The 144,179-nt window shown below is 40.4% G+C and overlaps 1 protein-coding gene across 2 annotated transcripts; it reads right to left on the bottom strand.

Annotated features, from left to right (window-relative positions):
- Window positions 1–24,247: 24,247 nt before the first annotated feature.
- Window positions 24,248–143,482, bottom strand: LOC309715909 (polypeptide N-acetylgalactosaminyltransferase 10-like). Of its 2 annotated transcripts, XM_082549389.1 has the most exons (12): window positions 142,523–143,477; window positions 110,336–110,438; window positions 109,146–109,284; window positions 99,056–99,222; window positions 64,898–65,083; window positions 61,440–61,623; window positions 51,110–51,227; window positions 44,781–44,888; window positions 36,290–36,511; window positions 35,536–35,652; window positions 30,621–30,770; window positions 24,248–29,879 (listed from the first exon to the last, which is right to left on the bottom strand). In XM_082549389.1, the coding sequence occupies exons 1-12, from the start codon at window positions 142,679–142,681 to the stop codon at window positions 29,715–29,717; spliced, it is 1,818 nt and encodes a 605-aa protein (XP_082405515.1). In that variant the 5' UTR covers window positions 142,682–143,477; the 3' UTR covers window positions 24,248–29,714. The 2 variants fall into 2 exon arrangements, with proteins under 2 accessions (XP_082405515.1, XP_082405516.1); XM_082549390.1 differs by lacking the exons at window positions 24,248–29,879; window positions 30,621–30,770 and adding an exon at window positions 31,733–35,407 and having other exon boundaries at window positions 142,523–143,482.
- Window positions 143,483–144,179: the final 697 nt, after the last annotated feature.

The following is a 144,179-nucleotide window of genomic DNA, read 5'->3' as shown; positions in this document are numbered from 1 at the left end:
TCTGCTAAAGCAAAGTACTTCTACTACATCTAAGTACTTTTGCCAAATCATAGTATTTCTGCTAAATCATAGTATTTTTGCAAAAATCATGGTATTTGCGCAAAATCATGGTTTTGGGGCCAAATATTTCTGTTATTTTATAATGTATGTGCTGAATATATTATATGTGCCAAATCATAGTATTTATCCCAAATTATAGTATTTATGCCAAATTACAGTATTTCTGCTAAAACGCAGAAATAGTACCTTTTAGCAGGAATTTCTACCAAAAGATAGTACTTCTGCTAAATCAGAGTATTTCTGCTAAACCAGAGTATCCCTGCCAAATCATAGTATTTGTACTGAAACATGGTACTTCTGCCCAATCATAGTATTTGTACTAAATGATAGTACTTCTGCCAAATCATAGTATTTGTGCCAAAGCACCGTATTTGTATGGAGTCATAGTATTTCTTTTAAGTCATAGTATGTATTTCAATCAAATCTCAGTAGTTGTTGTTAAAACGCAGTATTATTGCCAAATCATAGTATTTGTACCCAATCATAGTATTTCTGCTAAATCATAGCATTTGTGCCAAATCATGGTATTTGTGCAAAAACATAGTATGTCTGCAAAACCATAGTATATCTCTTATGTTATAGTATTACTACTAAGTCATAGTATTTCTGCGTTGTTATAGTATTTGTGCTAAAACGTAGTATCTCTGCCAAGTCATAGAATTAATGCAATTTCATAGTTTTTTTTTAGGAAATCTGTTATGTTATAGTATTACTACTAAGTCATAGTATTTCTGCCAAATCATAGTATTTGTACTAAATCATAGTACTTGTGCCAAATCATAGTATTTGTTGCACATCATAGTATTGGAACCAAAACATAGTATTTGTCCCAAAGTATCGTATTTGTATGGAGTAATAGTATTTCTTCTAAATCATAGTATTTCAATCAAATCTCAGTAGTTGTGTTAAAATGCAGTATTATTGCCAAATCATAGTATTTGTACCCAATCATAGTATTTTTGCCAAATCGTGGTATTTGTGCCCAAATAATAATTCTGTTATGTTATAGTATTACTACTAAGTTGTAGAATATCTGTTATGTTATAGTGTATCTGCGGAATATAGTATGTGTGCCAAATCATAGTATTTATACCAAATCACAGTATTTGTGCTAAAACATAGTATTTCTGCCATATTGTGGTATTTGTGCAAGAACATTGAACTGTTATGTTATAGTATTACTACTAAGTCATAGTATTTCTGCGTTGTTATAGTATTTGTGCTAAAACGTAGTATCTCTGCCAAGTCATAGAATTACTGCAATTTCATAGTTTTTTTTAGGAAATCTGTTATGTTATAGTATTACTACTAAGTCATAGTATTTCTGCCAAATCATAGTATTTGTGTGAATTTGTATACTGTAATATCACTGTATTATGTAGTGGCTAAGTAGGGGCTGTTTACTAAGTGCATCAGTGTAAATAGGTCATCTCTTGTGTTGGAGTGCCCTCTTGTGGCGCCTTTTGGGTAGTGCCTTAGTAAACGGGAACCCTGTAAAAAGTGGCATCAGACTGATTTGTAGTGGAGGAATTTGTTGCCAGTTTTCTTAATCTTTAATCTGTATGCATGTTGTAATGCATACCCTGTTCTTAATCATAGAAACCACACCATATCACCTCTCCACATCCTCCTACTGTATGCCATACCTCCCTGTACCATCCATCTGACCGCAATAAACTCCACCTGTGGTAATCTAATCCCTGGATGTCAGCCTCTCCTTCTGACTGAGGATAGTTATAGTATTTGAGCCAAATCACAGTATTTGTGCTAAAACATAGTATTTCTTCCAAATCATAGTATTTGTGCCAAAGTATAGTATTTCTTCCAAATCATAGTATAACTGCACAATAAAGGTTCTTGAGCCACATCAGTGTTTGTGCCAAATCTTAGTATTTCTTCTAAATCCTAGTAATTCTGCTCAATGATAGAATTTCTGCTATGCTGTAGTACTTTTTTCCTAGATTGTAGTACTTCTGCTAAGTCAAAGTATTTCATGTAAATCATAGTATTTCTACCAAGTCCCAGTGTTTCTGCTTAATCATAAATAATGTTTTAGTACAAATTGTATGATTTGGCAGAACTTTCTGTGTTCCAGCACAAATGCTATGATTTGGCAGGAAAAAAATATTATTTAGTATAAATACTAAGTTTTAGCAGAAATACTATGTTTAAACTTTAAAAAATTCTGCTATTTCTGCTGATGTGTGTTATGACTTTTGACCATTGAAATGAATGGAACACATTATCAATGTGGTCACTGATTTTGCATGATGGGCTGAGCTGTGTTTTAGCTCAGTGAGATAAGCATCCGTTCTCAGACTGGGAGGCCTGGGTTCAAATCCAGCTTATGGCAACATTTCTTTCACTTAACAGTTAAACTTTTTTTAAACTCTTTTCAACACAAATTTCATCTTTTTCACCCCTTTTCAGCAAAATTTTCAGTTTTTTTAACCCCTTTTCAGCACAAATCCAAACTTTTTCAACTCTTTTTCAGCAAAAACCTCTTTTCAGCAGAATTCTGCTCATTCAACTCTTTTCAGCAAAATTTTCAGTTTTTTCTGCTGTTTTCAGAAAAAAACTCTTTTCAGCAGAATTCTGCTCATTCACCTCTTTTCAGCAGAAATTCTGCTGATTGAACTCTTTTCAGCAGAATTTTCACCCCTTTATTTTTGCCCAAATTCTGCTTATTCACCTCTTCTGAAAAATTTTCCGCCTTTCCACCTGTTATCAGCACAATTCTCAGTAGCTTCTGCTCATTTCAGCACAATTGTCAATCTCTCCACCTTTTCTTGGTGAGAAAGTGTTTTGCTCAGTGAGCTAAATAGCTGCCCTTTGACCAGGAGGGCCAGGTTCGAATCCTGCTCAGGGCATCTTTTTTTTTTTTTTGTTTTAACTTTTTCAGCTTTTTTCAGCAGATATCTTCAGCCGTTAAGGCATCCACACTGCATTTTCGCAGGAAATGCAAATTTTTCTAGTTTTGGTTGGTCTTCCTTGAGTTTGGCCTCATTGGCTCAGTGGGCATTATAACCTACAACTCTTGCACCAATTTTGAACATAACAATGAAGCTGAAAAAATGTAGTTGTTCACCAGCATCGCAATTCCATTACTTTTTATCATGGCTTACCTTGGTGTGGTTTGCAAAGTGCTACAGAAAGATGAGGAAATCTGTTTCTTGCACCCATCCTGATTTATTTCCACTACCAATACTTCCTACTGGTCCATCTCTGACACAGTGTGGGAATGTGTATGTGTGGGAACACAAACAGTGGAGGAATTGTGTTGCCAATGGCATTAACCACATATACAAAGGTGACCAGTGAACCTCTCTCTGCTGATGTCATTGCCCCAACTTGTTTAATATAAGTTAAAGTAATAGTGTGGTAAGTTGTAACATCTGCATTATTGTTACAAATAACCCAGACTGTTGCTGTTACAACTAACCCAGACTGTTGCTGTTACAACTGACCCAGACTCCTATAGCCATGAACTAGCTAACATTACAGCCAACGGCTAAAACATTAGCACTAAAGACCTACACAGAATATATCCCCATAGACATACAAATAACATAATTTAAATTTGATGAGTTTAACTGCAAAGCAGATAATGCTATTACAAATTGAAATAAAGTAGAAAAACTTACTTTTTCGCATACAAATTACTTTTTTTCATGTTAAATTGTCTGTGTTTGACAAAATGTGCTGATTTTTCACATGTGATAGCAGAACTGAGTTGGGCATGCACAGGATGAGTCACATCATTTGAAACTTAGCCCTGATTGGAGAAATTGGAAGTGTTACAACTGACCCACGTTACAACTATCCCCGGTCTCCCCTACCTCAGCTGGGACAAGCCCCTTCCCCCGGTGTTGCATTGCAAAGATTGAAAACACTGGACAACAACTTTAACATTTCATCTAGCCCTTGGCACTGATTGGCTAATCACTAACCTTTGCATTAATTAAACCTTCTGGATAAAAATAAATAGTCACTCATCCGCTTTAGCTTTTCTTCTCTCATGGATTTTTTCCCCTTTACATTTTTCCTCACATCCTTTTTGAACAAGAGCAAGAAAAATCTCCCCACATAACACGTTCATTATAACAGAAACTTTTCCTAATTTTACTAAGTAGCACACAGTTTTGCATCTCTTAAGGCAGTGACAGTGATGGTGTGGTGTTTTGAAATATCTGTCATCTTTTTTTCCCTCTTTTTAAATCCGTTTCTTCTCTCTGTTTATGATGCTGTGACATTTAGAGGCAAAACCTATCATGATATCATTTCGAGACATCTGTTAGTATTCATCTTTGATTTTTCTCTATCTCTCCCCCACACACGCGTGAGCGCGCACACACACCGCACGCAGTCATGCACTACAGAGGCTGCCATTGTGAATCCAGAGCACAGCATGGCAATCCGTTAATTACACAGCTCCCAAAGTTCAATGTTTCAGAGGCCATAACTACAAAGGAAAGAATGGAAATGTATAAATAATGAATTCGGCATTCTCTGTGATTAAAGCTGAATATCAAACCAATCAGACAGTCGTTGCAGCCGCTATCTGATTATCATTCTCTGGCTTTTTTTTTTCTTTCTCCGGCTGGAGTGATGCTCACTTTCCTCAGCTTTCATGCAACACCAGGGAAAACAGAAAAGGCGAAAAACAAAATAAGCATGAAATATTTGTTATTCATGAGTTCATTTTATTCAGATTTCCCTCTGTGTGATAGTTCATATCTCGCCCTAATATGGTTTCATGCAGCCGAAGTCTCCAGTGTGGCTCCGTAGATGGTTTTTGTCTCGAGGAGAGACAAAGAGATGACTTTGAACTGTTTGCACAGAAAGTGTGAGAACACAAAACTCTTCCACTCTCACTCTGACTCACAAGGTCATGCACACAACGAGGAGTGTCACATGTGGGCCTGCATCGCTTGACTCAGATGAATGATATATTGCAGCTCAATTTAAAACACTTTCTCGTTGCACTGCAGCACCTTCCAACCTCAGTCCTCCCACAGCACATGACTGTTTTTTGCATTGAACAAAAAATATATTTCAATCAATAAAACTTCAGGCAGTAGCCTTTTTTCCCATTCCATTCCTTGTTCTTACAACCTCTCCTTTTTACCTTTTCCCCCTCTTCTCTGGTCATGTTTATCTTTTTCCATCATTCCCTGCACTCTTGTTTCTTCCTCTGTTCCTCACTTTTTTTCTCAAAATATGACTAGGTAGAAATATTTAAACTTGTTGTGGAAGATTTTTGGACCAGAGTGATGGACAGCTTCTCCATCGCTATTATCAAAGCAAAATGAGGAAATATCTTTTGGAGAGAACCATCCCATTTCTCCAGTAGAATTCCAGACGATATAATAAGGTGCAGTGTACAGTAGCTAATGGCAGTTCAGTAGCCTAATATTCACCAATACCATTTTCTATTGGTCTGTATTTGTACAGTTTTCAAATAGAAATCCATTTTCTGGTCTGGTTGTAATCAGACTTTGATTAGGATGGGGTTTGACAGAGTCCCTAATTAAAATCATAGTGTTGCCAAATTTACATTTTTTTTAAGGGGTTTGGTTTAGTATTGTGTCAGTTGGTGTTTGGCCCTGCAACATATTGGCAATCTTTCCACAATGTGTGATTACTCAGACAGTGAGGATAGGTGCGAGCATCCCCTCTGGGATGGATGGATGTTAGCCCTCCATGAGCAACCCCCATTTAGACAAAAATCCTGAAAACACGGGTATTATGGATAGATATTGGATGCAGGTTTCATTTATCATCTGTTGCCAATTTAAAGGGTAAAAAAAGCAAATTCATGCTCATGCCTTGAAATAGTTGTTTTTGGTACTAGATCGCATTTATGGATCCCGCAGAAAATAAGCAATTGTGTTGCTATATCATAATTCAACAGTAAAAAGTTGACATCTAAAGTGGGGTTGGCTGTTGTTTCCACCAGTGTTTTCCCAGTTCATGTTTTTTGCATTTAAAACAATATATTTTAGTGTAACAATAGTTTTGTGCTATGCCCACTGGTTGTAATTAATTCAACTTTATTTCTTAGATATTTTTTCTCTCATTTTGGCATAGCAATTTTATATAAATACCCATGAGCCTTTGCTTTGTTTGTTATGGAAAAGTGCAAGGGAAGTGAATCAAAATTGTAGGGAGAATTCAATACGGTTCTAAGTCAATTAGAATAAGCTGCAGACTGTTTTTCCCCAGTAGTATAATGTTGGTCCTCTTGAGTTTAAAGCCCAGTGATTGGAAGTTACTTGCCAAAAGTTACCTTGAGTTGTAATTAGTTTGCGAGAGTGCACTAATAAGTGTTAAATTGGTTTCTGTTGGTAGGATACAGGATCAGCATCGTTCTAAATCAAACCCTCTCTCAGTGGTCATATATAATACCATCGCTATTCCTTAATATTCTCTCTGCTTAAAGTGATCAGAATTCCTCACAGGGCTACAGGGCTCTGTTACCAGAGTCAAAGGAATTGCTATTACAGGGCATTTACTGGAATGATCAACGTTGTCTTTGTGAGAAGGATGAGAACGATGAGAGTGGCGTAAACACTTTGTACTTTCTCCAGAAATTGTCTAGTTTTGCAGAGACCAAGTGGAAGCTTAAAGGTGAGTTCTGAAACCTTGTACATGTCCCATTAATGTGGAGTGTTGCAATTCACTCCCTTTTTTGTGCGGTCTTTAATGGTTATACAACGATGCAGCCGACTACATTTGCCTTTAAATGTATTAACCTTAAGTGACTGCATAGCAAATTTATTTTTTCAAGCTCAAAGATACAAAGTACAAAGATTGAGCTATTTGGCCACAATGATGAGGTAGTAGAGTAGTAAAAGTGAGCCTTTCCACCCTAAAAATATACCAACTGTCAAGCATGATGGTGGTAGGTATACTCTCATGCTGCTTTGTTCCCAGTGGTGCTGGTACATTGTTTTTCCCCATTCACTGTGCAAAGGAGGAAGACTACCTCCAAATTCTTCAACTTCCCCTCAAACCAAAGGAAGCTTATGCATAAGTTCGATAAGAAAGATCTGTAGTCACACATCTGTCTGCTTCCCAGGTGTTGGCAGTTAATCTAAGCTTTATAGATTAGCTGCCAACTAACTTCCACTTTCCAACAGTGTCAAGCGGATTGTGACATCACTGGTCTAGTCCAATCATCTTTCTGCCACCCTTCTTCAGGCCAATCGGCCTTCACTCAGCGTACTTTAAATCTCACTACTTATCTGTCATTCTTCCTTGCAGATGGCTTTGTGCAGCCCACATCCTCCACATCTCCACCTCTCCCTCACCACTCAGGCTCCATTTAAGCCTCCATCTTCATCTCCAGCACCACTTGTGCAAAACTTGTGCACGCAGTTCAAGCTACTAACAAATACTACAGATGCAATGCACATAAACCTGCATTTGCTAATAGTGCTAAGTAACTGACTAATAATATATAAACATTTCCTACACCTAAACTGAAACATAAGCTTCTTAGATGCCAAATTATTATAAGCCATGTTGTTATAAGCCAAATTATTAATTAGAAAAGGCATTTAAACTGCACTAAACACACGAAGCGTTCCAACAGTTCCAGTTCAGTGGAACGGATTTGAAGCAGTGCATCAGAGTAGACTGGCGGCTGGCTACAACTCCAGGGTTGAGCCATATAGGCTATAAGCTTTTTTTTGTTTGCTTTTTATAAATTCCCATAAATGAATATGAAGGCTCAATTCATTTTGAAGAAAGTGGCTATTACCTTATTTGTTCTATGGGTGGTATGAGGATCTATGGTGCTGTTGCATGCTGTGTGAAGAACTAACTTTAACTCAAAACTCCTACAGAGCTGTTTGATTTAATTTTTTTTCATAAGCTGAAAAAAAACCTGTTGAAAATTGGCTTCACACTGTCACACAAATGTCAGCCCAAACCCATTAATGCTGTTATTTGTTTAGAGGCTGATGAAGGTATTAAGGCAGCAGTGGAGAGGAAATAAGGTGGTAAATGAGTGGAAGGCCGGCTGTTATCTGCTCAGTATGAAGCAAACAGCACAGAGAGAGGACATAAAAGATTGAATTTGTCGAAAATGGACTACACAGGTCTGTATTGTCAACAACCCAGATCCAAAGTCATTTTCTTATTTACCTCATACTTGTGCTGAGATAATCGAGTAAAATTTGGAGTCACAAACGTCCTCCTCCATTTCCTCCTCCGTGTGTCTGAAACCATCAACTGAACGTGGGACACTGATTACCTTAAAGCTACAGCTTGTGATTCCATTACCTCACATCAACTCCAGTTCATCAGGGTTTTTAAAAAAAAATAATCTTTATATATATGTATTATGATTAGCTCAGGCATTTTCATTACAATGAATGTCTGTTTTGTAAATGAAACTATGTGCTCACCAGTGCAAGCTTGTTTCGTCTCATTTTATTTCATCTAAAATTTGAAAAGACAAACTGATACTTACATCGTTGCAGTTGCATGATGACAGTGGCAGTACACATTTAGATTAACAGAAAAAGGGTTCTGCACTCCACGACACTCCTACATGGGAAAGTAACAGCGTGGTCAGATCCTGAGGGGAAAGATGACACAGCAGCAGGACTAAAGAAAAACCTCTGCAACGGCAGCATTCAACACCCTGGGATGAAAACACATTAGGCATGCTAAGATATGCACAAGGGATCCTTTGGTGTTGCCATCTTGATGCACTGTCTACCTTAAGATAACAGTTCTTTTATTTAAAGTGCAATAAAGTCCACATTAGGAAGTTGTGAGATGGCAGGCTGAAAAATGACACTCACCACAGTGCAGTTAAAAGTAACACCATGATGAGATGGGAGTGACAGATGACTGCCGTGACTTGATATGTCTCATATCTCTGATGGCAGTGGCTGTAGCAAAACAATATGTGTAATATGTGACTCCTTGGAGCACTAACAAAGTTGTGACTGCAAGGTACTAACTTGCCTTGGTGCTGAAATGATGGTGTAACCCATTTATTGAACAACAAAGCCAAGAGCCTGCAGCCACACTAGCCCGCTTAGTGCTAATTTGAAGTTTTAACAGTTCTATTCATCATGTTTGTCTTGTGTTATCATGCTACCATGGTGATGTTCACCCATTAGAGACAAGATGCAGCTAACGTGGATTAGTCAGATCACTGAATGGTACATGAATAACATCAATTATTTTGTTCATTTTTGATTTTCAGTGACATTTTACTTTAACTCTTATTTCATGGCATCAACATAGAGAAAGGTTCGGCTTAAAGTTGGGGTAAACCCTAAAACATAAAAGCCTGAACTACTGATGTCAATGGTTTGGTAGCAATGCTCTTAAATGGAGAAATGGGATATGGAAAATCTATAGGGATATAAAAAAGTAACATAAGTAACTTGTAATGAATTAATCTGGCCTCATTTTATTACCACTCACTGCCAGTTACTATAACAGAGTTGCCATATATTTTGTACCATTGATTGTGCTATAAGATGATGTGATGGCCCTCATGCCTGGGCTAGAATTGCTGTCTGTTTTTCCCTTTGTGTTGATTTGCAGGTTCTTGCTAGGCAGATTTAACCAAGCGTGCCTGGCCAGTCCTCCTGCATCATGTAAGAGCTGTCAGTCTTTGCCCTTACTCATTCATGTTGTTTCTTTTTGTCTAATAAATTCAGGACCCTGACAGTGACCACATCCTGTAATGAAACATCAGTGAGGTATTTGGTGTTTATTCAGACTGTTTATGATGTTTTGTGAAGTAATGATTGCTGAATATAAAGTCTCTCTCTCTCTCTCTCCCAGCCAAAGCAGCTGCCTGTTGTTTGCCACTTTGTATTTTGCTCCTAAAATGTGATCTGTGGCTTCCCTGGCAGAGAATAATCCTTCCAGTGCCCAGCTAGCATGAGGTTTCAATTTAGGCTCTGAACCCCAATTAGCGGTGATGTGATGCCCCTCAGCTTGTGATTTAGGCTGTTAAGATAGGTGTACTCTTACATAAACATCAAGCCTTCGGTCTGATCCAATAAAAACAAAGGGCTGTGAGGCTGACAGCCACCTTCTCTGCTGTCAGAGAGCGAGCCACCTCACACTGTGCCTGTAATCACTGAGCAGGATCCCTCCACAGTGGCAATCTGACACAGAGCTTATTCACTCTGAAGCTTTCGTTTCTCCTTCAGTCTCCAAGGCTCTTTCACTCCATCTGTGATCAAGCAGGAACTGAATGCTGAAGTCGATACAAATGTAGGTTAACCTGGAGAAAATCTGCCTCTATACGCTAACACTTTTCCTAGTTAAGTATTTTAATACACTATGATTCCCAGCTGGACAAACTGAAATAAATGTAAATTGACCTTAGAAGTCCCAAGAATATTTGGACCAGACGGTCCTTGTTGGCTCATTACAAGCTTCTGCGACTTGGCTCTGCTGCATTTTTAGGCATGGCCAGTGGAAAAAATTCCAAAAGCTGCCTTGAGATGGACTCCTCTTGGAAAGCAAAAGACGGGCAGGCTTCAGGCCACCTGGTGTAGGGACGTTCATGGGGTGACGCAAATGCTCAAACCCAAGTCGGTGACAAGTAGAGAAAACTTATTGCAGCCTTGTGTCACACTAGAGACAGTGTGCAAAAGATGAATATAGTCCTTTTTGGCTCCTCTGTGTTGTTGTGTGTATCCACAGCAGTGTTCTGAGCTAAATGCTCAATTATACGACTGACAGAGGCACAGTTACCATCTTAATCCTGGTTTAAACACGAGTTTAAACCTGGAAAAGTCAAAACACTACCAGTAGTCCTGGTGTGACTGAAGTTCTTGATTGGGATCAAAACCCAGGTGGTATATGTGAGGAGGGAACCTGTGACCACCAGGACTGTTAGGAGGTGGTCAGAGGAGGCAATAGCGGAACTACAGGGCTGTTTCGAGGTGACCGACTGGGAAACACTCTGTGAGCCTCACGCCGAGGACATCAATGGGCTTACTGAGTGTATCACAGGCTACATAACTTTCTGCACCGACTCCATTGTTCCAGCTCAGACTGTTCATTGTTACCCAAATAACAAGCCGTGGGTGACTAAGGACATCAAAGCTCTCCTCAACAACAAGAAGAGGGCTTTCAGAGGGGGCAACAAAGAGGAGGTGAGGAAGATCCAGGTGTTACTAAAGGACAAGATCAGAGAGGCTAAGGACAATTACAGGAGGAAGCTGGAGTGGAAACTCCAGCAGAACAGCATGAGAGAGGTGTGGAGGGGCATGAAGACCATCACTGGATTCAGGCCAACCAACAGCAGGGGAGCTGAGGGAGGTGAGAATAGAGCCGACGAGTTGAATCTGTTTTTCAATAGATTCGACACCACAGTGTCTGCTCCCACCCCCACAACCTCACCTGCAGTCAGCCTGGAATCCAGAACCACACCACTGTGCCAGCCTCTCTCTTCACATGTTGCCTCCTGTGAGATTCCTGACACCCCTCCCCCACCCATCACCTTCACTCAATACCAGGTTGAGATGCAAATGAGGAGACTTCACTCAGGCAAGTCTGCTGGACCAGACGGAGTGAGTCCCCTTGTCCTCAAGACCTGTGCCCCCCAGCTGTGTGGAGTCTTTCATAAACTGTTTATGCTGAGTCTGAGTCTGCAGAGGGTCCCGGTGATGTGGAAGACATCATGCCTCGTCCCTGTACCAAAGACGCCTCGTCCCAGTGGCCCCCAGGATTACAGGCCCGTGGCACTGACCTCCCACATCATGAAGACCCTGGAAAGGCTCATCCTGGACCAGCTGCGACCCATAGTAAGACCACATCTGGTCTTACTATGGACCATTGAGCAGCAGCATCAATAACAGCCTGGTAGCACACCCGGACAGTGTCTTTATTGCGGCTGGGGATTTTAACCACGCGGACCTGAAATCTGTACTTCACAATTTCCACCGTAATGTGAAGTGTGCTACCAGAGGAGATAGAACGTTGGACCAGGTGTACACCAACATGGCGAATGCGTACAGAGCCCAGGCTTATCCCCACCTGGGTCTGTCAGACCATCTCTCCCTTCTGCTACACCCAATATACACACAAAAGATCAAGAGCACTGGGATTACAACCAAAACCGTGAGAACATGGCCGCAGGATGCTATTCCGATGCTTCAGGACTGTTTCCACTGCACAGACTGGGATGTATTCAAGGTGCAGGACACTGACAATCGTGTCGCATTGGACAGTTACACCTCCACTGTCTTGGACTACATCTGTTTCTGTGTGGACAATGTAACAACTTGGAAACGATTCCGTGTGTTCCCTAATAATCCACCCTGGATGACACACGGAGTTCAACAACTTATTCGAACAAGGAACAACGCTTTCAAATCCGGGGACCAGGAGGCATACAGTGCTGCCAGGGCCAACCTGAGAAGAGGCATCAAGACTGCCAAGCAGCAGCACAGGAGGCGTATCGAGGACAGGTTTGAGAACAACACAAACCCAAGGCAGGTCTGGGAGGGCATCAGGGCTATCACGGACTACAAAAGAAGAACACCATCACCCTCAGCCGACAGTTCTACTCTGGCTGAGGATCTAAATCTCTTTTATGCCCGTTTTGACAGGGAGAACACCGACCCTGTCCTGTCCCCTCTCCCCTCAACCGACCCTGCTCCGGTCCTGAGCACTCATGAGCTGAGGCGTTTGTTCCGGAGCATTAACACCAGGAAGGCGGCCGGGCCGGATGGAGTGCCGGGGCGGGTGCTAAAAGACTGTGCTGCGGACCTGTCCGGACGTCTTCACCTCTATATATAACACCTCGTTGTCCTGTTCACTGGTACCATCCTGTTTCAAAGCAGCAACCATCGTTCCCATCCCAAAACAGTCAAATGTCACATGTCTGAACGATTTCAGACCTGTGGCACTCACCCCCATTCCCGCCAAATGCCTGGAGAGACTGGTCATTAAACACATCAGAGCTGCTTTTCCACCATCCCTGGACTCGCACCAGTTTGCATACAGGGAGAACCGGTCAACCGAGGATGCGATCGCCACAGTGCTGCACACATTACTGAAGCACTTGGAACACAGGAACACCTATGCACGGCTCCTCTTTGTAGACTACAGCTCGGCTTTTAATACCATCCGGCCATACAAACTCCGTCCCAAACTCCACCAACTGGGACTTAACTCCTCTCTGTGCAACTGGATTGTGGACTTCCTCACTAACCGTAGACAGAGTGTCAGAGTGGGTAAGAACACCTCTTCCACCCTTGTGGTCAACACCGGTGCCCCTCAGGGGTGTGTTCTGAGCCCTCTGCTATACACTCTCTTCACCCATGACTGTATTTCCTCCTGCGCGTCCAATCTCATTGTTAAGTTTGCAGATGACACTACAGTGCTCGGACTTATATCCAACAATGATGAGACAAACTATAGGACAGAGGTGCAACAACTAGAGTCATGGTGCCACGACAATAACTTGGTCTTAAACACCAAAAAGACCAAGGAGATCATTGTAGATTTCCGGAAGAGGGGCCATAACAACCATCTGCCTCTCTTCATTGGCAGTGAGGCGGTGGAGAGGGTGAGCAGTTTTAAATTCTTGGGGGTAACTGTGACCGAGGACCTGTCCTGGGGCAACCATATCACCTCAGTTGTACGGAAGGCCCAACAGCGCCTCTACTACCTGAGGAGACTGCGGAGCGCACACATTCCCAGATCTCTGATGTTGAACTTCTACAACTGTGCCATCAGCAGCGTTCTGACGTATGGATTTCTAGTGTGGTTCCCCAGCTGCACCAAGGCCGATCAGCAAGCACTCCAGCGGGTGGTGAAAGAAGCTGGCAGAATTATTGGAACAAGTCTGCCAGAGATCAGTAATATCTTCCCCACTCGCTGTCTGAGGAGGGTGCACAGTATCCTGCGGGACCAACATCACCCTGCGCGCCACCTTTTCCATCTGCTGCCCTCAGGGAGAAGGTACAGGTCTATACAGGCCAGAACATCCAGACTGGCCAACAGCCTGTATCCACAGGCTGTGAGGCTCTTGAACTCTCTGCCCCCCTCTCACGGACAATAACCATATCCAACTTCTTAATAGCAATGAACTGGTCTGCATTGGTGCATCATATCTTTATTCTCTTCCCCCTCCTGCCCCCCCCTCTGTCTTAAATAGATAACTATCATATCTGATATCATATCTCACAGTACAATAATATTGAATGGGTTGCATTGTTGTATTTTGTCATGTTTCTCAGGTCTTTGTCTGAATTTCTACGAACATTATTGCTAAGGATTGTCTTATTGCATTGGAGTCACACTGGGTTAAATATGTACACTTGGGTTTTAAGGGGTATTTATTATTTTCTTCTTTTTTTTGGGTTGTATGGAAGCCCCAAACGCAATTTCATTGTTCTTGACAATGACAATAAATAAATAAATACTAAAAAAAATACTTCAGTTCGCTTATCAGCCTCGTCTCGGAACAGAGGACGCCATCATCTACCTGCTCAATCGTGTCTACACCCATCTGGACCAGCCGGCGAGCACTGTGAGGGTCATGTTTTTTGACTTTTCCAGTGCTTTCAACACCATCAGGCCGACCCTCCTGGGTGATAAGTTAGCAGCGATGCAGGTGGATGCTTCTCTGGTGTCCTGGATTGTTGATTACCTGACAGGAAGACCACAATATGTACGTCTCCCACAGTGTGTGTCTGACAAGGTGATTAGCAACACAGGGGCACCACAGGGGACTGTCCTCTCCCCCTTCCTCTTCACCCTCTACACCACAGACTTCAGCCACTGCACAGAGACCTGCCATCTTCAGAAGTTTTCTGATGACTCTGCGGTGGTTGGATGCATCAGCAGGGATGATGAGACAGAGTACCGGGCTGTGGTCGACTCCTTTGTCACGTGGTGTGAGCAGAATCATCTGCAGCTCAACGTGGCAAAGACCAAGGAACTGATCGTGGACTTCAGGAAGACCAGGAAACACTTGAACCCTGTTTCAATCCAGGGGGTCAGTGTTGACATTGTGGAGGACTATAAATACCTTGGAGTACACATTGACAATAAACTGGACTGGGCTAAAAACACCACAGCACTTTACAGGAAGGGCCAGAGTCGTCTCTATTTTTTGAGGCGACTGAGGTCCTTCAACATCTGCCAGAAAATGCTGAGGATTTTCTATGAGTCTGTTGTGGCCAGTGCGATCCTCTATGCTGTTGCATGCTGGGGGAGCAGGCTGAGGGTCGCAGATGCCAACAGACTTAATAAACTGATCCGTAAGGCCAGCAATGTTGTGGGGATGGAGCTGGACTCCCTCAAGGTGGTGTCGGAGAGGCGGATGCTGTCCAAGATAAAGACAATGTTGGATAACACCTCCCACCCACTCCATGACATGCTGGTCAGTCACAGGAGCTCGTTCAGTGAGAGACTGAGATTACCGAAAAGCACCACTGAACGACACAGGAAATCATTCCTGCCTGTGGCCATCTCCCTGTACAACGCATCCACTTAACACACTGTTTGCTGCTACAACTACACATGTTTCTTTTCCAACTATTTATTTATAAGTGACTTATGTATGTATGTATATATATGTATATATTGTACTATTCTTAGTTAGTGTATTGTCTGTCTTGTCTTAATGTTGGTTTAAAATGGAGCACTGTAACAAAAAATAATTTCCCCCAGGGATCAATAAAGTATTCTGATTCTGATTCTGATATAAAAGACAACTGCAGCAATCCTGGTCTGTGGATTAGCATTAGCATTAGCAAACCCAATCGTTCACATTTTAGTTGTTGGCCTGTTTATTGTTTAGTGTAGCCAGAAGTCATCATGTTTAAACTAGAGGATGGAGAGATATATAAGGTATTTCTAGCTAGCACCGTTAGCTAGGTGCATCATACAGGTAGGTACATAATAAATTCTAGTAGTTTATATTTTACAATTTAAATTACTCTCTGGGTTAAGCACAGACCTCTTGGAAGATCCTTTAGCACATAACAGCAAAGCTCAGATACCAGAACTGAAATGCATTCGAGCGCAGGCCGGGGGAAGCGATGGTAGAAAAACAAATGTGACATCTTGTGTTATTGTTGCTGTGCCCACACGTGTCGCTGTCAGTTTATGTCAGGGCTGAAAAACCGACTGCAGAAATTAGATATGAGTGGTTACTCTGAATTGAGCACGAAAGGCGGCAGTGGAAATGAGGCTGTGCACGTCTTCAGCCCAGAAATATTTGCACTGTCTGCTTGTCTTTTATCTGTTTTATATTTTATCCACCTGTGTTCCTGTGCCTCCTAGTCACTGTCCAAACTCCACTTGCTTTCACAGTCTTTCTGCCTTTATTTCTTTCTCTGGTGTCTGGATCCTTTTTATGGTACATATGCTCCATTCTCTTTTTACTTTCTCCTGTTTTTTGCTTTCCTTTTCATTTAGAGTCCTTATGTTGGCCGGATGAATTCATTGGCTCAGTTAAATATAGATTACAGTGTTTTGAATCTGAAACACAGATCATTCCTCCTTCCTGTTTTCTATAGGTTTCTATTCATGCACTGGACTATTTTAGTGGTCTACCCATTTTTTTCTATTTGCTGGAATACATTTCAAAAGGCTTTTTCTTGTCATATCACTTATGATCTGTTACAAATTCTGCAGCAAAGTATTCGAATTCCCTGAACGTAAACCTGGAAAAAGTGTGAGTGATTGTGGGGATTATTAAAGTGCATCACTTCACCTTTTTATCTCCCCTTCTCCTCCCCACATCTAATTTTCTCTGCTGTCCATTATTATCTCTCTTCTCATCACCTCAGCTCAGCAATCTGACCATGTGCTCATCGCTCACTTTTCTTTTTTTGCCACTTTAATCTCTTGTCTATTTGTACTTGATTTAATAGCTTCTATCTGACTTTGTACCCTCAAAGATAGGAAAGATTAGGAATGAGTATAGAATTTTAAACGGAACCTCATGGAGTTAAAATAGTCTTTGAATACTGAGTAAACAGCTTGGCATTCACACATTAACACGACAGATATGAGCTGCTGATATTTGTACACAGAATCTGTATTTTCTCTTCAGCGCAAATTGAGGTAAAACATTTGGAGCTCATTCACACATCCACACACACAGATGCTCACACACACAGTGAGCTACCATGCAAGGTTTTGGCCCAACCATCAGGAGCAGCACGGAGCTCAGAAGCTTGGTTAAAATAACTGCTGCTAAGCATCAGTGCTCATGGAAGGGACTACAGGCAACAGATGATCGGCACACAAAGTAGGTGATTTAAACATTATTTTCTGTCTCCAGAGTTGACCAGATTTACGGCGTGTGATGCTACGTATTGTTCGGTTTTTAAAAAAAATGCGAGCTGGCAATGAAAAGCTCCAAACTCACACTCATGAGTGAAAACAAGGTAAGACTTTAGCATGTTGGCAAAAGGAGTCCAACCAATAACTGTATGTTAGTCAACAGCTACTGTAGCTGCTAGCTTTTGTTTTAATATGGGCCGACTGACTCTCTCTATTAAAGAATTACTTAACCCAAACCCCAGGCTTAACCTTAACCCTCATCCTAAGAGATTCTAAAAGAGAGAGAGAGAGATGAATGATTGTATTTGGGGTCTAACTCCAATGACCCTCCATGGCAGAATGGAATCCAGCAGGGACAGGACCCCCAAGAGTCTGGACGCTGGTGGTGACAAAGATGAAAATTTGAGCCTTGGATGGAGCTCTGAGTGACTTGGGTGAGCGTGCATGAGTCAGTTTCTGGAAGGGAGAATGATTTAAACCACGCAGAGTGGCATGTGTGTATACATGTATGTGTGTGTGTATTTATACATACTATACAGTTATCTTGGTCTCCTGCCCTCCTGCTTTCTTTTTGTCAGACAAATTAACATGACAACTTGAAAAACTTGCTAAAAGTATGACAATAATGCAAGAAAGTCAGTAAAAGCTCGAAGATTAGGCAACTAAATTTGCTCTATTGCCAAAGCTGCTCTTAGAATAAATCTTCATCCTCTTACTTTCCAGGCTCTTCAAATGTCAAAACTCTTCCTACCTGTTTCTCGTTGTGTAATCCTTTCATGCTGGGGAAAAAGGATTAGTCACCTCTCGAGTCATTAACATATGTAGACGTCATGCCCCTTTCCCAGTATTTCACCAGACTCTGCTCGGTGTGCTCATCCAGACTTGGACACAATAATGATCTTGCGCTTCTAAAACTTTTTCTCATCTCTGTTCTTTAAAGCAGCAAAGACGATGATGAATGTTGTTGTCATTTCTCTACATAGCTCAAGTTTTAGTAGAAGACAAATCGATGCAAAATCCGTGCAGCCTAGTCTGGCTCCATGTATCCCTGCAACGGCACAGACACGACGACCCGCATGAGAATCACCAATGGGCCCCATTCATCAATCAGAACCAGCTGAAAACAACCAAAATCAATTCAGCATCAGTATTTTAGAGTGTGTAATGATTCTAAAAATAAATGTTCTGACCTTTATTTAATCAATGCAGGGAGATAAAACTCACTTTTCTTGTCATTGTCACCTTGGCGCTGCACAGTCCTCAGAGCCCACACTACAGCATCGGGGACCATTTGAGGAAACTATGAGGAATCTCAATGAGGAGGAATCTCAATGCATTCTTGATGTGAAAATGTTCCTTTTACACATGTACGTGTTTTCACAGATCTGGTTAGAAGCATTCAAAGTCAACAAATTGTTGCACCTGAAAACGGTCTTTTTTCCTTTTGGTTCTAGTCTGTGTTTTCATTCTTTATTTCATCGCTATTTGAAGTATGTCTTAGAAAACCTTCCTGAAAGACTTTTGCTACAAAAGTTGACCATGGTTAAATTCTTAAATGATCAAAGACATCATACGCTCATCGGAAGAACCACCTGGAGGCATTGGTTATGTTTTTTTTTTTAACCAAACTGTCTGACGCAACAGTTGTTAAATTCAAAGTATGTCAGTAATGTCTCAATAAAGCCCTCACCCGGTCCAAAAAAATGTTTTTATACCTTATAACTAGGGCTGGGCCATATTATACCGTTCACGGTAATACCGGTATAATGTTAGGCAACGATAGGAAAATGAAATATCGCGATAGAATGGGAGTAAAACGCGCATGCGCAGTGCCTTTGTTTTCATACGCACATGGCCGATTGTTGAGTGAAACAGATGAACCAGAATTGGTTTGTAAAAATGGTGCAACTTCCGTGATGTGGAACTGGTTTGGTGTTTGTCCGTCAGATACACAACAAAGCACATTTTTTTGCAGAACATGCAAGCGGCCGTTGTTATTGTCATATTTGTCGGACTAAAATGCTCTTAAATCTGGGAGTAATCTGGGTCCTAAACTCCGTATGCTTCAGGTCAAACAACACTGTAGCATCACTTAGAGTTAAAAACTATCTCAATTCTTTCATCTTTAATAAAACGATCAGCATTGCTGCTTTACCAGGTGTAACTATAAAGTTTAACTTCCAGGCATCCATGAAAACAAAAGTTATTACATTTAACGGAGTTAGAAGTTAGCAGGAAGCTAGCGGAAGTTAGCTCGCTAGTTTCGCTAGTTACCTAAGCATGATATTGCATGTTCTGACTGAGAGATTTCTGAAAAAATTCAAACGTACAGCTCTGCTATCACTTCCAACATAAATGAAGACAGGAAACTAAACAGCAGTGACGTTTGTAGGGTTACTGAAGTTGGGCTAGCTGGTATATAATGATGTACTACGTGATCGCTAGCGACACAGCTATGTTAGCATAACATAAACAGTGAAGCTGGAGGACGAACACTAACACTTTTCCACTTATAAAAGTTAACGTGAAGGTTCTTCATGGTTAGAGACAAATGCAATCGCATGGCAGGATGCTGTAAACGGACCAAACTTCAGTCAGGAGAACAACTGAGACAATCCATCCACAATACGAGGTTAGTCATTAATATACTGCAGCAACATGGAAATAGAGCAGCTGCCAGAGAATTCACCATTAATGAATCAATGGTACAGAAGTGGAGGAAGCAAGAAGAATGAGTTTAATAAAGTTTGATTTATCTGACTGCTTTGTTTCACTTAATGTGCCTTATAATCCCGTGCACCTTATGGTCCGAAAAATGCGTACTGCACACTGCAGTTTAATGTTGCAAAGCACCTCTTTTTAACTTCAGTGGATATTATACATGGTTATGCTCAGGATATGTCAGCCCATTTCTACTGGAAATGCCTTTTGGTTAAACTTTCAGCAAGGAATTTGCATTTGCACTGTTACATTTTTATAAAGCTTTAATGTACATAAAAACCAGCTTCTTATTTAAGTGAAAATAAATGGAAGGTTGTCTTTTTGCGCTAGTAATGTTGTGGAGTTGTATTTTGTCTCGCATCAATTATATCGTCGGTTATATCGTTATTGCAAATTTTCAAATATATATCGTGATAAATATTTTTGGCCATATCGCCCTGCTCTACTTATAACACTTAGTTTTAGATAAAGACTATTTGATGTAAAATCAAAGGATAAAGTTTCATTTAAAACAGAGAAAAGCAAAACACCCGTGTTCATGTTTGCCAGGATCATACATCGCCTTCATTCATCCACGAGTCTGGCCGCACATAAAAATGTAACTTGCCGTTACAGCTCCATCACCTCGAGTTTGGTGTCAGAGAAAGACATTTTGTTGTACTTGCACACCTCTTTTTGATTCAGTGACTTTCTGAAATCTCTAGCAATCTCTCCTTACCAGCAAAGGTAAGAAGTTGTGATTGAAAAGAGAAACTTTGTGCTATTTATGTTTGATTCCCTTTCTAAGTAATCTTTGAAAAGAGAAACTTCCTCCTGGCAGACGCATGCATGGGTCTCACTATATACTCATGCATCTGTCTACTGTATTTAACTGGGCTTAAGCAGAAGATGTGGACAACTTAACCAAAATAGTAGCTTACTGAGGTGTGGCTGCTGCTGTGCACAAGCAACATCTTGGAACCACAAGTGAGAGTTGATCTAGCGGTCCCAGAGGTTTATCCATGGGACGTGGCTGACCCCCTACCACCAAGCCCAAACTCCCCGTGCATTGCAGCACTTATATAAGCAGACATCTACCAGCGACAGCTACTGACATGATGTATTCTTCTACAAATTTATAGCTTATTTTTCATTGAAGATGTTTCTAATAATGTTCAGAATCGAGACATGAGGGAAGGGTTAAGCTGGTGTCACCAAAGCAACACCAAAGACTTGTAGAGCACAGAGAAATGGACACATTTCACAGTATGCTGTTGTTGTTTTTACTGTAGTCTATAGGCCGAACTAAGAAAATATAAGGAAAGAAGCTGCTTTAAGCAAATGTCTGAGAACTGAGAAGAAAAGCAAAAACGGAGAGCTGGAGAGTACTAAAAAGCTTTGCTCTGATGTTCAACATCCAAAACAGCACCTGCATAACAGCTAGCATCAGTTACTCTCTACTCTTAGGAACACACACAGATGTTAGTGGTTTGGAGTTAAGCAGAACTACATTGTGGCGAAGTGTTAAGTCTGCACTATTGTTTTTCATTTGCTTTTTGTTTGAGTTGTGGAGAAGGAGAGCACAGGCAAGAACCCTATCCCACATTTAAGTTCCTTCTGCCTCCCGACAGTGAATTTGCACCTCTGTTTTCTCCCCACAGACGCTCCCACTAACAATGAATCAATCGATGACGGGCGCCGCTTCAGCCCAAGCTCTGTATCGTTTTGAATTTCATGGACCAGCTAAGTGTGTCTGTCTGTGGAGCTTGTTAGTTTGCTTTGAAGTGAGGTCTGACCGGAGATGTATTATCTCTCAGGCTGGAGTTGTATTATCCTTCACTGACCCAAGACCGAGATAATAAGACTGAGGGGCAAAGGGCTGATAGCTGAGAGAGAGAAGAAGGGCGACGCCATGGGAAACAAACACAATGTTATTTAGTCCCTTGTTCTTCCTTTTTATTATATTTGTTCATGCGGTGGCGTGTGTACGTTTTGCTTTTGTTTTTTTCGTTTCTTCCCATCTCTTATATTATTTTATGTGAGGCGATGATGCCTTCTTCACATTTTGCTGCAGGGAAAAATGTGTTATGATAGGCATGACCAAAGAATTTGTCAACATGTTTTTTTCCCCCCATTTTCCTACAGGAATAACAGATTTATTGGCAGATGTGTAGATGTGCGTGGGTGTGTCTCTTTTTCAACAGCTGTGTAACTTTCCCATTAGCAAGGACGCCCCATGTTCATATGCATAAAACTATGCTTTGAGAACTATGAAACCTGGGTGTAATTGATGCTGCAGGTTATACGCCTGTGATACAGAACAAAATGCTGTGGATGAAGTGGGATGCTACACATACATAATGCAGTTTGTACAGATATTACAGAATTTGCATTACCAAAGGTTCAAATTTACTTACAAAGTTTTAATGCAATTTCTTAAATGGCTGTCCATTTGTATTCCCAGGGCATCAAATGAAGTACATTATATATTTGATATGACATTTAGTTTATTTTGCGAACCCATACTTGGCTAAGCCTTAAGACCACATGGCATCACTGTCATTACAACTCAGTATGTATTTGGACTATGTTGTCATCTGCATTTAGATGAATTAATGAGATAACCCAGCACTGCTTCACAGCAATGCCAGATGCAATATGATGTGGCCACCCTTGCATTGCTGTATTTAAAGGTAGTTGCAATTTAAGCCTTCATGTGTGAGACAGCCTTCCTCCTCCATCCGAAACTTTTCTTGTCAGCGTGGGATGGAACAAAATGACGTGAGACAAGAAATTGCAAAACAAAGGCAACCATATTCCCCACACCCCCATATAATTGTGCAGTTCAATGTGACAAACCCTCTGTACTCTTTGAAGATGCGTGGAATCAAAACCGTGACACTCTGTCATTGAAACGTCTTCCCATTTTGTTGTGTAATCTGAAGGAGCTGTTGGCCCAGAGAGCAAGCAGCACAGAGAGAGGGGGTATTAGTGAATTATGGGAGACAATTGGATTGTGTTTTTCTTTTTATAATGGTGCTGAGCCCAATAAAGAAACTTAATGGATATCTTTAGAGGAACACTGTGCTAATGTAATAGCCTGATCTGTCCCAGTTACGGCTCCCGAGTCTCAGGGAATGTTGATTATTTGCTAATTAACTGGAAATAAATATGAATATGAAAACAATTAGTATGCAGATAACATCAGTCTGGTTTGCACACCCTGAATACATTGCATCATCACTGAAACTTTTTCTCTTTTTTTACTCTCAGAAACCTAAAACCAGTCCTTTGATCAGCATGTTGCTGCTCGAGTGTTGTGACTGTGCAATTACATGAAAGCTCCCATAACACGGACACTATAAGTGTTCTTACCAAACCAGAACGTTCTCAGTCCTTCTCAGCCAACATGAAAAGTTTTGAGTTACGACACATCCCAGGAGACTCTGGGAGAAATGGGCCAACTTGCAAAAGCAATATCACTCCAGCCACGGATAAATCACTGAAACCTGAAAGCTATCAGAGTTAGCGGGTTGCTGTGGGAAATGATTATGGGATTAACGCATGTGGAAAGTGTGTTTTTGCACCATCAGTCAGAGAAACTATTAAAGCCATACAGAACCTACAACAAGAAGTGACAAGGGGAGGAAATTAGAAAGCTGTGAGCACCAGACGTTTACGCTGAAGTTATTTAGGGAAGACGATCGCAACTAGAATGAGCAGCCTTTTCGCCCACCTGGTGCTCTGTCATCTCTGACGCTGATTGGTCACTGCCTCACACAGACTGAGAATGTCTTCGTCTCATCTGAGGGCAAAACTGAGAAAGCTATATGGATTGGATGTTAGGAAAGGGGGGGGGGGGGGGGGGGGGTAAAAAAGATGCATGCTACAGCAAGGGGGAGTCAGGACGATGCTGGGGGGAGACATCGTCACCCCAACCCAAGAGATTGGACCAAGCCCCAAGTGCCCTGGGTGCAGGATCGCAGTGACACTCCCGGCTTAAAGAGGTGGTTAGAGGCGAGAGGCTTCTAGTATAAGTCCCCCCCCATTATAAAACTATATAAAAGGACTTGATTTGATGATAACTTCATTTGTGTGTGATAACTGATTTGATGATAACTATTTTATTCAACTATGGAGAATTTTTTTTTTTAAAAAATTAAGTCCCAGAAGCACAGACAGACGTTCATCCAAATATAGAAACCTTTTTATTTTACAATTTTCAGAAAAAAATATCATACAATTCCAGTTTAATTGTACAGTTTGTTAAATACCTAAATACACCTTTACAGTTGCAATGTCAGTAGAAAAAAAAATATTGGATATTTTTGAGATACAAAATGTACACTTCCCTACACATCAAAGCTCACACACCTACACAACATTGTGTGATGGGCCACGTTGGCCACTGACATTAAAAACATTTGCTCCTGTAAATTACGATTATTCTGCCCAACAGACTTTCGACTGAACATGTGAAGGTGGGAAAAAAAAACGTAAAAATGCATTTGGATCTTAACGTTATAAAACGTTTCAGCACATTTACGATTGCTCTATCCCAGCAGCTGTGGAAAAGTATTACATTTGAAGTGTTTGTGTACTTGAACTGTGGTTTATACCATTATATGGGTGCCAGCTAGGGACAGGAATTGAGGATCGGGTCTTGTAGGGAACAGTTCCCAGTAGTTCAATTCCTTTCCTTTGATATGTTTCTTAGTGATGGTGTCGACTCTAAAAACGGTGCCAATGAGAACCGATCTATGTTAAGTGCTAGTGAAATCGATTTGCTAAATTCGTATCCCTAGTGTCTGCAAGGAAGTTTTTCTTTACTTAAATACTTTACCACAGTGGATAAAAGCTGAAATAAAGCAGTGCCTGAAAGTCTTCGACCCAAGTTATCCTTTGATGTAATAAAACAAACTTTACATGTGCAATGGAAAGGTACATATTACTCTGATTGAAAAAAAAACCCCAAACTTTTAAAAGCTTATTCAATTAAACATAATTGAAGCAGTTGGCAACATCCTGTGAAATTTCCCCAGAGACACAGATCCATTTAAGTTAATTTTTAATTTAATGCACTTTGTACAAAACACAGTAAAGATGAAGAGCATGAACGCAATTTTGGCATCATCTCGTTTCCTCCCCCATCCTTTCCTGCAGAACAGCTGATTATCATTGCTATCATCCTATCTGCAGAATGCAGTTCCCATCATTTTGTGACGACTCACTAAACTGTCAAAAAAAAAATTCACAAAAGGTGCTCCTCGTCTTCCTGCCCTCGAGGCAAACATGCCAAGCTTGGGATTATTCTTTCAACAACAGGGAGAGAGAGCTGAGTTTAGACTGTAGTGAGATAGCTTAATTTGTTATACTGATAATGTTATTTTAACCTCAGATTTATTAGTGATAGCACCAACATCTCAATCATGGTGGATCCAGGCCTGTGTGACTGGGGCTTTACCAAACATTTTCCTGAAGGGAAAAAAAAAAAGAAGTCATGTTAATGACGATTCTGGTTGTGAGACCCAAAAGACTCAACTCTAAATACCAGCAATGACCTCTGCTTCTTTTCTGCGCAGCTGAGGCAAGGGGAACATGAAGATTACTCTGCAGGGAAGATTAGGACATCTAAATAAGTCTTTTGCTGTAATTTTGTATTTTATATTTTGTTACTTAAAAATAGGACTTTGGCTATTCTATAAAGCATTTTAGCACGTTCCAGGTCAAATTATATCATGATTTACTGTCAATAAACTGTCAGATACCTGTTTAAACACTGGCCTTCCAGTTGACTAATCATGGCGTTCTATTTGACAGCTAAGTTCTACATTTTCTCTAAAATCAGCTCGTCCTACTGCATTTGATCCTGCTGCCCCTGATGTTTTATTGGAATAAGGGATTTTCTGGCCCTGCTACAGCTCTTCATGCCTAAAACATCTTTGAAAAAGCACAAGCTAACACATCAGCTACCTAAAACACTTTTCTTACTAATTCTATACAACACAGCCAAAAGTCTGTAATGATGATAATCTTCTTCTTTTTATCCAAGATTTATGTGACAGTTGGGCTTGGCAGACTCAAGGAAAAACAGATGCAATAAACTGTTCTGCAGGATAAATGTGAGAGAAGAAAAACAAGATGAAATATTAAAGAATAGTACACTTTCTCAGAGAGAACTATAAAGTAACTTTTAGTACTTCGACAGTCTCATTTGAACCAAAAATGTTGCCTTATGTACCCACCTTCTATAAAACTTCCACAAAGAGTGTTCGTATTGACAATTCTTTAGAAAAAACAAACAAACAAACAATCCCAGCAACAGCCCAGCCCATTATCAATTCTAGTATGATGTCAAAGAAAAGAAATTCAAAGAAATCATATCTGGATATACAGTGGATAACAAATTGTTCCTGTTGGATCATCTGCTGGTAATCTTACTCGGTGGTCTGAAACAATAATTCTAAGTCATCTTTTAACAATTTGACAGTGTACAGTGTACAACAAAAAGGTTTACATTTAGTACGCTCCTGCTGCTAATAAATAACAGTTACATGCTGGTAAATGAACCATTTACTGTAACTCAAGAAGGGTTTTTTGAAAAGTAGATCAGGTTTTAACAACTTAACAGTCGAACAGGTTAGAAAACACTTGTGATAGTTATTTATCTTCACCTCTCAATCTCATTGCAAATCTACCAGCTCTGCTATCTAAATATGGGTTCTTGGTTAGCATTTGTGTGAACAATTTATGTGATAAGACAGAATTGGAAACAACAAATCATTGTTTGCACTGATTGTGATAAAATCCGTTTTGCATTTGTGTTGGAAAAGGTTTTAATCTGCACACAACAAGGAGCTCAATATATATTTTTCCCCAACATTTTCTAATATCTGACTTAAATACTGAAATATTGTGATATATAGTGAATATTACCATTTCTTTTGGTCTACTACTGCATGTTAATATCTTCCAGAGCCCAATACCTGGATCTGATGATTAAAATGGCACACACTGAACATTGTTCTGCTTCACAAAATGGGATTAGAGAATGTGCGCAGGCGACAGACCAGAACATCCCAAAACATAGTGTCAAACAGGGATTCAAGCAAAATCACCATCAGCTAAACCACAGGATCAAAGAAAGGATGAAAGCACATTTGATTAAAAACAGAATGAAGAAAAGGATTTATAAAGGCGGATGGCGACACTGGTAAACAAAGACAGCAATTTCCTCTCTCATTATAATATTCTGGATTGAACAAGTGGGAAAACAACACAGCATCATATCATGATTTCAATACAACAAAAGGTCTTCTTAGGGTTGTGGTTTACTTTTGACAGCAGGAGCAAATATGCTGGGAAAACAACAAAAAACAGTCTTTTTAGCTCTATTCACAGCCAGCAGTTACACGTGTGTTCACAAAGCCAGTGGTGCGTTCAAGGTCCTGCACCAGAAGTCAATTCATGATCAGTTCAAAGACTTGAGGAGTCTTTTACAGCATAAAAAAAAAATCCAAGCAAAGTCACTTCCTGAATTGAGGAATTGTTCCCTATTTTCATCTGGACATTTCAGGCCACACACATTTTCTGCAAATACACACAGCAACATCTAGTCCTCTTCTAACAAGGCACTAAGATTTCATTCAAGTTTATCATTCCATAAGTGCTTAATGCATTTTAAACCCCCCTCTCACACTCACACACACACACACGTTAGTCTCAATCCCAGCGCTACCTTGGCGAGGCTATCCTGGATAATTTCCCCTTTTGGTCTCTACTCCCGCTCACACTGTACTCTAAAGTGATGTGTCAGCATGGCGGCCGGCCAATCAGGCAGCCCTGCTGAGAATCAGCTGGCCTGTCAGTCACACGGCCAGCCATCCGGGCGCGCAGGGGTCTATTTGTGGTGCTGCCTGCTGCTCCGCACCTTGACGAGACCCCTTGCTTGGCCGTCTGTGACCGGGTTGCTTTAGTGACTGAGTGGAAAGCGGCAAATAGCGCACAGAAAGCAAAGGAGAAACTCAAAGAGGTGTGACAGCTACTCCCACTCCCACTGTCACCACAATAATGACAAAGAAGCTCTCGTGGTGCAGTCAGACAGAAGTTTGGCTTGGGAAAACTTACAGTGCATATTATAATTATTATTATTATAATAATTGCATATTGTTTTCTCCATTTGCTTTTGGTACAGCCCCAACAAAGTACACACTGTTGAATGTAGCAGGCAAATGAGCCCCAAACTTTAAACATCTTGCTGTGTGCGTAGTGCCAAAAAAGCACACTTGCTTGTATACTGCAAATCCTATGAGATGTAGTATGAATAATGAGGAGTCGTCGTAGTATGGGTGATGCGAAGTAGCACGGCTATTTAGCTAACAAACCGCAGTAACCACGCAACCTTAAAACTAAATTCTGAACAAATACCTCCTGATTTAGTGGTCACTGCTTTGAGGAGCTTTTCTCAAAGCATTCTCAAATAAATGGACCCACTCCAGGGTGAGATTTCACAGGAAGCACTTGTTGGAGCCTTGTTGCAGTGCGATGACCTTACCTTGGATCTTCTGTTTGCCATTGTCGCTTTTATCTCTGCGTAGGCCTCAGACAGCCTGCATTCTTATTGGCTATTTTAAGAGATGCAGGACCTCTATGAAGAAAGCAAAATCTAGTCTGACTGCACCATTACCCAGCAGGAGTCAGCCTGCACATACCCTGGCATTGGATAGCGCTCGCCTCTGAGGAATATAAGAAGAACGTGGCACAGTGACAAATCTGTGAAGGACTAATCAATAAATACAGACAGGAAAGCAGAGAATAAGGAACAAATAAGTGAGGCACGTGCAAAAGGTCTTATCTCCTTGGACCGTCTTTGTCAACTTTCACCCACTACATTCAATGCAGCTCTGCCCGCAGACCAGGAGTTACATGAGGGGAAGGATGAGGGAGGGAACAGAAGGTTGTAAAGGAGAATCACTTCACCAGGTGATTTTCAGAGTGGTTCTGCCTGGCTTCACCCAGGTGTCAGTACGACTTTGGCTCAGCAAGAGCCCCTCCCCCCCTTCATCTACCCCCAGGGAGGTTGTCAGAGCTGGAGAGACATAAGGATATTTGAGAGGGAGAATGAAAAAGGTGGGCAAAGGTGCAGTCATGCAGGCAGATAGAGACGGACATGCAGGCAGTGGCAGACCGGGAGAGAAACGAGGGAGGAGAGATTGGAGGATAAAAGGTAGATGGACAGAAAGAGAGGGAGAGAGAACTGCAAACAACAAACCCCCAGAGAGGAAACAGTACAGGGGAAGAGAGGGAGATTTGAAACGGGCAAAAGAAATAAAGAGGAATGGCAGACGATAAAAAAATTAAATAAAAATCAGGAAGTGAGACAGACCTACTGCCACAGCAGCACCCCGACAGAACACACCCATCTCTCACAGAGTAACTTTTACACAAATCCCATCAATCAAACTCAAACCCAATCTTCCCTCACACTAATGCGTTTAACTAACCCCCTCTGCGTGCCGTCCTGCCTCACTCCCAGCACCCCAAAGAGAAACAGCTGTCACCTCATTGCGAGGTAAATGGGAAATACCCCAGTTCGCAATAGCAGCAGCAGCAGCTCCACTTCTGCGTGAGTCCTTCCTCGTGGATGCTGCAGGACTTCACTTGGCGCCCTGATTGAAGTGCTCCAGCACGGTGGCGTTGGTTTTCTCAAATAGCCACTGCTGAGTGGGCGAGGACGGGTCACACGTGTTCATGAAGACACGCCGCTCGTTCAGGCTGCTGTCGATACAGCTGTTGCTGACGGGGTGATACAGACTCTTATCCTGGAGGGAGAAACAAGGGAGATGACGGGCTGCGTCAAAGAGAAACTCTTTGGAAGCTCATTTGAAACATGGACAGTGTTTGAAACAATGACTCCCTGACAGCTATTGCTCTAAATGCTCAACATTTTCATGTCTCGTCTGTTTTATGTCAGCGAGAGGGGATATCTCGACTGTTCAAACCTTCTGTTTGTGAGGGACGGCCAATGAGAATAATCTTGGGTTAAGGGTGGAGGACAGGAGCTATAATGGCTTGTTTGTGGTGGAGGATAAAGACTGCACTAAAACTCAGCTCATGTTAAACAGTGACTCATGCAAAGATATTCTAATAGAATCAAATAATGAATATACAGAGCTGGGAATGGGTATAACAGGTCCACTTTAAACCAGTGTTTGCAAGTAACGCTTTCAACTTGTGTTGTTTACTGCTGCCAGCATGTTTCTTTGTGGCTACATTAAATCCCACAATGGTTACAAAAATAGAAACGTGGCCCTTTGTAATAGCCGAGCATAAAAGCACAACAACATAATGAGCCCCGTAGATTCGGTTAAAAAGTGCAAAGCTTTGGGAACTGATTAAGCATTCTTGAAGTCATTCATTCTGAAGCAATTACATTTGCAATTTTGCTGTTTTGTACTGTAAGAGGAAAACAAAAAGGCTCAGAGAAAGAGCTCACCACACAAACATTACACATAACCACGCCGAAGGCTCCGACTCTGATCTCCGCTTCATCTCTGTCATACCTTTCTGTAGCGCCACAGCTGGTTGCCTTTCATGCCGTGGCAGTCGTACAGGGTGACGGGGCTGTTGTGGGAAATGGCATCGAAGCAAACTTTTTTCGTGTGCATGGGGTCGCCCACCCGAATGTCCTCTCTCCAGCCAAACGTAAACACCTGCAGGAGATATAACGTAATGATTTTTTCCTTTTTTGAAGTGCGATGATCTTTACGCGACATGAAAAATTCTCAGCACAGGGTGAAGGGACTTGCAGGGGACTTGAAATGAATCGTTTGTTTTGTAGGTCAGAACTTTTGAAAAGAGCGATACAGGGTTAAAATATCAATGTGGGAGAAATCGTTTTTATAACCTACTGTAAGAAACTTTCACTTTCCTATTAAGCTGCTTTTGCTCCTTTGTGCTGTTTTGCTTCTGTAGAGTTCAGAATTGAATTTTATAAAAATCTAAAAGTTTATCATAGTTGTGGCCTTTGATTATTGATGGGAACTTCTGACCTGTTTTATACAGGAGGAGACTTGAACACCTCGGTTTCTGGAGTTTTCTGTATGAAACCTGTGTTCTCCTCTCTCCTGGTTACTCTGGCTTCCTCCCAAAACCCAACAACATGCACGTTAGGTTAATTTGTGATTCTCTGATTGGCTGTAGGTGTGAAGTGCTATGGGTGAAATTGGCTTGCAGTGCAAAGTGCTCTGAATGGTCAGTAAGAGAAGAAAAGTGCGATACAAATGCCAGTCTGTGTCCATTCAGTGTGAATCAGACTTTCAGGGAGGAATCTAAAAATAGCAGCCGTACTGGAAGCAGTGCAGCACTGACAGGAGAGTTCACTACACTTTAGTCACCATTTTTCCCCCATATCCAGTGAGGGTAACACATCTGACTGATGACCGAAAGGTAGCTGGTTCAATTCCAGCCGGAGACACAAATGTCAGGAAACGCATCTGGTGTAAGACTCTGCCAAATCCAACACGTGGAGTTACCTGCTGTGGTGCCCGTTTGTGAAAAGGGAGCAGCTTTTAAATAGGCAGATTTTTTCAACTCGCACTGCATTTTGTGTATATATATATATATATATATATATATATATATATTTACTAACCAAATGAAAGAGTTATGTACACAGCAGATATTTTTTTAACCGTTTACTGAAAATGTTTATCCTTTGTCCTCATGTCAACCAGCCCATAAACATGTCTGCATGCAGAAAAATGTCCTAATATAATACACTACACTGGGTGCATTTTAGTGCATGTGGTCTGAAAGAAGACCACAGTTTTGTAAAAGAAGAGTCAGGTTCAGTCTATGACCACAATATAATCAAATCGCTACAAAACCCTCCTCTCTGGACTGCTGGTGTCATAGAAGGTGCTTAAGCAAGGTATCATGTTTTTGACAGATGAGCAATAGTGTACCTTTTGTTATTATGATTCCCCGTCATTCTTCACAGACGCAGACATATTACTAGATTTTGACAGACTGTTTCCATCTTTCTCTGCAAAGGTTATTTTAATGTGTGCAGCCTTTTCCTTTGTCTTTACTATAGTCACGTATATGTACAAAGGAAACACAGACCCAACTGCGGGCTTTGTAACTCTCTAAGCAGTCAATCAAATCTTTTATTCAGAGCACACGTGAAAACAGGAAACAGAGGACGAGCTGCAGAAGTCTGAAGAGGAGAAACAGGTGGCGGGGAAAGGAGGCTTAAAGAAAATTTAGTTCAGAACAATGAAGAAAAGGGGAAACCCCAACTAAACCTGTTCATTATTTTAAATTAAACACTATTTGAAGACAAGCTCTTATTATTTTTAAGGAGAAGCCTTATTTTACTTGAAATGAGAACAACACTTTACTACTTTATTATTAGAGTAGCCTTTAGGTCATTGGGAAAATTAGTAATAATTTTTAAAATACTGCTGAATTTTACTGTGTTTTATTTGATAGCCGACACTCATTTCTGTTCATTCTGTACACAAATGAGTGTCGCAGTAATTTCACGAACAGATACATCCTGAAGTTTGCTGACGACACAGTGATCGTCAGTCTTCTAGTGGGGGACGAGTCAGGCCATGGACAGGTTGTAGATGATTTTGTAAATTGGTGTGATGAGTCCTTCTTTTCACTTAATGTGTCTAAAACTAAACTAAAGGAGGGGAAAAAACTATGATTATTGATTTTAGGAAGTCCTCTGATAGCTCATCACATATTATCATTAAAGCTGGGATAGTTGAGAGTTATAAATATCTAGGTGTGGTACTTGACCATAAACTGTGTTTTCAATCTCATACTGATGCCACTACTAAAAAAGTTCAACAAAGACTTTTCTTTTTAAGGAAAACGAGATCTTTTAATGTCTCATCTGAGATGTTGTCTTTGTTTTATAGAAGTTTTATTGAATCTGTGATGTTCTTTTGTATCGCTGCCTGGTTTGGCAACCTGACGGTGAAGAATAAGAATCGGTTGGGACTTCTGGTAAAAACTGCTTTATTTTTGATTCAATAATTTTGTATTTATCTTATATCTATGAATACAGAGTATATCCATAATTACATACAGTTTTTATTCATGGTTCTAAACCTAAAAAACAAAGACCAACGTGTGCTGTATCAATTGTTCTTTTTCTTGACCCTTAGTTTGTTTTCTGTGACAGTGATGGATTAACGCAGCTTCTTATGATCCTTATCCATTTGTCTACATGTCGATGAGTTCATCAGAATGATTGATATCATAATCTGCTGATATCAAAGCTGCCTTAGCCGTGAAATCAACGATTATGATAAATCTTGATATGTACAATGAATTGAAACGTCTCAGCTAACAACTCATATTAGATTTTTGCATTTAGTTTCATTAAAACCAGCAAATGACTCATTTTGATTTGGTAAATGTAGAAGTATTTCTGGATTCCAGACATATCCAGACCAAAAAAAAAAAAAAAAAAAAGTCTAATTCGCTCTTACTTAAAACCAAACATACAAAATGAAACTTTTAATCTCCATCTGTGTCCAGGTGACTGTCGCCCCTCTGGCTCCCAAACACTGTCTGAATGATTTGCTCCACTCCTGTACAGGATCGAAAAGCCCCGACAAGGACAGCTGCCAGAGAGGCCACCTGTGAGCTGCAGCGAATGCATTTCGTGCTGGCTCTGAATACAGATTGAGACTGTGACACAAATTAAACTACAATGCATCTTCAGATTAAAGCAATTAAACTGTCAGAGCTCTGAGGCGCAGTATTTTGGCTGTGGAAACAAAAGGGGACATTCAATCCATTAAGTTTGTATTATGAGCTGTGCTTTAAGATCTACGCTGTGACGTGTGAGTGCAGAGTCCTTTTAGAACAATGCAGAGATAATGAAGAAGCTTTTCCATCTATGCGGGCACTATTTTTTTTGACATTTATGTCTCGTTAGCTGACAAAATCCAATTACTTAAGCGATTTCATAAATGTGCCCTTAGGAAAAACCTAAAATCGCTCAACTTTGTAGTTGAAAGGCACATTTGTGGACCACCAGACTACGCTTTCCTTTAGATTTCTTTTTAAATCTACATTGTGGAGTATAGGTGATCGCTATAATGCTTATTACATCCTGGACAGCCTGATGACACAGCAAGAAAATAGCCGTTATAATAAATCACTCCTACCTGTACACCTGCCACCTTCAGCAATGTAAGGACTGGCCCACACTATCGAAGCTAACAGAAAACTCCCAATGCAGGGAATGCTGGGAAATCTGACCACAGTATAATGAATCTTCTGAGTAAGTACGGGGCGGAGAGTGAAACACATCACTGACAAAATTAAAGAGCAACTTCTTTTAATAAAGCATGCCAGGATCCTGATGAAATCAAGGGTGCAATTACATCAACTATTAAAATTATATGGGGAAAATTAAACTATTAAAAACTTCTAAAATAACGACTTTTGGCCCGGGTATCAAAAGAAGATCAAAGTATGGTTTCTGCATGCCTAATGTTGAATTAATGTATGAAAAAGGAGGCAGTTAAAAGTTTCAAAAACAGGCTTTAAAAATAAAAAGGGAACTGTGTGTGCAAGGGTTTCAAATATTTAAGGGCAGGTCCACAAGAAAAAAAGTAAAATAAAGTAGAACGCAAGTCTTTGATGAAAACAAAACAAAACAAAAAAACCTGAACAAAAACACGAAAGAAAAAAAAACATTATGATGGATGAACCAAAACTCCCATGGAAATAGAAAAAGATAAGATAAGATAACCTTTATTAGTCCCACACGTGGGAAATTTGAAAAATATAAAGAAAAACAACAAAAAACAAAAAGGCCGTTTCTGTTGCAAAATCCTTGGAATCATAACATCCTCTGGGACTCACGGATTGGCAAAACCTGCAGTTTCTCCACCGGCCACTTGGGCTTGTCTTTAAAAAGTCAAACCATGTTGACGCCTATAAATCTGTACGCAAAGGCCACATTTTTTGAGCTTTGTACTGCAAGTTCAGCTTGGTCAGTAGAAAGATCTGACAACATGGCAGACACACTCCAGGTTACCAACGCGAGCAGCACAGGCAGCGATGATGCTGTGCCGAGTTTGCCTAATACAGTTACGCTGCAGCTTACGCTTCCCCTCAGGATATGTCTGGATTCTATTTTGAGATTTTAATTTAATGAAGATGCACATTTTGTTATGATCTGGACAATGTCAGCGCATTAATTCTCTGGATTTGCAGGTTTTCTTTATTGCCGCCTACAGTGATTGTATCAATGGGACCGTGTTAGGCGTGCTCACTGTGAGCACACAGGTTGACTTCTTTCTCACCACTCTCCCTGTATACAGAAGAACTTGGGTTAAATGAGTAATAATTAGACGTTAAAGGTGAACTAATAACATGACCTTAATCAGGCTCCATTCAAGCTACACTGATTAATAACTGACTTCAGTGACTTTTTCGTACCTGTCCATGTCTCCAGCTCACATCGCCTTGTCCCTTCACACAACTCTCCAGGCGGATAGGACTCCCCGACACAAAATGTTTACTCTCCATACACATGCTGCTACCCACGTTACGGATCTTCACCAAAAAACACACATAAGAGCAGAGTCACATAAGCATGAAAGACGGCAGAAAGACGTTATTCAGGCAATAAGAGTTGTACATCTTCAACAGAGATCAGAGGTTTTCTTAACTACCAAAATCACAAAGAATATAATGCAAAAAAAAAAATCATCAGGCAGCTTCAAGTAGTATTACACCATTAGTTTGGGTTATTTCAGGAGGCAAGAACACTGCAATTAAGCTCTAATTAAATTCATGCACTGAGTGTAACCGGTCCACAGCTCCAGACAGCAGTCTGGTATGACAGACAGATAGGAATATTAGAGCCAAATGGAGAGAATTTCTGACAGCTTCTTGAGTTATTTTAGAGGAAACCGCTGGTAATTACTCTTATCTTTTGGCCTGCCATACCAAAGGAGAAAAGGAAGAATTTGCTTAAGACACCAGTAACAAGACCAACTATCTTTAGACTGAACCTCTGGCACACAAAGTGGCATTTTAAAACTAAACTACATGAAGCTGAGAAAAAAATAGCTTCACATTACATATTCAAAGTACTCACTGTCATGACTTTCTAACACACATTTCTTGGTAGCTCTAGTTCCATCTTTCAATTAGGCTGCCTTTAATTAGAGGATAAGAGCAACTGTACCTCTCCCCATGCAGCAGCAGGAGGCTCCACAGGTGGGTAGTGCTTGGGCAGATCCCAGGCCACCTCACTCATGAACCACTTGAAGTTCTTGCAGTTGAGCCGGTTCCTCAGCTCCTTCTGCACAGTCATGTCTCCTGCCGACAGGTGGCGGTACTCAGGCCTGCGCTGGTAGATGTACTCGGCGTACTCGTCCATCCACACTTCTGCTACTCGCTTCAGGTTCTGAGATCAGAATGGTTTCTCAGTTAACTCTACAGTTACAGACCACATTTCACACTGTTAACTGTCAGAACAACAGACATCAAGTTTTCACACCAATCAAATAAATGACTATATTTATAAAAATGTTGTTGGTTCATTTATTGGCAAAAGCCGAGGCTCACAGAATAACTTTGCTACCATCAGGTTAGTTCTTTGTATATGCAGTAAATTCTTCTTTCAAATTCTGCTTCTTACACAACTACATGATCAAGTTCTGCACGAACTGGACCAACAAATACCCCAATTTGCTAAGCTGTCACAAACTGACTGACAGCAGTGATTTGTGTATGTAGTGCCTGAATTGGCTCATCAGACAGCAGCCTCTTTGGTTGACAATCAAGTAATGCAGGAAATGCAGTTAAAAGTAAAAAAAAAAATAATAATAAAAACATATATAGCACCTTTCAAGAAAAAAAAACCCAAAACAAAGTGCTTCACAGAAGCTAAAACATAAAAACAAAAATCAACCAAAGGCAAGTTTAAAAAGATACGTTTTTAGCTGTTTTTAAAAGAGACCACCGAATCCACATATCTCAGGCTCAAAGGGAGAGAGTTCCACAGTCTAGGGGCCACAGTTACAAAAGCTCTGTTGCCTTTAGTTTTCAGCCTCGTGTGTTGGACAACCAGCAAGCCCTAATCACATGACCTCAGGGACCTGCTGGGAATGTATGGATGTAAAGGTTCCCTGATATATGTTGGTGCTTGTCCACGCAGAGCCTCGAATGTCAAGGTCAAAACCTTGAAGTGGATTCTGAATTTATTAGGGAGCCAGTGCAGCTGAATCAGCAGGGGTGTGACATGGGAGTACTTGGAGGACTTGGTCAGAAGCTTTGCAGCAGCGTTCTGAACAACTTACAGATGCTCCAAAGAGGCTTTATATAAACAAGCAAACAAAGAATTACAATAATCCAGACGAGATGAAACAAATGCATGAAGGACAATTTATAATTCAAAAGTGCATAGCAGTGATAAGAAATGTCCTTAAAAGTGCTCAATAAGTGCTGAAGAGGAAGTAAATACAACAAAAACAATAAAGGCCCCAAAACGGAACCTTGTGGCACACCATAGGCAAGAAAAGTAGAAGAGAAACTGTACTCAGAGGTAGCCACAGAAAAGGATCGTTCATGCAAATAAGATTCAAACCACTCCAAAGCAGACCCTGATATACCCAGCCAGTGTCTTAGCCTATCTAGCAGAACATGATGGTTCACAGTATCAAAGGCGGAGGTCCAACATCAACAAAATGGAGCATTTTCCTGCATCACATCTCATCAAAATGTTGTGGGAGACTAAGAGTTTTACTTCAAAGACGCCCAAGTTAACTTTACAACAACTTTCAGGTAGAGAAAGTTGTTTTTGTCTTTAAAGCCTTTATAGCCAATATTTCCTCTTTTTTCTTAATAACGTGGCTGTTTCAGTGTATTACAATTTGGGCTATTGGCTGCAACAAGTGTCCACATGCACATTACATTCCTTTGTGGCTACTAGTTGGTTACTAATGGATATTCCAGGCTTTGTTTGTGCAGGTAACCCTCTAATATATTTACCATCTTACCATATGTAAATCAATAATATATTTTGTTCCATAAAAGAGCCATGAAAGATTTCACAAAAGCTGCAAATAGGTGAAGAAATCTAATGAATTTTCTTTATGATAAATGCATTGATAAAAAGTCATGAAATATGTTAGAAATTTAAATATTTGTGAAGTTTCAGTTTTTCAAAGTCATCTAATGAGAAACTGGACCAATTGTACTTGCGTCTATTCCCTAACCAACCACCAGTTTGATCATCAAAGTGGTGAAATTCCCTTTAGGTTAATTCCAGACTCGTAATCTGCAGAACAGCTATCTGAGATTCTGTGTTAGTTTTGTCACGCTGTGCAGCACATTTAATATTCTCCCCTATGCCTTTTTTTTTCTGCTTTTGCTGTCTGAAAATATTTGTAATAAATATATAAATAAATAAAATCTGCTTTAAAGTCTTACAGTTAGCTGGCCTGTTAGCTAAATTCCTGCCTTTCTGGGCATCGTGTCTTCACTGCAACAAACAAAGCCATCATTTGTACATCCTGCCACCCTTGAAGTTTTGATTGATTTGACATGACAAAATGATCAAAGCCGCTCAGTAGAAAGGAGGCCAGTCATCATACAGGACCTGTCATCGTGCCCCGGGAGGCGAGAGATGAAAAAAGTACCTTGTCTCTAGTCACGAAAGCAGATATAACACTGAACTGAATTATGTGCTAATTTACAAGGTGCCTTTATAAAGGATGAAAAACTGTTTCTTTTCTTTTTTTCTATATACTTGGTGTTGGGAAGCTGTTACGCCTAATTAGGTCTCTAATGACATTACACATGGATCTGAAACATTCTTTGTAGCTTTATGAAATAAGAAAATCTGAAATCAGCTGTGAGACTGGCTTGGCTTTAACAGAAGAAAAGGAGCAATATGCATAATGTGAGTTGATGTTGTGAATCCACACTTAAGTATTACTGCTTTGTCAATTCAACTTGTTTTTATTTTATATTTATATACTGATGACATTATTCACTAAAGATTGAAAAGATGAATTATCAGGAAAGAAAAACCCAAATGCCAACTGCATTCATTCTTCCTCTTTACTCAGAGGGGGGGCATCTTCTTTTGATGCACTCCAGTGGCTCCACCTTTTCTCCTCCCCTAAAGAAACCCAAAGGTCAAAGTCACCACTCCAACCAGATTTAAGGGCTAATATGCCTTGGGAATAACCATTTCGATAACCCCAACCTTAAGGTGAAATTCTTAGAAAACGTGGTAATTTTAAGACTTTTCTTGGTATTTCATCACTAAGAGCTACTCTTAGTGCAAGGAAGTCCTGGAGAATAAAAAATAAGGATTACGAAACAAGAAGCCCTTCTGAAAAAGTGAAACACGTAAAGGTCTGATTTAATGTCTTTTTACAAGATCACATCTTGAAAAAATAATTGCTAAAATCATGAGGAAAAACAATTTTTTTTTTTAAACCATCAGATACTGATAGAAAACCAAGGAGGAAAAAAAATAGAATATGGACTTACTGCAAGCTACATAAACAAAACAAATAAACAGAATATATCCATGTAGGTTGTTTGGGCAAACAAGATGCTTCTTTAGTTTTTATAAGAGTTCCAGATATTTAACTGCTAGCGGAGTTGTGTTGGTTGCTTCATGTGGTGCTGGTAATATCATTGCACAACCACATCCATTACGTTATTCGCCTGAACGATAGGTGCATGGCACGATTGTGCACGGCACGATTGTGCACTCGGCAAACGCACCGTTGGCACAACCTGCCAGGTTATAAAAATCAAGATGTGCACGACCCGTTGAAAACAGCAGCTAACGACAGTAGCGGTGTCGTCAATTTCATGTCAAATTTGTCATATGGTGCTGGTTGCAAGGCACTGAGATTTCCTGACCTACCATATCTTAAGATGTTGGTCATTATGTGAATCATTTGAGAGACACTGTAGAATCTACACATGTCAAGATGCGAGTAGAGCTCGAATCACCCGAGAAGACTTCCAGGACTTCTTGGTACAACATTGAACACTCGGATCCTCAAAAGAGTTTCCCTTCTCTGTGTAGGTGGAGTAAGTGCACAGGACAATAGAAGTCTTGAGAATCTGAGAGAGGAGTAAAGGACTCCATCAATGTCCACTGTGAACCGTCGCTCAACAGAGATTGTTATAAGATCTAACTTAAAATGAACAAGAACACCCAAATGTAAGACATCAGCTACAAAGAATGCATTATTTATTGTACATTTAGGCCACTAAATTATACATGTAGTGACATAAGCTCACAGAAAAAGCCCCACCCTTTTTGTCTCATTATAAGAGCATTAATATTCATGACTAAGAGGCATAAAACAGGTGAGGAGGAGAGAAATCCGATGCAAAATGAGCGACAGTAATGGCAGCACAGACAACATCTGACACGGGTTCTTTAAGCCTGCTTTGAGTTGCAAACATAAAAGCCTGAGCAATGCGAAATCCATCCATCTGAAGCCTTTGAGGCGTCAGCCTCTGGGGTGCGCACGCATGCCTGGGAGTATAGATGGTAGCAGCCTTGGAGGCAGGGATGGTGAAAGGAATGAGAATACAAGTTCAGCAATCCTCCCAGGAAGGAATAAATACAAATCCTCCAACCCTCGGAGGTACAGATGTAGTGAAGAAAAGCTTCCAGCCACACACACACAGGCACACATAAAATCCCTGTAGCAAAGCTCATCGCCTGCAGCAAAACTCAAGCTCTGTGCTCCCTAGGTGAAGTGCAGTTCAGTGGTTCTATCTTCCTGTGTGCCGACTGGACTTAGCGGTGGCTGAGATTCCCTGATGTGCACACACATACGTGCACACAAAACTCTATAAATATGTCTGGAGATCCTTTGTTCTCTTTATCTGTACCTGCTGAAATGCTTCTCTCACCACGATACTTAAAAAAAAATCAACATAAATGGAAAAAAAAAAAAAGTCTTGAAGGTTTAATTCTTTCCTGAGGCAAAAGATTTTTAGAGCACGGGAGAAGTGTCTCTTAGTGAGCCATGACTAAATCCTTACACAAACCAAAGTCTTTATTGAGTCCTGTTAAGGGAATTCTTCAGTCCGTTAGTTCTGCATGTCTAGATATACATTCTGGATTTTGTGCAGCAGATCTCTACTATTAAAACTGAAACAGTTAAGGCACTCTGATGGACTGGTGACTGCTCCAGGGTGTATCCGCCTCGCACACTATGGGAGCTGGGACAGACTCTGGCCTCCCTGCAACCCTAAGTTTGATAAAAGTGGCGGGGGGGAAAAGGGTGGATGGAGGGAAAACTCTTTTTACTCAGTTGGGGTTGGTTCAGTTGCTTTGAAGTGAGAGCCACAAACAGTGTGTCATCAACAGCAGGTGGTGTCAAGCTGCCAAGCAGACGGGAGCATTGACCGGCACCGGAACTAAAGTCATGGACTGTTGACGACATAGTCAGCAACAAAATGGATTTTAGCCACCTAAGGGAAATCAATAGTGGTTTAAGTTTATGCCCTATTTACCCACAAAGCCAGAGCACATCATCAGATTGACAACCCCGCCCCCCCAGCAATTTTACCACACAAAATCTTAAACTTTTTCCACCTCCTGCTGTTTTGATTGGTTATTTTATATTATGGTGTCACATTGTGACATTTAACATTTTGGGGTTATGAATTGTTAGCCGTCTGCTGTCTTCCTGCATGTTGCAGGAGAACTTTATGCTTCAGTGAGCAGAGGGATAGAGGGGTGGATTTGCACAAGTCGAATGTTTGCGAAATAGTCGAAGCTCTAATCCAGCGCTATCAAACTCATTTTACATGGTGGGGTACATAAAGTCCAAATATGATCTTAAATAAGAAATGTCTGTTAGTAAGACGACTGTGAAACTGCCAAAAACGCAGCTAAAAATGCAAATTTATGCCCTCCTTGGCAGTTTTCACACTTTGCAAAGTCATGCAATGGGCTGTTTGATTACGTGATTATGTTTGCTGTGTTTGACACCCCTGCACTAATCTATTGATTTGTGTTCCTCACACAACATTATACTTGTGCTGCTAAATGAAATTTTCCATCATTTTGCTGATCATACTAGAGCTCGAGTTGACTTGATTTATTTTGATATGATATATAGAAATAAACATCTAGCTCCATCTCTCTGAATGTTTTGTTGGAGGATATATTTGAAGTTATGTTTTCCAAAACAACTGACACATTCTCATAAATTTAGAACTTCTAAATTTATCTTCATAAATTTAGAACTAATCCATTATAAAATATACAGAAGCAGTTCTTTGTAGTTGTTGTTGTTTTTTTCCCCCAGTCCCTACTGAAGAGTCTGGACAACACAAATGATCCAAAATACGCTCAGTGATTGTTACTGTCATTTGGAGGGGGTCATGTCCGTGGAAGTGAACATGTATATATATATAGTAATGAGACTTGGGCACTCTCAAATTTGCCAGCCATGTACAGTAAGTATTTACTTATATAAGGATGTTATTCAGTGTCTATTAAACACTGGTCAGTGTTTTTCACACCAATGTTTAAAAAAAGAAAAATCACAAATAAAAAGTAAACAAAACAAAACAAAAAATAACAGCTTAAGAGCACTTTGTAAATTGTGCTAACCAACCTTATGCTTTTAGAGCTGAACTGATAACTAAGGTCCACAAAACAGAGGTAAATCTTAAAGTGCTGTTTGTGTGTGACAGCGCTTTGTGTCATTATCATGTAAGTCATTTTAAAAATGACTTACATGATAATGACATGTGGAGAAAAAAAATATACTAAAAAACAAAACAAGAAAATGCCAATCTTTTCTCCCCCCAAGCTGACATACAAAAAAAGCTCTGTAGATCTCTCTCACACACACACAGACACACACACACACACACACACACACAGACACACACACACACACACACACAAAAAAACACCTTCCACTCTTCCTAACATTTTTTCCGTCAGATCTTCTATCAGGTGTGTTTGAAAACAGATATAAATGAAGAGCCATACATGCCGAACATGAAGATTTTTTGTTATATTATTTACATTTTTACAATAAGCCATGGCCAAAATAAAATATACCAGCTAATACCAAAATTAAAAATTAAAATTAAATACAACAGTTGGTCAGTGACTTCAGCCATCACTGTGTGGTACAAAAAGAGCCTTTGGTGTTCAGAGTTATCTTGACCTAAGATCGCGCTAATTCATCTAGTCTAATGGGGCAAGTCAGTAGTAAATAAAAACCTGTATTATTATTTGATTCTTTGTAAACTAGTAGAGAAATCAACAAAAACCTGATTCATAACAGCCCCAGGTACAGTCAATACTTTTATACTGTTAAAACCAGCCTGTTTGTTTGCTATCAGTATTCAATACAGCCTCACTGTGGGGCTAATGGTCAGACCAAGAAGGCAAAAACCGAGGCCAAAGGGATTAATTACATATTCATCTGAGCCAAACAGAGCCAGGTGTCAGAATGAGGCTGAGTCATGCATAATGAATAATGTTCAGCTACAGGCCAGAAAGCCATTTTTAACACTTCTCATACTGTTAGGATAGCAGTCACAGTGTTAAAGCTGCCATGGAATAAAGAAAGAATTTTCTCATAATTAGCTCCCCTAAGTTGTATGCTGTGTGTGTAGGTGACAACTTTTAGAAATGCAAAGTAAAGGAAACAAAAGCTGCTAAAAGCCTGCATCACACTCACAGCGGCTTGCAATTCAGTGGTCTTTTCATGTAATGCTAGCCTTCAGTATTGAGTAGATGGTAGATTTTGGATAGTAATCGGGTTTTTACGCCCAGTCACAGATAGGAGTTGTTAATGCTAATGCTTCTGCAACCTCCCAGGAAGGGTTGAGCGATGTGTTAAAAGTATCCAACTGCCACCATCAGTGCAGTAATCACAGGCTGCTGATGTTTGTGTGTGCATGGCAACGATCATTCCCCCATTTCACTGAGAGACTTAAATGAAGAACTTTGAGATGATGGAGTTAAATGAAGAAACAGGTGGAGGTCATGCATGTCAACCGAGTTCGAAAGCAGGGTTTGTGAAATAGCTGCAACTTTTAATACATTCATGCACAAAAACACAAATCAGTGTAACAGTTTTTATGCGATGGCCCAACATTTAATGTCCCTGATCACGATTTTTGTCTGTCTGTTGTTTACCGAGTTGTGTCCAAATACACATCAATATTGCGCGTAGACGGAGACGTGAAGAAATCCACTTTTGGAGGTTGGAAGGAGTTTAACACTCACACTAGAGACCAAAGTTGAAGTCATACACATTATAGATTTTCACACAACATCTGTAGAGCCCAACCAATGCAGCATTATTAAGACTGATACTGATATTTAGTTATTTAAACCTGATTCGGATTTTGTTTCCTTTCATATTAAAGAAACTAATGGATTTCCTTTGCATTTACTTTGTGTAGTTATTCATTACACTCTGCTCAGCACCACCTAGACTGACTGGTTATTATGTTTGTGGCGCTCCAAAGCGCATTGGCTTTTGTTGTTTGGACAGTAAAGAGAAGAAAGGGTTTTTGAGGTGAGAAATTCCTAACCGACACCTCTGCACAAGGCAAGACATTTCACCATGAGGTCACTGAACAAATACAAGGCACCAGAAATGGAAAACATCAAGCTTTCCCATAATGCATAAGACAGATCTGAGACTTACCCTGGCAAGGCTGACACCACCAGGAACTTTGTAGGGGACATACTTCCTGTAGATGTGCCCAACCCTGGAGCAAGGAATGTCCTCCATCCGACCACCACACATCCACACCTACAGAGAGAGAGACGGGGACTCAGCAGTGATAAAGATCATATCTGAGAGTGAATTTGTGTAACTGAACAGCCTGGAATTGAGAGGGGCAGATGAGGTTAACATTTCCGAGATGAAAGAGAAACTATGTGAGAAAGACAAAATGTGGGAAGACACGACCAGGAAAAAGCAACTGAGAGTAGACAAGGTCAAAACATAAAAGGAAAAAAAAGGATAAATGGGAGAAGTAGGAGAGGGACCTTTAAACTGAAGAAGGGTAGGGACTGTATAGGGTACGCACAGGGGTGCAAGGTATGCTGACTTGGTCATGAAATCCTGGAGAGAGGAACAAAAGCAGCAGGTTCAAGTAGCACAAAGAGAGTTGAAAACTTCAAAGAACTACAGATATGGATCCTATTTTATAAAGGACTGCAGAGGTGATAGAACTTTGTGCAATCTAGAAACACATGAACTTTTTTCAGAGACCAAAGAGAGGAAATTACACCGAAGAGAATGAGACAAGTCAATCATGCTTAGCTAAATGACAAAGACTTAAATTGGATTTGGTATGCTACTTAGCAAAAGCAGAGCTACCTTTCAAGTCTACAGGGTGTGAAAATCTAGTAATTTAAAACTAGAATTTAAGTGATTAGACACTTTAAATTAATGAGAAGACTTTGGGGTCAAAAGTTTGACTATATGAACTTTTTACCCCAAAGAGTTCGGGATTATCTTTTTTACATTACAAGCTTTGAATTTATTCTCTCAGTGTGCTGTTGATGTCAACCCGTTTTTTATTTAGCTGAATGATGCAGACGTGTAACAGTTGAAAGAAATTAATTATTACCACCTATTAATTAATTACCACCTAATTATCAGAGTTTTGGTATCAACCATAAAATGTAGTCTGATCTTAATCTAAGTCTCAATTATGCACAAACACAATCTGACTAACAGATAAACGTGTCGATAAAATATGCAAGAAAAAAAACTAATAAAGATTCAGCTGAAACATTAACACAGTGTGCTGCACAATAACGATCAAACTAATATCCAATACAGATGTGTTTAGGCTACAACATGTTACTTAGAAATGTGTGCTGCTGACTTCTCCACAAGCTACTGGGAATTAGATGTTCCAGTTAAGGAGATCGGATGGGACATGTGGGTTGTAGAGGTGTTCTCGTCTATATATAGACATGCAAAAATCTGCTCTTCCAAACAAACTAGTGTAACTCATTTTCATAGCACCTTAGAAAACTAACATCAATACCAGTGAATGAAATACCAATAAATATTTGGCCCGTTTAGCCAGTTTAAGGCTTACATACTAGTTGATTATGAATATTATGGACAAAGCATTTCAGGAGATTAGGGAAGAAGATCAAAATCTGTCTAAAAGCCAGATTAAAATACATCTACTTTAAATCAGGATTTAAGATTTATGTAAGATTTTATTGAGTGTACTTTATATGAGATCTCCACCAAAACCTCCCATGACCTTTACAGCACACTGTCCTCCATATCCGCCTAAATCTTGCATTCCTCCTACTTCTGTCGTGACTTGAACCTCTGAAGCCTGAACGTCTGATGATATAACAGTCATAATATGCTGTCTTTATACAATTTGAAATTCAGACACTTTAATCTAGAAAAGTCTTCCTTGCCTTCGGCTGAAGGTCAAGACATTTTCTGAAAGAAACCTCTCTGGTGATGAAGATAGAGGCTGTATTTAAGCTCAGGCATATAGTAACGAGAGCAAAATTATAATTTCCCACCTGAATGTTGTTATACTCTCATTCCCCTCCCGATTCTCCAGAGTGGACATCAGCTGGCTGCTATTTCAATTCAATTACTCCTTGTCAAGTTTGTTGCATCGCTCCAGCTTGGACAAACAGAATCGGGGGAAATAAGAGATTGAATCTACCCTCTCCACACTGTGCTGTAGGGGGGAAAAGTCTGACCTGCTGCACTGGTGCCTTCCATCCCCTTTATCCCTGCACTGAAGCACTTGAGCTTAATAACAGGGGCGCCCCACCGCAGGAGGGATCAAGAGCTCGGGTTCAGTGGCAGTCAGATTAAATTAAAAGTCTTATCACTCACCTCTAACACCTCAACCTCTACAATCTGCTCGCCTCAAAACATGAACACCAGAAACCACAGCACGGCGGCCCAGAGCAGCTTTAAAAGCTGTGTCCTTTTAAAGTACCATCTTGTTTATATAGCTCCTTTCAAAAACAAATTATAGAATGCAATTACACTGGCATAATAATTTAATTCCATACACATAATCAATCTGATTATACCTGACTTTTGGCACTAACTTACATCTGAAAAGTAAAGTGAGGAATGGTTACCTTAATGAGAGAAAGGGAATCCTTCTTAATGTATTAAGAAGATATTTTGGCTCTGCACTCCAACTGCAGTGGTGCTACGGATCGATGTTTTTTAGGAGAAGATGCCAAGAAATCTAGCATACCAACAAAAAAGACCCGGGAAAAGAATGCAAACGAGTAAACATGGATGAAAGCAATGTAGCTCTTAAATTATTTTTAACAAATCAGCATTGCAAATGTCTCTTGAAGGGCTTTGATGTCTTTTCATTTAGAAGGACAAAGAGGGAAGGAAACGCTATAGCAACAACAGTATGATGGAAGAATGAGTCTCTTTTTTTAGTCCAAATAAAACTAATCTCACCCAAGAATCTCTCAATCTTCCTGTTACCAACTCAAAGCTTTAGTCACTAAATCCATTAACCTTTCATGCAGAGTTTGCTTGCCCAATTAAGCAAAAAATGAACGGCGCATTTATTTAAAGATGAATGGTGTCTGCTAGTAAAGCCTGATGCACAGAAAATGTGTGTGTGGTTCATAAAACTCCTTTCAAGCTTTCACAGCTGTCAGCCGGGCAGCAGTGTTCATCAGTGTCCTGAGTTCAATTCCAACATCAGGCCGGGGTCTTTCTGTGTGGAGTTTGCATGTTCTCCCCGTGTTTGCATGGGTTCCCTCCGGGTACTCCGGCTTCCTCCCACCGTCCAAAGACATGCAGCTTGTGGGGATAGGTTAATTGGAAAATCCAAATTGCCATTGTGTGAATGTGCGAGTGAATGTGAGTGCGAATGGTTGTCTGTCCCTGTGTGTTAGCCCTGCGACAGACTGGCGACCTGTCCAGGGTGTACCCCGCCTCTCGCCCTATGACAGCTGGGATAGGCTCCAGCGCCCCCCCGCGACCCTGAAAAGGAAAAGCGGAAGCGAATGGATGGATGGATGGATGCTTTGACTATTTTTTTTTTTTTTTTTTGGCATTTGTCAAGGAGTTTTTGCGTTTACAACAGCGGTCCCCAACCCCTGGGCCTTGGACCGGTACCGGTCCGTGAGTCATTTGGTACCGGGCCGCGAGAGTTGAGGCTCAGGTGTGAAATGTATAATTTTCAGGGTTTTTATCGGTTTTCAGCGTTATTTTGTTATCGTTTTTATCGTTAGCTCTGTTTTCCTGGGTCTTTTCACGTGTGTTATGAATAAATCTTCTTTTTTTCGGTACCGGTACTAGTTTTATTTTGTTGTATTTATCCGCGACACCTTAAAGGCCGGTCCATGAAAATATTGTCGGACATAAACCGGTCCGTGCCACAAAAAAGGTTGGGGACCGCTGGTTTACAAAATTATTACCACCATCTAAAATGTATGCCACGGTTGTCCTAAACTAACAATATTGCTCTTTACTAATCCAGCAGTTTGCAAAAGCTCAAAATTGTTGTTATCCATGAATTTGACCAGATTAGTTATTTACTCATCTAAAAATCAGTTTTAGTAGATTACGCTTGATTAATTTCCAACTTCTCAGAGACATCCAGTATGCTGGCTCAAGTTTAGTTATAAGAATATGAACTCAGTTGGTTTTATATAATAAATAGTAACAATTTTAGTCTTAAACATGTTTGAAATATTTCTGTATAGTATACTAACTAATAGTGTTCCCTTGTTTTTATGACAGATGCTCTAATAAATTTGTAAATATATGTATATAATGATGTAAAAAAAAATATTTTTTTCCCTTTGGTCATAAATGTTGCCTATGTGAAAGTAAAACTTTTCACATAGGCAACATTTCATGCAAGGCATACGTTAAAATTTCTCTTATTCCGTATCAATAGCAAAATGGCATTATGTTAATATGAAGAGGCAGTCACAAGTAAAACTGTTTTGATGGAAAATTAGATTTAGGTGTTCAATTTGTATAAACAACAATGCCTCTGTGCTGGAAATTTCACTCTAAGGAACAATCGCAGTACTATCACACAGGAGCATATGTCCAATTTCATCAAACTACACAGCAGTGGCCTTTGTGTCTAATTGAGTGAGACGACAAAAGTCCTTACTCATTCAAACCAGAATTCAATTATTGTGACGGGCCGTTTTGTCTGTCCGGCGCACGCAGAGAGGAGGGGGAGACCACTGCTTAACATACTGGCCAAGTCGCAAGCAGTTATGGCTGTGTTGTAGAATAATTCATGGTGAAGTACCAGACAAAAACATAATCTAATAGGGACTTCTGAGTATGATTAATGTGGAGAGTCGTAGATGCAACAGATTATATTTGGCTCATGAGTTGAAACCACAATGAGGGAAGCACCATTTGCTTTACAAGTCTTTTAGCTGCTTAGTTAAAGAGATACGGGGAAAACCAAAGAGAGGGAAGCACATGGGACCAAAATTCTTTAAAAGCTGTTTAATGTCAAAATATAGTAATGCTGAGCATATGAGCATTAAAATCAGTAAGCGCTTATTAAGAAGGAGGTGGTTCAGGAAAAATGAAAAATGTTTCATTTACTCCTGCACTTAGCAACAAGACCTCTTTTCTTAATAGCTTTACAGCAATTTAAGTTGTGCAACTATCTTCTTCTCATCCAGGTCTGCCCATTTCTATTGCAGTCTTTATTTAGTCCAGTTGCTTTCTAATGCATTCTAACCTGTTCTCGCCTCTTTTCTCTTCACAAGCTCTCTCCTTCGTCTCTTTTCCTGACATTGACATCTCTTGAAGTGACTGTAACCAATTCTCAATTTAGTGACAATGACGTGGTCTTTCCTGTTGATTCTGATATTATCCCCCCCACCTTCTCCTTTTGTTGCACCTTGCCATTACTGTTCCCATTTCCTCTGAACACTCTGCTCTCTGATTTTCATCAAATTTGACAATATCTCCATGAACACGTATTCTCTCCTGACAGCCTCTTTTTTCCAGTGTGTCTGCTTTCTGAGTATGTCAGTACTCACATGAACTTCAAATTTTTCCCCTTCACAGGCTAACCTTGAATCAGTAAACAGTATTTCATATACTTGTTGGTGATTTTGGGCTTATTCGGCTTTAATCTTTGACAGCAACACTGAGTCACTGCAGATGACTATACTTTCTACCACTTCCTCTGCCCACTCTCAGTGCTAGAGGATGTGCAAAAAGCTAGACAGCATACAGTCTAACTGTTGTTTTCTTACTGACCCCAGTCTCCTGAATCACCACTGCTTCCTGCTAATGGATGATTTGACTTGTCTGTTAAAAACTGGCAGGTCAAAGGAATTCCACAAGAAAACCATAAAAGTTCTGAGGCGCTCTGACAGCAAGCATTTTGGGTCCTCTTAGAAGCGTGATCATCTTTATCCTATGACGAAACAGGACACAGGTAATCCGAGGGCACCAGGGCTCACTGGATGGCTTGAGGTTTATGAAATGATGTGAATTATGCAATTTGACCTTCATGGTCTCTAAATCTCAACCCAGCTGAATGCATAAGGGAGATTTTGCACCAAAATACTAGAGAATGATTCAACACTGTAATCTCAATTTCAAATGAATTTCTTTGCCAAGAATGATGTCATCACTTCTATACAGTTTTATTATGACTTATTAGTCATGTGACTTTTGGATACAAATTTTTAAATAATAGGAAAAAAGCAATTTTTACAAGATCATGAGTCAGTGACAAGCATGACTGAGGTTTCAGTGCTGTCATTTTCTGCTTACACACACACACACACACACACACACACTTCATAACCCTGGGTTTAGTATATTCAGTACCAAACTGAAATGCCTGAATCCAAACATTAAACCAGGACCAACACGTCTTGGGAATCAAGTCAGCTTTCTTCACGGACGTCAAAGTGATTTTATTGATTATTTTCGACGCTACACTGCACTTGTGTGCACTCTTCTCTCTTTTTAAATTGTTTTTTTTTTTTTTTTACCTTGAAGGATATCTCGTACTGCTCCCCTCCCCAAATCTCTAGACCGGTGTCGTATCCCCCGAGCTCCCAGAACCACTTCCTGTCGACAGCAAACAGTCCACCTGCCATCACTGGAGACCTAAAAGACACAAAGGCACAGTTGAGCATATATTGGAATACAACAGGAAGTATTAAAATGACTTCAAATCTTCCAGGCTAGCCACACACATAAAGTGCCAGGTTTGAACATCCCGTGACTTGCTAAATGCACACAGGATTAAATAAACAGAAAAGTGTGTTAGAGAATTCCGGCTCTATCCCACTCCAGAGCTGTGTTTTTCACATCCCCACGTGTGTGTGGCAACCCAGTGACACTCTTCACAGCACAAAACCAATTAACCCATCTGAACCAGTGAGAATACTGACTGGGATGACAAGCTCAGCAGTGCCAAACAACATAATAGTCCTCAGCTCAGAGTGCAGTGGGAGCTTCTCCCTGCAGCAGAACTGAACGTAAAATATCGAACAGCTTCTCATCAGGACACCGACAACAACAAGAGGAAAACGGGAGGAGCAGGCGGGCAGAGAAAGAAAAGTTTTATCCACGGGGAATATTCTGTATTGAACTATGAAATAATGCAAGACAGATGAGAACATAACCTCACAGAGAGCCTTATAAATCCAAGAAAAGCCTCGTTTCCTTCTATTTCCTGAAACATTACAAGGCATTTGTGCCCAGAGTTATTATCTAGTGATACACTAGTGCTCAGAATTTCAGAGCTTTATTTTTATTTTAATCTAAATTGTAGCAGTATGGGAATTAATAGCAAAGGGTATAAAAGGAAAATAAATTTGAGGACTACAGAATTAATTTTCCAATCATTCTCATGTTGAAACACCACGTTTGTCTTTGTTGCAACCAAGGTGGATACTATTGTTAGTGAATTATGAGTCTAGAGCGGTTAGCATGGATGATATGATGGGCTTGGACCATAATCTCAGGTCCCATCAGTGTTCAGAGAGATCGCTTGCCAACTTTGGCTTTTTTCCCCTTAAATTAATCATTAAATCAAAGAAATTTCACATGGAAGTTAATCTGCCTCTTACCAGCAGCACTTTTCCATTTTTTTACCGTTAGTCCAAGTATGTATTATGGTGGTAACGGTGAATATAAACCGTAATGCGTAACTGCTCCTTAACAACCAGCTTTGTGATCATAGTGATAAAAACTAAAATGGAAACGAGACTGAGCCTAAATCACACATTAAGCGTCGTAAAGGCCATAAAAACACGAGCTGAGGTCGCTGCTTGTTTTCCCCTGCCTACGTTTGTTCTGATAAAGCGCGGCTTTCTGCAACAGTTTGAATAATTCTTTCACACAGGCATACTTGACCTGTCTGACCAGATAACTGTGCTTGTGCAGTTCATTGTCCATAACTGGTGACTGCTGTATGCTGGAGGAAACAAAGTGAAGCAAACAAAGCTGCCGCGCACGCACACGCGCACACACAATCTGCTTCCCTGGAATAGCGCAGAGTGAAATGCACCAGACAGACTTTCATCACAGGACAAAGGGTGAACAACAGTAGCTGCAGGGGCACAGAGAAACAGTGCTGCATGTCTGTGTGTGAGTGCTGATGGTGGGTATGGTCAGCAGACTGTGTGAGTTTAGCAAAGAGAGCGTAGACACTGCGTGGGCACTGATTTATGGGGTGGTGATTGTTAGCTCTTGTTCACCGGAGGGAGAAAACACAAACACTCTTCCCAGAGTTGCGTGGAAGGAAACCCAGCGGCTTTTGGGAATGACAGCACTGACATCTCGCAAGCTAGTCAATATGAAGATCGCTTAACCACAAGTTAAAGTTTAATCTGGCAGGGTAACAACCACATGTATGTTCAACTATACTGATAACAAGCATAAAACATAATAAAACAATTATTGATTTTGCCTGAGAGCCAGTTGCACTCCACTGTACGCCAGGCCAGGCGACATCATCTCAGGTGCAGATGCTTTAAAATGCTTCAGGTGATGGAAACAAACCATGTCCCATTCAAGATAGTCTCATCTATTCCATTCGTATCAATTAGCTTGACTAGGTCAATGGATCAGCAGCTTTTGATTGTTTCAATTGCAGCCTCCCCCTCAAGAACTGGTCATTGACTTCACAGTCAATTATAATTTGTAGTGTATGGTAGGACTGGGCGATATATAGTTTTTTTTTTAAAAAATATCGATATATGAATTTTGGGTCATATTGCCCAGCCCTAGTGTATGGTATTAATGACTGCACCTGTACAGCCTCTAATGTTTGGAATTGAGTTTTAATGGCTTGATTTGTTTAGATTTTGTCCAATGTCATGGTGGACTGACTTGACAGTACATTGTCTTTGTCTATGAGATCAAAAAGCTGTTTTTGGACTGTAGGATATTATTATACATTGCTAAATCTTTGATTCATATAAAATTAAATTGAAAACAAAATCCACATTTGGTTAGCATCATCAGATATACTGCACACCAAAGAAAAACAGGGCATTTCACTTAATTCTATACGCAATTTTGAATACATCTGACATATTATTCTATGCATGAATGTCCAATTAATACCTGTATTATAAAACTGAATTCAGCTTCCGTATCTGTCAGATTCTGTGGAACCTCTAATTCATCATTTCGTGGTCATTTGTCGTGTTTGTTTCTCACAAATGCCTGAACACACACGTGAACATTCACAAAGACCTCTTGAAAACAATGAATTCCATTCTCTTTCAAACAGGGAGCCACTACTCAAAGCCAGAAAAAACCCTGTTGCTGCAAAACACTTAATTTAAAATGATAATGAGTTGACCCAGTCACTACTCACACTGCTGCTCCTGAGTTGCTTAGCAACTACTTTGTTTTGCCGCTGTGCAGAAAAAAAAATCTGTTTGTGGAAGGAAAAAAAAACCGTTTTGGGAGGACATATTTAATTCATTTTATTCAGGCATATAATTTAATCAGCGTTTCGTATACACAGTACTGTGCAAAAGTCTTGAGATGCCCCTCATTTCTTTATATTTTGCTAGAGAAATGAAAAATGCATGCAGTGATTAACTGAAACATAAATCACTTCAGTAACACAGTATATTGGGCAAACAGGACTTTTTCAGTTCTTATGAGCTTTAAAGTCAACACAATACTCTAGCAGCCCATCATGGCTGAGGGCTGAAAAATGAAGTCAGTGACAGTTACTGGTTGGTCTCCAAATGGTATTACATGGAGTATTCACATTTCCATCAGCTTTGACAAGACCCCCAACACCAGTGGCTGAAATGAATTTATGAATTTATGACTCTGACTTTGGCGTTCCCGAATTAGTTCCTCTATTCAGCACCACCTGTGTCAAAGTTATCTGTATCTCTAAAGCCAAACTAAACATCTCATTCATTGAAACATGGGATTAACAATTGTGGGTTTACAGTTAGGTGCCTTGACTATTTGGCAGTGTTGGGCAAGTTACTTTGAAAAAGTACCGTATTTCCTGGACTACAAAGCGCACCTGAATATTAGCCGCACAAGCTAAAATCAGGGGAAAATCCTGTTTTGTACATACATTAGCCGCACCTGACTAAAAGCCGCAGGTGTTTCAATGTTGACTTATCATATGTAAGAGAATATGCACAAAGCGAATTGTCAGGAAAGAGATGGCTGTTTGGAGACACACCCCTTTTATTAATATTTTGAAAATCAAGTTATGGGTACATATTTGCATAACTTTTCAGGTATATGTACAAGTAGCAGTAATTACAAGTAGGAAACATGTACTGTGCTTCATGAATGAGTAACAAATGTAGTACATAACAATAACCTACAGCACACCAGAAAAATAGATTGGACTACCTTTTAGGCTCAGTTGCAGTGACACAGCTTTAACAAGAAGAAAAGTCAGTCATTCACCACCATCTTCCTGCCCACTAAAACCACCAAAGTCCTCTTCTCCAGTGTTGGATATGAACAGGCTCAGGGTGGCTTCGTCATCCACACTCAGATTCTTTCCTTCGTTGTCACTTTCAAAACCAAAGAAATCCTCGTTGTCAGTGTCAGAGTCGAACACCCTCTGAAGGGCCGTGGCGGTGTCCTCCTCTCCATCATGCAGCAGTCCAGCCCTTCGAAATCCGTTGGTGATCGTGGATGTTTTCACACTTTTCCACGCTGTCAGATTCCACCGGTGGAGTTGGGCATAACTTGCTTTTTGCAAGTTTATCGCGCTACTTGTACGGCACTATGTTGGCTGGCGGATGGACATGTGACCAACATACCTCTCTTGAACCCGATACTGTGTGTCTGATCACATGCCCTTCCGCCAGGCAACGTAGTGCCGTACAACAGCGGAACAAACAAAACAAATCGTCTTACGATATGACAAAAATCATGGACAATCCATAGAAAAGCCGCACCTGACTAAAAGCCGCAGGGTTCAAAGCTGGTGCAAAAAGTAGCGGCTTATAGCCTGACAATTACGGTAATTAATTATAGTTACTAGTTACTTCTTCAAGAAAAGTAACTGAGTTAGTAACTGATTTACAAGATTCTAAAAGTAATTAATTACTTGAAAAGTAACGTTTGCGTTACTTAAAAAAAAAAAATCTATATCTCTCTCTCTCTCTCTCTCTCTCTCTCTATCTCTCTCTCTCTCTCTCTATCTCTCTATCTATCTGGGGTCCAGGGTATAATTGGCCATTTTTGACTACTTATGATTTTCCCTCTACATTTCACCTTTAAAAACTATTTACTTTCCCTTGTTTGGTATCATTCTTTTCAGCACAACCTCACGTGTCTGAATTTACAGTTATGTTTTCATTTTGACAAACTGTATTAACACAATTGATCTAGAAATCACACAAAAAACAAAATCCGAGTAGAAAAAGTTATATTTTTTACTGTGACAACCACAAACATGTTTAATGGATCATATTTCATAACTTTAAATGCAAATATAAATTGTCAATTTCAAAATCCTATGCACAAGTTTTGCAAACAACAAAGTTATTTGCAGCCATTTACCTTTGACCTTTTTTTTTTATAACCATTTCAAACTATTTACAGAACAATCAGCTGTTCTGCATTCAATAAGATGCCACACAAATTATTTGTGCCACTTCAAAAAAATAATTTGTCCACTATAAAGGAGAACATCACAGCCTGATACCTGCAGGTCTGACAGCAGCAGGTGTATCACTCCTGTTTCTACCTGCAGACAGCAGTCGCCTCATTGTTCTGATGCAACACAAAACTATCCACAACACTACAAGACATCACAGTAACTACACACTCCAAACACGCTGAACATCACAAATCTCTCACATCTCAAAACTCGCTCTCTCTCTTTTTCTGCTGTCTTTATCTCTCTCTCTCTCTCACCTTGTTGCTTTGTCATCTTAAAGTGGTCATGTGATTGGCTTACCACGACTACTTTATTCTTCCTCAGACAAACAGCAGCACTCATGCGATTGTTTTGCCCCTTTAGCCCCAGGTGTTGTGCCAAAAAGTGATCGTCTACCAGACAGTGATTGCCGCCCGCGGGAGCGCGCGCAGCTGCTTAAAGCTGTAGCGCCCAGATTACTTACAGCTACTTCCGTGCAACTGATATAAACTGCAGTAAGCTGAACACAGCTTCAACCGTCTGTTTGTTGAAAAATAGTAACGCGACCGCACCGCATTTTCTTGTTAGTAACGGTAACGGCGTTGTAACAACAGGAATAGTAATTCTTTAGATTACTCCTTACTGAAAAAAAGCAACACCGTTAATCCCATCACTGCTCTTAGTACTGTGGTTTTTAGAGGAGTAGCAACTGTGCAGAACCACAGTTAACGTCATTATTTTTGGGTCAATGTGTCTCTCCATAACATGGTTCTTCTATAGTGAGGATAAAGTACAAGAAAGGGGGGACAAAAATACCCCAATCTCTTGATAATAACCACAAAATAAACAAAAATATATTCTGATCCATTTCCAGATCAATCACTACCTGAAAGGTCTTTAAGTATCTCATGCTTTACCTGACTCGGTCAACCTTTTAAGATGGATGAAGTGGATAGCCAGCACTACTGAAGATCCTCTTTGCTTTTGTAATGTGGGTCCGTCTTCGCCTTGTCAACGTAATTCAGTGTTGTAGCACACTAAAAACAATCTGTCCAGAGCGTGGGTCCCAGTCTCATGTGCAGACAGCACAGTCTATTTACTTTAAAAATGTCATTACTTTATATTGAACAGACACAAACACACACACAGTGAAAGTCTGCAGACCATCTGCTAGTACCAGGACCCCATACAGACTCTTTTTGATTACCTGTTCACCCACACTGTGAAGTGCAAGCTGAACATCGACCGGTGTGATGGTGGCCACAAATTTGTCCAGCCGGGTTTGCGAAACACTGCTGTAGTGTTTAAAGACGAGAACGGAAATTCCACCACTCTGAATGCCTGTAATTACCTTCCTACGCATGTCAACATTAAACTTTATTTCTTTTCAATAAAAGAAAATCACAATAGAAATGGAAATGGCAAATTGGATTTGCACAGTACAGACTTCAGCCCTCCGCCACAGAGCAGCTCTACTGAATTAATATTGACCGGCATCGACTAAAGTGACCTTAACAGGCCAGAAGCAGCAAGAAAATGCAATACCATAAGTAAAGTACTGGGCTCAACATGTACATTTGCCAGAATATAAAATCTCTGTACCCATTTGACTGCTGTCAGAGTAAATCAGATTGATGATACCACAACAATTATGTTTAAATTAAATCATGATTTCATAACCTTTAAGTTACATTTGATTTTGGCAAAGTTGTTAACAGCATTTGTCAGACCTGTGAAAATTATATTTATTGTCCTGTTAGTTTTGTACTTTTATTTATTGTTTTAACTGCAACTGATGAATGGTAAGTTTGCTCGTTTTAGACCATCTTCTCAGACAAAGTATCAATTCCTACAAAGGAACAGAATCTCTGGGTGTATTTGAGGTAAAGGACAGCATGGTCCAGGTCTTTCTAACAAACAACTGAGATTAAACATTTCAGTCTACTGACCTTGTTAGCCTGAGCTAACTGCTAAATGAAACTTAAAGAAGCAGAGAGAGAGAGAGAGAGACAGAGAGCCGGGGGGGGGGGGGGGGGACAAATGAAGGGAGTGTTGATGGCATTAACAAAAGGGACAGGGACAGTGACAGAGGCATGAGGACGGAGATAAAAATCATACTCCATTACCCTCAAACACACACGCACGCACACCTCCGAGATGGATTTTGCCAGCCCACCATGCCTCGTTCTCCACTGCTGCAATGTCAGAGTGAAAATGAAAATCTTTGCGACTCAAATTGGATTTGCACTGATGAAGGTCATTTCATTGGGTAAGAAGAGCAGACTAATTCACGAAATGAGGATTGATTCTGATTGTTCTGCAGCTCATTTCTTCTTTAGTTTCTTATCCTCCTGCATCACTGCCTGATCATGCCTACAGCATTTCCCCAGGATAGTCAAATATTCTCTGGCATCCAAACATAGACAAATGTCTAACTAATCCCTCAAAGCTCACAAATGGAGTGTTTGGCATCCCATGCAGTTATTTGGTTATTTATTTATTTATTTCAGCGTCCATTACTTAAAAGGTACAGAAAGGGGAAGAAAGTATGGCAAAAACCTATTAGGCTTCTTTGCAGAGAGGCAGTGTTGCCGGGGAATCAATTCAACAAAAGTGGCCTCAAGGCACTTTATATTGTAAGGTCAAAACATTCCAATAATATCCAATGACACTGTAAACACATTAATCTGTGACTGATCTTTGTTTAAAAGAAACTTTATAGACAACACTCAAATGGTTAACTACATGTGCAGCCAATCATTTAAACAAGAGACTCACAAATTATCAAAAAATAACAACACACACACAAAAATGTCTCAGCTCATTCTGTCCAACCAACAGCTTGAAACGTCAACATAAACAATTTAAAAAAACTCCATATGAGGGACAACTGTAGTCACAATGATGTCACTCATTGGGTTGTGATGTTCACTTTCAGCATCGTGGTCATCACCAATATGTTTTTTGTTTGTTTTTTTAGGATCCTGCTTTTAAGGGAGAGGGTCGAGTGTAGAGCAGGGCGATATGACCAAAAATATTTATCACGATATACATTTGAAAATTTGCGATAACGATATAACTGACGACATAATTCACACTAGACAAAATACTTTACAACTCCTCAACTTTATTGGTGCAAAAAACAAAAACAAAACAAAAAACATCAATGTATTTTCACTTAAACAAGCAGCTGTTTTTTTTTTATGTGCATTAAAGTTATATAAAAATGTAACAGTGCAAATGCAAATTCCTTGCTGACAGTTTAACCAAAAGGCGTTTCCAGTGGAAACTGGCCGACATTTCCTCAGCATAACCATGTGTAATATGCACAAAACTTAAAAAGAGGTTATACACACACAATACGGTAACATTATGTTGAAGCACAGTACGTATCACTCCGCGAGGCGCCTGCCTATGACAGCCGTAATGCTCCGACAATTACGCCGCGGTGCGGCTTCGTAGCTCAGCAAAGTCCTACTGAAACATTTGACAGATTTTTGAGCGCCGTGTACATAAAATCGTTTCGAGGTCAGTAAACACAACCAGAGTTCATACATAAGGCACACGGGATTATAAGGGGCACTGTCGATTTTCAGAAAAATTAAAGGATTGATTTTAAGTGCGCCGTATTTTCCAAAAAAAATACGGTAACAACAACGGCCCGCTAGCATGCTCTACCAAAAATAGTGCTTTGTTGTGTATCTGACGGACGAAAGCTAAACCAGTTCCACACCACTGAAGTTGGAGCATTTTTACAAACCAATTCTGGTTCATCCGTTTCATTCAACGATCCACTTTCGCCCTTCTCATTCTCCATCGCCGCCATGCTTTTTCCGCCATGTGCGTATGAAAACAAAGGCACTGCGCCTGCGCGTTTTACCCATATTCTATCGCGATATTTCATTTTCTTATCTTTGCCCAACATTATACCGGTATTACCGTGAACAGTATGATATGGCCCAGCCCTAGTCGAGTGCCAGTTATCATCTAAGCTAGCAATGTCAATTAGTGCAAAGAGCACCCAGGCACCACATGGGTCCAACACAGACACCAATACCTGCTAATTACTGCAGGTACAAATAATTGGTTAGAATTTCACTCACCAAACCTGAAGCATAGACATTTTCAGTGGGTTTTTAGTACAATTAACCACACAGTGGGCTACATGATTTGCCAGACAACTGCATTACAAATGCTCCAAATAGCACAAACACAGTTGGAAGGTCCACTTCCAACTGTGTTTGTTGGAAGTGGACCTAATGACTTGAATAAGCTGAGCTGCAACCCAGCGAAGGCACCCGTCTCTCAATATCTCTATATGGCTGAGTTAGAAAAATAAATAAATGAATCACTTCCCATTTCATTTTTATAAAGTTTCGTCTTATTAGCTAGAGTTTGACTTAGTTTGAGGCCATTTGACAAACTGCATTTTTTGGAATTGTCATGCTGTATAAAACATGAGGTGACTGTGAAATGACCTAAATATCCACCGATCTCTAAATTGTTTTAACTCTAGAACTCACAGATCTACATAGATCTGTTTTTAAGCTATTGCTGCATAAAAGCTAATACAATAGCAGCTAAAAGTAAAGGTTAAGTAATTCCTTGAAGAGCTCTGCCCTAACTGAAGTAGCAAAATAATATAAAAATAGCTGAATGTCGCTCTTTTCCCACTCATAAACCCTACCTGACAAGAAAAACCAAGTAAGTCATAGTTCAGTGCTGCAACATAATCAGTCTTTTATAATGACATAGCTTTTGATATAGATATTGTACTGGCATTAAAAATCAGAGACAACATTTAAGACAGCGAGCTGGCAGCTTCACTTCACCGCCACACTCGTTCATTGAAATCCGAGAAAGCTTCCATTTCTCTGTACACTCTGGAATGTAAGACTGGGATTTTGGCATTTATCCACTTTGGAAATGGAATTCATTTTCATGTTTTGCAGCTTAATGGGGCAGTAGTCGAGTGCTTTAGTATCCATCCTATGCAACACTCAGGTGTAAACGCGTGTATGAGCATAGCAGTGCCAACAAAGACCTTCAGTGAATAAACACGGTGTGGTGTAAATCATTCAGAGGTGCACAGCTCAGACAAACCCAGTTGAAAAGCTTTAAGTCCCACTGGGGTCACCCATGGAACAGATGCATGCATTTAGTCAGGGCACAATCAGATAATGGGTATAAAAAAAAAAAATCCCTAACCAAGTATCAGAGTCACTCACTCAAAGGGTTCACTGGGGTCGTCCTTCTGCAGCTCTGTGGGGATCGGGATCCGCTTGTAATACATTTCCCAGTCAAACGCCCCTCGCATGGCGTCGCCCGCCTGTGTTTCATAGCCAAAGCTGTCGTGGTCGATGACATCAATCATCGGGCATACGATAGTCTTCCTGTTCTGGGCGATTCGGTCTGAGAGGGACAGAAGGAGGCACACACGATGGTGAGCAGGTTATGACAACAGATGGTGCAGAAAAGTCGTTTCCAAGCTTTGTGGCTTTAGACCTTTTACAGCCAAGCAAAGCCTACTCACCCTCCTGTCCACAGACTGCAGGTTATGAGGGGTCGGTGGGCTGTTTAAACAACTGGTGAAACTGTGTGTGTGTGTGTGTGTGTGTGTGTGTGTGTGTGTGTGTGTGTGTGTGTGTGTGTACAAAATGAAAATTTGCTCCTGTGTTACAAACTGAAATGTATCAATCCTGACCATTTTTACCATGATTTATCTTTTACCATTGGTAAAAAACATGTTTTTAGGAACAAATAAAATGATTGATAATTTTTTACAAAATATTAATTTATTTTTCTACCATTTACTTTTACAGGAAAAAAGGTTAAAAGGTTTCAGTATAAATCAGTAACCATCGCCTCATATCTCTCAGCTCCATCTAGCTTAGATTTATTGCTTTGTGACTGGCTGAAATCTAACGGATGAATTATAACGCTCACTTATTTTACATGTGTCATTGTGTTGTCATTAGTTGTGTGCGCATAATCGAAGCAGCGTACAGATGTAAAAATGTCGTAAACCTGCGGTTTTTCTAGTCGTCAGTAAGGGAGCCACTCCTCTGACTACAGCAGGTTAGATCCCACAGGAGTCAGAAAATGACCCTACTTCTCATTTGAATGATATCAAACACTTTTCTGATAAGCACATTTACCATTTTAGCTCACACACCTCGGGTAGTTATAACAAACAGACCTGCCCTTCAGACAGCAATACAGAGAGTAGAGGCACCTTAGATCAAATGCTGCTGGTCACATGATCACATTACATGGAAACCATATGCAGTCCAAGCCCATAGAATGAGTATTCTTTACTCATTCTAACTCATATCCTGGATTTCAAAATGTGATATGTATGCTTAAATGTCTGTGTGGGCTGGCATAAACATCGAGTGCTACAAGAAAGCATGATCAGGAAAGTTCAGCTGCTAATCACCAAGCGTATGAATCACACTGTGGCTTGCTTGAGTTATGCTGGCACTGAGCATGTACATCTCCCAAGGAGAGAACACTTTACTCTAACAATAAGAACACTTCTGGATTTACACTTTGGCTCCTAAAGGTCTCAATCAATAAATTGATGTTATTTTAGTTTTTTTTATGATCCCTTGTATTTTTATGTCTGGCTGGTTCAGCTTCTGGCTGTCTGTATACAATGATACAACCTTCATTTTTTATTTCATTTTTCATTTATTTTTTAGTGCTTTCCCCCCCAAGTGTTACATTTTTCTTTTTTGGATGAATTTATTTATTTACTTATTCAGAGATTCAATAATATTTCAGACAGTTAACAGTGTGTAATGCACCACCCACACATGACTTTGAGATGTTATTTATCTAGCAACTATGTAATATATGGGCTCTGAATGGACATCTTCACGTGATGAGCTCACATGACCAACAACATTCATTATCTGATGAAGAGCAGATGTGCTTGAAACATTAAAACAAACATGATGGTTGTTGTAATGAGGCAATGAAGAGTGAGAGCTGTTGTCTAATTTTTTGGCCCAGCAAATTTCCCACTTTTTGGTATATTTTATTCTATTTTTTAAAATCGTATTTAATAGATTTTTGGACACTTTTACACTTGTACAGCTGCTGTTATTGTGTATATACCGTATTTCCCGGACTACAAAGCGCACCTGAATATTAGCCGCACAAGCTAAAATCAGGGGAAAATCCTGTTTTGTACATACATTAGCCGCACCTGACTAAAAGCCGCAGGTATTTCAATGTTGACTTATCATATGTAAGAGAATATGCACAAAGGGAATTGTCAGGAAAGAGATGGCTGTTTGGAGACACCCCTTTTATTAATATTTTGAAAAACAAGTTATGGGTACATATTTGCACATGTAGTACATAACAGTAACCTATAGCACACCAGAAAAATAGATTCGGACTACCTTTTAGGCTCAGGTGCAGTGACACGGCTTTAACAAGAAGAAAAGTCAGTCATTCACCATCTTTCTCTTCTTCCTGCGCACTAAAACCACCAAAGTCCTCTTCTCCAATGTCGGATACAAACAGGCTCAGGATGGCTTCATCATCCACTCTCAGCTTCTTTCCTTCGTTGTCACTTTCAAAACCAAAGAAATCCTCGTTGTCAGTGTCAGAGTCGAACACCCTCAGAAGGGCCGTGGCGGTGTCCTCCTCTCCATCATGCAGCAGTCCAGCCCTTCAAAATCCGTTGGTGATCGTGGATGTTTTCACACTTTTCCACGCTGTCAGAATCCACCGGTGGAGTTGGGCATAACTTGCTTTTTGGCCATAACTTGCAAGTTTATCGCCGCTCATCATCCACAACTCCCGCTGAACGCGTACCGCTACTTTGAAGTTTGTTTTTCGCGCTACTTCGTACGGCACTACGTTGCCTGGCGGACGGACATGTGACTAACATACCACTCTTGAACCCCGATCCTTCCGCCAGGCAACGTAGTGCCGTACAACAGCGGAACACACAAAACAAATCGTCTTACGATATGACAACAATCATGGAAAATCCATAGAAAAGCCGCACCTGACTAAAAGCCGCAGGGTTCAAAGCTTGTGCAAAAAGTAGCGGCTTATAGCCCGACAATTACGGTGTGTGTGTGTGTGTATATATATATATATATATATATATATATATATATATATATATATATATATATATATATATATATATATATATATATATATATATATTTTTTTTTTATATTTATTTATTTATATTTCTTCATACATTCTTATATAGTTCTATGCTGTGTATTGTGTATTTTGTTGTACAGTTATTTTATTTTCAACTTTAATTTATATATTTTATCTTATTCTTTCCCAGTTAAATTTACCCTTCATTCTAAATTGTGTTGTACAGTTATTTCATTTTTAACCTTAATTTATATTTTATTCCTTCCTAGTTAAATTTACCCTTTTTAATTTTTCATATTTATTTCCTCTTATTCATAGCCTTTTCTTTTTTTTAGGTCACGGGCAGTTGTCTAAGCATTTCACTGCATATCGTACTGTGTATGACTGTGTACGTGACAAATAAAATTTGAATTTTTATTTTTCCCCAAAATGAGTTTAACGTCACACGTAAAGAGCAGCCATCACTAAGGTTATGACCTAGGCACACAGTGCAGGCCGGTTGAGGATCGGGCTCATGTTAAGGGTCATGGCTCAATAATGAAGTCCTCACCCAGCAGTGGAGGCAGCCAGTTCACATTGGCTTCACAGTGCGAGTCTAGGAAGGTGAGGACTTCTCCTTTAGCAGCAGCTGCTCCAAGCAGGCGAGTCCGGATCAGACCCTCCCTCTTCTTGGTCCTCAGGATGCGAACCTTTGGCAGCCGTACCATGTACTCCTCTAGTGCCACCTTAAGGTGTTCTGAAGAGACAACATGAGAGAGAGCATAATTTAAAGAGTGGAAAAAAAATGCCATAATGGTATAGAGAGGATCAATATCATACCTTGTTAATGCGTGCAGGTAAATACGGATCTACTGGCATGAACTGCTTCAGAAAACTGTCCACAAATAGGAAACCCTCACAACAAAAATGCTCTTCAAAAAACATGAAAAGAAAACTAACCCATTAGCTGTCACCATCAAACACGACATCTGCTGCTGCCACATGCTCCACACTGAAATGTCCCCCTTAAGGCCTCTACATCATAACGTACTTTCACCCATACAGAGAAAAACTTTATATTACTTACTTTTCTACACTCACTGACTTTTTTTTCCCCTTTTTTTTTATATCTGCAGTCATTAGACAGAATGTTACCCTCAAGAGGAAGAAACCAACTGCGAGGAATGAAAAAGGAATTAAATCAGCCCCTCTAATGTGCGGTCATAAAGGCTTTTGGCAAGAAATAAAAAAAATTAAAAAAACAAAAACAAAAAACACAAAACAAAAAGAAACAGTGCTGCTGCCAAAATTGTGATGATGTTCATTCTACCCAAAACTCATAATGTCCCATTATGGACCCTTTTCCCAACAACAATCCCTTCACTGAGTAAATTACACGATCAAAGAGTTTTATTAAAGTTCATGTCTGAGCCACTGGTCCTATGCATGGCAGCTGTGCCATTTTCCCGTGTTTCTCTAGCAGCAGTGACAGTAAATCTCAACCCAGAGTGAGGTGTCAGTCAAATGGTCAGTTCCATCGCCTAAAATGGCAAATACACTGGAACAGGGTGGATGGTGTGTGTGTGTGTGTGTGTCGGGGGGGGGGGGGGGGGGGGGGGGGGGGAGATCTATATATATGGCGACATATATATAAAGACAGAGCAACTTGAAAGCGTCAATCAATCAGAGACTGGGCTTATACATGCACATTTTCTCCAATCTTTCATCACAGCTCGTCTTTGACAGAAATCAATCCTGCTCTAAATGGAGCCTTTAAGTCTTTCTGCTCAAACGCCCAGTCAGCTGTGACAGGTCAATAAATATAAAAATAAGTCACACTTAAAGCCATGTTTCAATGGCCATCTGTCTAGTGTTAATGTTTCTAAAGCTGTCAACCATTGCAGAGAAAAACCCAGAAAGTCCAGTGTTGTAGTAGAAAACTGAATGTACTCCACCTCAATCCATCCATCCATCGCTTTTCACTTTCTGTTTAAATATTCAGTAACCACCAAAAAAATCATTTGCACTTAACACCACCTCAAAAGGGGAACATCTTGATAAGACGCTATATGTTACAAACCAACTGGACGTGAATGGTCGCAGTTATAATGTTATCCACTGTGAGCAAAGACAAAACAGATGCACTGGAAAAGCAAACCACACAAATTGTGCTTCCTAAATAGTCTCCAACAGACAGACATGACTCAGCACTGTCTTTTAATCCATCTGTCTACTGTTAGACAAATGATTTAATTGCCTCCAAATCTGACGTCTACAGTGACTCTGCAGAGGATCATGTTCCAGCTCACCAAACAGTCAAACTACAGCGCCAGAAAACAAAAACGCAACAAATGTCACATCAAGTCTCTTTGAGCACATGGTTTGAGGTCAAAAATCATTTGCAGAGGCTTGGGTTTTTTGAAGAAGAAGAAAGACGTCATGATCAAAGTGTGCCTTCACCATTCTAAGGTACTGACCAACTCAATTAAAAATGTATTTATTTAGTGCTAACTCACAATATATTAGGACACATTACATTATAAAGTTAAGACCTTGCAAACCCAACAAACTCTGCTTTCATTGAACAATATCCATGCTGCAATCTCTGGGGCTAAAAAAAAAAAGAAGCCTGCACAGAAGTATCAAACACAGCAAAGATGGGTTGTGTTTCCATTCTGTTAAGTTAGAGTCTACCATTTTATTAGCACTAATAGTTTCTCAACACCAATTAACAGAGTAAAACATGTGTTTCTGTGAATTGTTCATACAAGTTTCATGTGCAAATACCTATCCAAGCTCATCATTTTGGTACTTCACCCTCTTGTCCAAACATGGTAGCTTCCAGCTCCCCAAAAAGCTAACACAGAACTAACTAACATAGAAGGGACACCATTGAGGCTTCAAGCAAAATTTTTGCAGGCACATCACAAGCCCATCACTATATCGCCTCTATTTAAAGAAGTCTAAATCATTCATAGTAATACACGAATGAGGTCCAGTGTGACTCAGACAAATAAATGTGCCTCATTGTACCATTTTTTCTTCTCTTTTGCACCTCTTCTCTGCATCAACATCAAAAATGTGAACAAGAACATTTCTCAGGACTACAAAAAGAGAACATTATATACATAATAAAGGAAGATACGCTTTACATTAAAATATTACCTCTGTCAGTGTTCCTCCTTACAAATGGCCCACTGTCACAAAGGAGCTCCCTCTAACACGTCCACTAATTGGATTTTGAATATCAGAAAGGTAGAAGGAGGAAAGGCGGCAGTCCTTTTACACCTTCAAACTGTAATCTGCAGCTGCTCAAATGACTGACAGTGTCTTTATCTCTGCACTCAGTTGTTTCTTTCCAGCTGTAATTCTTTCACTTTTTGTTCTACCTTTGTTGCTTCACTTCCCAACCTTCATCCCTCATTCCGCTCGTCTCTGTTCTGATGCTGCTTGGCAGCCATTGCCTCTTGGAGAGGTACTCCTAATCCCAACAGACATCAGAGGCACTGAAAATGGGAGAACTGGCCAAAACCAACAAACCAGACGCCAGCTGGTCCTCCGATTTGTCTCCATCCTCACACTTTCCCTTCATCCTTTTTTTTTTTTTTTTTAACTTTCATTAACTTTTTAATGAAACTGAGGCTAAGAAGATGACAGCTCATCACTTGAAGCCTAACACCAAAATTCACCATCATTTCCCAGCTAGTCCAAAAAGACAGGACCTGGTCCAAACACTCCCCAATCAGACATTATTAAAGCAAAGCAAAGCGAATTAGACAACAGCAGTAATCAAGACCAGAGTGAGAGGTGCTGTCTATCAAACTGTCACAGAGGTCTCCGCTACGTAATCCTGAAGGCCTCAATTGAGATGCAGCCCGCCTCAAGTGGTCTGGCTCTAATTAGCCCTATCCAATTTGAAATATTAAAAAAAATACTTTAAAGCCAGGAAATAATTTATTTAGCAAAGTGATAATGAAATACAACTTTCTGTCTCTCCCTGTTGGTCCTGTGATAGACCGACAACCCGACGTGCCCCACTTCTCAATCCAATTAAAACTGGCATAAGTTCTGATAGTTGGAAAAGTTCTGAAAGCACTTGCCTAACATTGGGTTGTTTCCTTATACGCCACCAAAATGCCTCTGACCTGTCTGGGGCATTACAACAGGACCTTTGGGGATATCCTGTGGTGTTTGTAACCAAAATGCTGGCAGTAGCTCCTGTGGGACATGTGGGCTGTGGGCTGCAGCCTCTATGGAGGAGGCTAGGTCCACTGAATGCTGCCAATTCTAGATTGGATTGGGATCTGGGGAGGCGGGAGGCTGGAGGTTGGGTCAGTGCCTTGGGCTCATTGTCATGTTTCTTCAGCTGTTCCCGGGCAGTTTGTTTTGTGGCAGAACATAATGTCCTGCTGGGGGAAGCCAATGACACTGAGGAGTGTACAATAGCCTTTAGCTAGGTTGTACATGCCTAGGTAACCTCAAAATGCATGACATATCACAGCCCAAAGACTCACAGGAGGCTATTGCATGATCAATGTTATTCACTTCACCTGTCAGAGGTTTTAATGTTGTGGCTGACAAATATGTATGTAGTGAGATAAAATATAAGCACTGTTGTTCTCCCTCCTGATGACTTATGTGCCTTTAACATAATCTTGTGACACAGATATACATACATCTCCATGGATGTATCACCAGTTACTGGTGGTTGGACGGATTATGGTTGGTTGGAAATTTTTTTGAGGGGAAAAAAATAAATAAATAAATAAAAAAAATAAAAAAAAAATCACCCAACCTTAATACAAAATGTTTCTGTGTGTGTGTTTCAGGTCTCATTATATAATAAAAAAAATCAATATAATGTAACAGATTTCAGAATACTTGCCAATTCTGTACTTGTAAAATCTTTCAAATAATTCCTACAGCCAAGTAGAGTAATTGGAGATTAGTAAGTTTATAGGTGATATACTTTATATTAAAATGAGTCATTGCAGCAATAATATAAGCTACACAGTTTTGACATTGGAATAATGGCTGAGGGGCTCCATAGGGTCAATGCCACCATTAGAGAAAAGAAGGCCTTCACCTTCATTACATGGCAATAAATCGGCCCATTAGCTATTAAGCATTAGGAGATTGATTCAGGCTAAACTTTTGCCCTGCATGGGGCGATTCTTACATAGCCTCCCTAATGACAAGCAGGGAGATTAAACAATGAACATTTGCATTTCATGTAAAGCGCATTCAGACTAGGAAAGGAAAGCGGGAAAGGTTATGGTGTCTAATTATGAATGGTTAATTTGACCTGAATAAATTGGAATACGGCTCCTCTGGTTTACTGAAAACTGCCAGGGCTATAAATCACTCTAATGAGAGCAGGCTGACATCGGCAAACACATTAGTCATTATTAGAATGTGAAATCCAGGACATGAAGAGGGCTCGGACATCGTCGATGCCGGGGTCAGTTCTGTAGACCCCATTTACCGAACTAACAAACAATCGCTGCCTTCAATCTCTTTCTGTTCCAGGAATGCATCTTCCTCTTAGTCATTTATTAGAATTAAACCACAAACAATAAAACTAAGAGGGAAAAAAAAGAAGAGGTCAGGGTGAAACGTGGGCACCAGAGCAAGTATTTAACTGGTACAGTGGTTCCCAAGATCTTTCAGCCCCAGAACCACCAGATCACAGAAAAGATTAATATGAATTTGACCAAGATACTGTACATGCAATAAATACCAGTTTTAGTAGCACCTCAAAAGTAATCATGAAGACCACCTTCCAAACACATTATAGCAAAGAAACTATGCTAAACAAGAAAAAAAACTCACTTAAAAAAAAAAAAATCACAATATCAACTATAAAAATATTTAATCACATCAACTTAACTTTATCCACAACTTCAACGCGCCTCATTTTGCTTAACAAAAATGTTTTGCAAATTTGCAAAGATTGGAACAAACTACCTTTCAACATTTAAAAAGTGTACAGGGTCTTATGGTGCAATATCTTTTGTTTAATATAAAGATGAAAAATCCCCTGTATTATAACCATGAGAAACCTGGGGTTGGGGGAAATCACAAAAGTTTTGTCATGAAAATTATGCATGAGGGTAAATATTCCGCCTTCAATGGCATATTTACCCATTTTAATGGATAAAAATCCTTAAACATTTGCTGATGTGGATATGACGTGGCAAATGTGTTAATTTAAATTCAGTTTAAACCGTATGTCGACGTTCACAACTCATCATTTACTGATGCATTGCTTTCAGGTTACCGTTTAACAGGTATGGTTTCTGTCTTAACCGGTGTTTAATTGTTGCCTTAGTATTTCATCTTCTTTAAATAGCTACTATCCCACTTGCTAGTTTTTCATTATGTCAAGCTAAAACGTTTGAGAGTTAATCTAGGTTGTTAGCTAGCTATTTCAACTGTTAGCCTAAAATGTCAATATTTAAAAAAAAAAAAAAAGTAACCCAAGTGCAGCTAGCCATCAACTGCTGGCCATACTTTAAAATATAACTTTACAACTAGTTTCATAACAATTTAAGCTATCCATTTTATTTATTGATTTTGCTAAAACATATTTATCCACCTTGGTAGGTAAAAAGAAAAAAAAAAAAAAAGAACAAACTGCTAACCATAATTAACTATTAACTAAGATGATTATGATGATGGTAGCCATTTCAACTTTGGACATTATACTAGCTAGGAATGTCCTATGTTAACCATATTTTTTTACTATAAATTTCAGTCTTGTTTTATAATTTTAGCTATTTTACCCATTGATGGACTAAATTAGCTACCAATTTGGTTGATTGTTGATCCTCTAGCTAACAATTAACATTGCTATTTTACCAAAATTCTAATTTGTTTTTAAACATATGACAAATTTTTTTCTTGTCTGTTACATATATGAATTCATTCATTTTGACTCTTATTTGGAAACTTTTTCTACATTACTTGTAGCTATTCGGCAACCTGTTTAAAAAAAAAGTTTTAAGAGACCCCCTTAGAGTAAGAAGAAAAAACAAAGACTAAAAGCATCTGTAATCCTGATCAATAATCCAGATTTGTTGAATATTTTGAGGGGTTCAGAAACACCAGCTGTATAAAATAACCAACACATCCATAACACAGTTCATCATTCCTTCCTGTATATGTTGTGTTGGTAGAAGCTGGGGGGATTTTCAATTCAATTAACCTCAAATTAGAGTGAATCCAATGTGTCATCCAAATCTCATCTTTCCAACGTGCTGGATTACTTCCCAGAAGTCTTGGCACAGCACCAAAGAACCAAGCTGCTAATTTATTCCTCCAAAATATTCGGCTGCTTCTGTGAACTCTATCACACATCCTCTCTTTGAGCCAAAGCTGAAAACATCTGAAGCAGCTTTTTTTTTTTTTTTTTTGGCAACAGTCATAAAAAAAGAAGGATGCTGACGGAAAGTCCGTGATGACATAAGCCAGTCTGAGGGATTTTTTTCCCCTTCTTTTTCAAGAACACTCCCCCTCATCTTCCCCAGTCACACAAAATATACACTGCTTAAATATCTACTGAGCCAATGATAAGAGATGTATTACAGATGTGCACTTTGCTGTCACATCATAAAATGATGAAAGCAATATTTTGAAAAGCAAGGAGAGGACGGACAATTTCATGTTTCTGCCTTCAAGCACTGTCAAACATTTAGAGCACAGGCACACAAGCTCCTGCTTCACAGCAAACACTACCGCCTCTATGGGGCTGCCTCAGTTCTCCTGCATATTTCAATTCTTTGGTTTTTCCATGTTTCTTCCATTTCCCTTAAATAGGACACTAGAAGTAAGATGTGTTTTATACATGTAGGACCATGTACATGGAAAATGTTGCCTTAAAAAGGAGGATACTAGATCCAAGCAGGAGGTAATTACACTTGTTGGAGACTTCTTTTAGTACAGAAAATGACCTTATTGCCACTTAATCAGTAACCCCCTAGAAAATACTTTGTCGTATTGCCCTCTGTGACTCAGTTCCACCCATTGCTCTAATTCATTTTTAAAACACCAAGATAGCCCAGATGTTCACCTTGAAGCCTGAAGAAGGGACTTCACTAATGGTTGATACCACTTTGGTTTTATTACAGCTAATGGTTGGTTTTCTCTTTTATTTGGATTTTATATCGGTGGACCGCATTTAGAGCGTAGTTATTTCAGACCCACTCTAAATAATATCCTTCACAGTCAAACATATTTCTTCATCCAACCAACAAGCAAGCTCAGAATCTGGATTTAAAGAGACTAAAGGCTAAAAGTTCATCCGTGCTTTCCAGTTGTTTTCTAGGTTATAGGTGGTAATGTTTCAAGGACAATTTCCTGTCTCTGTATTCCTTTTTTTTTTTTTTTTTTTTTTTTTTTTAAAGAAAATTTGTTCTTGCATTCCATTTCTTCTGGTCTACGAGTGAAATTGACCTCTTATATGTCTGCAAAAAAATTCAGTCAGTGCGTCTAAGAGGGAATTCATTAAAAGCGAGGCATTAGCAGAGAGCATGCTCTCTGCTAATGCCTTTTATAATTCAAACCAAGCTCATATTATTGGGGTGTGAAGAGCTTTCTGGGAAGATTGGACCAGTGAGAAAGGAATATGCATGCATTGACGCATTTGACTGTTTTCCATGTTTACTCTCTGAAATGCACCAACTCTCTAAATGCTTACGCATTGCGCTTAAAGCTGTAGAAGTAGTCTGCAAAAAACAAAAATAAATGTAAACAATGAAAAAAGATGAAACTGGGCAGAAGTGGGAGCATTTGATATGACAGAGGAAGCCAGTGGCCAAACAGACAGAACAGCAACAGCTACAAATCATTGTTTGTAGCCGCCATGTTTAGATCCAACATGGCGGCGCGTGCACACGCAGCGGCTTCTCTCTCTCCCGAACAAACTACTTTTTCGTGTTTTTCGTCCTGTAAGTTGCAGTGTTTTTGTAAGTCTTTGTCGCGTCTATCTGTGTGCAAGCGAGGATATGCCCGAACACTTCTTCTCGACATCGGCAGAAACAAACTTTTTAAGTTAAACTCTGTGGACACCGAGAAGCTGAAAGATCTGGGTCTGCTCCGAAGGCCTACTCAATCACCGACCCCCACTCCCGCACTTCGCCCACAATGGATGCGCCTCAAGCGGTGTGAGAGGAAGCAGAAGAGGGGTAAGCGCGGTGGCATCCGAGCTAGGCTAGCGGCTAGCCCACACAAACCCGCCATCCCCTCTATCGTTCTGGCCAACGTACGCTCGCTAGAAAATAAACTGGACGACATCCGACTGCTACGTTCATCTCAAAGGAATGTAAAGGACTGCTGTGCTTTTGTGTTCACGGAAACATGGCTCAGCGACAGTGTCCCGGACCGCGCCATTCAGCTCGACCAGCTAACATGCTACCGTGCTGACAGAGACATCGTCGCGGGAGGTAAGACCCGCGGGGGAGGACTTTGTGTTTACATCAATGATGCCTGGTGTCGCGATGCTGTTGCGGTCTGCAAACACTGCTCACCAGTGCTGGAGTTAATGGTTATTAAGTGCCGGCCATTCTATCTACCGAGGGAATATACAGCCATACTCCTGTGCGCTGTGTACATCCCTCCCTCCTCCAATGTCAACAACAGGAATGAGGCACTGAATGAACTGTACCAGCACATCAGTGAGCAGCAGACAGCCCATCCTGATGCTTTTCTCATCCTGGCTGGGGATTTCAATCATGCAGACTTAAAGTGCGTGTTTCCAAAAATACAACAACACATAGACTTTCCAACAAGGGGAAATAACACACTGGACTTTGTTTACACCACCCAGAGAGGAGCTTACAAAGCTTTTCCCCTCCCCCACCTCGGCGCCTCAGACCATATCACTGTCATGCTAATGCCTGCTTACAGACCGCTCGTTAAAGTGACCAAACCGGTTCGTAAGCGGATACAAGTGTGGCCAGAGGGGTCTTCAGAGGCTCTACAGGACTGCTTCAATACTACAGACTGGAACATGTTTAAGCAGGCTGCCACCTATAACAACACCACTGACCTCCAGGAGTACGCAGAGACTGTTACTGCCTACATCAACAAGTGTATTGAGGATGTAACAGTCACGAAAACCATAACTGTCCGGGCCAATCAAAAACCATGGATGACAGGAGAGGTCTACAGGCTGCTGAAAGCTCGGAATGTTGCCTTCAGAGTTGGAGACGAGGCAAGCCTGAGGACAGCTAGGGCCAACCTTTCCCGTGGCATCAGAGAGGCTAAGAGACAGTACTCCAGGAAAATATCTCATCACTTCAAAGACAGCAGAGACTCACGGAGCCTGTGGCGGGGCATTCAGACCATCACAGATTACAAGCCCCCACCACAGACCTGTGATAGCACTATCCCCCTGCTGAACGAGCTGAACACTTTCTTTGCTCGCTTTGAAGTCCAAAACAGCACCACTGCACAGAAGACCCCACCCCCTCCTGGTGACCAGGTGATGACTCTGTCACCGGACAGCGTGAGGAGATCCCTCAGCAGGATCAATGCACATAAAGCTCCGGGTCCTGACAACATTCCTGGTCGTGCACTGAGAGACTGTGCAGTGGAACTCACTGATGTCTTCACAGACATCTTCAACATATCACTCATCCAGGCTGTCGTCCCCACATGTTTTAAAGCCACCACAATCATTCCGGTTCCAAAAAAGTCATCTCCCTCCTGCTTTAATGACTACCGTCCTGTTGCACTTACTCCCATCCTGATGAAGTGCTTCGAACGACTAGTCATGCAACACATCAAGACTGTCCTGCCCCCCTCCCTGGATCCCTTCCAGTTTGCCTATCGGCCCAACCGCTCAACCGATGATGCCATCTCCACTGCACTCCACTCGGCACTCACACACCTGGACAAAAAAGACTCATATGTTCGAATGCTGTTCATAGATTTCAGTTCAGCATTCAACACCATAATCCCCCAACAGCTCATTCAAAAACTGGTCCAGCTGGGGCTCAACACCTCACTGTGCAACTGGCTGTTGGATTTCCTCACCGGAAGACCTCAAGCAGTACGGGTTGGCAGTAATACATCCAGCACCATCATTTTAAACACGGGGGCCCCGCAGGGATGTGTGCTGAGCCCCCTCCTCTTCACTCTGCTGACCCATGACTGCACCCCATCATACAGCTCCAACCTCTTCATCAAGTTTGCGGACGACACAACGGTGGTGGGTCTCATTAGCAACAGGGATGAGACCGACTACAGAAGTGAGGTGAGACGCCTGGCCACGTGGTGTGCTGACAACAATCTCTCTCTGAATGTGGAGAAGACGAAGGAGATTGTTGTGGACTTCAGGAGAATGCACACCCAACATGCTCCTCTGACCATTGACGGAGCGTCTGTGGAGAGAGTGAGCAGCACCAAGTTCTTGGGTGTGCACATCACAGAGGATCTCTCCTGGACGTACAACACCACAGCACTGGCCAAGAAATCACAGCAGCGTCTCTTCTTTCTCCGCAAACTAAGAAGAGCAGGAGCACCAGCCCCCATCATGTACACTTTCTACAGAGGCACCATCGAGAGCATCCTGTCGAGCTGCATCACTGTGTGGTTTGGAGCCTGCAATGCGTCCTGTCATAGAACCCTCCAACGCATAGTGAGAGCTGCAGAGAGGATCATTGGTGTCTCTCTCCCCTCCCTCCAGGACATTTACAGCACCCGTCTCACTAAAAAAGCCCTTTGCATAGCGGCTGATCCCACACACCCAATGCAAAGCTTCTTCAAGCTGCTGCCGTCGGGGAGGAGACTGCGGAGTCTCCAGGCCAGGACCAGCAGGCTGAAGGACAGCTTCATCCATCAGGCTGTCAGGAAGCTTAACTCCCTCCCGATTCTGCCCCCTCTCCCCTCTCTCCTCCACGGTCTCACTGAACTCTGTCACACACACACAAACACACACACTCTCTGACTCACTCACTGGCCTGCACCAGTTACCAGTCACTTTGTGGAGCATTGGACTGCCATTACCTCATAAGACTTTGTTGTTACACTTTCTCTTACCATACATTACCAAATCTCCATTTGCACTATTTGCCTATTTGCACTACTCTGCCTGGTTTACACTCAATGTCACTTACCCATTATATTGTATATTATATAGCTTTCTTGTTATATGTAAAATTGTATTTATTTAAATTTTTACTTTTTAATTATTTTACCTGCATTTTTTAATCACTTTTATATTTAAATATATTTAAATGTTCATTTGCTATTTATCTAGGGAGTGAAGAGTAACGCAATTTCTATTCTCCGTATGTCCTGTACATGTGGCAGAATCGACAAATAAAGTTGACTTTGACTTTGACTTTGACTTTGAAAGACAGAGTCACTGCTAACGTGGCAGCACTGATGCTGTGCTCACTCTAAATCTCCAAACCTCATCCTGTCAAGCAGCCCCGTACTGCTGCTGTCGACTGCTATAAAAATATCCCTGTGGGGATTGTTAGTCCTTGAGAGTCATTTCCATGGTCTGAACAGACTGCCAGCTTGGACCTGAGAATTTAAGTTTTGTCACAGATACTATCATCCAGGTTCTGTTGACAATGGAATAGCAAAAAAATATTTTATTGAAAATATAAGCTTTTGGTTCCCAATGTGATTTTTTAAATCAATTAAACTCGATGGCTCAACTACATTTAGCTTTTTCATAACCCAACCTTTGTTTCAGGCCAAGCGAAGAAGAATTCAGAAAGGAAACAAATGCTTTTTTCCTTTGGCATAAGCAATATTTTTCATACTATCAATTCTCAAAACTATGCTTCAGTTCTTTAGTCTTTGTATGATGTGCTTTCTTATTTGTTAAGCAACAACAGCCATCAAACTGCTCACTTTGTATTCTTCTATGTACCGTTTAGGAATAAAGGAAAGAAATGGCAAAGCGTGATGGCACGCTGGATGTTTGGATCAATAAGTCATTTTTCAATAACACTTATCATGTGTGCTTAAACACCTTCATGCCAACAAATGTACATGATGCAAACTAAAACACAAACACTTCTCTTTTGAGTGTCAATGGAGGGGTTTTATATACTTATTGGTTTGGTTTGTGATTTTAAGCCTTCCTTAATTGTCTGTTTTGAAAAAGTGTTATGTGGGATTAAAGATACGTCAGCTGCCTCCTGTTGTCACATAATTTGACTGTCTAGTTCTTGATCTGCCAAAAAAATATTTATAGTTATAATCTTGTTTCTCTAGTCTCTTCTTTAATTCCCTCCTAGCAGTTACTTCCTATTATAAAAGGATTGAACTCCCCCCTCCCCGCCTCCAACCAGGTGAACATGCCGAAAACACCAAACCTAGGAGGTGTCCAGGAGATCAGAAGCAACTTAACTGGATTCTTCCAATGTGGAAGGAGCACCAGCTCAAATCTGAGTCCCTCACAAATATCCAAGTTCCTCACCCTCGCTGAAACCATATACCCTTTACAGCAGGAGTGTCCAACTCCAGGCCTCAAGGGCCGGTGTCCTGCAGGTTTTTGATGTGTCCTTGATCCACAGCTGATTTAAATGGCTAAATTACCGCCTCAACATGTCTTGAAGTTCTCCAGAGGCCTGTTAATGAGCTAATCATTTGATTCAGTTGTGCTGACCCAGGGTGAGATCTAAAACCTGCAAGACATCAGCCCTTGGGGCCTGGAGTTGGACACCCCTGCTTCACAGGGAAGCAGTTCTACTGCTCATCTTATTCTGTTAGTCACTTCCCTAAGTTTGCAGGTCAGGTTAGTAACATAAAGCGGCCAGTAAACAATAGCTCTGCCCTGAAGAAAACAGAGGGAACATTTGCTGTAGCAAGGAGTGATCACGTGACTTGGTGTGCATTAAAGGTAAGTTCTATTTATCAAGACAGTCTCAGACCGCAGCAAATGTTACACCAATATGCATGGGAGTAGGGATGGGTATCGAAAACTGCCGTTCCCACTGTTCCAATTCCTTGGAATTGTTTGCCATTTTTGTAAATGATTCCCTTATTGATTCCAGTCGCCCCGAATGACGTCACCACATTGCGGAGCGTCATTTATCTGGCAGGAAACACGGCGCCTAAGCGGCTTAAACGCTCAAAAGTTTGATTATACTTTACGAGAACGGATGACAACAGGGCAACTTGCAATACTTGCAAAGTAGATATTTCATTTAAGGGAGGAAACACTACGAATATGCAAAAGTATTTGTTCACAAAACACATGATGACCTTAAATGAATGTCGTGTTTTTAATTCCGCTCGACTCGTGAATCTCAACCCAGCAGCAGCGGTAACGTTTGCACGTCCTCTCCTGTTAATGCGGCAGGTAAATAATCAACTAACAGTGCATATTATGTTAGCGCGATCTGCCTTATTACAAAACCTGCCATTACTGTGCATTTAGGCGACCACGATGAGACAGACAGAGTCTGGCTGGCTCAGATGCTGGCAGTTGTCGCTGCAGTCTACCGGTAGAGTCTCCTTTCAGGCCAGGACAGACAAGTTTGTGGTCAAAGGCTTGCACCCATTTGCCACAGCAGATGCCCTCGATTTTCGGTAAGTGAATGTGTTTAATTGTAGGCAGGGACATTACTGGATATTCTTGTGTAATTGCTACAGAATAATTTATGTTATACTTTGTTATTGCTACAGAAGAGTATTCATTTTATTAATTTATATTTACAAATTTTTTTCCTGGGGACCCTGTGACACCCCATGGAAGAACCGTAGGCTGGATCTCTTAAGATCTCACTGCTGGGTTTGTAAGGCCATGTTACCTCTAAATTTCTATCTTGTTCAAAGAGAAGATATAAAACAAAGTTCTAAGCTAATCTTCTTTTTAAAAAAGAATTGATAAGAGAATCGATAAAGAATCGAATCGTTAAACAGAATCGAAAATGGAATCGGAATCGTGAAAATCTTATAAATACCCATCCCTACATAGGAGGTAATAAAACACGTCTCAGATTTGGTGAAAAGCTGAACATTCAGCTAGCGTACAGCCACTAATTGTTCCAGGTGCTTACTTTGGAGTTTCTTCCTTCTCCAAATTGCACAGCAGACAAATGGGCTCTGTTCTCCAGAGAAGGCCATTAAAGCACAGTAACAGCTCTCCAGCTCAAACTATCCCCTGTATTATTGACCATTTTTCATATCATTGTACATTTCTCTCCCCTGTTCCTCCCCTTCTCTTTTGTTTTGTGCTCAACTGTTAACCTATATGGATAATTATTTTGATACTAAGATTGTCTCCTTTACACTGGCAGAGTGCCAGACATTTGCACTAATATACATGCAAATGATCCCTTGCACAGCAGTGTTATTCTCAATTAAAATTTTAATAAGACATAACTGGAGTAACAACCTCTTTGGAAACGACCCCCCCCCCCCCCCAAAAAAAAAAAGAAACACGCAAAATATTTCACTTTTGTGTGGTGGTGTTCATCCTGTAAGTCACAGCTGGGTACAGAACACTGGACACGTTTTGAATCGAAATCTTTTGTGGCAAGAATTTTTGGAAAACAAAGATCTTTATGTGCCGCTCTCTGTCTCGCTCAATTTTTCACTTTTCTCCAACATATCTGGATGCTTACAGGTGCTAATGAAGTCAGCCTCCCCAGAGAACAGCTCTCATCTCTAAAGCATACGCCAATTAAAAAGGCAAACACTTGATAAAACATAACATGCTCCACTACTTCGCACAGCCTCTCCTGTAACATTAAAAAAAAAAATAAAAAAAATACAAAAAATACAAAAAGCACCGCCTTTTACCCCCTGGCCCTCAAAACGGCTTTATTAGAGAAACAACATTAGCTCCCCCAAATTAAACATGACATGACAGGTGAGCAATGCAGACAAGAACACTGAGAACGACTGGGGTCACCTTCTCAGAAGCACATGCTGTACACCATTTATATGGATTTTAAAGTATAGTCTCCATTCCTTGAGGCTACTGCCTGCAGCTCTTCTTTGCACTGGCTGAAACAATAGCGACCACAGAGAGGTAACGTGCCCATCGTAGGGATCTAGTCAGGACACTGAAATAGACTGGTGGCATAGCTTCCAGTTCTGTAGGGTTAGCAGCCAGGAGACATTTGCCTGTGTCCCACTGGACCTTCATGTTTTAAAACATTATTTAGCACTTTTTCATTCATTTAATCTGCCATAGTCCATACCATAGTCTACCACCAGTGAAAAACAAAGACAAAGATTGCAGAGGTTTATGAAGTTCTATTTTGCACATTATCAATGAATACAAAAAAGAAAATACAAAAATACAAAATTTACACCAACTCTCTTTTATAACTGTTCAAAGTCACTTGAGGATTTAGACACAGGCCACCTACAGACTCATTTTTGGAGTCTGTGAACAGCTTTAACAATAAGACACTGCTGAGTCCTCTGAGTCAGGACAGAGGTGGCCTTCTGCACTCCTAGTAAAGCTGCTCCATATCATATCTTCTATGATTATTTCACTATGAACTTTTATATAATATAAAAATGTCATCGTAATGGCAATAATATTGCTATAGCAACACCATGCCTTTCCTGGTGCGCACAACAATAAGACCAGGCCGGGCGTGTCAGCCTCCGATAGTGATTTAGTGCCAGGAAAGCGAGTTACTTCAACAACCTCCAACAAAACAGTACTTTGCATGAAAATGATCCTCTAAAAGTGGAAACAAACTTTTTGACTACTTTAGGAACTTTTGCAACCCAAATCTAAAATGACTCCACCAGTCGTTGGAGCACTCAGTAGATGCGCTCCATATGACATGAGGTGGATGGAAATGACTGACGTAAAGGAGGGCGTTAAAGCAAATGGTTAAAAGGCTCAAACCAAGATCTGTACAAAATGTATGTTTTATTATGTGACAGTTATGGATAAACTTGTGTTAAGCAGTTATTTTACAGTTTGTGCTTACATTTGATTTCTGCTGCTTCACCATTATTACATTATAATGCTGCTGGTGCATCTTGTTTCAATAGATTCTCATTTCAAATTCGGAAGAATGTCATCAGTGACAGTAGCTCACTGGAAAAGAATAATGGAAAAGAATAATGGAAAATGCCTTTACTTAATGCATCTACTTATGTTGCTGTCTGCATGCTGTGAGCATCAATAAAACGCTGTTCAGCTTTTTATATCATTTCAGAAATTTTGTTAGTGTAAATTCTCAAAATTCTGTGATATTAATTTTAGGGCTATTTTGCCCACCCCTACTGTATTCTTTCTCTAGTAACCACAGCATCACATAATGGAGTGTGCACCTACTCGCCTACATGGTCAGACATGCAGATGACAGATGGTGAGCAGAAAAATCCATGGAGAAACTAGCCCATTAGCTGAGCTAACCTTGAAAGTACTGGGGAGGTTGGGAAGCTGGAGCAAGCCAACAGTCCCCTGCAGGGAGAGCGAGAGCTGAACATCCTCCCTGCACGGGCTGTGGAAATTCAATTACAGCCTAATGAAGAGTGAGCTGACCTCCCCGCACCGCCACCCCTCCTCCTTCATCCCTCTCTCCTCTCACCAAGCTGAAGCTCATCATTTACTGTAGCTGGGCAGGTTGGCAGGTCTAACTGGTTTCACTGAGACCGCAGGCATCTTTGTCCACAGAATATCCATGTCTCCTGACATTACACTGTTTGTGTACAATGGATTCCTGCCCTATTGTGTTATTTCTGTCCTTCTAAATCCTTCTCTTTTTGCCATCTGTCTTCTTTTTCCTTTACTAAGTTGAGGGCTAACAGGCTACTCAATTTTGTCACAATCATTGTCACAGAAGCTCTCAGCGCTAGCCCACTAATACTGATACAGAACGAATAACCTCCTGTCCAATCAATCTTTTATTTTTCCCTCACATCCTGGTCTTTGTTTTGATTTTGTTTCTATTCTTCCCCTATTTGTTCAAAGGTAACAAGGAAGTATTTACAGAAATAACAGGCTACTTTTAAAGTTCAGGTATCACAAATGAAATAAATGATGAATAATAGTCAGTGTGCCAATAATAGTCAGCAGGGTCATGTTGATACCTATATTTGTACATCAATTGGCTCATTATTTTGGTCAGTACTTGGAGCAATTGTTTCCTAGTTTCTTCAAGCCAATTATCTTTACCACAAAATATCAGAATTGGAAACTGTGCCATTCTCATTTACTCACATGCATATTTGTAAAACTACCAATGACTAAACAAAGCAAATCCTGTGCTCTGCTATTCTGTGTTAAAATGTCAAAAAACAGGAATGAAAAACACATCTGAAAAGCCAGTTTCAATAAACGCAGAGTGGAGTTACTAAAGCATACAGTAGGAAACGACAACAGGCAGCTTTTCAGCAAGCACTGAAGAAGCCAAAGAAAACGTCCAGAGACGACTCCCAGCCTGTGAAAATAACAAGCTCTTCCCCAATACACTGACCAGCTGTTGTCAGTTGGAGATAATATGAGTTTTTGTGCTCTCATCAAAGTAGTAGAACCCAGGCATGAGATGCACCACATCATAGTAACTGTAAAAAGAAAGCTCCAAGACTTTTGCAGGACCGTCAACCTTTATTAATGATATATAGAGTAGCTGTGTCAGCCCAATGTTGCTCTCAACTGTGCAGTGAATTAGTGGCAATTTTGCTCTGCAGAGAGAGCAGTTCAACATGCAAAGCAGCTCTGGAGTTTTTGAAGCTAGGTTAAGGAGAGAGGTGAGCAGCAGTGTGGCTTCATGCTGAAAAAGAGCACTACAGATGTGATGTTTGCTTTGAGAGTGCTGATGGAGAAGTACAGAGCAGGTCAGAAGGCGCTACTACTGAGTCTCTGTGGATCTAGAGAAGTGTGTGACGGTGATACAGGACATGTATGAGGACAGTGAGGCAGCGGTGAGGTATGTGGAAGGAGTGACAGATTGAATCGAGCTGGGGGTGGGATTCCATCTGAGATTGGCTCCGAGCCCCTTTTTGTTTGTAGTGTGATGGACAGGTTGACAGACGAGGTCAGGGAGGAGTCTCGATGGACTGATGTTTGCAGATGACATTTTGATCTGTAGTGAGAGCTGGGAACAGATGCTGGGAACCTGCAGAGGTGGAGGTATGCACTGGAGAGAAGAGGAATAAAACTTAAAGCAACACAGAACAGATGTAACGGTAAAATAAGGAGTAGAGGTAGTAAATGTAGATGAGTGGGAGGAGTGGGAGATGAGTCCGGGGTGACAGCAGAGGTTATGGAGTTATGAGAAAAAGTAAGAGAGGCAAAGCTAACATGGTCTGGACATGTGCAGACAGTGGATAGACTGGAAAGGATACTTGAAACACCAGGTAAGAGAAAAAGAAACCACCGAAGACTCTTGAGTGTCGGTAAGGGGCCATACAGAGGGCTGGTGTAACAAAGGTGGATGTTAGGAATAGTGTGAGGGAGCCACATAATGTGGAGACTCCTCAAAGTAAGAAGAAGATGGTAGCCAAACAGTAAGAGATGTGTTTAATGATATGCTTTAGATGGGTGTTTCATCCAGTTCACAATGTGCCACAAAACAATAGCAAGAACACCAAAACCAATTCTGAAGGTGGACTTTCTAGCCTGCTGAATAAAGAGGAAAACAGATTATAGTTGGACATTCTGGAAATTTCTCTTTCTCTAACCCTCCTAAGACAATATTTACATGCAGCACAACCAACCTATTGAAAGATCCCTGCAACACTTGACCCAGTAGAACAGCACATACTTCATGCTATAGTCTCTTATAAGCATAAGTAGGTTCTCATTGGTAAAACTGACATCGTATAATCAAGTACTCATTCAGTGCTTAGAATAACCAATTACCCCAAAGTAACTAAGTGGTTTATCCGCAGCCCTGCTTCACACTATACATTTCTGCCTCTTTGTTGTCTGGGGAGTGTTCAAAGGTTCCCATCAGCAGCACAAACTGTCAGGGTTCAATAAAAATCAAATCAAATATACAGGAATGAAATAATTTCACTGCATTTTCTAATCTATGTTCCTGTGATGAATCCTGTCAGATAATATGCTCGACTTCCAGAGACTTAAAAAAAAGCTGCGGTGATTCTCCCAGTAATGTTCTATAAAACTAAAAGTATGCCATCTATCTAAAAACACGGCAGGTATTAAAATCAGGAAATAAAAAGACACAAAATTGATTGTTTCAAACTATCCACTCAAATGGAAATGCCATTATGAAATTCTAGGACTAATTGACACCAATGACTCAAAGCATTTACTAAGGCAGAGGAACAGTTCATGCATTTAAATGACTGACAGTAACCACCGAAAAGGTTTAGTTTTCTTACCTTTTATGGTGCGAGGAAAAGGGAATGTGTATGATGACTATAATAACTGTAACCCCCAAAAGAGGGGGACTATTTTCCCAAATTTAAAGTTCTCAATTGATATCCGGTTGTTCAGTCTGACGTCACTAGCCGTGTCTGGGCCTAAACTCCGCTGCAGGTCCATATATCAAACAATCACTATGGCATTAGTGAGAGTTGAAAAACTGTCTAAAGTCTTTCATCTTTAATAAAATGATCAGCGTTCTGCTCTACCAGGTGTAACAATTGAGTTTAACATCCAGGCATCCATGAAAACGGAATTTGTAACAGTTAACGGAGTTAGAAAGTTAGCAGGGCGTTAGCTCGCTAGCTTATATATTAAATACAATGTGGCATATATCCTAACTACGAGGGTTTTCAAACAAATTAAAACGTTTAAACTATATAGCTAGGCATGAATGAAGACAAAAACTAAACAGCAGTGACGTTTCTAGGGTTACTTGAAACTATCTAACTCCTGGTATAAAATCATGTGCTAGCAACAGCTATGTTAGCATAATATTAAACAAGCTAACTTTTTTTCCACTCGATTAAAAGTACCACGTGAGTGTTCTCGGTGGTCAGGAACAAATGTAATCGCATCACCAGGTGCTCAAGGGACGGTTCAGCCACTGACTCGGATATGATGCAGCCCACAATACGAGGTTAGTCATTCATGTACTGCTGCATGGGCTGGGCTGTAGCTACATCCTAAGGTTTTAAAAACTGAGCTTAAATAAATGATTAGTGGTAATAAAAGCAAGGAAGATCAACAGTGATCACTGACTGTTTTTACGGAGCTTTTTGAGATCAAATAGAAGAAAATACATAACATTAAACATGTTATCAACACAAAAGCCATTATTAAACGCAGACTACTTTTAGGCACGGAAGTCAGGATTTCGTCGCATAATAACTGAACAACCGATGTGCAGTGTCAGTAAAGTATATCATCAAAGTGGCCAATGTTTGCCAGGCACTAGCATTTAATTGCTCCCTTTCAGGTCCTGATATGTTTTCTCAGATGTCCTTGCAAATATAAAGTCAACACTGATCTCACACTAAAAAGTGGAAAAAAAATAAAATAATTATGCATACTGAAAAAAGGCCTCTTCTCTGCATTATTTCTCTAAACCTCTGTTCTAATTATCCATTGTATTCATTCAAATGTGAAGGTGCCTTTTTCATGATGTATCAACCATGGTCAACCATCAGGTGTGCCAGAGACGACCTAATGTCCAAGGTATTCACTAATCATTCTAATGAGAACTGATAAATCGCTTAATTCTTCTACAAAGCACCAAGCTCACATCTCTGACATTGTCTCATCCCCATTAACTCTCACCCATCTTCCCTCTTTGAATGTTGTTTCACGCCTCTTGATTGTCTCACTCTGTGAGTAAATGTATTTCCATGCCATTTATCACCTGCCTCTACACCAGCACTTTCATTTTCCTGCCAAAACACGATAACTGTCATTTAGGACGTGTAGTGCCATCTCAAATTGCTGGCAACAAGCTTTGCCCTACAGAGGATATAGAACTAATTTACATCTTTGGAAACAATTAAGACCGTTGTTTCACTAAACATTTGAGAATACAATCAGTATAAGTTTAATACTTTCGTTTATACCATACCGATTTTTTTCCTCCCTTCATTAAAATTCAGTGTTATCAAATGTTATGTTTGTTTTTGGGGGAAGCGTCATCCGTCCATCAGGCAGCGGAGGGAATAATCCAACTATCAATCTCAAGTCAGTGACAGGCTTCCAGTGAATACTGCAGTGTGGCTCAGTGGCTTGCTTGGCGGCGTTCGCTGTCACAGAACACAGTTAACAGTGACACATGGTGCCTGGTTAATCAAACTGTGCTACGACGATATTCTAAGCACAATGATATGCCCAGAGATAAGCCACCAAGAGAAAGAATGGAGCTGCAAAATCAAAATCCTTTGGGTTTTTGTTTTCTGTTTAACAACACAGCAAAAAAAAATCTTTTATTTTCTAAATTTAGTTTTCATTAAGAGGAGAAAAATCATTAAAGTGATAAATTGACAACTTTAGAGCTAATAGGATTAACGACTCGTTGAACCAGAGATAAGGCTGCTGGTGCACCCACCGTTTCATGGTTCAATCATTATCATAAAACAAGACAGGGAAGGGAAAGAGACAGAAAAAAAAAAAAAGTCGTAGCTGTCTGGTTGTCTCTAACTTGCAGTTGTGATCACCAACTGGTCGACGGTTAAGGGTGCAACACCCTCAACATTCAACAACCACTTTCAATTGCAAGGTGGATGGAAATCTGTCACCAAACAGCCGCGATTGTAATGTCAGACAAACTGATAAAGGATTGCATTCAAGTGATATCCAATCTATAAACACAAGCAGACTCCCAACATCTTGTCATGAAATCTGAAAAATATTGCAGTCTCTGCACTCAGCAGCGGTCCCCAACCCCCGCCACCCTTGGATTTGGTCCCAAGACTGCCAGGAGTTTGAGGTTCTAAGGGGTGTGAAATTTATGGTTTTCAGGGTTTTTGGCCGCTAACTGTCTTTCCCTGGGTCTTTTCCCGTGTTGTAGTTGTGTCTTTATTCAATGAAATATTACGTGTTACCATAGCAATAAAGACATGGGCAGAGGGGAGGTGTACTCTAGGTGTTTGTGGCGCATTGAGGAGGACGCTGATAATAAAGTTACACAATTACACATGAATTCGTGTTACTACTTGTACCGACATCGTTTTTGTCTTGGTCGTATCATTTTATTGTCATATTTATCCGTGAAAATTTAAAGGCCGGTCCGTGAAAATATATGTAACATTAAACTGGTCCGTGGCACAAAAAAAGTTGGGGACGGTTGTTGCTGGCAACCAAGTCAGCTAGTAGCTAACGGTTGTGTTCAGGTCATGTTCTTATCTAGGAGCAAGGCTAAACAATTGCCTACGCCATTTCACAGTGCAACTTGCTTGACATCCATGTACATCTACCAATTAAGTAAGCAAAGGACTGATATCTATCTTAGATTCATAGCAAACAATGCAAGGTAAATAACATCACTACGAGTTTGGTGGCGCTACGGTCTTCAACCACGGTTTTCTCTAGTGTGGCCAATAATACTAAAAGTGCAAAGTTGAAATATTGACATGTTTGGAGGTGTTATTTGGTTCTAATGGATAAAGTTCTTTGAAAGATCATACAGCTTTTATAGATTATTTTCCTTTAGACAATAACCTTCTCAGCTTTCTAATAAAAATGGGAAAAAAAACCCAAACATTTCTTGTTTGCCATTAGACAGCTCACTATGCTCACCAACTAGTTACAAACTTTGTCTGCCATCATTCTCATTTCATTAAAAGCTACGTAGAAGCAATGGGCGTGAAACAAAGTAAAATGAAGGGCTGAAATCAGCACCAAACAGCTGGAAAACAGAACTCTTTCAGGGAACCTGCAGGATCAGGTGAGAATGCACCGTGGGTTAATCACTTTCTGCAATGCCAATCAAATTACCTGCAGTAATATCATCTATTGTAGGAAAGGAAGTGTTGATTAGTGCAATTTTAAGGATAAGGGGAGCCTATGTCATGGTGTTTTTAATAACTGCTCCTGACACAGTAGATAAGGTAATCCTCTTTTCTTCATCTGATAATAAGATAGGGTTCTTACCCAAATAAAAGTGCTTGTGTTTCTTAACAATAACGTGTGCGTGGTACTCTGCTGAGTAATCAACCTCAGGCATGCCATGACAGATCATCTGATAGATTCCCTCTTCATCTTTACCAGAAGGAAAAAGAAAGGGGGCTGATTTTGGACCAGAAGCAGAATTCTTTCTTTGAGTCGTAGGCTTTAAATCAAAACCCAGCAGGTGCTGAGGGTACATCATATCATTTTCTACTGAGACCATTCTAGGAGGGAAATTGTGGCCCCTGTTGCTTTTCTATGTGAAATTTAAAATTATTACTTTATAACTGTGATGTCAGTGGCAATAAAAAAAAAAGTAAGAAAAAAGAAAAGAGCAACACTTGTTCTTTGATTGAAATACAATGAAAACTGATATTTACTCCCAATGACTTTCTAATGATTAAAGACTTTTGTCCATGTCGGCAGCAAAAAGAGAATAGGAGGAGCAGACTGAGTTAGTGATGTCGCAGCCAACAATCCCAGCAGCCAATCAGGCTCAAGGCTCCACCAGAGTCAGATTTGAGGAGCTCTTAATCTGATGCCTGGAAGAGAAGGAGATCACTCCCACAGATTACACATATCACAGTCCCAGAAAGAAGGGGAGGAGAAAGAAACAACAAAGCACTCAATGAGTTGGGTGGTTTAACCCACACCAATGCATCACCGTAGCCATTTCTTATGTTCACTTTTCCAGGTGCACGCATGGTACCACATCTCATGAACTAACAGTGGTGGTAATTTAGAAAAGATCCACCAATCCACTCTGTCAGATCAATGTACATCTAAGACTCACAGCTATATTCATTAAGATGCCTGATCTGCACTAAACTCATAACCCATATTTCATTTACAAAAGAAAACCTGGTTTAAACTGGAGAAAATCACCTCTTTGGAATTTGATGGCTGTCCTTTGAAACCGTTGGCATAAAAAATTAATTAAAAATAAAATTTTATAATTTTATATATAATAAGTTTTGATGAAATGTGTGCATGAAAAAGAGGAAGAGAGAAGAGAGACAATGGAAGAGAAGAAGAAGGCAAAGATGGATGAGGAAGCAAGGATGGAGAAAGGAATGGAAGGAGGGAAGGAAGGCAAGAAAAAAAATAAAAAACATTTTCCTTGAATTTTAAAAAGTCTAAACAGCAGCTGAAGGCAACAGTAAAAAAATACAATAAAAAAATCACATCAAACATGTAAAATAACAAAAAACAAATGAAAAGTGGTATTAAGTTACTTGTAACTGAATACTCCAAGATTTCTGCAACACAGCAGACTTGATATAAAAATGCTTTAATTTAGCTCACAAAGGGAATCTGTTTTCAGGAAGTCATTGAAAAGGAGAGTATACAAAGAAACTGCCCATTTCTCCACTTACTGACAACATGGAGCAATTCAACAGAAACATGTTGGTTGCTAAGAATAAAAAGAAAAGACCTACAGGAACTTCTTCTCTTTCAATACCATTTTATGTATTCAAATCAGGTTGACCATTTTTGCCCATTGGCCAGGCTTTCTTCTTTTGTCTGCAACTGCAAAATGTCACAGCCGTGAGGTAAAAGACCACAAGAAGACTAATTTAAAAAAAAAAAAAAATGTAAATAAAAAGGACAACAATGCATTAATGTGAGATGACAAATGAACGACGCTGGAAAGTTTTGCAACAGTCAGGGCAAATAAACAAGCAGCAGAAGCAGATGACCATTGAAATGTGAAGAAATGTCAAAGTCAGATAACATATGATGAACCACTACAAAAAAAAAAAAAATGTAACCCACCACATAAATGGATTAGAAAGGCATAATACAGTAATCCTTGAGCTAAATTATAATTAACTCAGTTTGAAGAAGCGTAGTTGCCTACACTCAGCTTTGTAGGTGTGTTCCCATAGTCCTGATCAAAAGTTTAAGCCCACTTGAAAAAAATGGCACCAAAAATAAAATGAAAAGAAAAAGAAAAAAAAAAAATTCATACTTTTCATCATTCAAGATGGACAAAGATTCCAAACTAAGACTTCAACATACAACAAAGTGGACTGAGACAAAACATTTGAGCATGCAATTTACTGAAAACAACACTTAAAATCAAACAAGCAGTTTCACAGCTGATCAAAAGTTTAGACCACATGCCTTTAAAAGGCCAAATCTGTGCAAAAATGTGTCATTTTCTGTCAGGTAGTCACACTGTCATGATGTTCTGATGGCAAAGGGGAAGGACTCTAAATATTGCATAGCTCTCCAGCTGAGATGCATAAGGGTCAGAGACTTCAATTGTTAAATGATCCTGGTGGTTATAAAACCCAAGAGAAAAAAAGTCAAGTGGAAGCCCCGACTACAGCAGCCTCCAGCTGATGGTTCCAATTGGCCGTCCGTCAAGACACTGGACGATCGTCGACCCAAATTAAGGGTGTTACTGGTCTGAACTGCAGACCCATAACCATCAGAATATGAGACTGAAGAGCTTAAACAGACATGTCTACTTTTAAACTAGAGTTTTTTTTGGAGGTGTAATTAAACTTTTAAGTGGTCTTAAACTTAGTAATATATTTTTACCCCAACATTTTGTGTGCCGGATACATGTCTCTCCATATATGAGGAATAGGGCTGTGCAATAACAAAATCTCATATCCCAATAAGACATTGTATCATCCCGATAACGATATAATCACAAAATTATTACATTTTCTGTAAATTCTGTGAATCTTGAGCAGCTCGACTTGCATGAAGTGTGTTGGCTGGGTGCTGTGTACCTTGTAAAAGTGAAGCTTTAGCTATAACTTAACATAGTTGTCACGGACGCAGTTTCTTTGCAGAATTTCTAGATTGCTCTAAAAGCCTGTTCTAATGTTTGAGTCTAAGGTTTTATTTTTTAGCACCTAACCCCTCTTTTTCATTGATAGACCCGCATACTCTTTCACGGATACATTTATTTGGAGAGGCCAACAGGATCTTGCGTTTGTGAAAGACTATTTGCAAAACAAACAAGCGAAAAGCGAGAGGCGGGGCTGCTCCCATCGTGGTACTTGCAAAGGCAACAACAGTCTTCTATTGATGATGTCATATTAAATATAAGAGAGAACTTTAACAAATTAATATAGCCACTATAATAATCACATAAAACGATAAAAATATTTGATAAACAGTTTATTTCAGACACCATGCAACAAAGGTATACGTAAATAAACGATAGATGTTTGTTGTTCTCCATCAATAAATATCCTTATATTGAACAGCCTTCATGTGGAATATCCTGCAAACATTAACTAAAAAAAATGACATTGTTAAAGTGCATTAAACTACAAATAAGCAGAGCTGGTTTGCAACAGGATGAGCCACAAATTTCACATATACTGATTGGTTCCTATTTTAATTTCATGGCACTCTAAATAATCACATGACTTCATTTTATGTTTTTTGCATCACATAAAAGTAAGAAAAAGGAGAAGCCCAAACAAGATGAGACGTCAAAGAGATTAAACAGGCAGCATCTATGTAAAGGATATTTTAAGACAAAACAAATAACAAAAACAGAAACATAAATTAGAGGAAAAAATTAGAGACATCCAGGAAAATGCAAGAAAGGAGAACAGCAAAAAGAAGAAGAACAGAAAGAAGCAGAAATAAAAGAAGACAGAAGACAAAAACAGCAGGTTGAATTTTCTTACATGTCCTGGGTTGAGTGTTCTGCCTGAATAAACTCTCCAGCAGCCCAAGGGGTCAGCGTGGGCGAGCGTGAGAAGGGTACAGCGAGGTAGGGATCACATTACCTGACAAGGTGCAACATATTGAAAAACAGATGAATGTAGATCCAAATATTGCTAAATGTAATCTATTCTTCCACGCCGTAGTAGCAACAGAATCAATCATCACTTTGAAATTACAGCAGAGATTTTACACAAACATTTGGCAGCGAACATTTTGTACAGAAAAGTGTGAACGTTTCTTTTTTTGTATTTCCCAAACAGGTTGCATAATTAAAGATGATTTAAAAGGTGAATATTCTAATCTGCTGCTTTGAAGTATGGCTGTGTTGACCGCATTGGCTTGGATACACTAAATAGCTTACTTTTTTGTGGGGTTGGTTTACATTGGGCTTTGGTTTAAAGAGAGATTATGTTGTGCAAGTTAGTTTTTGTTTTGTTTAAAGGTAAACAGTAACGATGAGAATAAAAAACAGAAGGATAACAAAGCTGTGTAGCTACAGCTTGTTAGTAGAGATTTAGGATCATAACACTCAAGGCAGGGGTCAGATGGGTTTTGTGGGAAGTCTATATATATTTCCACGGTGCTCAGAGTGCAGATTATTTTAAAAGTTACCTGTGCTGTCCTTGGTGCAGCTGGTTCCCACTGCAGAAGGACAAACCAATGAGAACTTTCAGATGCCCACCCTGCTTCATGTCAAGTTCACACAATGTCTGGAATTAACAAATGTTTTCTCATTAGCTAAAAATCATATGAATCATTTCTTTTGTTCATTGTGATGACATATAGACTTAATAAATCTAAAAGAAAACTTGGGACCATAATTCTTCTTATAAAAGACACAAGGAGTGAATACATAACTAATTCTTCTGCACTGAAGATGCAGGCTAAACAAGAACAACACCACATGCAAGTTTATCAGGCAATGCCTGTCAAAGCATTTCAGCCGCTAGCCCGTTAACAAGGTGACACAAGCACAGCACAACCTGTAATATCCCAAACCTACACCCCTGAAGATCAACAAGCTATTATTGGCAGTTTGAATTCAATTTTACAATCAAATGCTAACATCAGTAGAAATTTACATGATTATAGACACAAAGATGATTTTGTACATCTGACTGCAGTGTTTTTATAAAGGCTAACATGAATTTCTCTGAGATGAGCAGAATCAACCTGGGATGTTCTTACCTGGATTACAGCATAGGGACCTGACACCCCTTCTATAGTTTGAACAAAAAAACTTTTCTTCCTATTCAGTTAATAAAATGATCGTTCCAACTGCCCATGGTAACTGATGGCCTGCTGAACTGCTCAGATATATTCATGACTTTTTGTAACATTCTTGGCATTTAGAAATGAAGACATAAAAATGCTAACGAGCATAATAAATAATGTGGGAAACCATAAAAAATAAAAAGTGCTCTTATTTTATAATCCACTTTGATGTGTTCTCATTCAGACTATAAACAAAAATTCTATTTCCTCCAGCTTGTTCTGATAGAGTTTTATCCATATCTCTCATCCTCCATCTACCATCCAAATTAAATTCCCTTTTCCCCCCATTATAATTATTTCCATCGCTCACAAAGCGATGCATAAATTTGCACATCAACCTCTTTGATCTAAACGCCCATGTCTGCTTTGCAGATGGAACTGAATCTATTGTGCACTTTCTAGAATTATTAAGACCTACCGCTGTAATAATTACCCATCTATCCCAGTGTGCTGTCTCTGTAATAACTGATTCACTTCAGTCTGTGTTTGCGCTGATAGACTGAAATACTGTGGAATATTTACATTGCTTATTCAGTTTGGGAGGAGCAGTCTTTGCTGGTTTTGAGAAGCTAAGTCACAGTCCCAGCTTTATTGAACTGCTGCCTGTCCAAGCAAATGTTCATGAAGTTCACAGTGCACTTTTCTATATGAATTTTCATTGTGCTCCCAACTTATTTCAAGTCATATTTTTGTAAACACAATAAATTAACTCTGGAAATAGATTTCTACATTTTTACTGCACTGTAACGAACTGTTGTCAAATTATGGACATTTTGACAACAAAACGTAGCGAGCATTTTAACACATCTAAACACTGTAAATACTAATAGTTATGGAGAAATTATGTATGCCACTACAGCTATACCGTAAACCATTCATTCTATATTATACGACATTATTTTCTATATACTAAGACGTTGTTTTTATGCATACCAGATCTACTTACCATAGTAGCATAACTCACTTATGAAGTTATTAATTGCTTTAACATACAAAAATGTGAAAAGTTACCGTTTGAGAATCCACACCTGTAAATCATCTAAAAATGTAATGTAATAAGTATCTGTTTTTGGTATTCCTATGACATTATCCTCACTTCATCTCCCATTGGTTAAAATTCATGAATGATCCTGGATTGAACACAGTTGAGAACTGAAGATACTACAAAGATTGTATTTAATACACAATTTGGTTGTATCTATAATGACAATACAAGTCTAGTCTAACTTTTTTTTTTTTTTTTTAACAGTAAGAAATTATAAAATAAAATCTTACCAAATCATCAGAAATTGTGCACATTCCCAGTTACTACCCCAGTTTCTCCTTCAATTTACTTTGACTTTTTTTATGATAATATGCTCAGAATAAAACTTCTTTAACATATTGAGGGTAAATAAAGTCTGCTTTTTTTTCTTTTATAAAATGTTGACACCTTGGAAATCCCATATGGGTCTGCAAAAACAACTGAACAGTGACCTTTGTGTGGTCATAGGCATAAGTATCATCACAACAACCTTTGCAATATGTTTTAGTTAGATAATTCACACTATCAAGCCACATTTGTCACACTTTAGTCTCATCATTGATCGTCCTCTGGGCTTCATTTTATAATGACACTGATTTATTTCTCTTCAGATTACTTGTGGATATTCAAGTCTCTTTCAACTAAATACCACTAGGCATCAGAACCCATTCAATTTGAAACTTACCAACACTACAGTGGACAGATTGTCATTTGTACATTTCTCAGAATCACAAAACAAAAACGTGCTTGTTTATTTTGTCATCTAGAGGCAACTGCAGTGGTGGACCAGCTGCAATAATAATGATTTGAGATCTTATTTGATGACCTGAATGTTTTAAAACTAGGGCCCCAAACCGGGACTCAAATATGTAAATTTATCTATTCTTTTCACAATACATGCATTACCACACAAATTCAAAACAGCTGATGAATTAAGAAACAATAATTTGGCATTATTCATTGGACATCTACATTATTTAGGATTCTCTGATGCTACCAACCCCCCCCCCCCCCAAAAAAAAACCCCAAAAACAACAAAACAAAAAGTCACGTCAGGAATAACTTCAAAATTTTCAAAGATGCCCCAAACCAGAGCGCCACAGTTTGACAAATTACCAAAAAGACCTGTAAGTAACGCATCTTACACCTATGCATCCCAACAAGGCAGCCACAGTTTAACGATTAAAATATTGACAGGTATAATCTTTTTTTTTTTTTTTTTTTTTTTTTTTTTTTTTTAAGTATCTCTTCCTAGTGCCTTTTTTCCCCTCAACTTTCATCATCCTTCTTTCCCACCTCCTTTTGCAGCCTTCTGTTACAAAGCAATAACCCTCACTCTCACTAACCTGTCACAGTGCTTGTACTAATTCGACTTGTTTTTAAGTATCTTAAGTCAATGTCTGGTCCCATTTTTTAAAATAATGCATTAGAATAAAAAAAGAAAAAGAAAAAAAGAAAAAAAAAAAAAAGAAAATCTCCTACCCAAAACTCCCTTCTTAGTATTTACAATAATGATGACTTCCACGTACAGCTCCAGCAACCGCTTCCCTTTCCTTTTTGGTTGACCAAAGAAAGTGAAAATCTATAGCAACACATTAAACTTAAATAAACAATGTTATCTTCAAAAGACGCAAGAAAATGATTTTCAGGGGAGTATTTAATCGAGTATATAACTTTAGAGCTACATCTTTCATCTGCATATTCATTAAACATGATGTTCGGTTCCAATAATAGTCTTTTGAATTCTAACTTTTGAGCACAAGAACTGATCTGAAGCTGACACACACCTACACGCACATTACAAAATTGCAATTTATGTAAACTGGGAACAACAGTACTCTAATTTCACATTTAATTTAATCTATTTTAAGATTCTTACACTTTTAACATCTAAAAATAACATCACAAGAAGTTAAATTAGCTTGAAATGAGCAGAAGTTCACAATCCACTTAAAACTTTCCTGAACCCAAAGAGAAAAGTTCTGTTGCGTCAATACAACACAAAGCTGAGCACAGCAAGCACAGAGATAATATAAATCATCAGGTATCCTCTAAGTCAAACAGGAATAGTTGCATTAATTATGATATTAAAAGGAGAGAAGAGGCTGTTCCTGAAACGCCGCTCTGCAACAAGGCTATAATTACACAACATATAAACCTGGTACTAATTAGCACCTCAGAAAATATAACTGCACTGACAAAAACATCTCATCAATTGTTTATCTTCCTCATGTCAGCAGTGAGGCACCAAAACAAAACAGCGCCAATTAATATAACAGGCCATCAGTAACTCTGCGGGCTAGCCTGCTGCCATGGAGCACGGAGATTGTTAATCAGCCTGAAAGAAAGTGACAGGGTTTGATAAAATGTGAGCGGTTACCTGTCTCCTTAACAACCGACAAGAGCAGTTCACCTCTGAAAGTCGAGTAAAAATCCTCCTTCATGCCAGTTTCTTCTTCTTTTTTCTCCATAAATTATTTAATATCTAAGGAGCTGGAAAAGTGAACCTGAAATTATGCATCACACGGTGGCTTTGCAGCAGGCTTCGTGATTAATATCGTGTTCTCACCTCCATCGAGGCCTTGCTGATAACATTGCACTTGTCCCCCCGATTTATTATGTAAGGGTTCAAAGCTGTACATTAATTCCAGAGTTCAAACTGATTAAGCTGTCTGTGTGAGAATACCGGTTCACACCAGAAAGTAGATTATTCTGCTGCTAACCTCGCTAACACTAGCCGGGCCACAGAACCCCCTCATCATCAGCATCTGTTCAGAGACGGCTGCAGGCAGCAGCTCCGAACACATTAACAATATAAATTCTTTTTATGCAGACAGGGAAGCTTTAGGCTTTGCTTTGAAAACTAACCCACGGTGTCGATTTTAGAAGGAAAATACACAAACAGCCATGACAAACATCTAGCATTAGCTGCTTAAGCTAAACATTTGCCCTGGCATTATTACAATGATACAAAAAAGCTCAGCTGATGTTACGAGCTCGCACATAGAGCTTGGTTAGGACTTGCATTTAATATAACCAAGTGTAATATTAGTTTGGGCCACCACCAAATTAGCTGAACCACACCAACTCCTCTAAGTTGCTGCGCCACTGCAAGCCTCTTTGAAACCCAGCTGTCCCTTTCCTGCTGTTTCTGCCTTATTCAGTATCATAGCTGTTCTAAGTGGTCTGTGTTGGGTTTTTGCTACAGCTGCCTGCGTAAAGTAAGTTGAAACGAGGATAGGAAGTAGAGCAGGGCGATATGACCAAAAATATTTATCACGATTTACATTTGAAAATTTGTGATAACGATATAACTGACGATATAATTGACACTAGACAAAATACTTTACAACTCCACAACTTTATTAGGGGAAAAAAAACATCAATGCATTTTCACTTAAACAAGCAGCTGTTTTTTATCTGCATTAAAGTTATATAAAAATTTAACAGTGCAAATGCAAATTCCTTGCTGACAGTTTAACTAAAAGGCATTTCCAGTGGAAACTGGCCGACACATCCTCAGCATAACCATGTATAATATGCACAAAACTTAAAAAGAGGTTATACACACACAATACAGTAACATTATGTTGAAGCACAGTACGTATCACTCCGCGAGGCGCCTGCCTACGATAGCTGTAATGCTCCGACAATCCATCAAGCGGTGCGGCTTCGTAGCTCAGCAAAGTCGTACTGAAACATTTGACAGATTTTCGAGCGCCGTGTACATAAAATCGTTTCGAGGTCAGTAAACACAACCAGAATTCATACATAAGGCACACGGGATTATAAGGGGCACTGTCGACTTTCAGAAAAATCAAAGGATTGATTTTAAGTGTGCCGTATTTTCCAAAAAACAGTAATAACGACGGCCCGCTAGCATGCTCTACCAAAGATAGTGTTTTGTTGTGTATCTGACGGACGAAAGCTAAACCAGTTCCACACCACTGAAGTTGCAGCATTTTTACAAACCAATCCGCTTTCGCTCTTCTCATTCTCCGTCGCCGCTATGTGCGTATGAAAACATAGGCACTGCGCATGTGCGTTTTACCCATATTCTAGCGCGATATTTCATTTTCTTATCGTTGCCCAACATTATACCGGTATTACCATGAACGGTATGATATGGCCCAGCTTAATAGGAAGGACCTAGAAAACAGCCTTGACCCCAAGTATTACTACTGCAGATAGAAATAATATTCTTGGAATTATACTGAATGGGTTACAAATAAGATTTCTGCAGTATGCATTATGTTTCTTATTTTATTGTACTTTTACTGACCATACTGGCAAGAACAACCAACCAAATGCTCAGAAGTGAATTTAGGCAAGGCTCTCAGCAACAAGACTCTAGTCTTGTTAAGAAATGGCCAACAGGCCCAGTGAGATACATTTCTGAAATCCTGACTCACCACTATGAGAGAGAGTGTCTCCATTTCTCTCCCGGTCTGTTTATAATATACATACGCATGAGTGTCTTGGGATCACTTTCGGTCCTCCGCAGAAGCTGGCCGCCACGTTTACTTCTGAGCAGCTCGGTATTTGTGCAACAGTCAACATTACTAGCAAACAAATGATTCAGTGGTTTGTGTTTGTGCATGGAAAGGAGCAGGGGAGGACAGAACAGCAGAAATAGTTCACCTAAAGTTCAGTTATCTGTAGCAAGCCACACAGACTGTGCGTACGTACACGAACGCAGGTGTTTTCTCCTCAGTAGTGATGAGCGTGTGTGCGCTGTGTACCTTTGTCGCTGAAGTCGTCGACCAGGATGATCTCGGCTATGAGCTGTGGGGGAGAGCGATTCAGCACGCTGTGAACCGTCCTGAGCAGCGACGACCAGCCCTCGTTGTGGAACGGGATGATGATTGTGGTGTTGGGCAGCTTCTCTGCATACAGCTTGTGTTTACAGCTACACAAACACATGGAAGACACAAATAAGAGGGGAAATAGACAAAAGGGAAATATGTAATAATATATTTTTAGCCAGTGTGAAGTATCTCATTAACTACTGGACAAAGTTTGATGACTTCGATGCCCAATTACTGTTAGTAATACTAACAACCACGAACAATCTCGACACACACTTCTTTCTAGGAAAAATCAATCCAAAGCTCAGTGGTATTCTGAAATCGGTTGTTGCTACTGCGGTTCCCGCCTTCTGCTTTCTGTGTAGTACATGCAAAGGGGTGGGGGGCGGGGGATCCTAGAAGGGAACCTTGCCACCAAGTAAACACTGGATGGTACCAGTAATGACAAACCAATCCAATGCTCAGTAGTACTCTGAAATCTCATCTAGAAAATGACAGACAATAGTGAAAAATAGCTATAATTCAAGGCGTGATAACAAAGGCCTCCAACTCCATAAAGGATTATAGGCCTTTTCGTTTGGCCCCAACAGAAATGTAATTTTGGATTGCTCCCTGGAATTGGTCACTATTGGTCTGTTCTGATCAAAGCTGTCCCTATTACAGTATTCACATGGGTAATACATCTACAGGAGATAAATCTTGGAACAAGTGGTTGATGAGCAACGACTGTGTTGGTGTGACCAGTAATGGCCTGCATTTTCCATCCACTTTGTGCCAAAACACTATGGTAGATACACACCATAGTTCAGTTTGTTAAAGCAGAACACTGCATTGACAGTCTGAACATCAAGTTTCACAGCAAAACCCTGTGAACGCTGGAAAAACAAACACGTTACTGGTCACCTGACCGTTGCTTTCAAGCTTGGATGCTGCGAGCTGAAAACTGTTGTTTGGTCTCTGGATTGGAGTTTGAGATCCAGCTCTCATCACCAGTGAAGGTCCTTGACTTGAAAAGGCCAGCTTAAAACAGATTAACAGTTTAAATACTTTCTGTGTACAAGTGCAAGTTTGAAGCACACAATGACATGACCTATGAGCACTGATTGGCCAAATTTAAATCAGGGACAGTTTTTGATTTTTGTGAAGACGACATTTTCAGATGTCTTATTCTGTTGAGCTACAGTCTAACATTCAAGGACATTCAATGAGCTGTTGTGTTACAAGAAGAGGAAGAAATCTTTATTTTTAGAAGTTAGGAGGAAGATTTGCACATTTTTCCTAATAATCTTTTAATATTTTTAATGACCAAAAAAGTTGCAAAAATAGCTTTATTCCTTTTCAACCTGCTCGATGAAGTGTAACCTAAATAAATTGCAGATGGACTGGAGATATACAGTGGGGCAAAAAAGTATTTAGTCAGCCACCGATTGTGCAAGTTCCCCCACTTAAAATGATGACAGAGGTCAGTAATTTGCACCAGAGGTACACGTCAACTGTGAGAGACAGAATGTGAAAAAACAATCCATGAATTCACATGGTAGGATTTGTAAAGAATTTATTCGTAAATTAGGGTGGAAAATAAGTATTTGGTCACCTCAAACAAGGAAAATCTCTGGCTCTCACAGACCTGTAACATCTTCTGTAAGAAGCTTTTCTGTCCCCCACTCGTTACCTGTATGAATGGCACCTGTTTGAACTCATCATCTGTATAAAAGACACCTGTCCACAGCCTCAAACAGTCAGACTCCAAACTCCGCCATGGCCAAGACCAAAGAGCTTTCGAAGGACACCAGGAAAAGTATTGTAGACCTGCACCAGACTGGGAAGAGTGAATCTACAATAGGCAAGCAGCTTGGTGTGAAAAAATCAACTGTGGGAGCAATCATCAGAAAATGGAAGACATACAAGACCACTGATAATCTCCCTCGATCTGGGGCTCCACGCAAGATCTCATCCCGTGGGGTCAAAATGATCATGAGAACGGTGAGCAAAGATCCCAGAACCACACGGGGGGACCTGGTGAATGACCTGCAGAGAGCTGGGACCAAAGTAACAAAGGTCACCATCAGTAACACACTACAACGGCAGGGAATCAAATCCCGCAGTGCCAGACGTGTTCCGCTGCTGAAGCCAGTGCATGTCCAGGCCCGTCTGAAGTTTGCCAGAGAGCACATGGATGATACAGCAGAGGATTGGGAGAATGTCATGTGGTCAGATGAAACCAAAGTAGAACTTTTTGGTATAAACTCAACTCGTCGTGTTTGGAGGAAGAAGAATACTGAGTTGCATCCCAAGAACACCATACCTACTGTGAAGCATGGGGGTGGAAACATCATGCTATGGGGCTGTTTTTCTGCCAAGGGGACAGGACGACTGATCCGTGTTAAGGACAGAATGAATGGGGCCATGTATCGTGAGATTTTGAGCCAAAACCTCCTTCCATCAGTGAGAACTTTGAAGATGAAACGAGGCTGGGTCTTCCAACATGACAATGATCCAAAACACACCGCCCGGGCAACAAAGGAGTGGCTCCGTAAGAAGCATTTGAAAGTCCTGGAGTGGCCTAGCCAGTCTCCAGACCTCAACCCCATAGAAAATCTGTGGCGGGAGTTGAAAGTCCGTGTTGCTCGGCGACAGCCCCAAAACATCACTGCTCTCGAGAAGATCTGCATGGAGGAATGGGCCAAAATACCAGCTACTGTGTGTGCAAACCTGGTAAAGACCTATAGTAAACGTTTGACCTCTGTTATTGCCAACAAAGGTTATGTTACAAAGTATTGAGTTGTATTTTTGTTATTGACCAAATACTTATTTTCCACCCTGATTTACGAATAAATTCTTTACAAATCCTACCATGTGGATTCATGGATTTTTTTTTCACATTCTGTCTCTCACAGTTGAAGTGTACCTCTGGTGCAAATTACTGACCTCTGTCATCATTTTAGGTGGGGGAACTTGCACAATCGGTGGCTGACTAAATACTTTTTTGCCCCACTGTATAATGTAGCATACTAGCGTACTATAGTATTGTGTTAGCAACAGGCATGCCCACACTCATTAGTTCAGTGGCAAGCATTGTAAAATGTTTTATTCTTTTACCTTTAACTCTGCAAGTTCATCGGATTTTCTATACAACCTTTTCTTTGGGTACATTGTACATGTAAGCCCTTCTCTTTGTAACAAAGGTTCATAGAGCCTCATCATCATGTCTGTTTGGCCTTTACCAAAATGCAGTTACCACATAGTTAGAATAATCCTCCATGTGTTTCTGTGCTGGGGTTATTATTTAAAATGCTAATGGAGAGCGTGGTAGAAATTCTTCTGGAACCTGTGGAGCTGCCCTTTACCTTGCTGTACTGCTGTGCGCCCTCTACCAGCCCAACCTGAACAATGAGCTGCTCTTTTAATAAGATCTAATGAAGCATACCACCTGCTGGCTTGCCCCTCTAGACATTTGTCTCTTCTTTCTCTCGCTCTCTGAAAGATCAAGAGGAGAATCTATCGCGGCAGTAATTAAGTCTCTCAAGGCCCGTGTGGCTGCCTGAAACCCATCCTCTGTGTCTCTCCATCATGTCATTCAGGTAGTGAGCGAGAGCGAAATGGATATACGAATCCTGTAGAGGTGCCCGGGCCTGATGTGAATAGATTTGGCACACAGCTGTCGGACACCCGTCACTCTGTTACTTTGACCAGTAAAACAGATACACCTGCTGGCCTCCCCCATGCCCGTTACCCCTGTGTGAAGTATCTGGGTAGGTTTTAATAATCGATTCATCGATTAAAATCGATTCTGGCTTGGATAACGTGATATCGATTCATTAAAATCCTGAATCGATTTTTTTATATAAATGTATTTTGCCCAAAATTCCAGAATCTCAGGTGAAACGTCACAAAATTTTGACAACCACCAAACAGCTAAGACAGTAAATGAGAGCAGGTACACGGCTTCTGCACAAAGATGTAAACACAAAGCGCGGACCCGCCGACGGATCAGAATCATTGAGATGTCGCCTTTCTCACCTCACGGCACGGACACGGTCGGGGCTGAAAGCCGACAGCTCGCTGATTCTGATGTTTCGGCGGGTCTGCGCTTTGTGTTTACGTCCTTTTTGCACTGATTCTAAAGCTGTTAGTTTGATCTCTCTCCAAACAATATTGATCCAAACTACGCTTCACATAAACATCATCATGGACTCCCTCTTACTTTTGCTGTTTTGCTTCCACCACGATAAAAATCACACTTCATGCACAGCTCTCTCTCTCTCTCTCTCTCTGTACTTCAAGAACAGTTTCCCGTCTATCCCCGAAATCTGTTTTCTGCATTATTTGCTTGCTTGTTACGCGCAAGTCTACCGTTGTTTACAGCGCTGTCGGCCGATGTTTTTTTTTTCCCCTTTACTCACTTCCGAAAAGAAACTTTTTTAAATTATGCAAAATGCTTAGCCGTGTCTCTAATAAAACCGCTGTAACTTCAGAGGTTGTTCATAAGTTGATTAATGGTTTTCTTTCGTTTTTGATGTACTGCAGAATATTTTTATAAAATCCCAGGAAAATCACCTTCATGTTTTTCTGTGTTTATCTTCAGCTACTTTGACACAAAGGCATCTGCTGTGATGCTCACACCTTTGATAAAGTCTGGAAAGTGTCAGCTTCCTTTTTATAGATACAAAAATATGTAAATGTACTGATCTGAATTATAATATTTCTGACTGTGTGAGGAAAAATTTCCCAGATTCAAATCAAATCGATTCAGGACCTTGTGAATCGGAATAGAATCGATTCTAGAAATCAGTGACGATACCCAGCCCTACATCTGGGTCCTCATGCTAGTTTCCCACAAGCCCAAGTGGCCTAGACAATAAAAATGTTCAGTCTTCAACAGAACTCTGTTGAGTCAGATTTTAACCATCGCCCGTTGGTGGTTCTGGCTGAGCAAAGATCCAGTTATGAACTCAAAGCTGTCATATATAATGAAAAACCTCTTCTAAAATAATGGTTGTGAAAGACATGTCCAAAATGTTGAACCAGAAAAAAGGCAAGAACAAGAACTCCAAGTTTTTCTATTAAGTTATCATTGTGCCAGCACCTGTACCTTTACTGAATAAAGACTTTCCCTCAGCTCACTTTAGCAGAATCATTATGTTCTGAACCATTGCCAAATTATTTTAGCATATTCAGAAAGCTCCCTTGATGCAATCAGGATAAAAATAACACCAAAGACCTAAAGACGAATTTAAAGTAATCCCTGTGTCTATGTACAACAGCTCAACCTTTAAAATCATCCTACCATTAGCAGGCCGGGCACACCTGAAGCTCTCGACTGGAAATTTCTCACTTATCTGCTTTTTCTGACATTTGATTCCACGCTTGCTTCACGATACTGCTGCCTGTGAGTTTGCAAAGTTTGAACTCTATTCCCTTGACAGCTATAACAAGCAAAGAGTTCTCTGTCCAATATAAACTTGATAAAGTGTGCCACCGTGATGCCGTACTGGTGGAAACTGGCTCTGTGATGGAAAATGCTTCATAAAGGTCACAGGATGTGGAAACTTTATAAATCTGAAGAAGGGGGGGGGAATCAGAAAGAACATAAATGCTGTCCTGGAGGGACCTTGCAAGGGAAAGCATTTAAAACTGCTTCCCACAAGAAAGTGACAGCAGGGTCAGAGAACAGCCCTGTCAGGTAGAGGGAAAGAGCTCAAGGCTGATCTGTGACGAATCGGGTCACCAGATCCAAAGCTGTTAAGCAGATGATATTTATAATGTTGCCGTTGAGTTTATTTTCAGTATTTTGTTCTTAAATGAGTCAGAGGAGAAGCTGGAAAGAACCCAGCACTCTGTACTGCAAACACGGGCCCATATGGCTCACCGTGCTTCTACAGCATCTGTCTTTGAATACTTTGAATACTAGAAAATGCTCAGCTTAATGTGCACCTCGTCATCGCATCAAGTCCACGACACCGGGGCAGTAAACAAAGAAGCAAACATCTTGTCTCATCTTATTCATGAAGAGTAAAGCCAAGTAGTAGTTAAGTTAAGTGCTAGCTGTTGCACTTGTTGTTTGTTCATGTTATTCTTCAACTGGTCTTTTCTAGTTTTAGGCATAAATTCTAGAACAAAAGCGTGCTGGGTCCGACTCCCAATTCTGGTCCCCAGCATGGTTTGTTTTTTTTCTGCTAATCAGTGCTGCAAAACAGCTTAATATTCTACAATGTCATTGTCCAAACTGAAGCACAGACTTTTTGGATGGACTGTACCACACAGCAGTTTTTATTTGTCAGATATTAAATGCGTTACATAAGGCAACAGCATTAAAAAAAACAAAAAAAAAAAAAACAAGGCCCAGTCAGTGAGCTGAAGTGAGGCCTAGTGGACTGCTAGCAGCCTACTTCGCACGAATATGTCACTCAAAACAGGTAAAACCTTTAATAATGAACAGGCCTCGATAAAATTTAAAAAGATGCGTTATAAAAATCATAACTCCTATAAAGATGTTATGAAGATGTTGAACTAGCAACCGAGATATAACCGCCTTTTGTACCAGGCTAGTAAGGCATTCATTTCTGCTACAAAGCTGCGGCATTTTCCATGGATGTTTACGGGAATAGACCTGCTTTTGAAGAGAGCCTCAAGTGGCCATTTCAGGAATTGCAGAATTTGGCTTTATTAGAAGTTTGAGCAAAGCTTTGCCTTTGGGATCATCTTCCATCTCGGAGTAATCAAACAAAGATGACAGAATTGATTAAAATGACCTCCAATCAATGAAGTTAACACATTACACTTCTTGCTCATAAAATCTGCCTTCTGAATGCTTCTACAAATGAACCCCTCCTTTAACTAGAAACATGAGAACTGATGGGTGGCGTTTGCTATGCACATTCATGTTCCCACAGGACAAAATTGTTTTCACACCATTTTTATTCCACGAGCTTTCTGCAGACTCCAACAGTAAAGCCAGACATTTATTTAAACTCCAAAGGAGATAATCCCATTGGACTCTAATGGCCTCTTGGCCACAGATTAGCAAAATCATCAATATGTTATTCATTCCATCCAGTTCAATAACCATGGCAGGAAATGGGGGTCATAAAGGGTTTTTGAGTTTGTCTCGTTTATTAAGCTTCCCTGTTGCTTCACTGTGACCAATCAAAAAGAGCCAGACTTTCCACTTTCTCCATCCTCTGCACTCATTCTCCTCCCAAGAAAATCCTGGTTGAAAAATATTCGCAGCCCCACAGCAGCCAGACGGAAAGCTGCTCCCGTACAACGTGGCACACATGTTCTGTCACTTCCTAACACCTTGCACACAGGGGGACATCAATGACACTGTTAATTACTATCAAGAACATGGTTTACAAGTACATGGGCGACACATGGTGCATTATCAACTTCTGTGTGTAAAGCCAACTCTCTCCTGTTAATAGGCTGGTCAGGTTGATAATCGGAGCAATTGTTCGAAACAGTGCTCGTCGTAATGAGTTGGACCAAAGCCAGCCTGGATAATAAAGGTGCAAACATTACCAAGTAGGTTTTGGTTAGGGCAGAATTGTCCTGGTGTCTAATAATGGCTTTCTGCTTTACATTGAAATCGGTATTTGCTTCACTTTGGACATTTTGCATTTTTTCCTCTAGAAATCACTAAACTCTTTCAAGCCTCCATAGCAGATTTTGACCACACGCTAAACCCAAATGCACCTACTCTTTAAGTTCAATAAGTAGTGTTAATGTATTCAGAAATTAAATTAATTTAAGCTTCTTGAGTTTCTGTGACAATTTTCTCAGTTTTGACTACTTTTATCATGTCTGCACGTGTCAGGAGAGTTGGATGATGCCTGTATGGAACCTGTGGATTGCTGGGTTGATGAATACGTCCATTTCAGCACAGATACAGTTAAGCTCTGGTCATTGTAAAATGAAAATAACGTGAACATAATGCAGTTGTTGGTGATTGTCAAACATCAAACTTGTGGATCTAAGTGAACATTTGTCACTTAATCAAAAGATTTCAATCTGTTAAAAATTGTTATGTTTAAAAATAAATTAGACTAAAGAGACTTTTTAAACAGTGCATTAAAAGAAGGATATTTAACCATTTGGATTTTGAAGTTGCTAAATAGCATAATATTTATATATACACACTATACACTACTATACAATGTAGTGTAAAGTGCTTTGGGGTCCTTAGGGACTGAGTAAAGCGCTATACAAATACAGGCCATTTACCATATACTGCAGAAAAAGTACCCATTCCAAACTCATTAAACTTTCACTCTGGTTAAACAGCTTTACAACATTTTTCCTCTTTTATTGCTGTGGAATTTCATCAGGTCTGAACTTTAGAGTCGATTCTTCTTTGTTCAAGTAACACAACCAGTCAGATGACGTTACGGACGGACATATCAAGGCTCTTTTTGGACATTCAAACTAAACCAAATGTAGTGTTTAAGCCTAAAGTTGTCTTCAGACACAGTTAATCATTGGTAGGAATTTGACCTCCTTATCTGACCCAAACAGCGAATGTACCAACTATATGCTAGCTCTAAGCCAGAGGTGTCACACTTATTTTAGTTCATGGGCCACATACAGCCCGAATCGATCCCTGAGGTAGTAAAACCAAACATCAAAAGGAAGGAAGAAAAGAACAGAATAAAATGCCCTCTCTAAAGAACTACAAGTGCATCCTACAAATATGAAGAACAGCCTGATGTCTCAGTAAAATAAATGTAATTGCATCATAATGTCTCCACATTAATTACATTTACTTTCCTTACAACTGCATACCAGTTTAGTGGTTATTTGTATCCCTCTAATGTCAATCAGCAGTATCCTTCACTCTCATCAGTAGTTGCTTGAATCACTCTGCCGAAGCTTAAAGTAGGTCCAAAGTTAAGTTAAGTTGTTTTTTGTTTCTTTTGGTTCTATGGCCTGTGGTCACCACATTGCTGCCAGCTTCCTGTGAGGATGTGTGGACTTTCCATACATTTTCACTCCTGTATAGTCTTACTGTCTGAACATAGCCATGCTGGTAACAGCAATGCATTTCATTTTAAAATATATTTCACTGCAAGTTTCACTGTTTTTTCTTTCAAGCCAAAAGCCAGCCTGTTGGCTACTCCCAAGGCCTCATGTTTGACATCCGTACTCTCAGCTAAACAGCAATGGACACATTGATTGTGTTTGTGCGAGTATGCCTGTGTTCTGTTCTGTAAAGCACTGTAATACACAGTTTTATGCTTAAACCTAAACATTATGAACGCCTTTCCCGTCCTTTTCAAGGCAAAAAAAAAAAAAAAAAGAAACATTTCCACTGACCTTCACTATTAATTAGTGTAAATCAGCATCTTGTTGAGCAGTAAGCTTATCTGAATCACTGATTTCAAATATTAGCCTTGCACAACATGTATCTTACACAAAGAGCTGAGAACCAGCAGGTTTTCAATCCAGCTAAAGGACTGCAGCAGGTGATTCATTTTTTTCCTCTCCGGTTGATGGAATGCCAATCTGTAAAATAACCTGCTGCAGTCTTTGGCTGGAATGAAAACCTGCAGACCCTTGGTCCTGTGTGGCCCATTTTTGCCTCTATGATGAAAATGCTCACACCAACAGAGATGTATTTTTTGTAGAAAATGGCAGTTTTGCCTGAGGCTACTGGCCACTTCGCTAGAAATTTTAAGAAGTGTTTTCTCTTTTTCTTTTAATCTGGTGCCCACCTCACACTCAATAGAAATGACTGATATGGCAGATTGAGATGTGATAAAAATCCCCAACATAAGCCTGTTGGAACAGCACTGAACAACACTCAGTTATTCACTGACTCATGAAGTCTACCTCTGTAAAAACTCTACTGCTAATCAAATGGCAGCTCGTGTAGTAAAACTTTGAGTGTTTTACTACGCAGGCCAGTAATGTGCAGTCTCATATACAGAGTGACGCTAGAGACTCTGCAGATTTATCTTTAAACATATGAATAAGACTATAAAGTGACAAGTTTTTTGGTGTTCTACCGAAAACACACATAACTCACTTTGGATGGCGGATGTCAGGAACAGAGCGGTTCAGGGAGATGCGGTCGCTGACGTAAATGTTGAAGCCGTTTTCTCTGTAGGCTTGATCGACCCGGTCAGCATCAGTCAGGGGGAACGGCTTCCCCTGTTCACCGTTACCTACAAATGAACAACATTTCATCACAAAAACTTCAATCTATACAGACCAAAAGGGAGCAAGCAAATCTCACACGTCATTCTCTTCACAGAAATTCAACAAGAGGGGAGAAATTAAACAGTAAGTGAATTTGGGCTTTTAGTGACTGCATCACTACAGGAAGAGAGGCGTGCACGAGATAAAGAAAAGAACTTAACGAACTAGAATTACAGAATTATAACTGGAATTAAAATTATATTCACTGTAATACCAATTTACTCAAATGAATGCTGTGTTTTATTTAAGAACACTTCAAATTAGCAATTGAGTCCATGACCTCATCAGGAAATGTTTTCACACACACACACACACACACACACACACACACACACACACCCACCCACCCACCCACCCCCTTTTGGACCCACAGGAGTCGCCTCCTTCTCATGCTTAGAAAGCTCCACCTTTTAGACCTAGAAGCTGCATCCATCCTAGAACACTCTCCACACCCACTTGTTAACTATAGCTGAAGTCAAAACTAATCTAAAATATATTAGTTTGTCTCTGGATATATAAATCGGAGATTAATGTTTGAGAACAAAACGACAAAAGAAAAAGCCACACAGGATAATATTACATCATCATATTTTGGGGATTCATTAAAAGAAGAAGTATGGTCCTGTGGAGAACAAAAAACAACTCTAATCATCTACAGACATGCATGTTTCATTAAGCAGAAATTACCCACGTTTCCTTCCAAAAGGAAAGAAGAGTGGAAAATAACTTTTAGCCTTTAACGGCTCATTTCAGGAGATAAACCCATTTGGACTAATTTACACTCAGTGTGTAAAAGCTGTTTTCCCTGAACAGAAAATTAAACCCAATCAGTGATGATTGTAGAAGATATAAACAGTATTTATGGCACCAGAAATGTATCCAAAGCACAGATTTACACCCTTGCTGGATACCAGGAGAGCAACGCTCTGGATGTGTGTGTGTGTGTGCAAATCCAAAAGCATCTTTCTTCATTAAGTTTCATTTTTTCAGGAGTTGTAAAAAGAGATTTTGACAAACCAGATCGAGATGCGTCTCTTTTGATTGCTTCATAGTCATGCCAGTCTTTTCGCCGCACACCGTTGCGTCCCAGCTGAGCGCCCTTCCCCGCACGATTCACTCCCTGATGGAAAAAACAGAATTGGACAGAGGGATGGTTATGAGCACCGTCATACACACAGACACATCTGCATTTGCTCTGCTCTGATGGCTGGATTAACCAGTGAACAGTATATTGGCTGCCATGTGGACATACAGCACACATTTCCACAGATGTTCATATTTTGTACTCCAGTGTGTCTTACAACTGTACGGCAAAAGGATATTTTAAGTAGGGAAGAGCTTCCAGAACTTCCTGATTTATAACAATCATTCGCAACATGTTCAACCAATTTCAGCTTGAAGCTATTAAGCAAGCAATGTAAGAGAACTTCTAGCTTCAGTCACAACCAGCTGCTTCTTATGCACGCTTGCAAGTTGGTATCTTGGTTTAACTTTGCTCCTCAAGTTCCTCCTATTTTAGTAATTCTTTGGAAATAAGTGCCACATCGTAGACTGTGTATCAATGAAGTAAATGCTTAGGTGAAACGCATTAACTGACCCAGTAAGTAGTAGGACATGCCGAAAACACTTCACCAAGGAGGTATCCAGGTGGCACCCAGGCCAGACACGCAAACCACATCAAATGGTTGCTGGCAGCCCAAAAGAAGTGGTTCTTTTCTGGGCCAAGCTTGTAATGCTGTGTAAATAACTAAATCACTCAGACAAAACCTCCACATCAGGATTGGTACAAGAAGGTGAATATGAAAAAAAAGTGGAAGCAAAAAACAAAAACAGAAACAAAAGAAATACAGAGTGATCCCATCTTTTCAAACTATTGCAGCACCTCCACCTGTAGAATCGCTGAGCTTCTGGACTGATATATATAAAAGAGACATGACTGTCGACTCATCTCTTCATTTCAGTAAAAGTCAGTTGAAACGTGCACGATCAGCAAAAATGGCGGCTTGCGACAGGGGATGTGATGTAAATTTGGCGTCAGCTTTCTCGTAAGGTGCCGTTTGCCCGGCACTAGGCGGCAGGCATGGGGAGGCCCTTAGATGAATGTGGTAACAAGGATGAGCAGAGTTGTGACTGACTAACAGAAGAATAGCACGTCTCTAAAACATCTGCTAATCCAGTGATTGGGGATCAATTTGGATGTGCACCAAAAATAACGTTTGCCAGCGGTTAGTAATGTGGAAGTGCAGTGAAAATTGGAGATTGATTGAAGAGTAAAGACGGCAAAGTCACATAATCATTGATTGTCCAGTTGACTGAAGCTGAATCTCAAGTGCTAGACATTTCTGTTCCAAACCAGCGCACAACCTCCCACGCCAAACCTGCAAAGGCTCAGCCACCTCGCACACAGAAATGGTCAGGAGGATGGTAAAAGACACCTTTTTTGTTGTTAATGAGATAAAATGTGAAAAACCAACATAAGTCATTTACACAACAGAGCAGCACACTCAGTCTTTTTTACCTCACCCCGTCAGTATCTGTGTCAGCTAAGAGATTTCTCCAGAGCATCAGCTCTCACTATCTAACAATGCTCTGCTGAGAGTTCATCCACAGAAAATGTACTCTTCTATTTCATGCTTGACAACATTGTGAGGAGAATATCAATGCCCTGACACACACACACACACACACACACACACACACACCAGCTCAGCATACAAAGGTGGAGGCTGTTTCTTCTTGCACTTAGTCATTCTACACGCTGAGTGACTTTCAGTGACTCTGCATTGTGAATTACAGGATCACAGCACAATGGAGAAATAATTAGCTCGATGGGAGGAGGCAATTAGTGAAACACTTTAAATACAAATGGCACCACTGACTGCATGAAATACTATGAATTATTAAACAGACTGCTGGCTTAGAGGAATACGACCCTGAATAACAAACTAATGGACAGTATATAACCACAAAGATTTCGTTTTAGGTTAATCTTTTTGATTAAGCCTTCAGACTCAGGCACAGACTCCCCCCCCCCCCCACCCCCACCCCTTTGACCCAGAGATCATTTTGACAATTTAAGGGTTATGTTAGGTTTAGATTTTTGTCAAGTTAATATATGCATTACTCAGTATGACCTCGTATGGGAAATTTTCTGCTCCATCTGGGGGCAAAACATTCCCACAAGCTTAACAACGCGTTTCTGGTGTAACAAATATGACGGTTGAAGATGACCAAATCTGACAAAAGAGGAATTTATAGTTACACATCCAGGGGCCATGCTCTAGCTTGGGGCCATGAGTACTACAAAACAAGCAAACCATAGAAACTGGCTGGTAAACTTTGGGGTGGAAAACCTTGAACAGCATATTTATTGTCTTTTTGACCACTCAAATACCAGTTTTCCACCAACACCCTCCTCAAACTAAAAGAGATTCTATGCCAGTCTATCAGACAACAGTTACTGCCAAAATGCTGCCATTGGCGTGGTATCACAAAACTGGCACTAATGTCAGAGGCAATATTTGTATGCAACACTGCGATAAACTGATCCTCATCGACTGTGACATACAGACTGAAGAAAGTGGATATCAAACCACCAGCTAACCCTGTAATGCTTATGTTTTATCAGTTAATTAGTTAACCAAGTAAATAACCTGCCATGCTTCTCACACACCACACGAAGCTCAAAAACCAGCAATCCCCGAGTTGGGAGGCCTTATACTTAGGCAACTGGGGCTGCCTGAAATACAGGAACTACTACTATATCCTCTTTTGATACGTAGCATGGCTGCATAGTTTAATGGTTCACACATTTGGCTAACAAGCAGAAAATCTGCGGTTCAGTCCCAGGATGAGAGAGAGAGAAATCCCTTTGGGGTTGCAGAAGGAAAGGTTTGATTTGATTTGGTAAATCAGACATGCGGAGTTGCCCGCTGTAACAACCCCTTGAGAATAACGGGGCAGCCAGTAATAGCTTCTGTTGATAAATGGCACCGCAAACATTCTCAGTGCCTGAATTAGACTTCCAATTTTAGTATGGTAAACTTGAATTGTACTTGAATACTCTGTAACTTTACTAGCTGTAATAACTGTACTGGACAGCTTTCGTACATTGATTAGAGCAGATTAAATTGTGTGAAGAAAACTGCATCAACTCACGATTCAATCTAAATTCTGACTTTTCCAATGAAGACTTGTGTGCTCCAAGACATCATCCCTTCATGAAGTACTCAACCTCTTAGGTCAACCGAAGAAAACCTTCAGCCCATTTGTAAGATGACTGACTAGACGGTGTGGATAAATGAAATAAGTTTTGTTTGTTTTTAAACTGATTCCGCTCCATTTACTCGTCCTTCCTTTCTTTCATGGTCTCCCTTTTCCGACCCCATGATCTCACTACTTCATTCCCTTTCTGTTGCAGACACCTTCAGTGTGTTGCATATGGATCTGACAAGCAGCAAGAGTCCATCTGTGCAAATTCATACTATAAAGGAACAGTACTGTGCCGCCCCATTTCCTCCTGATTAAAATTTCAGCGCACATCGCCACAATATTCCTCTGGGGTTTTTCCTGCTGCTCAACAAGACCTTGAAAAACAAGACAAGGAGAGGGGGGAAAGTTTTCAGCTAATGTGTGCACATGTTTAGTTTTGTGGACGCAGGACGTGGGCGGGTGGTTAAAGGAAAGAAAGTAATTGAAATAGACGGGAAAAGGATGGGCATGAAAACAACTGTCCACACGTGGGTAATGAAAGAGGAAAAGAAAAAGTAAAAGTCTGCAAAGTTTTAAGGTTTTGTGCTGTGGGTGGCAGGTTAAAACAACACAGTGACTAAAAGAGCTTCACACTAAAAGCAGCCTGCAAGTTTGTCACTGAAAAGCTAGAAATGTGAAGAACAACAGCAGTTAAAAGTGAACATCTCTACTAACTAATAAAGCTGATATCTAGATGCAAAAACCTTCACATCAGAGTCGCACTAAACTGTTAGGTTTGGTTAGAGTCAGGTAGAGGATATAAAAGAGTTCTCTCTACACAACAAGCAAACAGGATTAATTCAGCTCAAGGTGGCCATGGTTAACAGTGATGCCCACATGGTCTGGATGAGTAAAAGAAGGTAAGGAGGGCCACCAGAAAACCCCATAAACTGAGTGTATTCATTTAAAATCTACTTGTTTTTTCTTAGTTAACTGGATTGTGGCACAGCTAGGCATGGAGTATTACAGTTAAGTCATTCTTGTTGCTAAGGTTCATGGAGATGTCATTACTTCGGGAAAATAAAACAACTCGACCTGAATACTTCACTGCGTGTCATACCAACCAACTGGTTACTGCTGCTCCTTGCAAGGTTATATGCTGTGCTCATTATTCAGACTGGACTTAGAGGAAGAGAAACATTCTGAAACATACAAACTATCTGCAATTCTTACAAAAATTATTTCCCCCCCCCCCCTCTTCAAAAACACCAGTTATGTTTAAGGTTACAGTGACTGTTAAGGATTTAGCCCTCACAGGATTAAGCAGGATTTCATTACATTTCACACATTTTCCTAAAGCTCTACAAGTAACCCCAGAGCTGATTTACAGTAGCAGACAAATTTTAATGAAGCCAAACTCAAATTCAATGGCACATGAAAGAATGCAGCATTGTCCAATCACACAAGCTTGTGGTAAATTACTTTTTGTAATGAGGGTGCCAAATTTGTGTAGTTTAATTTACAACTTTGCAATGGCAGGGATCGTGACCCAGGGTGTTGCATCTATGTCATTTATTTAGGTTGAACCTGAAACACTGCTCAAGGCTCAGCTACGAAAGACACAGGTTAGAGCTCCACGAAGGGTCTAGAGCAGGGGTGTCAAACTCATTTTAACTCATAGGCCACATAATAAGGGGTGGCTCAGGAGGTAGAGCAGGTGCATCCATCGGAGTATGAGTGTGTGTGAATGTACTTAGAAAGCACTGAGCGCTATATAAGAATCAGTCCATACTGACCACTTCGATCTTAAGTGGGCCAGACCAGTGAAACTCCCCTGTCTCTCAGTGTAAAGAAGTTACATTTAACTGCATTTTCTACGCGATAAAGAAAAAGCTGACAACTCTGAACTCAAATTGTAAGAAACTTCTGGTAGCTCGTTGCCCAGCCTGGTCAGGTTTTTTTTTTTCCCCATTTTTCGTTTTTTGTTTTTTTAACTGTAGTCGTTTTTTTTTTGTTTTTGTTTTTGTTTTTTTTTTAAACAACTGACATTTCTATAGTAGAAAGTGAAAAACAAACGTTTCAATCTTTAGTTGTTTATTGCTTCATTACTTTGAGTAGTATGAATGGCCAAGGGAGGTTTTTAATCCGTAGGAAAAAACTGTAAAACTTATTAAAATACAGTTAAAAGTCCAAAATTTCTGCTTGCTTGTTTACGGCGAGTTAGATTATAAATGGCTTCAAGCACACAGTTGGGCCTGCGAACCTCATTTAGACACTCAGACACTGAGCTGTGACTCTGTGCTACATGCACACATTTCTGCATCTCTGCTCCCCAGAACATCTGCCCACCCCTTCCTTCTTTCTTTCTTGACCCCAGTCCATCTTTGCACGTGATTGGTTGCAACATGTGCCCATCAAAATAAAGTCTCGCATTTGCCTGTATGGATTCTTAGCAGGGCTGAAGATTTGGCTCACACATACCGGCTGACGTGAAATTATTTCGTTTGCCGGGGCCACAAGTTTGACACCCGTAGTCTAGGGTGTAGTGCCTGGGTTTTCGATTCCAGGTATAGCACTATAGGTCCTACCTGACGAGTTCATACGGATGCACTGGCCCACTGTGGACAAGCGAGAGCGAACTTTTAATTCGTCAATCAATTAACCTATTTTCATCAGCTCTGGTGATGAGATTGGGTAGTAAAGAACGGTGTGTTGGATACAAGCATCCAGAATGAGTTTCTTTTGCCTTAGCGATAGATGTCCAGCCTCACCCTAAAATATAGCCCCTGCTCCTTTGCTTCAAACAGAAGTAGCTGGCAGACGACCGCAGGATAGACACAGAACTCCAAACTTCCGGGTCTACCCAGACAAACTACTGATACACTACTGTTCAGCGATTTAGGATGTGAAAAAGCTTAAAATTCAAGAACCCGATTTTGGTTTGAACACCTGCTAAATCTTTTGTATTTCATGTTTCGTAAGTACCTGAAGCAAGACTCTCCCAACAAAGCCAGCTGTGCTGCTTTAATGCATGGCTGATTTTGGTTTGAATAGCTGCTAAATCTGCTGAAGAAAATGTAAAACCGCTGATCAAAAGGCAGGCATGCAGCCAGAAGCAGCAAAGAGTTTGTCACGGAACACAAACCCTTTAACGACTTCATTCTTTTGTGAGGTTTTTTTGTTTTTTTTACTGAAGAAAATGTTTATAAATTAGTTTGTCTAGACCCTCTCAAGCATCAGTACATTTCATACAGTTTGTATAAAGTACTTTCATATTCTACCTTGTATATTTGTTAAACAATGTGAAACGACCACATTAAAATATTGTAATATAAATGATTACTTTTATTATGACCTTAGTACCTTTAAACCATCTTTTTGACAATAGTGAAAGTTAAATTTAGTTTCATCTCAGCCGGAGAATGAATATTCATGAGCAACACACAACGGGACCAGAGGCGGCTTGAAAGGGAACGGAAACTAAGGCGATACCAGACATGATCATCTGCGTCTCTGCGGTACTCCACAGCAGAGTATTGCCTCCCTCCTTTCTGCTAATCACCATCATCACAAAGCATCCACGCTGCCACAAACTCATTCCACTCTGGGCACTTTTCGGCTCCATCAATATTTAAGACTCAGCCCAAACACCCTGATAAGTCACTGAAAGAGTGACACCATGATCCTCACAGGGCACATTGTCTCCATGCAGCACTCTCATATTAACTGACAGGCCCCCAAAACGTCTTAAATGCAACGCAAACAGGAACAAATGCTCTAAAGGAAAGCAGAGGGAAGAGAAGAAGAAAAGCTGCGAGAGAGCTGAAAGCACAGGGATGTAACTCCTGTCACCTGGCACCATGAGCCCTCATTAAATTTAATGTAGCCTTTTAGTGGTCTATTTAACTGATGACAAAAGGCCACATGTCAGTCAGTGTTTGCACACAGACTCATAAAAGACAGACCGAGAGTATCAGGCAGCAAATGTGTGAGTATTTGCATAAGACATGGAGACAAAGCCGCGTTCCTTAATCTACCTAAAAATGTGATATCAGTCTGTCCAAATTGACGAATTTGTCTCCTTGGAGCGACACGCATTATTAAAAAGGTGTCTCCCTCTGAATACTGAGCTCTAGACTGCTCCCTGTATTCCTCCTCCCAAACATCAGACGGTTTACAGAGCTCTCGGCGCAGCCTCGGCCATCGTAGAACCGATCTGTTTTTGTTAAAGACAACTGAGCGTGAAGCTGAACCTGTAGATTACAGGTGCATCTACACTCCTACCCTCACCTGTGCCCATGGACTGTTGTTAGTGACAGGAAGAAGTCAATTGTAGATACATGTGGTAGAATTCTGATTCCTTTGAAGCATGCTGAGGAACTCACTCGCTTAGAGGTGGGAACAGAGCTGCCGTTCCTCTGTTCTGGAAAGGGGTTGATGTGTTTCAGGCACAGGGTTAGGATGCCTCGTGGGAGAGGTGTTTTGCACATTTTTCACATACTACAATAGCATCAGTTTACTCAAAGAGAAAAATGTATACCTAAAGAGCATAGGCTGCAACATGAAGGCAAACTGTTATGTGGCAGGGCAACTATGACGACTTGTAGCCACTCAAAGAGGAGCATTTTCCACAGCAATGATGTGATTTAATGTGCCAGTGGCTACTGATGACCTACATGCAAACATCTTGCGTAAAAAGAAGTCCACATGTTTTAATGATATGAGGGAAATTAATAAGGATAGCATATATTCAGCCTGGGCATCACCTGAATTGGGGGCATTTTTAAGGGTAGTGAAACTGTAGTCACTGGTCCATCGGTTTTCCTCCTGGTGACCTCGATGGAGGGATTTTCAGATTATGGCGAGGCTCTCTGAAACGCTGGCTGCCTAACCTCATTTCCATGCCGATGTGGTCTTCTGCTAATCTGCCCAACAGCAGATTATGTCTGCTATTTGGTCAGATAGTGGGACTGATGCTGGTGCTGTGGGTTTAGACTCTCAGCAGCTGTTGAGGGACATCAGAGCCACACAGTTCCAACATGCCAGAGACGCTCACAAAAGCAGCAGTAGGTCTGCTTCTGCCTGAGCAAAGGAATCAAAGGTAGTGTATGTGTGGTCACTCAGAGACAGATGTCTGGCTTACATTCATTTCTGTTTTTCCGCTCTGTGTCTTATTATTTCTTTCCCATCCGTGGGTACAGAGACTGCTTGAGGTTTGGGATTTCACAGATGAACCACAGATGTTGTTTTTTTAATTCATGAAAGCCGGAACAGTTTTGTGTTTTTTTTTTTTAAATCCAACTAGAAAGTTGAACAAAACACTGCCCCTCATGTAAGCTGAATTCAGTCTTTCTACTAAGGTTGTTGTGACACCCACGGCAGAATCGGTTGCACATGTGAGCTGGCGACTGACATGTTTTCAGACTGGTATTTTATTTGTACGGATACAATGCCGAGGTAATAGTGCCACCTTAAAAGGACTGAAAAGGACGGAAGAAAATAAAAGCACTGGTCCCGTATTTCCCTCTTCCTCTCGTTTTGTAATTCATTTTCTTGCCTACTGACTGTAAAAAAAAATAAAAATAAAATTATTTTTTTAAAAGAAAGACAATTTGAGGAAAGTCAGATGTTTGAATTCCTGTTTGTTGTGTCCACCTGATGGATTTTCCTAACCCACAAAGATTGCAATCAAACTGCAGGCAAAATTAGCTCAAAATCTGATTACTTTGCTTTTTGCTGCACAAAGATCATAGCTATTCAATTCTGGATTTTGACCGCAGCTGAAAGTAGTCCTTAAGCAAATGTCCTCCAAAAATTTCTAATTTATTTTACTCTCAGTGATTCTATTCATATCCAGCCCAGCCACTCCTGGATCCAACCCAGCATCCACGTACACCTTTGTTCAGAAGTTGCAGCCGCCGTTCCACAAAAAAGCCTCATCCGCAGTGACCGCTGAGTGCTACTGCACATGAAATTGTAACAATTGACTTTAGTAAATCCATGTTTATTTTCATATATCCATCCATCCATTCTCTTTTGCGTATCCTTTTCAGGGTCGCGGGTGGGCTGGAGTCTATCCCAGCTACCATAGGGTGAAAGACAGAACACCCTGGATAGGTTGACTGTCTGTCGAAGGGCTTACACACAGAGACAGACAACCATTCGTACCTATGGGCAATTTAGAATGACCAATTAACAGAACCCTACTACTGCATGTCTTTGGACTACAGGAGAAAGCAGGAGTACCCGGAGAGAACCCACGCTAACACGGGGAGAACATGACCCACTATGAGCACCTGGTGACAGCGGGAAGGAAAAACTCCCTTAACCAGGCTTAGGGAGAGACAGCCATTTGCCACGACCCGTTGGAGGTGAGGGGCAGGTGAGGAGAAGGAGACAGAACAAAAGACACACTGTGAAACTAGTAATCGAGGAGGAACAGCTTTAATCAGGAGGAGGACCAAGAAACTGATCATTTTACCAAAGATTCAAATGGTAAATGAAAGGTGACCACTTTTTGGATTTTGGGAGAATCGCAGGCCAATGAAATAGCCTGCTTCAGTTCCAATAGAAGGACTCCAACACAGGCTGAACAGAGCTGGAGGAGGAGATGGGCAAACCTCATGCGCGCTAGCTAGTCGTACACGCGCTGGAAAATTCACTACTCTGGTCACACGTCGACGTAATATGACATCACACAGACTAGGAATCAAGTCAGGATCAAGATCACCTAATATTCGTGAATACTTTCTGTTAGTGAATTTTGCAATTTAATCGTGTATCTGCTTCAGAAAGATTTCCTGCATTTGAGGAACTGAATTTTCATGACAAAAAAAAGAAAGAAAGAAATCTGGTGTCTGGGATAATGTTTGAAGTAGAAGGAAAGCTGGTATTACCAGCGGTGCGGTATGTGATGAGAACAGAACTGCCCATTCATTCTCAGAGGAGGATGAATCAGACCACCTTGGGTCAATAGTTCTGTTTTCTCTTTCCTCTCCACCTGCTGAGAGCAGTCAGTAGCTCAGCGTGAGAAGAGGAAACCTTTCTGTGCTTTTTTTTTTTTTTTTTTAATTCCTTTTCCTGTTCTGTCAGATCACAGGCAGATCCACCTCAACCCCAAGAGACACAATTACCTGCCTTTCCTGTTTCACCTCACCCCCTGCTCCTCCTCTACCTCCACTTCTTCCCTCCTCTTCACGGGCACGTCAGCTTGCGCCAGCTGTCCTGCTTCATCACATAGAAGCATTAGACTGTACTTTCTAAAGGCAGAGCACTGTACCACTGTAAATACCACCAGCCAAAATTGCCTGAGATTCAACAAAACTGTAGATGTGGGCATCTCCTTTGGTGTCAAACCAATATGCAAGAGAACAGGTAATAGATAAATAAACCTTAAGGATAAATTATTACTTCTAAAAAAAATGCAATTTAAGAGATGAGATGAATATTTTAATGCCATTAAAAATAAAGTGTTTGTAGCTTTTTTTTTCCCCATCAACCCAAAAACTGAGTTTAAGAAAAGCCGACTGGAGTTCTGACTCTTCTCAAATGTCCCCTGGGCTCCAGCTCCACTGCTAAAGACCAGGCTCTCAGGGCGGCGACTGAGGCGCTGAGACCTCCCTGAAAAGAGAGCCCAGCTGCTCTGCCACACAGTCTCAGCTACCAACAAGAGTCATTATCCACAGCTTTGCTGCAACCACAGATACTGAGCAGAGGACTGGACAAAGGCCATGACAGATGGCTGCTTCTCTGCCTTCTCCTGGCACAAAACTCTTTAATTCTTGGAAGCGTGACACACAGACACAAAAAAAGGCAATTTCGAGATTTTAAAATGTTGTGTGAACAGTTTCACCGCTTGCATGATGTTTATTTTGCAATTAAAAAAAACAAACTGTCAGTGTTTTATCTAGTTCATTAATGTGAAGACAGTTTGAAGGTACTAAAAAAAAAAAAAAAAAAAAAAAAAAAAAATTAGTACCAGATGAAATATACATCTATTAATGAAGAGACTGAGGAATGCAATTGAAAAAGAGAAATTACACCAAAGACTCTGTGAGAGAGGTACTGGAATCTATGGAAGGATTCTGCAACAGCAAGGATTGCGAAAATCTGGTTGAGGGGACCAGAATTTTAAAACCATGCTTGATTACAAATGCAACGTCTCTGATTCATAATTGCATGTCTTATGATTTTTCATGTTGGCATTGACTAACCAATGAAAGAAAACAGCACTTGTATATTTTCCTCTAAATGGCTAGACTAATAGTTTACCTATAAACCCATCCCTGTTCCCAGTACCAATAGTCACCAGCTTCACTCTCTGAATGGTTTGTTTTTATGAACCAAGAGTTCTGACAGATCTTGGGAAAATGGCATTTTCTGAGTATGCACGTTGGACATGGAATACTTTACAGAAAGGCCTAAATTTGAACATGAATGAAGTTATACGGATGCAGGGAAGAAGACTTATGGACGTTTGTTTCATGAAGCCACTTAACGTTTTATGTTATGGATATTATATATAGTGCATTTTGTTATAGATTTTATATTTTTTTGTTGTATTTGTACCATTTTTGAGATATGTCGGGTTGTATTTCAGCTACCTAGCCCAGATCACACTTTGATTGTGAGATTGTGATCTCAACGGGACTTCCTGGTAAACTAACAGTAATAAATCCCTAAATTGGACCAAGGTCAGGAAATTGGCAATTTAACACATGCAGTCTGTTTTTTAGGATAACCATTGAAGTTAGTTAATTTAGATAATGCTTAAAAAACAAAACTGCCCAAAAATTTGCCAAGAGGTATTACTGAGATGATTGCCAAGTGACAGGACTTGTTTCTAGAAAGGTTTTAGATTACACCGTGCCATTTAAAAGAACGTAATTATCAGAGGACAGATAATATAATGGATGTTTAAGGCACTCTAATAGTAATGCCATGGCTGTGATCACAGCCTTTGTTGGCTCTTGTCCAAACCTATCAGAGAAAACACATTCAGATAAGCTCCTTAATATCCCATCTGAGCAAGTGAATGAATGGAAATACTTTACACTACTATAATACTGCCAGCTCAAAGAGCATTTTGTTGATCCAACTGAGCTAGATGTCGTCATCCCACGGTCCTCGTTTTTTTTTTTTTAAATGCAAAAGCACAAACTGCTTTCAGTCCTACATCCAATCAAGGTACAGCGATAGAAACCACGTGCACTGATGTGGTATCCTTAAGCAAGGCAATAAATTTCTGTCCTGTCACGCTACATATCATTCCTTTTGCAGAAAACCAAAAGGACGCATTTTTTCCAGCAAGTTGTCTACATGAGTGTTTTGGCCCCATGCTACCAGGCGAGCATCATATGAAGGTCTATTTCTCTTCATCGTGTCTATCACTTTATGACCACAGTGTACCCATGTTAGAATGGCTGCCTCAAGAAGGATACTAGGTCACAAAGCTCAAATAATCTCAAACTAATGGGATGTGATGGAATTGCAGATGACAAATCTTCAGCAACCCAGAAGGAGGATCTGAAAACATTTAGGTAGTTCTGAAAGCAAAATGCAGTAAAATTTCAAACGAGCCATGACTATCGTGACTATTTGAATAATCAACAGTCATGACAATTCCAGACTAAATGATAAAATATAGACAAATTGTTGAACAAAACAACTTTCTTACAGCATTAAATCAAAGATAATATGATTTACTACATCCATTTGCAGGCTTTTATACTAAAATTAAAAGCACCATTATATGGATATCATTTTTCCAGCTACCCCTATCTTCGTGCTGCTTCATGTTTTTTCCTGACGAGTAGCCAGGACAATGTTCAGAGCCCCCCCCCGCCTCATCCCCTGGCTTCCACTCTGTAAGCAGAACTCAGTCTCATCGCTTCACGTTGCTGCCGGGTTTGGCTGTGTTCAGCGTGGGAGGCCGGATGCCACTGAGGGGACAGAGGACAGATGTGGCTTACATAATGATCAGCAAATCAGTTCTCAGCGCCCCTAATCCTGCAAGCATCCCTCCATACATCTCCCTACGGCTGCTTCGCCAAGCCATGCCAAGCTTACTGTGCTGTGCAGAGCCAGAGAGCCCCAGGCAAGTTGCTCCTTCCCACTACTGGTTAGAAAGAGCCAATCAATGGACTCAGCAGGGAGAGCTTTTACAGCTCCACTGGAAGGCAATTATCAACATTTTTCAGTAAAGGGACAATCAGGCCACCGGATGATAGCTCGAGGTTCAGCAGACAACAGTCCAATATGAGAACATAATGTGAAACAAAGTAGGGAGAGGCAACGCTTTGTGAATATTTAGAAAGACCCTATTCAGTGGCTGGTTCATAATAGAATAACAAGCTGAACATCTACAAATTTGTTTCAGCCTGCTGCACACATCAGGGCTGGGTACAGAGACAAATGACAAGCACCAGTTCCCCTAAGCAATGAAGGGACCCAACAATGGAAGAAGAAGAAATGGGGAAGGAGATATAAGATTCAAATAAAAAAATGAAAAGTTCACAGTAGTTTCCACTCTACTGGTTTGTGAATGCGGGTGTTCAACAATAATAATTTAAGCTGATTCCTTAATAAGGGATTAACCTCCCTTCAATTATCAGTAGCTTTTCTAAAAACAACATTGAACCAAAAAAAAAAAAAAAAAAAAAAAAAAAAAAAAAACCACCCTCAGGATGTTTATTATTCTAGGGTTTGAGTAGAATAGTCATTAATATCTTTTTCCCCTCTTCAAATCAAAGGATTGATCAGTTACAGAAAGTTCGGTGATTCATAGATGCAGCTAGTTACCATTTTTCTTACAGGACAATTCTAGATGCAAAAAGAAAAATATTGACCCCAGCAGAGACTTCTGGAAAGTCATCCCACTTTATGCTTTAATATTTCGAGCTACACAAATGAAATACCATTTGACAAATAATGCAGGGCAGGACATTTAACGCACTCAACGATTTAGCCTGTTAGAACCGTGGTTCGCTCTTTGTTCCCCCCCAGTTATGCAGAGCAATTAGCATTTTCTAAAGGTTACAGACTTTGTTGCCATCATTCCTTATCATTTGGTTTGCTCAAGAAGGGCAGTAGAAGGTTTCGCTAAAGAAAAAGTTTGCCTCCTTCTATGAAAGCAGCAATTTTCCTAAATGGCACGGTGTAATCTTAATTAAAATACAAAATAAAAATCATTATTACTTTGAGAGATTAAGATTGCATTTTCATTTCACATCAACAGTATTTTTCTTATTCATTAATGTGCAGAAAGAAAAAAACCTGTAAACATTAAGCAAAGACATTAACCACTGAGGCTGGGTGTCGTCCATGTCCAAAAACCACCAGACACACATAAAGAAGAACCCTTCTGACCTCCACTGAAAGGGTAAATCTAACGCCGAGATTATTTATCCGACTTTTATAGAAGCTGAACTGCTGCCAGTAGAATTGGAAACATGCTGACACTAAAGGCGTGTGGGATCTTCTCAGGGGCAGGATGGTAAAATTAAATGACAGCTAAGATGATGAGTTATTTTTCACGCAGCATGACATATTTGTCATGAGCTTAATTCATACGTGCCAGTCAACCGTTCATAGCTGAAAGAAACTCAAATCCCATTTCCACATGCAGCAACACAGGTGATTCACCAATCAGCTCTGTGCTCATCATTTCCGAGAAGGCAGACATCTATGGGCTCAAATTGTGGTCATAAATATTTTGTACTTGTAAATCAGTTTTGTATGTGTAAAAAGAATTTGTGTGTGGGCTTAGCCAAAAAATACGGGTGAAACTCTGCAAGTTACAAGTACGAATTTTGACCCTATTTTTCTTCCTTTCATCTGATTGGCCAATGTCATGTCAATCACAAATGTAACTATCAAATCAGAGAACAGATGGTTTGGCTGTCGGAGGGGCGCTTTTTTGAACTGCAGGTCTTTGAAGGGTAATACAGTTTGAAGCCGGAGGATCTCTATATAAATATCCGATAGCAGTTAGATCCCCTAACTTTCAGCAGCTGTTGAAAGGATAAAGTTTTAGTATATCAGTGGTTAGAAATACCATTATTACTTTAGGATTATTTTAACACAAAGTCAGGGCTGACCCAGGACCATGGCTGTGAGTTACAGTGCACAGCATAAAGGTCCTTTCACATTGGACGCAGGATGTGCTGCTAACTGCCAACTAAAAGCCAAGGATCCAGAATTTGTTGCGCTGGCTGCTGAACTCTGTGGGTTTTTGCAGCAGCTCTACCTGTACTAGATGCACCTGCTCCTTGTTGTTTCTATCTCGGACTTTGTGTCCTCTACAAGAGTTTGTGTTTTTTTTGCTAGTTCTTCAAATGTTCAATAAAAACATGTATGCTCATTCATAATGAAGAAAGCTTTGTAACTATCCCCACTAGTGAAGACTGTCATGCTGGTTCAGCTTGGCAAACCTGAGGAGAGAGAGGAAAGAAAACGTTGTGCCAACTAGCAACAGCAACTCGTGCTGATCTTCTTGACCTTCCAGTTACTGAGTGGCTCACTGGTTTATTTAGTGATCTGCATTCATGGTTTCTTGTTCTAGTATACGTGTTAACAAATGTTAAATTATGTCCATAATACCACAAATTGTACAAGTAACGGGTATCTGGAGCAATTTTGCAGAAAGAAAACGGCAAAAAGTTGCTCAGTGCAAAGCAGCTGATAGGCGACAGGGTGCTGACATTAAACTGGACTTGTTGTACATTGCATCAGCTACCATATTGCCTCAGCTTAGAAATAAATCTTAACATTTATTGCTTATTTTATCTTTTCCTCACCCACACAGCTTGCATAACTAATCAATTTATTCACTTTACCTAGACAAGGAAAATAGGACATCTTCTCCTTACTATAATTCAAGCCCAGTAGGCTGCTTCTGTTGGTGGCGGTGTTTCTTTTTTATATATATTTATACACACAATTCAAATCTCATGAATTCTGGCAGTGACATCATCTGCTGTTTCGGTGAGTGGCTCAGTAAGAAAGGCCATGGTCCAGCAGAGCAAAAAATGCAGCAATTTCTTCCAGAGACAGCATGTCAATCTGCAAACAGCTGTTCAGAAGTGCTGGTGTGGTGGCAGCCTTTTTTGCAGTTTGAGGAGAGAAAAAAAAAAAAAAAAAAAAAAGTACTTTAAGACTAGGAAACGAGGCCGACTACCTCAGTTCAAACCAGCCCTCTGAAGCCGTCTGAACTAGAGGAAACATCTATTGCACCACAGTCTGTCAGAAATTAAATGAAGGCATCACACTTCACAGGGAACCAGGATGGCAATAGCCTAATGGTGAGAGAAGAAAGGTTTCATTCTGGAAACTTGATGGCATGAATCACGACTGTGGGAATGCAAGCGAGGCAAGCTCGACAAAGCTATGCAAGAAGCAGCTGCTGATGTGCCACCGAGGAGAGAGCCGAAGCCTTCGTTGCTATGTTTACATTCATTCATACATGGATTATTCTGGATAATCAGGCTATGCAGGAACGCTGGAAGCCCCCACCGGGCTCTATATGCGAGCTGGTTTTTCAGATTTTTTTTCTTTTTTTCCTTGAATTTAATCAGGTGTTACTGAAAGCAGAGGGATGGAGAAATGTATGCTTTTAATACTGCTGTGTTAATAGTTTCATTGCGACAACTCTAGTGCTGAAAAATGATCCTTTAATAAATCCAGTATGCTGATAATGACAAGCATTAAGCGAAGAGTCTTGCGAATGAAAAAGTGAGTCAATGGTTTTAATAATTAAATAAATAAAATTTAATTTAATTAAAAAAAAAACAAAAAACAAAAAAAAAAAACATCCTTATCTCACTAATATGGACTCCAAACTTAGGTTGGGCAGTTATGGCATTATAGTAATGAACATAGGCAAGGGGCGTTGGCGCCATTTACATTTGTAGTCCCTGTTCTATTGTCTCATTGGCGAGCTGAGGGGGGAATGCTACACTTTTTTTGGATGATTGCCAGCTACCCCCAGAAGCTAAGCAGGCTAACCAGTGGCCAGACTGTCCATGCAGAATTTGACTACAAAGTCCAGAGGATTTGCCACAAGCAGCCTGAATAATGATCAGTGACCACTCACATTTCAATGAATAAGCAGGGGTTTTTTGTGTGTGTGTGTGTGTGTGTGTGTGTGTGTGGGGGGGGGGGGGGATGCTCACATGCTCAAACGCAAGTGGCCATTCTTCCAGGAAGTGAACTAAAGCAGGAGCACTAGAAGCAGTGCACTGCCAGCCAAGGAGACGTGCTGAAGAGGAATAGGGTGTCATAATTGAAATCAGGTAAGGTCTTGGTTTTTTTAATATTGTGCCCCCCTCGTTTATGGGTCAGAATATTAGACTGTTCAATATAATGCAGTATCAGCCATTATCACTTCAACACTAGACATGAGTTTTGTGTTTTAAGCATTCAGAAGTGTTGAAAAACAAACCCCTACATTTCTGGTTCTATCACTGAACAATCTGGGGAAACACTTATTCAATTATGAGCACCATTATATAACCAGTTGTCTTTCACTACAGTCTTAGTTGTGCCATGGTTCAGCTATGCTCCTGCCGAGGCAGTGCTTTCGCTCTGCAAAAACTTTTTTTATGTAAATTTTGTGAGAAAAAAATAAATATTGGAGGACCTGAATAAATTCAGTCAGGAAGTCTTTATAAGCCGTGTAATGTGTTTCTCTCACAGAAATCCACATTTATTTCACTGACTTATTCTTAATCCTTGAACCTGGAAAAGGAAGCCGGATTTCCCACTGGCATTTCTGATTCACATTCCTCCCCAGAGAGGAGAATAACCACAATACTGAAAGGCATGTGAACACACCGCAGTGCTCTGAGGTTCTGCTCAGTTGTTAATGGACACAGCTGAATGAGAAAAACATACCATAGCAGCAACCTGCTTCGAATGAAGTGGATCACGTGCTAAGGACGCCGACGCCTGCCCTCCTCCTCCATGATGCTTGGCTGACTTAACTGCCATGCCTGCAGTTTGCCTTATCAACTTATCTTTACTGCTGTGCAGCCAGGCAGGTGATGTAGAAAAGATCTTGCTTTGTCTTTTGTGCTTGTGCGCACACACACAGAGCTTTTTATCTCATATGCACAAAGCCCACAGCGGAGTACCTTTAAAAGGCACAGACTCAGAGAACATGCTGCAGAAAGCCACACACACTTCACACTTTAAAGCTCAACACTGAAAGAACACAAGCAAAAACAAAAATAATCTCTCTAGAAAAACTACAATGGTGCATTTTCCCTTGAGAAAGATAAACTCATCACAAGTCAGGCGTTGCGGTCAAGTGCACACTGAGTTTTTGCAGCAAAGAAAAAGGAAACAGAGTCTGTGCTCTGTGAGCAAACAACACCGACAACCTGGTCTGAAGAAGAGCTCAAGCAACAGTTAATAACATATTCTCAGTGCTACGAGTTAATCAGGAACGTTTTACAGTTCAGGAATTCAGCTGATGAGTAACACTAATGGCTAGTGCAGTTAGCAGTAGGTGACCTTTAATTCCTACTTCATCTCAATTACAAGCAGCTGATAATGAGGAGTACAAGGGGCAGAGCCAGTGTTCACATGGTTAATGTAACATAATCTACAATGTAGGCAGCGTTTGGAGCGGGACAGATAACCTGCAACAATAGCTCGCTGGCAGTCTGAAAATATTTCCCCATCGCCCACCGGCACAGACACATCGGTAATGGTTTGGACAGGAAGCTTTGGGATTTCCATTCACTGAAAACATTTCATCCATTCTCATGGTACGGTAATCCAGATGGCAACAGCAACCTGTTTGGTTAGTGTAGATTAGGGTTGGGTCATATTTTAAAATCACCCAGAAACCTGATACATTACCAAACGGTGGGTGGATGCATGTGTGCATGTTCAGCCCACCCGCTGACACCTCCAGAAGCAAAACTCAAGCAGAAAAGAAAAACAAAACCACAACAACATTCTGCATCATTATTACTGTTTTTAAACGGGAAAAAAAAGGTTCTCTACGCTTTGAGTACCAATTTTAAGAGCCGGATTATCATTGTGTTCTCTTCTTCTTTGTGGCAGTCAAACACTTTCAGTACAAAATATAAATATAATGTGAGTAACCAGAGTGTTGCTTTATACTAGCATCCGTCAGCCTGTGTTCATTTCTGTTTGTTTTTTTTTTTTATTTGTTTGCTTTTTAAAACCATCAGCAGCTTGTACATTTTTTATTTGTCAGTGTTAGGAAGTTTTAGTCTATATTATGGCTGGAAGAAGACAGCAGAAATTGCTGAGAAATGCTCCTCTTGTCTTATTGTCAGATCTGCTATATCATAGCACAGCATGAAATCTTTCCTTATTGGGTTTGCAGAACTATAATACATTACCAAGGCCTGCCACTGGCCTGCAGCTGCACTTTTACAAACCTGGCTCCAAAAAGAAAACAGGTGGGTGTAACTAGGGCTGCTCAATTAATCGAATTTTAATCACGATTACGATCTGGGCTTTCAACGATCATTAAAAATGACTGAGCCGATTATTAGCCCCTCCCTCATTTATCCGCGACACCTTAAAGGCCGGTCCGTGAAAATATTGTCGGGCATAAACCGGTCCGTGGCGCAAAAAAGGTTGGAGACCGCTGATTAAGAGGACCCGAGGGAAGCTCGGAAAGCTAAGCAGAAGTTATTTGGAGAGGAGAGTGACTGCCGTTGGTTGAAAGAGAGTTTAAAAAAAAAAAAAAAACTTCAGTGGTGTTGCACACTATTTTATATTATTTTTTTAAAGTCATTGTTAACCCTTTAAAGCCGGTCAGAGCAGCACGCTCCGTTTTGCGTAACTATTGTTAAATCCCTGTAGAACCTGAACCGTGTAAGCTAGCGCAATAATTTGTTTTGCATATGAAACCGGAGGAGTTGTACTTACATCTTATGCCATCAGCTTGTCCTCGGTCACGGTTTCGTTCCACATATAGCTTTGCAAAAATTGCATAAAAAGCGCTTGCAGGAACAAAAACATAATATTCCAGAAACACGCTTTGCCGATCCAATCAGCTGTTCGTAACACTTCCCACAGTGAAATGATGCACCTGCTCTTTTCTTTGCATCATAGGATTGTTTTTTGTTTTTCCTGCAGTATATAAAAATTGCTGTATCTCCAAAATAAAACTATGAAGACACTCAAAATAAATTTCCTGTGGTGGGAAACTATTTTTTGCAACTTTATTGTATTTAAAGTTTTGAGGGATAAACCTCTTAAATTTCTCCAAGTAGAAATATATGTAAAAAAACAAAAGCGATTTTCAATTTTTTTTGTAGTTTATTGCACTTTTTTGCAATTTATGTAATTACTATGCACTTAATGCATACATATTATTAAAATATGGGCTATAACAGTTGTATTGATGTATAGCAACTTGAAATGCTCCCACAAATGGCACTACAGCATGTAAAAAAATAATATAAGCTCTGGTGGACTTGGTTCTATAGTAGGTCTTAAAGGGTTAAATAAATATCGTCAAATAATCGTGATCTCAATTTCAGTGAAAATAATCGTGATTATCATTTTTGCCATAATCGAGCAGCCCTAGGTGTAACATACGCTATTAAATGATGGTGTCTGCAGCAAATATAGCAACATGACACTCACTCAGAATAACCTAGAACAGGGGTGTCAACACTGGTGCTTTGTCCTACAGTATTTTACACTTTACCTCTTAAAACCCTACTAGGAGAAACACGTCACATTTCAAGTCTGCTAATAGCATCAGAACTAGTGACAGTATCTGCCTCTACAGCTACCCTTGGAAAAAATTCAGAGTCTATTCTAATGGCCATTAAGCCATAACTTTATTAATATATTTAAGGTGCCAAAGCTCCTCATTAAGGGTACAGGAAGGTCATCAAAGGTCGTCTTCATGAGGGAACAAGTCAACACCCATTACACAAATGCCTTCAGTCCAGGGTTTCCCCACTGGCTGCTACTGCATGCTGAGACTCATTGTCTGTATTCAAGCTCAACACAAAAGATAGGAGGGCAGTCCCAACCTGTGACACAATTCCAACTATTTATCCATTGAGTGGAATTCTTAAGGTGGTCTGACACCAAATTAGTACCACACAAACAGTATCCAATCAAACAACACTCAGCGATAACCTAATAGGAACTAATTCAATATAATCATTCATTTCTGTGCTGAGATTTTTTAAAGTTCCAGAGTTTATAACGCAGGTTTTCTGCTTGTGTTTAAAACTAACAGAAAAACGATTGCATCAGTGATTAAATTATTCAGGCCACCGTTTCTATGTGAAATAATACGGAAGAACAGTTTCTGGAAAAACCTCTGAAAGGGGAAATTAAAACACCTGACCAGTGGTTAGTGTGACTTTATGTAGATTTAAAGACAAATTTATGTTAGAAATAGGCCACTCTAATTATATAAATAAACACATATTATACAGTCCACATAAAACAGTGCACCTTCTTCTGTGTGAGGCTCAGCACAGTGAAGTACAGTGTGGGCCTTAAATTAGCATCCAGGGATTAGCTTAATCATCTGAACATAAAAAAAGCGGCTTCATAACCCACGTGGCTGTAATTAAAAGCCTGACTCCCTGCTCTGTATCCACAGGCTTTCAGCTGCACCTGTCCCTCTTTTGGCTCCTTGTGCTGATCTGGGGCAGCAGATCCCTGCCAGGCATACAAAGCAGCCTCTGCACGCGCTCAGTCTGTGCCGCAGCCAGCAGCGATTCAACGTCTGCCTTGTGTGAGGAACCTGGGGAGGAAACGCTCTCCAACAAAGTCAGACTGTGAACAAACACCTCTTTTACCCGCGTGCTCTGCCTTTTTCTCCTGAGGTGTTTCCTCCCCTCCCTTCCTCCCTCCTTTCTCTCTCTCTCTCCGCTCAGAGTGATAAAGTACAACAACTTGAGACTGCAGCGAGTAACTCCACTTGTCTTTGCAAATGACTTTCACCCCTCAGTCTCCCTCATTTCCAGAGGCTTAACACATTAAAGATAAAATCTCATTTCCCAGTCTAGCAGCACAGCTAGCCCACAGCTCAGTGAGACTGCATCAGGTACTGATGTTAAGAGCTTTTCTCCTGATCGCAAAATCCTGCAGCCGGGTGATTCGCTCTAATCTCACTACGACCACATCTCATGTTACAATTCGCTGCTTCTATTACATATTTTGCATTTCATTGAAAATTTCAGCTTTTGCAGAGCAGGAAAAAAAAAGCCCTCTGTGGAACTGTATGAAAACAGCACCATCGCATTAGTGTTTGCTGAAACAAGCACTCGATGGATCGTGCAACTAATTAATTTCCAGCAGAACAAGCAGAAAACATTCTCAGTTCCCATCTTCTCCAAAAACAGAATATGCTGCTCATCGTTACCATACGAAACAGTAAACTGTCCAATTTTCATACGTTCAGTCCAGAAAAAGAAGTCACAGCTTCCCACCGAAGATTCAGATAAGATGCAAGTGGCATATTCTCACTGCTGGTTCGTATTTCTAATCAATAAATCATACATGCATGCTGCTAACACAACGTCATCTCTGTTACCTACCTCGCCTCGATCATTCATGGCTGTGAGATGATCAGTAGTCTTCACTGTCATTTCAACATATTTTGAGTTTCTGTACCCTCATCCTGTTTGACATCTGTGGGGTTTCTGCTTTGTATTTTTAGCACCCTCTAGGGGTTACACAGCATGGCAAAGGTGTTTGCCTGCACTTTAACGCATTGTATGTTTTTATATGTAAATATGAAAAGAATGCCCCCTGACATTTTCACATTAGAGATTGACCAGAGCTGGATGATTTTTAGCGTTCTCAGTTCAGACTGGTGATCGCAAGTCTGTTTATATGCTGGGCCCTTTCATGCTTTACACACAGCCAGCGTCACAGGCAAATAGTCGCACCTAACAGGTCGGCAGCTGCTAGTGAAGCAAACCGTGGAGTTGTAACAGCTCAACATGGACATTTTAAAAGCAGCTAACAAGGGAAAAAGTGGTTAAAGCTAAAGCTTCCCAGAGCTCAGAGCCAGCCGCAAGCCAGGAGCTTCATTATGAACAGTCACAGGATCAAAGCAGAAACAAGGAAAACTATGGAGCCGAGTGACAAACAGAAGGAGTTGACATCACGTTACGTTGTGAAGTTAGAAACACCAGAAAATGGAGTTGCTGGCTTTTTGTTATACAAACCTGTTGCACCTACTTTTGCTTAGTAAAGTAAAATATGTCAGGCAAAAGTGAGAAAACACAACATTTTCCCCTGTTAATTATCTGTACTTCTTTCCTATAGAAGAGAGTGCTTTATTTCCTGTTGTTGTGAGGAAGTGAGAGAAGATCGTGCAACTTACTAATGTTTAAAAACACCAGAATGACCAAGAAAACTGCAATCAGTGCATTTTTTACTACATACCCGCGCGCCAATCTCCATAAATCAGCCGATATATAGGAATTTACAGTCATCGGTGGGTGAGTGTTTTTGTGCTGGTGATAGCATGATTAAGAGGTGAAAGATCACTCAGCGGGTAAATGACATATAATAACAGTTGTTTCACTGGAATACAAACGTTAAACAAAAGCAGAATAAATATTGGCATTGGTTATGCGCCAGGTTTGCGTGTTGGAATCAGCAGCAGAGTGTTGCATTCAGTGCATCAGCTAAAAAAGAAAAGTTAAAGAATGAAATATGTGACTAAATGCAGCACATCCGTGTTTAAGCTCTAGCTAAAGTAAAGGACCATGCTAGCAACAACAAAGAAGTGCTCGTATCTTTGAACTTGGCAGCATTTTATTTAAATGCACAGCCCAACACAGCAAATCACGTAAGGAGTTAGATTATATGAAAATTAAGTATTTTAATGTAAAACTAAGCAATACATGCACACAAAAATCCTAATTTAAAAAAAAAAAAAAAAAGAGTCCAACAAGTTCTTCATCTTTCTTTTTTGTTTTTTTTTTTAAATCCACATTCACGATCTCAGCAATTACCTCAGCGAGTACAAAATAAATGCAGTGCGGAGCTCTTATTTTCACCAAATCCTAATGTACAGCTGTGTGCAGTGTAATGAACTCGCACAGCGGTTATCATAAACCATGTTAAATTGTCTTAATCCTGCACTCACAGCCCCTCTAATTGCTCTTAACCCCACAGGATTCGGAGCGTTGATGTGATTTCCTTAATTGCAGAGAGCTTGCATTTCCTACACTTGCTGTCAAATAAAGAAATTCAGTGCAGCCTAAAATTACTCCCAATTCCAGAAACGTGCCTGGAAGGCCAGACCTGTGTGCGTGTATTTTTGGTGCAAGAACATGTTTTGCGAGGGCAGCCTAAATCCATTCAATTTCAATTTTGTTTCTGCACACTTTGGATTCAGATTTCCTGTAGGCGCAGCCTCGAGGTTCCCGAGCACTCTGAAATCGCTGCTTGCTATTGGCATGAAACATCATTCCCTCTCTCCCACATAACGTCGATAGAGCAGAAAAGAGATTTTTTCACAGGACCAAAGGCTAAACTCTTATTCAACTTTAATGTTTATCAGAATAGCAACAGTGGAAACAGACACATAGCTCCAGGTCAAACAGTTTGAGGAAAAGCAGGGACCAGGCCCTGAAGACGATCGTTCCGGGGCATCGGAATCTGGGGCATTTAGATGACTTTGTGTCTAGCTGGCCCAGTTCCTAGAATTTAGTTTTGTAGATGAGAAAAATGTCAAGTCTTACTTCTACACGTCTCCCTATAGAAGTTTTGGCTGCCAAAGGAGATATCATTTATTTAACGTGTTATGTTTTTCAAGGGGCTTCATAAGTAACACCCACATTATGCTAATATGTACAGAGAGTCTCTGCGTACAATACACTGCCATTAAAGTATTTGCTCGTCTATAACAATGTAGGTTAAAAATGCAGTTTCCCAATTAAAATCCTTTCATTGGGTCCAATCATACGTCTGTGAAGCCGCAGCTACATAACAGCATGTAAATGGTTCTTTGGAATTAATAAAAAGTAAATAAAGCATCAAAGGTTTGTTTATTTCCCCCAAAAGTACAAATGTCAGACTTTCAATGTTTTTCGAGGCCCGTGGGAAGCCTGGAGGACAGAAGGGTCAAACAAATATCTGATTTGCATTGTGACTGTGGGGTAGGAATACATCACAAGCAGACAGCCAGGGAATTCAAAATCAGACTGAAGCACTGGGGGTATTTATACAGAAACTAGCGCGCGCTCGAGTAATTTGTCCAGTAAGCTGTGGTTCAACAAACTGCAGTTTAAAAAAAAAAAAAATTTTAAACAAGATGTTCTTGCAATATTTTTCCCCTGTTAGGATTCCCCTTTTCCTGAGGCACTCTACATAAATGTCCTTGTTTACTATGAGCTCTGCTCATTAATAAGACCAGGCTGTCATTGAGTGACCTTCTGCTGACTGTAAAAGCAGTATATGCAAGTGCGTGTGAGTCAAGGAGTGTACCGCACTGCACATGTGTCAGAGGCGAAATGCACAAGGTCCTGCAGTGATGAATGAACAGTAACCCACCCTATAGTGTGTGGCTCATAAATGTAGCCTCCAGTGTACAGAAGCCTGTATGATTCTCATTTCGCTGTGACAGGGTTGTGAATCTTGGCCAACTTTCTTTCCAAGTGCACACTATATCTTCTGGACTTATCAGAACTGATCACATCCAGTTAGCAGGAGCCAGTATAAATGGAACCTGACCTAGGACGACTAACAAGTATATGGAGTTCAATCTAGTTTTAGGCTCAGCTGGGCTTGAGTTTCCTCCAGGTCAGTATTTGTCCTAATGATCATTGAAAATTTTAAATAACTGCATAATCAGTGGCTCCATAGTTGTTTACACACTCGCCTAACAAGTGAAAGCTCAAAGGAAGGAGAAACAAATCCCCTTGCAGTTTACATCAGGAAGGGCATCCAGGCTAAAAAGTCCAACATGTGGAGCTACTTGCTGTGGTGAGTACTTATTGCTGCATATTCAACCTTAATGTTATATCTCTGTTTACAGTCAGGAGGCACAAAGAAACTGCCATCAGCTGTTTTGGAATGCAATAGAAAAATCACATGAAATTTCACAAACATCACATCAGTGCCTAAAACAAAACAATAAGTGAAAATTCAAGTTTTAACCACTTCAGAGCCATAAAATCAGAGCTGTGTGTAGAGCAGAGCTACCTAAAAATCACTGCCGCTATGACATGTTTTTCATCAACACTTTAACACATAAAAAGAAAAAAAGACCCAGCCTGTTTTCATATCACTACATTTACATGTAGTATGCGTGTAATGAAAGTGTCACTCCTATAACTTCCACAGTACACCGAGAAATATTATAAATCAGGTTTCCCAATGCAAAACAGTCAAAAAGAGGTTAAAGTAAAAAGATGTTACCAGAAATGCGAATCAGCCAAAATCAGCAAACGCACACACATACCTCAAAGACTTTCTTTAAAAAAATAATAAATAAATAAATAAAAAAAAAATCGACAACCAAAACTGTAAGACAAAAAACAAGTACTGGTAATTTTAGCAGCACTGCGATGGTGATGTTGACGTAGCCTGCAGCACAAAGGTGTAACACATCTCCAGTGACATTAAAACACAACCGATATACTGTATCAATGACACTCCCCTGGCCTGAGTACATTTATCACTGGCAGTAAATATTGACAGACTGCAACACTATTTGTGAACATCTCTTCTTGCTAACCAGCTGTTTCCAGGCGTTGAACAAACTAAGTAAACACAGCATGAGTCTCTCCATCATCACCTCTATAAACATATAGTGGCAGCGAGGAATCTGCAGCCAAGGGATGACACTTTGTGCCGAAGCTTTCCAGTTTCTGCTTTTAGTCATTTGTAGTCCCGGCATGATTGACCAATGATATTCGAGCAGGCCTTCGATGTTCGCTAGCTTTAATTACCTGCATTCATCCTTAGATTCTATCAGCGAAAGGTGCAATGAATGGAAAGTCTTGGCCCAAACATAGTTATCTGTTACATAACAGCTGGGCACATCTGGTAGCAGCAGCCCCAGTCATAAAATGATCATCAGCGGTTTTCTGAAAAATTGTGGGCGGCACGTTGGTGCAGTGAATAGGAGCGTTGCCTCACAGCAGAGTCTGAACCTGTCATAAAGCTGACGGCTTCCTGTGTGTGCTCCCTGTGCCCGAGTGGGTTCTCTCCAGGTACTCCGGCTCTGTCCCACAATCCACAGAGATACATGTTAAGTGGGTGTGAATTGGTCTCCGTCTCTCTCTTTTAACCCTGTGATAGACTTGTAAGACCTGCCTTACACTTGCACATCGCCCCAACTCACGTTTACCAATAAAGGCTAGATGCTGTACAGCTGTCCCCTGTGTTTGGTTTTTGCTCAAACTATAAGCGGTGACATTTGGAGATTGTTCATTTAAAATGACCTTTTATTCAGATTCATAATCATGCTGGCCGCAGCCAAAAGCTCAGGATTCAGACTGCTCTAAATGCATCACTTTACACATTTTTTCCTAATCTCAGCTCAGCATGATGACAATAACGTTGGTCATCTCAGGCACTCAACTCTGGCTGCAAGCACAGAGCTAGCAGAAGCCAATCAGAAGAAAGCCGAGCTAAAGGAAAACTAGCCTTAGAAGGAGAGCAGAACTTACAGACAGAGGGTGACCTGAAGGCCTACACCAAGCCTGAGTATACAGATTATTTTGTCCACACAATGATGTGAAGCTATTTCAGTAAAGCTACTGTAAAGATAAAAATAGTGGCTACCCCTTAGCCTCCAAGTTGATGCATCTATGATAATCAATTTCTAAATTCTAAGTTGCATCGTTTGAGTAATCATGTTCATGAGATCTTCATAAAACTTGACCTTACAGTCAAAATCACCGAGATTTGATCTCATCCAACATTTCAAGTTGATACACCTATGGTATCAATTTCAAAATCCTAGGTCACTTCCTTCTTTGGTTATGGCAAGACTCTCAGAAAACCTGACCTCAAGGGCACTCATATTCAAACTCATCTGAGATTTTTAGTGGATAAATCTATGGTGTCAATTTGAATATTCCTACGTGGCTCCATTCGAGTTAGTATTCACAAACTTGGATGCCCACAGTGCTGCCTGCCAAAGGGGGATAAAAGTATGTTCTGAAAATGAGCATTAAAGGCCCCCTTTACAAATGAGATTAATGTTTAAAAAAAAAAATAAAATAAAATCAGGCAACTTGATTTGAATAGCTTTAAAAATATTCAAGACCATTAAGAATAGTATTTAAGTTCGAAAGGTCAATGATGTCACTCCTGATGAGGAAGTTAAGACCTGACCAAAACTCTGCTTATGAAGAAACATTTTTAGCAAAATACCAAAACACTGTGTAAGAACAATTAAAAGCTTTAGCAAGTTAGCATAAATGCTTTTATCAGCCAGTCCACTCATGCAATCAGTTAGCTGCTCAGCACAACCGGCAGCAGGTCAGACCACACAGCCTCTTTTTTTAATTCCACCCTCTCTTCTCATCTTCTCTAACCTCCACTTAACCTGAACTGCTGGAGCAGGCAGGAGGAAGCTGAGCCACCTCTGCTTCAACACGAGTCCTTAATATGAGCCAGGAAATGTGCAAATTACCTTTCTGTCACTGTCACGGTGGGGAAGAGCTAAGCCAGCTTGTGTTTTCTGGAGCAGTGTGGACTACTCATTCAGAGACCATATGCACGGGCACATGATTACAGCTTACACTACGTGCACCTGATGCAGACAGAATTATATTAGCAGAGTGCAGAGTGCCATGGATGAACATGTCCATCTACACTGAAGGTGCCACATCGAAAAAGTTGAGTTGGCGTCTTTGTTAAAGACGGAACTTGTTAAATGACTTGCAGCATTCTTGTGCCATTAAATGCTCTTCTATTAATGGTATAAGTTGGCTTCATTCTTCAGATCAGGCCGTCTACTCCCTTATCAAACCGCTGTGGCGGCTGACAGCTGTTATCACACAGCTTGCTAATATGTAACAGGCTTTCCCTGCCTTGCGGATGTCCTTTAATCCCCATTCAAAACATTTCTTTGTCATTTAAGATATCAAATACAAACTTGAGCGGGGGAAAGTAATCCGTAGAGATCTGTGCAGAATAGGCTGGCTTTATCATTCCCACAATGCAATGTTATTCACAGATAACAACAAGACACAGAAGACACCACTGTGGACTTCTGAGGGGGCATTTATTAACATCTGCGGGCTAAATAGCAAAGTGGTTTGATTAATTCAGAGATATGAAAGAAGTTCTAACTGATGCACCAAAGCTGCCTTTTCTCTGTCCTCTCCACTCCAGCCAAGTTTGCTAGACTGGGCAACTGGCAATCGGCAACCACCACAAAGTTCACACTAACACACATGCAAGCCCGTACATCCATGAAAGCCTCTATTCAGCAGATTTTGGCTCATTTGAATTAGAGAAGCTGCCATTGTCTACCAAATGTGGTCTGATTTGTTGGGCCCTTTCATTTTCTTGGGGAAAAAAAAGGAAAGTGGACCAACATAACTTACCCAGCATCAGCTTGGGCCTCTCACTTGTTCATTCCTTTTTAACTTATGTCAGCCCATGCTAACTGAATCTGATGACATTATTTCCAAAAGCTTTTTACTCTTCTACCCTACTGCAGAAACATTCTGTTGGCTGTTGAGACAAATTCAATGTCATGTTATCCCCACCTGTATGTTCATTTACAGGCTGAAAGTGGAGGCATCTGTCAACAGATTTTTATTTTGGCTTCTACAGGTTGCCAGTTTAGTGCACTTTTCAAACCAAGTACATCATAATATATCATTAGTCATTGTTAGCTGCTGAACCTTCAGGGTGTGGTTACAAATTTACAACATTACCCATACAACATTAGGATACAAATGCACAATGTAAGAGAAAATCTCAAATATCATGTAACACTAGTTTGGTGTTCCATACAAGCCAAATAATTACTTTCAGAAATCTATATCCAAGTTATTGAGCATGAGCTCCACTAGGAATATTCTGGCAGTCTTTCATTTGTCGTCTTTCTGGGCAGCCAGAGTACCCAGCAACGTCTCCACACACGCTGGATGAGTGATGTTCAAGAAGCACCCCACACAGCTGTGCATTGTTAGTCTGTAGGTGCCAATTAGCATGTGACCAATGCGTAGCATCCAGAGCATCCCCCCTGAGCTGTGCGTCTTGTCTTTTACGACTGCATGCCTGCACAACCAATGTGTTGGTTTAATTCTCATAGTCTCTTAGAGCAAAGGAATCAAAGATACAGTTACAACACAGCTCAAAGTTGCAACATAAAGTGGAAACTGACAGAGTTTGATGAAATATTGGCATTTATTTTAAATTAAGTAATAACCTAAGCTTTTTTTTTTAAGAAAAAAAAAAAAAAAGCACGGTGATTAGAAGTAGTGCCAACTCCTCCAAGCTAACCTCAGACACGCCTTTGTGTCAGCTGACGAGGTGTGTTTAAAGACCTGCCTGAGGTTAGCTTTTCCAGCAAGACAATCAGCAATTAGACCCAGACAACACCTAAAGTCTCTGGCAGTGCAGCCGCAGAGGGGCATAACAAGCTACTATATGGCATGGCACTCAAGCAGTGCTATATGTGGGTGTGTGCCATCACACTACATTTATGTAGGCTACTGCAAAGACACAGGAAGCACCTACAATTTTGTTGTACATGTATAATGACAACTAAAAGCTATTGTCCTATTCTATTCTAAATGTGACCCATCAGGTTCAGTCAGTTTCATGTAACAGAAATGACTCACTGCACAAAAAAAGGGTTGTGTCAGCAAATACAATGCTGCGATATAACAACGCAAAGTTCTTTTTACACACATGCAGGCGTCTAACATTCCTACTCATACTTTAGCTGATGCTAACCATAGCAGCTACTGCTAAATATCTCAGTCCAACTTTATCAGCTGCTTCAACATCACCTTAAGATGAAGGCCCAATGAGAACCTACGCACTGAACACATAATACACATAATGTGAAAGCATTGAGGGAAAAACTGTGTTTAGGCAAAATGTGAAGTTTCACAGAGCTAGAAAGTTGTCTACTACTTTCTGACCGGAGAGCCTGTAAGGATGTTCATTTATTTCTCATGAGTGGCTGCCCATGAAAATCTTGTCAAACAAGAACTTGCAGAAGCTCTGCAATGAGTAACATTTTGCAAATTGTGGCACAATTTCTCTACAGAGCGCTCAAAAATGGATTCACAACACCGCCACCACGTATCTGCTTCCCAGTATGACAAGCCCGGGAGTGTTTCACGGTTTATGTCACTCTGATTTGAACATCTTTGGTTGTCATTCGCTTACTTGGGCAGTACACGCAGTTTGAAGCTGATACCTTGAGCTGTGGGGGGAAAAGAGGTTGGGCGTCTGTGTTGAAACTAGCCAGCAGACTGTAGAGCCTCGTTTTGCTACATGCGTTTATGTAGGCCTACACATAGGTGGTTCTTTTCATATTCTTTAAATAAAGCGATACATTGTAGGTGATAAAGAACAGAGTCTGGATACAAAGGCACGATCACGTGAAAGTAATCCTTCCCTGCACTTTTTAACCGCGATCTGACGTCTGTCACCCTGTGAACGCAGCACGGCGAGCTTCACATTTTTTGACAACTTCCTGAAGTCTGTGTTATTGTAAGTTTACTGCCACGCTCAGGTCGGGGTTAGCTACGTGGCTTCCCGTTCATCCTAGTCGCTCTAACCGCTGTCTTCCCACTGCTAAGACAGCGCTAAAACACAGTCCATCTTGGCAAGTCATGTTACACACACGCACGCACAGCATGGGAATGCAGCTAAAAGCTTGATATATCGGGGTTAAACCTTCCGAAGCGAGAACAGGGGCACTGTGGAGTGTGTACTCCGCGGAATCTGCGCCTCCTCAGTGCGAACAAACTCCCATTTGAAGTGTTTCTCGAGGACACCTCCACCGCGGTCACACGGCGACAGAAGCCGCTACGGCCGAGCCTCCCTTACCTGTATCTGGGGGATGCCGCCCGGACCGTCCACTGAGTCGGGCGAGTTGTCGAAGACTCTGTCCTTGTACAAAGACCACAACCCGACATTTGGGAGAAAAAGAAGAGCCGCTATGAGCAGCCCAGCGAACTGCAGCAGCCTCTTCTCTTTCCGCCTCATCTCTCCGGGAGTAAGCGCGTGAATCTACGGCGGTGCGAACTGGCGAGTCCCGAACCCCCGCTTTTCCGAGCGGAGACAACTTTCACTCCGACTGTGGGGACCGACACCGGCACTGTGACGCTCTTCGGCTGGGAGCTCCGCCGCTAGGGGGAGTGAGGAGTTAAACCAGAGCGGGGGGAGGAGGGAAGCTGGAGGTTCAACCTCAACAGATGACTTTTTTTCCCTTTCTTTTTTTCCGAAGAGAAACTAAGACTACTCTTCATACTAAAAGTCTCTGTTGTGTACTTATAGCCAACAGAGTGAAGCTACAGCACCATCATCCCGTCTATGAGCCCGGAAAGTTCTCTAAACAGCCGACGGCCTGTGCTGCCTTTAAATACGCCTCGTAAATATGCCAAACTTTAAGAGCGTTCGCTGCCTTCTCCTTATCAGTCCAGTTTTATTTTTGCAACTTTGCTTGAAAGTGTCGGCACACATGTGAAACCCGCCATATTCGAGTTGCTTCTGCACGTGAAACTGAGAGATTATAAAGTCGTGAACTTTGACCCTGAAGCACCTGATTGTGTGTACGACTGCTAGAGTTGCTTTGATATTGAATTCGTTGACCGATTTGTGTGTATGAGCTGAAAGCTAAATAATCAGAAAGGCAAGTTTTCAAAAAATTATCCTGAACTTGGGAATCCAGCATTGCTTGAGACATAATTACTTGTCTACCACAGAGAGAAGGGGGGAAGTCGTTTAATGATTTAGTATGAATTTAAATAAATCATATGAGTCACATGGTGCGACCTTCTGAATCACCAGATCTCATCTCAGCTGATGCCCTCTGGTAATTTATGAAGCAGCATTAATTTGGGTAATATTTCATTTAATCTTATTTGTGGCATTGTACTGAAATTGTTTGTAGGTTACCTAGAAGATCGTCTTAAATGAATAGAAGTGAATGCAGCTGTCTAAAATTATTTCATGCTTCTGAAGAAAAAAATTCTATGTTTTATGTCACAACTGAAATTAAACAACATTTAGGTTTAATTTTATTAGGAAGTCAAGACTGGATATACTCCCTTTGATGGCTACATAAGAAGTCGCTTGTTATGGTGGCTGATTCCTGCTATTGGGTGGCTGCTTCTAGAAATTCTATACAGCAAGTCGTTTGATGTGTAAAGTCCACAGCGCATTTCCACAGGTGTAGTGGAAGTGGACTGGTATTTGTACAGTGCTTTCTAGTCTTACTGACCACTCAAAGCAGTTTAGACTACAAGCCATTTAACCATGCGTAGACCGCTTGATTTAAGGCAATTAACTGCCTCACATCCATGAAAAATGTAAAATCACCACTTTGTCTGACTGGGAGAAGCTGGAGCAGCTGGAGATTACTCATCTATGCAAAAGGAGAATACGCAAACTCCACACCAAAAGGCCCCAGCCAGGATTTGAACCAGGAACTCTGATGAAGTTAGGTGATAATGTGCACCACCATTTCCACCATTATATGAAG

Source organism: Aulonocara stuartgranti (assembly GCF_965226115.1).
Source record: "Aulonocara stuartgranti genome assembly, chromosome: 10".
NCBI classification, from domain to species: Eukaryota; Metazoa; Chordata; class Actinopteri; order Cichliformes; family Cichlidae; genus Aulonocara; species Aulonocara stuartgranti.
Note: the sequence above shows the minus strand (reverse complement) of the source record. Positions and strands in the feature narration are given on the sequence as shown.

Excerpts from the sequence above, each read along its gene's own strand:
- LOC309715909 (XM_082549389.1), bottom strand. The coding sequence starts at position 142,681 with ATGAGGCGGAAAGAGAAGAGGCTGCTGCAGTTCGCTGGGCTGCTCATA. Across the intron at positions 51,228-61,439 it reads GACCCCAGTGAACCCTTTGA|GTCTCCAGTGATGGCAGGTG; the intron begins GTGAGTGACTCT and ends TGTGTCTTTTAG. Across the intron at positions 30,771-35,535 it reads TGAGCTGGAGACATGGACAG|GTGTTTACGTTTGGCTGGAG; the intron begins GTACGAAAAAGT and ends TATCTCCTGCAG.